We start from the raw sequence: 126700 nt of genomic DNA on the forward strand, positions 1-126700 counted from the left end.
ATCTTCCCAAGCCTCTGAGCCTTCAGGCAGTGGGGAGAAAGCCATCCTGATTGCCACACCACCCCAACCCCAAGACACTTCGCCCTGCCTCCTTCCTGCCTGTCACAGAGCCAGGGAGGCCAAGCAGGAGGGCTGCTGGCTGGCTGCCCACCCTCCACCACCTGCAAGCGGCCAGGTCATGTGAATCCCATGCTGTTGGCCCTCCTGGGGATGTTTGAAGGGAATTCACCTTTCTGAGCTTGTATAGTATGCTCTGGGTACCGTTCCTTCTACAGGTGGGCACATTCCCTGTCCACATACAACTTTGTACTTTGCTTTTCACCTTAAAGGCCTTCATCCATTCACTCAATATTTATAGAGCACCTCCTCCAGGGCACGAGCAGTACAGGCCCAAGATAGGCATTCGGGACACAAACGTGAGCAACACAAAGTTCTCTGTCCTCAGGACAGTAAACAGTGACCATAATGAATTAGTACATGAGAGAGCATCCTAGAAGGTGGTGAGCACTGTGGCATAGAGACCAGAATCAGAAGTACTGATATGGGAGGGGGGGCAGGTTGAGTATTAAGGTGTGTGCATGCTAAGTCGCTTCAGTCATGCCTGACTCTTTGCAACCCTATGGACCATAGCCCGCCAGGCTCCTCTGTCCATGGGATTCTCCAGGCAAGAATACTGGAGTGGGTTGCCATGCCCTCCTCCAGGGGATCTTCCTGACCCAGGTATGGAACCCTCACTTTTTTAACATCTCCTGCATTGGCAGGCAGGAGATGGATGGTTTAATAGTCAGAGTTCCCTAGAGAAATAGAACCAGTAGGATTGGTGGATAGGTAGATGGATGGATAGATAGACAGGCAGATAGACAGATAGCTTTATTATAAGGAATTGGCTAATGCAATTATGGAGGCTGAGGAGTTCCCCTCTCTGCACTTTCCAGGCTAGAGGACCAGGAAGCTGGTGGTGTAGTTCTAATCCAAGTCAAAGGCCTGAGAAGCCGGGAAGCTGGTGGTGTGAGTCCTGGTCTGAGTATTAGGAGACCAGCGTCCCAGCTCAAGCTGTCGGGCAGAGTATAAGTTCTTCTTACCTTTCCTTTTTGTTCTCTTCAGGCCCTCAGTGGATTGGATGGGGCCCACCCACACTAGGAGAGCATTCGCTTAATCCGATCTACCAATTGAGGTGCTTACCTCATCCAGAAACACCCTCATAAACTCAGAATAGTGTTTAGTCAAATATCTGGGCATGCCAGGCCTGGTCAAGCTGACACATAAAATTAACAGATAGCTACAGTCATATCATGGCAGCCAGACAACCTAGTTCAGAAATTCCTTCGGTATACCCCCATGAAGCTCTGCACCCCAGCTTGGCACTGCATCTGGCAGAAGTGGGGGCTAACTGAGGGTCCTTCAAGGGAGTGGATGACTGTATTGATCCCAGGGTTTATCAGCTTTCTGCTCTGACCCAGATCATCTGCTTCTTCAGAATGGTCAAGGGCTTTCCTCTCTTACAAACACACATGCCCACATTCTTGTGTGTCCTTCATCTCCTGGCCTGACCAAAGTGCTGCCTTCTCCCATTTCAGATACATAGTTGGCTTTTCAGGACCCCAAATGCCTTGGCAGTGCCCTGGACATCCCTCCAACAGAACCCATAGATAGGGTACCTCAGGTCTGCCTTTGGCCTCCCCTACAACACCCTCAGACTGTCTGCCCACTCCCATGTACCCTTCCTAACAATCCCAGACACGGTTCATGAGGCTTCAAGTTTTTGTTCAGGGAATAAGCCTTACAATTATTACAGGAGTATTTGATCCATCAGGGGCTTCCCTGGTGGCTCAGACAGTAAAGAATTTGCCTGCAATGCAGGAGACCTGGGTTCAATCCCTGAGTCAGGAAGATCCCTTGGAGAAGGGAATGGCTACCCACTCCAGTATTCTTGCCTGAAGAGTTCCATGGACAGAGGAGCCTGGTGGGCTACAGTCCATGGGGTCACAAAGAGTTAGACACAACTGAGCGATCAACACTTTTCACTTTCACTTGACCCATCAGCTCATTGACAGAGCTTGTACCTTTCTTTCAGAGAAGGCAATGGCATCCCACTCCAGTACTCTTGCCTGGAAAATCCCATGGATGGAGGAGCCTGGTAGGCTGCAGTCCATGGGGTCGCTAAGAGTCAGACACGACTGAGCGACTTCCCTTTCACTTTTCACTTTCATGCATTGGAGAAGGAAATGGCAACCCACTCCAGTGTTCTTGCCTGGAGAGTCCCAGGGACGGGGAAGCCTGGTGGGCTGCTGTCTCTGGGGTCGCACAGAGTCAGACACGACTGAACAGACTTAGCAGTAGCAGCAGTAGCTTTCTTTGTTCTGAGCATCAAGGAACAAATAAGCACCTGCAGACCAGATTGAGCTTTTTTCCCATATCTATTTATTCCAAAATAAAGACATAAAATTTTAAACAAATTATTACAGCTGATTTTGATTTAACATGGCTTATTTGATTTTTTAAATTACAACAACTTAAAGAGGAGGCTTTCTAAATTCAATAAATAGAATAAATAACATTTCAGCTTCATGCTTTGCCTCTCATTCTGTCATTCTGGAAACTTTCCAGCAGAGCCTTCAGAAATGTCAGCGTATTGCCTGTTGTGGTTCGGTTGCATGGCTGTTCACAGGCAAAAGACTGTGGGGATAAAAGTTGACAAAGGCAGAGTGACTAAAACAGTCTGGAGCCCAGCAACCCCAGAAACTGCCCTGCCTAGAACCTGGTGAGCAGGAGAGGGTGGTCATTGGGAATGGAGGGTGTGCAGGCAGTAAGGGGGCTTGAGGTAAGGAGCAAATGAATGAGGCTCCAGGGCTAACATTTTGTGTAGGTAGCACAGGTGCTTGACTTTGTGGTAGGATTTCAGGTGCCTGCTTGCCACACACACACACACACACACACACACACACACACCCTTATCAAGGGGTCCTAAATCTTATTGGAGGATGTCTTCTTGAGATACTTTGAGGCTTAAAATTTTGTTATTTCATGTTCGGTTGTCCTTCCAAGGTTGTTTTATAGCACAATGACTAAGAAGAGGATTTGGCTGTTTCATAGACCAGAGTTCAAATCTCAATGCTGCCATTTGTTAAACATGTAGCCTTGGGCAAATCAGTTAACCTCACTGAGCGTCAGTTTCCTCCTTCACAGCATAGGGTATAAGTCTGACAGTTGTCATTAAGGTAGGTATTCACTGAAACAGTATAAATGAAGCACTTAGAACTGCATGCTGCTGATGGCAGAAGCCTCTGCAATCCAGTAACTGAGTGAGGAGGGGCCCTCGTAGCAATAGTAATGCAATAGTTTACCCGCTGCCCTTTCCTCCAGGGTCTAGGGTATATATATACACAGGCATTCAGGGCACGTGACAAGCTTCCACCTGGATATGGATGTGTCTGCCTTTAAACACCTCCCAGTTCAGTGGAAAGAAAACCTGTAACTCACAGGTCACATCGTCTACTCAGCTAACTGAATCTCAAGGATAATTTAGAATGGTATGGGCTATAGCCCCGATTCTCAAGATTTAGCTTCTAATTACAATGTGGCTAGATTCTTTCATTATTCAAGAGATGGAGAGAAGTAAAAGCCAACAGAGAGGTGAGTGTTTTTTAAAATGAGATGGAACGATGAGCCATGTGGGCAGTTTCGTTCAGTTCAGTTGCTCAGCCGTGTCTGACTCTGGGATTCCGTGGCATCCAGGCAGAGCTCACATTAATTCTCTTGTTCTGAATAAGTTTCTTAGATGTCTCTAATCAACTCTGAACTACCAGTTCCAACCTTATTACCCTTTCCCATTCAGGTGGAGTTGGCATTGACATTCTCACAGGAATAACTAACCAGAGCACATCACAGATAAAAACACACTTACTCCACACTTGTTGCTCTTGAGGGTTACGACTATTTTCTTCAGCTGATTGACAATCAGGTGGAATCTTGTGTTCACTGTGGAGCTGCTCATCTGTGACAAACCCTCTTGGAAGCATGCTGTGGAGCAGTCGCCCTGGTAAATAACAGGGAGTTAGGAAAAGAAACACCCAGAGGCAGCTTTGAGTAGGAATCACAAAGAGAATGCTTTTAGAGGTGATTTTAATTTAACCAATGTAATCTATGTAATTAAACCAATGTAATCTTGGGCTTCCCAGGTGGCTCAGTGGTAAAGAATCCGCCTGCCAATCCAAGAGATGCGAGTTCAATCCCTGGGTTGGGAAGATCCCCTGGACAGGGAAATGGCAACCCACTCCAGTATTCTTGCCTGGAGAATCCCGTGGACAAGGGAGCCTTGCATTCACGGGATCACAAGTGTTGGACACGACATAGCAATGAAACCACCACCACCATTGTTTCCGCAGTAGCTAAAACTGGATTACAAACCCAGGGGATGGGCTAGGCCATGAATGTGTGGTTCCTCCCCAGAAGGTTTCCTCCCCGGAAACCCCTTTTATTTCCCCTCCACCCGCAATCTCAGATGCCCTATCCTTCCGGAGGGCAGCCTTCAAACCTTGCAATAGCCACTATAAATCAGCTAAAGGGAAGGACAGGGAGGGAAGGAGAGAAGCAGGGAGGGACAGACAGAGGGAGAGGACAGAGCATATGGATAGCTGAGGCCAGAGGAAGGACAAAGGGCTGTCGACTTATCTACATTGTTTTGCAACCCTGGAGTTACCAGCAAATGCATTAGAAAATAATGCGCTATGAGCTACATCATTTATTCCATTCTCAGTCCCAGTTTGTGTACATGGCCACTAATCTCAAAACACATTCAAGATTCTTTTTATTGAAAAGTGTTCAGACTTCTCAAGGAGACTAAACGCAAAGAAATGTATACAGTATAGAATTTCAAGATTTTGAAAGGTTTTCAAAATTGTTACTAATCTGTAATGATTGTAATGAAGTCACACTTTCTTACTTAAAATACATCAAATAGAACAATTTTGACTTAAAAGCTTAAGAAAAAACAAGATCAAGATAATTCACTTTTACTATACTTACAGAGGAAATGGGCAGACACAAACAATCAGTCGCCTGCAAAAGAGAAATTTCAGATGTGAAGATCCCAAATGTGAATATTAAAATCAGTCTGAAAAGTTCTTAAGAGCATCTACTTACATTGGTGCTGCAGCTGCATTTTGAAGACGTGTCTTTCTAGAAAGTAGAGAAATAAGAACTCGTGAAGAGTGGCGTGTTTTTCATCCTTGTATATTTCACTTAAATTTTCAATCGCTGCCTTTCCCACTGGTGCCCCGCCTCTGCATCTTACCTGCAGGTTGTCGATGAGGTACACAGCATTCCTGATCCCTGTCAAGGTGAAACACCCCTGGCTGGCTGAAGAGCAGAGGAACAGGGCAGAGGCAAGGACCACAGCCAGGAGCATCTTGACACAGAGCTGGAGCTTAGTCCTCAAATGACTTCAAATGCCTTCAGATCACGTTGTATTTAAAGCTACAAACATGGGAAAACCCTGACATCAAACTGATACCAATGCCCACTTTTTCTCTGTAAGTTTGGGTCACTTGACATTGAAAAAAAAAATTGTGTATGTATACATATATCTCAAACTGAGTCACTTGGCGAAGACTATGCTACCTTGTCCCAGGAAGTATCATTCCTCAGAAATGATGCTTTTCAAAAAGTTTGGTACCACGATGCTGTAGGAAAAGCTAAAGATCTTAAAACGATAATTTTTTTTAAGGTTCTGGTTGTGAGAGTGAAAATACTTTCCATGAAGCCCAGGTCTGTATTTCCCCCTTTTTCCTTTATTGGAAATGCTGATATAAGAGCCAGTCATCAGTATTCTAACGAAGGGAGGGGGGGTGGGGAAGATGAGAAATAGCACAGGAGAGTTGCCATGTCATCAGGGTTTTGCAAGCTCAGTCACATCATTGCATCATTGCTACTTCAGTCTAACTATATTCTGCTCCCCAATCTTAACCTTGTCTTCCATGCTTGGGGCCAGATTCTCTACCTCACACAAATAAAATGCATCTTTGAACAAGTGACTGAAGGAAGAAATCTTCAACTAAGGCATAGGAATGCGGCAGCAACGCCTGTTAAAACTGGCCCGGAGGATTCCTTGGCATCTTTAAGGAACTTCCATAGCACTGTGCAACATCCAGTTAAAAACTCTGTGCTCAAAATAAGATAATAGTTAACATTTATTGAGTACTTAGTACATACTCAGAGAAGGCAATGGCACCCCACTCCAGTACTCATGCCTGGAAAATCCCATGGACGGAGGAGCCTGGAAGGCTTCAGTCCATGGGGTCACTGAGGGTCGGACACGACTGAGTGACTTCACTTTCACTTTTCATTTTCATGCATTGGAGAAGGAAATGGCAACCCACTCCAGTGTTCTTGCCTGGAGAATCCCAGGGACAGGGGAGCCTCGTGGGCTGCCGTCTATGGGGTCACACAGAGTCGGACACGACTGAAGTGACTTAGCAGCAGCAGTAGTACATACTAGCCACAATTCTAAGCACTTTATGGAAATTAAGCCATGTAATGCATACAACCATCAAATGAGGTTCGTGCTAATTTGTCATCTCCTTTTTAAATCTTTTAAAACACTGACTGCAGCTTACCTTCTTGATTTTTTGGCAAAGCTGTTCTTATCGCTATGAGCCAAAAAGCAGTCTTAACTGTATCCTTAAGAAGTACGTAGTATAATTATCCTCATTATTTTATTTTATAGATGGGAAAACTAGGCACAGAGAGGCAATTTGCCCAAAACCAAATTTGCCCAAAAGTACACAGCCAGAAAGCAACAAATTTTGTCTTTAAACCCAGAAGTCTGAGTTCCAGGTCCAGACCTTCATATTTTGACTCTCCTGCTGCCCTGTGTGTGCGTGTGTGTGTGTGTTTGTCCGCCTTTTCCATCAGGATATGTGCCGCTTGGGGATCTAGCTCACCCCTGTATCCTCAGTACTAGGAAAGTGCCTGGGGAACAATGAGCCATTACGAAATGTTTTGGGGTCAAATCACTAATATGAAAAGTTTTCGAAATAGTAAGGAAGGTGAACATAAACTGAGATTTTATAAGGTTTTTAGATCTAGTTTCCAGGGTACATATTTGGAGGTGTGTGCACTTAAGAAAACGCATCTTCTACACAACAGAGACTGAAAAGGCACTTTGCTGGGCATTTGTGCCATAGTGGCCAACGGGCACAAGTCCATACGTTTCTCACCACTCTTCCTCCTGCTGTAAGAGCGTGTGACATTTTTGCTTTTCTCAGTGCACGTTGTGTCTTAGGGGTGACGACGGATCATTGGTGTGTGGCTGCACTAGAGAAAAGGAGTATCTTGGTGGCAAACAATATAAAAAGAAATTGGCTTTCTGCTTAATTCCTCAAATCCCCCCACCTCTCTGACTTCCAAGCCTATGCTCTGCAGGCATGAAGAAGAAGGTTCAAAGGCCCCCTAGCCCCCTAGCCTATGTATGGAGAAGGAAATGGCACCCCACTCCAGTACTCTTGCCTGGCAAATCCCATGGACGGAGGAGCCTGGTAGGCTGCAGCCCATGGGGTAGCGAAGAGTCGGACACGACCGAGTGTCTTCCCTTTCACTTTTCACTTTCATGCATTGGAGAAGGAAATGGCAACCCAATCCAGTGTTCTTGCCTGGAGAATCCCAGGGACGGGGGTGCCTGATGGGCTGCCGTCTATGGGGTCACACAGAGTCAGACACGACTGAAGTGACTTAGCAGCAGCCTATGGTAAACACTTTTATTACCAAGCCTGGTGTCTATTCCCTTTCCCTGAAGGTAGGACCCTGATTAGTTCAGGGTGGCAAGTGCCCAGCCAAACATTCACTTTTTAAGGCTCTCTTGCTGCTGCCGGCCACCATGTGACATGTTCTGTTCAATGTGATGTCTGTATAATTCTTTTGCTTTCTTGGTAGAAGGAGAAAAGAGTAGCTGAAACCTCCCCTTATCTGTTTGGGCATGGATGTGATGGCAGGAGCTTCAGCAGCAATCTTATAACCATGAAGGAAAGAATAAGAGAATTGCAACAATAGCAACACTAATACTTTACATAAACAGAAAATAATCATAAAAACGAAACTGTGAAACAAGAGAAAGTAATGATAAGAATAGAAGAGTGGTCCTAAATTCATGCTAGGTTTCACTGCCTACTGAAGACCCTGAACCTTGAAACTCAGTAAAAATGGGAAGCTCTTAATATAAATGGAAACTAGCACATGCTGGAGAGATGTTAAAGATATGTGAGAGTCAGATTGAACCGTTTTCCCTGACATCATTGGAAGTTTTAAGAGACTTGAAAGGCCAGTCATCTCACTGCTTGAATCAACATTATTTAATGCTGTGTGTATGAACCATGGGAAGCATTTGCCATAGCATCAGGTATACCTCTCACACTAAGGAAGTCTTCACTTATTGCACAGATGGGGGTGAACCCAGAAAGAAAAATGGACTCGTCCAAAGTCAGTTACTGAGGGGATTGTATAGTGTCATGATTAAGACCAGGAACCCTGAAAACAGACTGCCTGGATTCAGATCTTACTTCTACCATTTGTTAAACACATGGCCTTGGGTGGGTGTCTTGACCTCTCCAAGCTTCCATCTCTTGACCATAAAACAGAATGAACTGGGGATGGGGTTGTCATATATAAAGCCTATCTCAGAGGATTCTTATAAAGATTAAGAGAAATATTTATGCAGCAGATAATGTAGACTAAGTAGCTTTAGGTTGAATTTGACAGGACAATGCAGTCTAGTTTAGGACTCAACAACTATTTGGCCAGATTCAGTGTAAGCTCTGCAAGCTAAGAATAGTTTTGAATCCTTTCGAAGGTTTGTTAAAACGGTACAGATGAAACTATTTGCAGGGCGGGAATAGAGATGCAGATGTAGGGATTGGATGTGTGGGCAAAAGGTTGGGCAGGGAATAAATTGGAAGATTGGGAATGATGTATGTCCACTGCCATGTGTAGAACAGATAGCTGTGGGAAGCTGTTGTATAGAGCAGGGAACTCAACTCAGTGCTCTGTAATGACCTAGAGGGGTGGGGTGGTGGTTGCAGGATGGGAAGCTGGGAGGGAGGGCCAAGAGGGAAGGGGTATATTAATATGTAAACATATAGCTGACTCACTTCGTGGTACAGCAGAAAGTAACACAAAATTGTAAAGCAACTATACCCCAGTAAAAATTATAATTAATAGATAAAAGAAAAGAAGAATTCATGACAGAGAATGTATGTAGCCTGTGATGTCTAAAATATTGACCCTCTGATCCTTTACAGAAAAAAAGTTGCCTACCCCTGGCCTAATTGACATACGGCATTCCTTATTTTCAGAAGACACCGCTGGCTGTCTCCCGCTGCTGAGAAGGGTACAGTTAGAAGCTGGTGGCCCTGTGTCTCTTCTCCCATTATCCTGCTTATTCAGGTCAGCCCTCCATACAGACAGAAAGGGACTGGGGGCCTTGGAATCTTTGGCAGCCAGATTCCCTGAAATGAAGAAGGCCCAAGCGTAGGACTTCCTACTGCTGTCTATGGAGTGAACTTGGTGGTCCCATGAGCAAAGCGTCTTCTCTTGGTATAGCCATGACCCACCAAGGAGTCTCAGGTAGGGCCTGGTTTACTGGGAAGAGCTTTACATAATGAAGTCAAAAGAAGTGGGTGAACTTACCTTCTTTTCTTCCCCTGGGCCTAATCCTGGCCTGACCAGCAAGTGAGCCTTGGGTCACCCACCCTCCCCCTGCCCTCTAAGAGCTGGTGCCGGGGAAAGGGGATCCGTGGACACTGGTGCTTCTTGGGCAGGTCATCTTGTCTTTCCAAGCATCAGTACTGCCCATGCTCACCTGCATAGGAGCCTGGGTAGATTACCTAGGCCTACCTCATGGAAGGACAGGAGTGTTCCATCTGGAATACTTCTTCAGGAACAAGCCATGTTTACATTTGGAGATTTGGTCTGATCTGATACAGACTCTGCTCATGCTCTGCTACTCTCACCTACCACCTACCTCACCTACCACCCTCCAGTCACATTGGTTCTTTCTGTATCCAGTCTCCAGGCCATTGCCTTGCTAAGCTCTGCCCAGAATATTCTTCTTCAGCTCTTCCATGTATGGCCCATTCTCATCCTTCAGGTTTCAGCTCAAAAGCCCCCTCCTCCAAGAAGCCCTCCCTGACTACAGTAACCCTTGCAATGTGTACGATTCTGTCTTAGGGTCTATTCCTCCTGGTGGACTGTAAGTTCCACGAGAGCCGATATGATGACTGAGTCTTGCTCATCTTTGTATTTCCAGGGTGCAGCCTATGTTAAGTGCTCAGGAATTACTGGTTAAATGAATGAATGATGAATATATTCCATCTTGTTAAAACTTAGCATTTATATTATTTATGAAATGACCAATGCATATTCTCCATGGATCAGTAACAAGAAAGAGTGAATATAACATTTTCAAAACCTGAGCCAGGAAAGACTTTGAAGAGTGATTTTATCAATGAACAAAACAAACCCTCCTGTTCAGTAGTCTCTTGAGAAATTTGAAGTACTGTTAAATCTTCTCCCTTTCAATTCTCATTGAACTACACGAGGAAGGCATGTCGGGTGTGGAAACTTCAGCTCTGTAGAGGATGAAACAGACAGAGAGAGAGAGGTGACTGTTCTTTACAATTCTTTCCCATATCCCCACCCACTCAGTTATAAAGAAGAAAAGAATTAATAATATTTAAATGGTAGCTTTGTGATTCAAAACACCAGTAAACAGCAGATGTTTATCTACGCAAAGTCTACAACTTTTGTAGTTTAGCTTCTAGGATTTCTTTCAGTATGAAAATGTAAATATGCAAATGATCTCTTACAGAGGAAATGCACCAAGCTCAGAAATTCATTACTCACCTACTTTATCAAGAAGGTTGGAGAGTAAGATGTTCACCAAGATGTAGCCTAGATAATATATTTTACAATAAATGACAAAAGACTATACTCAAACATTTATTTTGTTCTAAAGATAAAGTTTGACATTTTTATTCTGTGATTAAAAACCCATGTGTCATGGATTATTTCTCTGGGAATAAAACAAAATGGTTATTTGTTCTAGGAAGCCACAGTGCAAACTGGTACACTGCCCCCCACACCCCACAAAGGCACTCAGTTTCTAAGTAAAACCCATTCCACCTTTTTCTGTAAACAACCAAGAGATAACTAGTTATGACACTCCTCAAGCACTAATTTCTTAATCAGATAGTTATTTCTAGGTTGGTATTTCCTGGTCAAGTGTGATGGGGCAAATCCCACTGGATGCGCTGTGGTGCCTCTGGAGGCTTCTCCCCCAAGGAGGTGATTTCTAGCTGGGTGCCCAGCACCCCTTTCCTCCCACCCATCCCTCCTAAGGAAATTCTGGGTCCCCTGGACACAGAAGCTACTGCTCCCAGACTGGCTCCCATGTGGTTTCCAGAGCTCCAAGACCAGCATCCTCTCCCCCTTCCCCTCCCTGCTTCTCCTCCTCCTCACTGATGGTGACTAACAATCCAGGCTACCTTCTGTTTTTATTTATTTGGCTGCGCCAGGTCTTGGTTGTGGCATGCAGGATCTTTGGTTGCAGCATGTGGGGTCTCTTAGCTGTGGCGTGCAGGGGTTGAATTCAGGGCCCCTGCATTAGGAGCTTGGAGTCTTAGCCACTGAACCACCAGGGAAGTCTCCCAAGCTATCTTTATCAATGAAGTTTTTACATCCTCCCATCCACCTAGCCCATCAGTACCTGAAACCTGTCCCTATGTTAATTAGAGACTGTGGGACCCCTTTGCTCTGCCAGTTTATTAGTGTCCATCTAATTAAGAAAGGATAAGAGCTCCTGTTCTGGATCCTACTGCGGAAGGCACTAGAATTTGTTGAATTTGCTTAATGTGTACAGGGTAACATGCTAAGCACTTTACGTATGTTATCTGACAGGCCTCTAGACAATCCTTATTAGCCCCGTTTTATAGATGTGGAATTTGAAGTTCAGAGAGGCTGAGCGTCACCTTAGCCACACAGCTGTCAACTTGAGCTGCATTTATCTGCTTAGCTGTATTTCTGGACTCCTTGATTTGTCCTAGTGACTGGTCTACTTATACTGGTGCTATTGTACCATGATCTTGAGTTTCTGTGGCTCTTCTATACCTAAATATACGGCTGAGTGTATCTGCCTGCATCTTATTACTTGTCACTTTCAAAAGTGCCTTTGTTGCTGTTGTTCAGTTGCTTGGTCATGTCGAACTCTTTGCGACCCCATAAACTTCAGCATCCCAGGCTTCCCCGTCCTTCACTATCTCCCAGAGTTTGCTCAGACTCATGTCCATTGAGCTGATGTGCCATCCGGCCATCTCACCCACTGTCTTATCTCCTTCTCCTCCTGCCCTCAATCATTCCCAGCATCAGGGTCTTTTCCAGTGAGTCAGCTCTTCACATCAGGTGGCAAAAGAATTAGAGCTTCAGCATCGGTCCTTCCAATGAATATTCAGGACTGATTTCCTTTAAGATTGACTGGTTTGATCACCTTGTTATCCAAAGGACTCTCAAGAGTCTTCTCCAGCACCACAGTTTGAAAGCATCAATTCTTTGGTGCTCAGCCTTCTTTATGGTCCAACTCCCACATCCATACATGACTGCTGGAAAAACCATAGCTTTACTATATATATGGACCTTTAAGAGAAAAGGGATCTCTGCTTTTTAATACACTGTCTAGGTTCATCACAGCTTTTCTTCCAAGGAGCAAGCATCTTTTAATGTCATGGCTGCAGTCACCATCCTCAGTAATTTTAGAACCCAAGAAAATTAAGTCTGTCACTGTTTGCATTTTTTCCCCATTGATTTGCCATGAAGTGACTGGACCAGATGCCACGATCTCAGCTTTTTGAATGTTGAGTTCTAAGCCAACTTTTTCACTTTCCTCTTTCACCCTCATCAAGAGGCTCTTTAGTTCCTCTTCGCTTTCTGCCATACGGGTGGTGTCATCTGCATATCTGAGGTTATTGATATTTCTCCCGGCAATCTTGATTCCAGCTTGTGATTCATCCAGCCTAGCATTTCACATGATAAACTCTTATTATAAGTTAAATAAACAGGGTGACAATATGCAGCCTTGATGTACTCTTTTCCCAATTTTGAACCAGTCTGTTATTCCATGTCCTTTTCTAACTGTTGCTGCTTGATCTGTGTACAGATTTCTCAGGAGGCAGGTAAGTTAGTCTGGTATTCCCATCTCTTCAAGAATTTTCTACACTTTCTTGTGATCCACGAAGTCAAAGGCTTTATTCAGACATTTATAACTCTAGAAGGTTTTAGAATCCTTTTCATAAGTTTCCTCCAAAAAATCATGTTAGAATTTTATGAGACTGTGTTCAATATAAATTGAATTTGGGAAAAATTGCTGTCTTTAAAATATTGAATTTCTCCACCCAGGATGATGATATGTCTCTCTATATAGTCAAACCTTTTTTATTTCCCTCAATTCAATTTTACAGTTCTTTTTTCATACAGGTCTTTCTTGCAGAGTCTTATGAAGTTTATTCCTAGGTTTACCTATTTATGGGCTTCTCACGTGGCTTAGTGGTGGAGATAATTTATTGAAAACTTTTTATATCCTGGACATTGTTGTAGGCCTTAGGGATAAAGCAGTGAGCAAAACAAAGTGCATGATTTTGGGAAGCCTACACTCTAGAAGGCAGAGAAAGACAACAAACAAATGAACAGCTTGGTAATAGTCAGGTGGTCTTAAGTACCTTGAACATCAAAAGCAGGTGAGGAAACAATGAGTGGTAGAGGGTGAGAGCTAGGTTTTTACATTTTTTAAATTGGAATATAATTGATTTACTGTGTTGTGTTAGTTTCTGCTATACAACAGCACGGATCAGTATGTATGCATACATCGCCTCCCTCTTGGGCCTCGCCCCTGCCTCCACCCATCCCAGCCCTGTCGGTCATCACGGAGCGCCAAGCTGAGCCCCCTGTGCTCTGCAGCTGCTCCCCGCTGGCTACCTGTTTTACACATGGGAGTGTACGTACGTCAGTACTGTGCTCTCAATTCACCCCTTCCTCTCCTTCCCGCCCTGTGCCCACAAGTCCATTCTCTATGTCTGCATAGGGAGCTATGTTCTTTGAGGTGGAGAATGATTTCGTATCAAATCTCTGATACAGTGATTAGAGTAGAGGCCCAGAGAAAGTGGGTGAGTGAGTCAGGGAGATATCTAGGAGAACATTTTAAGGCAGAGAGAATAGGAAGTTTGAAGGTCCTGAGGATAGCGTGTGTCTCCCATGCCGGAGGAACAGCATGTAGGCTGGTGTTTCTCTAGCAGAACGACTGAAGAAAAAAATGGAAATGGGCTCAGAGAGAGGACCAGAAGGCAAGTCACAAAGAGCTTGACTGGCAGCAAGGAGGACTTGAGACTTTACTAGAAATAAAGTTGGCACTATTGGAGAGCTTTGAGCAGAGGAATGACATGATTTGACCTATATTTTAGGCCATGAAGAATAACTGCTGCCTGGAGAATAGCTGGGACCAAGAGTGGAAGGCTCAGTTGCCCTTTAGAGTTGGGTCTGCAAGGCTGCTATTGACCAAAGTGATATTAATAGTGGTAGATATATCAGAACATGGATGTATTTTTAAAATAGAGCCAATGGATTGTGCTGATCGCTGGCTAAATGATGAGAGAGAAGAAGAGTCATTAAGGACTGACATAAGGAAGACTGCAGAAGAAAGAGGTATAGAGTGAGAGGAGTTGAGGTGGGATGAATTTTGTTTTGGATGTGTTTAGTTTGAGATGCCTATTAAGCATCCAGGGGCCATGTTGAATAGGTAGCTGGGTATAAAAGGGTAAAGAAAGAGATGAAGTGTTTACTATTTTAATAGCTGTTGGGTACAGGGTTATGTTTTCTAACTGGTTATTGTTAATATATATGTATAATAATCAGCTTTTTGTATGTAACAAAAGACCATACCACCTTAGTGGCATGCAAAAATAATCATTAATTTCACCTACATTTACAGGGTTCCTGTGAGCTTGCCTGAACAGCTCTGCTGATCTTTGGGCTCACTTATACATCTGCAGGTTTGCAGTAGTAGGTTAATCTAGCTTGGGCCCAGCTTTCACACGCCTGAGACTATTGGGATAACCCCATGGGTTGTCCTCCTCATAGCAGTGGAAGATGTGTAGCAATAAGCCCGACGCTTAGTTTCTTCTAAGCCTCTGTTTGCATCACTTCTACCTACATGCCAGTGCCAAATCAAGTCATATGGCTGATCAGTGAGCAAAGCAGGACACCTTGTCCATAGTGAGAGGACAGGTTGCAGTTACTGACAAAGAGAGTAGATATGGAAAGTAGGGAGGACCTAGGCCAAATGATGCAATCCAACACAAGAGAAAAACGATTAACGTTTGTATCTTTATCTTGCACCCTGCTAAGTCGCTTCAGTCGTATCCGACTCTGTGCGACCCCATAGACGGCAGCCCACCAGGCTCCCCTGTCCCTGGGATTCTCCAGGCAAGAACACTGGAGCGGGTTGCCATTTCCTTCTCCAATGCAGGAAAGTGAAAAGTGAAAGTGAAGTCGCTCAGTCGTGTCCGACTCTTAGCGACCCCATGGATTGCAGCCCACCAGGCTCCTCCGTCCATGGGATTTTCCAGGCAAGAGTACTGGAGTGGGGTGCCATCACCTTCTCCGTATCTTGCACCCACCAACTACCAAATCCTCCTCTTAGTTTGAATGTTTTTCAATGGATTCTCTTGTTTTTATTCCTTAATAGATGTTTTCATTTGAAAATAATAATCCTTTTGTCCAGGGATAGCAAATTTTTCTTAAATATCCAGGAAGTAAATATTTCAAACTTTGTAAGCCATCTGGTCTCTATCCCAGCTCTTCAACTCTGTTGCTATAGCAGGAAAATAGTTAGAGACATTACACATTTATATTAACAGTTGTGGCTTTGTCCTAATAAAAATTTATTTAAAAATAAATGAGTAATGAGCTCATTTGCTGACCTCTGCTGCTGTAATTAATTCCTTTAGAATACTGTGTCTGATTTCTTTTTGTCATTATTTTATAGCTAGGATTAAGGAAATGCCATTGTGATTATAGCAAGCCTTGTGGGCATTCACTTTACTGGTAATGCTTTCAGTGTTTTTTATTTAAATATTATGTTAGCTATTGATTTCTTCATAAAGAATTTTAATTTCTAGCTTATAAGTTTTTATTAGAAATGATCACTTGGGAATGCATTTGAGTCAGTGCTAATGAGATGCATGACCCTAGAGCCTATTTTAAATGGTAAGGTAAGTCAGAAAGAGAAAAGCAAATATCATATTTTAACACATAAATATGGAATCTAGAAAGATGGTACAAATGAACCTATTTGTAGGGTAGCAATGGAGATACAGACATAGAGAAAAAACTTGTGGACATGGGGGTGGAAAGCAGAGGGTGGGACCAATGGACAGAGAAGCATGGAAGCATATACACTACCATATGTAAAATAGACAGCCAGTGGGAATTTGCTGTATGACTCAGGGAACTCAAACCAGGGCTCTGTGACAACCCGGAGGGGTGGGATAAGGTGGAAGGTGGGAGGGAGGTTCAAGAAGGAAGGGATATGTGTATACCTGTGGCTGATTCATGCTGATATCTGGCAGAAACCAACACAATATTGTAAAGCAATTATTTTTTCAATTAAAAATAAGTAAATTTAAAGAAATGAAATCATAGAAAAAGAAAAAAAAGAAATGATCACTCAGTTTTATCCAGTGTGTTTTTTAAGTTCCTGTCCAGATCGCGAGTTTTATTTTTTATCTTTTATTCATGTGATAAATTATTTCAATAGATTACCAAATGTTGAATCATTCTTACAGTCCTTGAGTGAATTCTATTTGGTCGTACTACATTACCATTTTAATACATTGCTGGCCAATTTGCTATTCCTTTTTTTGAATTTTTAATTTGTAATGCACACTGGGAGGTTTTCCTAGGCTCAAACGTCCAGCTAAATGTAGGCTCAACTAAACATTCAGACTCACAAGCCTATACTAGGTCACACTTACTACCTGACTTCTCTGAAGGGTAGAAGATGGACATAATTTGCAGGAGGGCAGCGTTAGTCACTGTTCTCAGTGGGAGCTGTCATCCAGTAGTTGTTCCTTTAGCCCTCCATATGAGATGGCTCAGATGTGAAGAAGCAAGATTCCCAAGGGGAGGGGATAGGATAAGAGTGGCTTAAAGGCTTTGTACCCCATAGAAGCCAATATCTCTTGGAAGAGATCCCTGGGGGAGTTTCCAAGTCCCCTGCATTCAGGGGACCCCAAGGCTGTGATGTCCCCAGGAGGAATTTATAGTTCATTGGTAGTCCTCCCCATCCACACACTTTGCCAGTTGCACCCAGTTGATATTTCACCTTCATCTAGCGTTCAGGGAAACAGAACTACAAAGTTAATGGAAAGGCCGAATTCTCTTTCCATACGGGAAAATGGTTGTGTTAATACATTACCCACATTACCACATCCACCAGCAAATTCTTAATGTTTCGTTTTTTTGTGCTTTCTTTTTCAGGTTTTGGTCAGGGTTATGCTATCCTCAGCTTCCCAGGGGGCGCAGTGGTAAAGAATCCACCTGCCAATGCAGGAGATCCAAGAAATGCATGTTCAATCCCTGGGTTGGAAAGATCCCCTGGAGAAGGAAATGGCAACCCTGTATTCCTGCCTGGGAAATTCCACAGCCAGAGGAGCCTGGTGGGCTATAGTCCACGACTAACACATACATACTATCTTCATAAAGTGCATTGGGAAGCTTTCCATCTTTCTCTGTACTTCAAAGAGTTTAACTAGTATGAGAATTTTCAGTGTTCCATCATGCCTCCATGGAAAGCAGGGGGTTTTTCTTGTTCATTTCCAAAAACCCAGTGACAACAGTGCCTGCCTGCATGCATGCTAAGTCGCTTCAGCCCTGTCCGGCTCTTTGAGACCCTATGGACTGTAGCCTGCCAGGCTCCTCTGTCCATGAAATTCTCCAGGCAAGAATACTGGAGTGGGTTGCTATGTCCTTCTCCAGGGGATCTTCCTGACCCAGGAATCAAACCCGTGTCTCCTGCATTTCCTGCATTGGCAGGCAGGTTCTTTACCACTAACTCCACCTGGGAAGCCCAACAACATTGCCTGCTGCTGCTGCTGCTAAGTCGCTTCAGTCGTGTCCGACTCTGTGCAACCCCATAGATGGCAGCCCATCAGGCTCCAACGTCCCTGGGATTCTCCAGGCAAGAACTCTGGAGTGGGTTCTCATTTCCTTCTCCAAACAACATTGCCTAGGACACAGCAATTAGACTGTTTGCTGTCCTTTCCGTACTACTCAGAAAGGGGTCCACAGCGTTTTTCTAGGTTGCTGTCCTAACTTAATGGGAAACTTTCACAGTGTCCAGAGCCCTTCATGTCCTATAAATGAAGAAGGAGAATGTCTTCAAATTTCTTGCAGGAGGAACCCACTTAGGTGGCACCAACCTTGACTTCCAATTTGAGGAGAACCTGGGAGAAGCTTCTGCTGGCAGCCCATGCCATTGCTGCCTTTGAAAGTCCTGCTGAGGTCATGTCATATCCTCCAGGATGACTGGCCAGCAGGCTGTGCTGAAGTTTGTTGCAGCCACGGGGAACCACTCCTATTGCTGGCTGCTTCTCTCCTGGAATCTTCACTAAGCAGATCCAGACAGCCTTCTGCAAATTGCAGATTCTGGTGGTTACTGATTCCAGGGCTGTCTGATTTAACCTGCCCAACGTTGCTGTGGATAAAGCAGACCCTGTGCCCTGTGGATGTTGCCATGCAGCACATGGGCAAGGGCGTTCACTCAATGGCTCTGCTGTATTGGATGCGGCTTAGGAAGGTCTGCACATGCATGGCCTCATCTCCCATCAGCACCCGCCAAAGGTCACACCTCCTCTACTTGTACCGAGACCTTGAAGAGATGGCACAGGAGGAGTAAGCTGCAGTTGCAAAAGTTGTGACCACGGAGGAACTTCAGGGTGAGCTGACTGTTTCAGCTCCCGAATTTATGGCTCCTGAACCAGAAGCACAAGCTGTGCTGCAGCTTCAGGTGCCCTCTGCTGTATTTCGCGACTCCCTGCTGAGGAGGAGCCAGCCCACCTCCTAGGACCACACTGCAGCCAGTCGGTAGGGACATCTTAAGCTCTTCTTCCATAGATTCTCTAACAGAAAATGCAAATAAGGTTGACGGAAAGCAAACCATTTCTTTAAAAAAAAAATTGCTGAATGAATTGAATTGTCATAAGAACTTGTCCATAAAATCTGGTTCTGATGACTTTGGGAGGTTTACACTTTGGCATTTTCTGTTTTTTAGCTTTTTAGTGCTCTATTAGGTTTTTCACAGCTTGATTTATCTTTTTTAATTGTGCATTTTCCTAGAAGATGATCCGAGGTTTGTGCTAGCAAAGTAGTGATACTGTGCATTTTGCCTACATTTTTTTTCTGAGGAAATGTGTAAGTAATTTGTATAGTTGTTTATTTTCAGAGAATCAAATTATGCTTTTATTTATTAATACTGTGTATGATTTTTCTTATCATTCTAATTTAGCTTTTTTGCTTCTTTATAAATTATTATTGCCTTTACTAATTCCTTCTCCTTACATGATTTAGATTTATTTTATTGTTCTTCTTCAAGCTCCTTGAATCACATGTTTGCTTCGTTTCTTAAACAAATAATAGCTCTGATTGTTGAGTACACCCATATGGAAGACACATGCCGCATGTTTTACTTCATTATCTCGCTGAATCCTCATAACACGTGTAAGGCCTCCTAAGTCTTCACAAGGCCTCCTAAGTCTTAGTGGTTATGAGTGCGGACTTGAGCTACAGTTGCTGCCGTGTATAACTCGTGACATGACTTCTCTATGCTCCTATTTCTTCATCTGTAAAATGGGAAGATTACATAGCCTACATTATAGGCCTGTTACAGGAGAGAAATAAATGTGTACACACAAAGCCCATAAGACAATGCCTGGCACGTAATTTTCATTGTGGAAGTAGCTGATCTTATTATCTTCAAATAATAAGGAATTGAAGCTTTAGGAAGTTAACTTGCCAGGATCCCGTAACTGTTACTAGATAAGAAGCCACTCTTTTGAACACAGTCTGAATAGCCTTTGTAGATTTGGGGGTATAGGTTGCTCATTCTCATTAATTTCTTCAGTTCAGTTCAGTTCAGTTCAGTCACTCAGTCATGTCCGACTCTTTGTGACCCCATGAATCTCAGCACGCCAGGCGTCTCTGTCCATCACCAACTCCCGGAGTTCACTCAAACTCACGTCCATCAAGTCAGTGATGCCATCCAGCCATCTCATCCTCTGTCGTCCCCTTCTCCTCCTGCCCCTAATCCCTCCCAGCATCAGAGTCTTTTTCAATGAATCAACTCTTCGCATGAGGTGGCCAAAGTACTGGAGTTTCAGCTTTAGCATCATTCCTTCCAAAGAAATCCCAGGGCTGATCTCCTTTAGAATGGACTGGTTGGATCTCCTTGCAGTCCAAGGGACTCTCAAGAGTCTTCTCCAACACCACAATTCAAAAGCATCAATTCTTCGGCGCTCAGCCTTCTTCACAGTCCAACTCTCACATCCATACACGACCACTGGAAAAACCATAGCCTTAACTAGACGGACCTCTGCTGGCAAAATAATGTCTCTGCTTTTGAATATGCTATCTAGGTTAGACATAACTTTCCTTCCAAGGAGTAAGCGTCTTTTAATTTCATGGCTGCAGTCACCATCTGCAGTGATTTTGGAGCCCCCCAAAATAAAGTCTGACACTGTTTCCACTGTTTCCCCATCTATTTCCCATGAAGTGATGGGACCAGGTGCCATGATCTTCGTTTTCTGAATGTTGAGCTTTAAGCCAACTTTTTCACTCTCCTCTTTCACTTTCATCAAGAGGCTCTTCAGCTCTCCACTTTCTGCCATAAGGGTGGTGTCATCTACATATCTGAGGTTATTGATATTTCTCCTGGCAATCTTGATTCCAGCTTGTGTTTCTTCCAGTCCAGTGTTTCTCATGATGTACTCTGCATAGAAGTTAAATAAGCAGGGTGACAGTATACAGCCTTGATGTACTCCTTTTCCTATTTGGAACCAGTCTGCTGGTCCATGTCCAGTTCTAACTGTTGCTTCCTGACCTGCATATAGGTTTCTCAAGAGGCAGGTCAGGTGGTCTGGTATTCCCATTTCTTTCAGAATTTTCCACAGTTTATTGTGATCCACACCGTCAAAGACTTTGGCATAGTCAATAAAGCAGAAATAGATGTTTTTCTGGAACTCTCTTGCTTTTTCCATGATCCAGCGGATATTGGCAATTTGATCTCTGGTTCCTCTGCCTTTTCTAAAACCAGCTTGAACATCTGGATCTTAATGGTCTATAATTTCAGTTTTGGTTTCTTCCTTGATGAAGTTTCTATTGGTTTTTCCTCTGTATGAAACCTTTTTATTTCTTCTTATCTATGTGATCTTCATCCTTGGAACTCATAAATTTCACCAGAATTTGTCTAGTTCTGGCTATTTTTTATTCCTGACCAGTACATACTCCATTTGACCTTTAGGTCATAATCTTTCTTCCAGTTAATATCTTTTCTATTCTTTTTTTGATCCCCGATCTTTGCTTTTCTCCTCCTATAATTCCTATTGTACATATTTTGAAATGCCTTAAACTTATTTTTCATGCCTTTGTTTTCCTCTTAACTTTCTCATCATTGCTTTTACTCCTGGTTTCTGGGGGAACTTTTGGATTGGTCCTTTAATTCTCAATTCAATTATCTGCAGAATCCAATCTGTTGTTTAGCTGCCTTTATTGAGGGCTTTTTTCCTTACCAGTGAGTATCTTAATTTAAAATTTTCAATGTGCATTTCAAATAGTATATAATAAGCTCATGAAGCTCATTATGCACCATTTTAATAAAAATGCTTAATTAAAAATTCCAGCCAAATGTTCATTTCCTTTAAAATTCTTCTGCCCTGGATACAACCATCCAACTTCTCTTCCTCCAAAATCTGACACACATTGCCAAACCCTAAAACAGATTTTTGGTTCAGGCTCCCCCTTACTTAAGCATCTTTCCATCTTCTTTTTTGATCTCTGGTAAAGTTTTTAATCTTAGATAGTGTAACATTTACAACACAATTGTGAATATAGTGCAGAAAGTTTTCATATACCCTGTAACGGGTTTCCCTGGCTATTAACACCTTACATATGGACATGGTACATGTGTTATGATTGATGAACCAATACTGATACATTATTATTAACTGAAGTCCTCACCTTATTCAGATTTTCTTAGTTTTTCCTTTATGTCCTTGTTCTGATCCTACCCACGACATCACATTACATTTAGTCATTATGTCTCTTTAGGCTCTCTTTGGCTGTGACAGTTTCTCAGACTTTCCTTGTTTTCAATGACCTTGACAGTTTTTTTGTATCATTCTTTTTTTTTTTTTTCTTAATTGGGGTATAATTGGTTTACAATGTTGTATTAGTTTCAGATGTACATCAAAGTGAACCTGTTAAACATATAAATATATGCACTCTTTTTAAGCTTGTTTTCCCATATAGGCCATTACAGAGTATTGCGTAGAGTTCCCTGTGCTGTACAGTAGGTCCTTACTAGTGATCTGTTTTATATCTGCTTATAGTCGTGTGTGTGTGTCAGAGAATTGATCGGGTATTTTGTAGAATGTCCATTAATTAAGATTAGCCTGATGTTTTTCTCATGATTACACTGAAGCTGCGTTTTTTGGGAGGAAGACCACAGAACTGTTATTTTTGTCACATCACATGAAAGTACATGCATCAGTATGACTTCTCCCTGTTGATGCTGACCTTGATCATCTGCTTGAGGTAGCATTTTTCAGGTTCTTATTATTGATTACTCTTTTCTCCTTTTCCCATACTGTACTCTTTGGAAGGAAGTCACCGTAAATAGTCTACACATAAGGAACGGGGAGCTATGTTCCATTTCCTTGAGGGCTGAGTATTTCCATAAGTTATTTGGAGTTCTCCTGCTTGGGAGATTATCTACTTTTGCTTTATGACTATGCCAAAGCCTTTGACTGTGTGGATCACAACAAACTGTGGAAAATTCTTCAAGAGATGAGAATACCAGACCACCTTACCTGCCTCCTGAGAAACCTGTATGCAAGTCAAGAAGCAACAGAACTGAACCTGGAACAACAGAGTGGTTCCAAATTGGGAAAGGGGTATGTCAAAGCTGTATATTGTCACCCTGCTTATTTAACTTGTATGCAGAGTACATCATGAGAAATGCTGGGCTGGATAAAGCACAAGCTGGAATCATGATTGCCAGGAGAAATATCAATAACCTCAGGAATGCAGATGACACCACCTGTATGGCAGAAAGCAAAGAAGAGCTGAAGAGCCTCTTGATGAAAGTGAAAGAGGAGAGTAGAAAAGCTGGCTTAAAATCCAACATTCAAAAAACAAAGATCACGACATCTGGTCCCATCACTTCATGGCAAATAGATGGGGAAATGATGGAAACAGTGAAAGACTATTTTATTGGGCTCCAAAATCACTGCAGATAGTGACTGCAGCCATGAAATTAAAAGATGCTTGCTTCTTGGAAGAAAATCTATGACCAACCTAGACAGCATATTAAAAAGCAGAGACATTATTTTGCCAACAAAGGTCCCTCTAGTCAAAGCTATGGTTTCTCCAGTAGTCTGTATGGATGTGAGACTTGGACCATAAAGAAGGCTGAGCATCAAAGAATTGATGCTTTTGACCTGCGGTGTTGGAGAAGACTCTTGAGAGTCCTCTGGACTGCAAGGAGATCAAACCAGTCCATCCTAAAGGAAATCAGTCCTGAATATTCATTGGAAGGACTGATGCTGAAGCTGAAGCTCCAATACTTTGGCCACTTGATTTGAAGAACTGATTCATTGGAAAAGACCCTGATGCTGGGAAAGAGTGAAGGCAGGAGGAGAAGGGGACAATAGAGGATGAGATGGTTGGATGGCATTACCTACTCGATGGACATGACTTTGAGCAAGCTCTGGGAGTTGGTGATGGACGGGGAAGCCTGGCGTGCTTCAGTCCATGGTGTCAGAGAGTCAGATACGACTGAGCAACTGAACTGAACTGCATGGGAGATTTGTCTCCTCATTTATTTATATTAGTACAAAGTCATGAAATTAATTTTACACTTTGGGTTACAATCCAATATGGCTTTATTTTGTTGCTCAGATTATTTCAGCTTTAGCCACTTGGGAGCTGTTTGTTTTTTTGGTCATACCACATGGCATGGAGGATCTTCCCTGACCAGGGAATCAAACCCATTGCTCCTGTACTGGAAACGTGAAGTCTTAACCACTGGACCACCAGGCAAGTCCTGGGAGCTGTTTAAATTGTCCTCTGTGTCCCTTTGGACCGCATCATTGTCGTTTTTTTGTTTTTTTGATTACTGTATTACTTTCGGTCACTATAAGATATTCCAAGCTTGTATTATCTATTTGCTTCCTCAATCCTAGAGTCAGCCATTTCTCCAAAGAGAGTTGATACCTTTTTGGGGGGATGGCATTAGAAAGCAAGATTGAAGCAAACTAGCTGTGTTCATTGCTGCTGTTTTTTTTTTCTTTTCCATTATGCAGTTATATTTTTATCTGTAAGAATTGTTATATATTGTTTCCTTCCCCTAAGAGCCTGGTCTTACTTTATCGATACAATGTAAGAATAAGAATTATTAAAAATACATACACAGGAAACAAGGAGGGAAAAGTTCTCTTATGAAGTGCTTTTCGTTCAGGGTTATTTGCTCTGATTGTTTCATTGAAACCACTGAGTATTTTTATATATCTGGTAATTTTTTGCTCTGCTGATGCGTATGTTGTATGCGTCAGTTGTTCAGAAAGACAATCAGGATGGGTAGCTGAGATGGGTCCCAACAGGCACTATGTAAGCCAATGTCATTTCTTTCTGTCCTTAACAAAAATAGAAGACAGCTTTAGATGTATACGTTTCCTTTAGTGGCTTAGCAACTGAACGGTTTGTTCAGGACAAGAATGGTGCTGTAAGCTGAGCTGAGCTGCTTGGGTAAAATTTCATCTTAGATCAAGAGCAAAGTCTCCTTCATATCTTGGAAGTTGGACATTACCTGACACAGAGCCTCCCTCTAGGTGACATCTTGGCCATCAGTGACCTCACAGAGTCTCCTTCCACCCAGAGGACAAGCCCTGTCCTCAGCAGCCTCAAGGATGCAGATTTTAAGCAAGGTTACTAGATTCTACTCCCCTTGGTCTCTATCATCTGCTCTGGGTACTTTACGTAAAAATACTCAAAAAAAAAAAAAAACCCAAAACGAACTTTGTCCCTTCTCACTCCTTTTCAGTAACCTGCTCTACCTCTAGCTCCCTGGGAGGGTATGATGGCAATCCTTTCACTTACCCAGGTGAACATCTTCTCGTGGTGGGATGCCTGACCAGCTTTCCCTTACTCCAGTCCTACCTGGACCATTCCAACTGAAAACTGATAAAACGACAAGGTTGGCATATTAGTTATGACTGCCTGTTGTTCAGTCGCTCAGTCGTGTCTGACTCTTTGTGACACCAGGGACTGCAGCATGTCCATGGGGCATCCCTGTCCTTCACCATCTCCCGCAGCTTGCTCAAACTCACGTCCATTGAGTCCGAGATGCCATCCAACCATCTCATCCTCTATCGTCCCCTTCTCCTCCTGCCTTCACTCTTTCCCAGCATCAGGGTCTTTTCCAATGAATCAGTTCTTCACATCAAGTGGCCAAAGTATTGGAGCTTCAGCTTCAGCATCAGTCCTTCCAATGAATATTCAGGACTGATTTCCTTTAGGATGGACTGGTTTGATCTCCTTGCAGTCCAACGGACTCTCAAGAGTCTTCTCCAATATCACAGGTCAAAAGCATCAATTCTTCGACACTCAGCCTTCTTTATGGTCCAAGTCTCACATCCATACATGACTACTGGAAAACCATACTGACTGCTGCATAACAAATTACTCCAAAACTTACCAGCTTAAAAATACACACGTTTATTATCTCATAGTTTCTGTCAGGAATCAGGAATGGCTTAGCCGGGTCCCCTACTTCAAGATCTCTCACAAGATTGCAGTCAAGCGTCAACAAAGGCTGTGTGGCCTCATCCAGAGACTCAGTTTTTGCGGGGGAAGACCTGCTTGCAAGCCCACATGGTTTGGGCAGGAAATCAATTCCTCAGGGGTGGCTGGACTGAGGACTTTGTTTCCTCTCTTGGTGAAGGCTGTCAGTTCCTTGTCACAAGGGTCTCCCTAATATAAGACCCATTGTCACCAAAGTGGCCTATAGAGAGCATCTGCTAACAGGAGTCCCAATCTGTTATAACCTAATCATAGAAATGATACCCTCACTAGGTCCAGCCCCTACTCAAGGGGAAAGGATTACATAAGAACAGGAATACCAGGAGATGGGGATCCTTCGGGCTATCTTAGAAGCTGGCCTACCACATGTAAGGCCTACTCCAGTCTCCAGCTAGGATACATAATTTTTTCTCTGGTGTAGTTGGGTTGATTCTGTGGGATGTTAGGAAAGAACACACATAAGACAAGTGGGCATAAAACATTGTCTTCGTCCTGGACTCCATGAGCTTGCTTTTTTATGTGCTGAGTTTGAGATTATGGAAATAGCTTCTGGTGAAAATGGTCATCCTGTTGTTCGCTTAATAGTAATTCTTTTAACATTTCCTATAAGCCAGCTGTAAAGTTAGATATTCTGTATATACTGTCTCTTAAAACATCACACCAATTGTTTGAGGAAGGCATTGCCAAGTGGAATGTGGGCTTCAGAAAGTTGAGAAATAGGGAATGGTGGTAAGTTCCCAATGTCTGAGCATCCTGACACCCTAAGCAGCTCCCTCCTAGCCCCAGGGCTGGCTGACTCTTCTCAAAGGGGACAGGGCTCTGTGCAGTAACACTTCTAGACTGCAGTAGAGTCCACTTCCTGTGCACCCCTCCTGTCTGTTAACTCTATCTAATCGGCCTCATATGCAAACTATTGCCTCTGTTTCTGGTTCCACCTCTCTATCTGGCTCCCTTGATGATGGAATGCATCAAGATGACCGTCTCAGTTCCTGACTCAGTCTCCTTCTGGTCATGGCAAGCCCTGCTCCTCCTCCACGACTCGTGACAGGTCTCAGAAGCTCAGCTCACCTTAGAGGGCTGGTTTCTCACTATCTACTCCATAACCCGCCAGATTACTTAGACCTCCAGGGTCACTCAGCTAGTGAGAGGCAGAGCCAGACTTCAACCCACACTCTGTATCATCTCATTTCGTCTCTCAGGTTGACCATTAAAGTAAACAGATAGTTCAGACTCAAGCACTATTTGTATGGTTCTCTCCATAGTCTGTGTGCACGCTGAGTCACTTCAGTCGTGTCCGACTCTTTGCAACCCCATGGCCTGTAGCCTGCCAGGATCCTCTGTCCATGGGATTCTCCAGGCAAGAATACTGGAGTGGGTTACCGTGCCCTCCTCAGGGAGATCTTCTGGACCCAAAGCAAAGAAACAGTCACCTTCCTGTTCATGATGCTGCCTCAGAGGAGACAGGAGATCCCATGAAGGACCTTTAAAAGTTCTCAGTGACAGTGTGGGTCTCCAATAGCCAGTGATCATCAGTTCAGTCATCCCAATGGGCTTCCACTTTGGCTCAAAGATTGCAGAAATTGCTGAATAGAGTATCATCTTAGTTAAAAAGGGCTACACGATATTATGAAGTTTTGTTACTACCTAATGGTCCTTTTAGATAAGGTATGTTTTATTCATTCCAACTCATTCTTATTATCCTTCTAAGGAAGAAGTTGGGGTCTGAGATAGGGCCGGGATCAGAGGGTGGAGAGGGTCCTTTCTTAGGCTTGCTCCCCTGGGAACGTTTGATTCAGTTGAACACTCCCTTTTGCTGAAGGCTTGCTCCTCTTGTGGGCCCAGTGACAGCACATGCTCCTAACTGTCTGCTGTTTCCTGCATGGCTTCTCAGTGTCCTTCACTGGCTCCTGCTGCCTGTCCAGCCTCTCTGTACTGGGTTGTCCCAGCACTCAGTTCTGGGCTCTCAGCTCTTTTCTGCATGACTTAAGTGCTCTCCCTCACTCCTAGCTTTATCCCATCCACATTGCTGGTTACTCTCAATTGTATCTCCAGCACTGACAGCTTCAGCGAGCTATACACTTGTGTTTCAAGTGTAATACATTTAAAGATGTCTAGATTGTGTTTCCCTCTGAATAATTACATCACCATTTCCCACAATCCCTTGGCCATAGCAATGTGACTGGAAAGAATTTTTATATCCTTCAACATATTAGAATTCTGCATATAGGGAGAAGATTTCATGTCCCCTACCCCATCTCTGCTATCTGGGCTGTGATGCTTGCTTCCAAGGGCAAGAGAAGAGTGGACCAGGATGAGTGAAACTTGGAAGCCCATTTCTTCTGGGACGAAGGGCTTGTTGGGGAAAGAAGATGGAGCAGAAGAGGCAAATAATGAAAATTTTTATTCAGCCTACTTTGGAGACTAAGAGAGGAGATTGTCACCCATCTGGTCCTTATGCCAAACCGGCTGATGGGAGGCAGGTGGTGGACAAGCATATCAGAGTAAAGTTAGTGCTGTGGCATAGCCAGGCAGAGACAGGGGTAGGTGGTAGCTCTCTACAGCTACCCTCAGTTCCCATGTGATGAGAATGGGACTCAGAAACGCCCACATGTTACCAAAGTGTCCATGGATTATGGCTGGATGGAGAGCTAGTAACCATGGTCCGTCTAGTCAAAGCTATGGTTTTTCCAGTGGTCATGTATGGATGTGAGAGTCGGACCATAAAGAAAGTGGAATGCCTAAGAATTGATGCTTTCAAATTGTGGTGCTAGAGAAGACTCTTAAGAGTCCCTTGGACTACAAGGAGATCAAACCAGTCAATCCTAAAAGGAAATCAATCCTGAATATTCATTGGAAGAACTAATCCTGAAGCTGAAGCTCCAATACTTTGGCTATCTGATGCGAAGAGCTGACTCATTGGAAAAGTCCCTGATGCTGGGAAAGATTGGGGACAAGAGGAGAAGGAGGCAACAGAGGGTGAAATGGTTAGATAGCATCACTGACTCAATGGACATGAGTTCGAGCAAACTCTGGGAGGCAGTGGAGGACAGAGGAGCTTGGCATGCTGCAGTTCATGGAGTCTCAGAGTTGGACATGACTTAGCGACTGAATACCATCCATCCATAGGGCTACAGTGTGCGTTTGGGTCAGGAGCTAGGCAGAGGTTATGGGAGGTACTCAGAGGGCCTTAAAGAGCCAGGTGACCAGAGGCTGAATCAGCCAGGGAGTCCCAGAGCCTTTACTGACCTCTCACCAGCCCCTGGCCACCAGTGTCAGCAGTGAGCGCCAGCAGGGCAAGCAGTGACCAGGGCCATACAAACAAGGTCCCCTGCTGTAGAGTCCAAAGGTGGCAGAAGACACCACAAGGTGCAAGACTCCTTCCAGGCACAGCTGAGTGTGCACCGTGGGCACCCACCACCCTGGGGGAGAGAGTGGTGTTGGAGCAGAAAGCTGAGAGGTTGAATCTGTTTAAATGCTTCCCTCGGTGGAAGAAGACTAGACCCAGACTGACTCTAGTTCTGTTCCACCTGTCCCCATCCCTCGGTGAGTGAGGAATCCCAAGGAAGATCTAAGAGGCTACGGTTTCTTTGCACTTGTGAGTTATATTTAATGGAATGAAAAATGTCCTCAACTCTTAAGTCTGACTGTTAGACATCTAACCCGTATCTTAGGCTAACGTTGCCTAAATTTAATTCTTGATCCCTGTCTAAAAATAACCTGGCCCACTCCCCAATGTCCCTAGCTCCATCATGACAGTAACATACCCCATGAGTTTAAGGATCACCATTGATTTCTCCCCGGCCCCTCACATCTAATCCATCAGTAAGTCCGGCCATCTCTTCATCCAGGCATATCCTAAACCCATTTTTTTTTCTTTTCCACCATAATTATTATCTCTGCAAAGGCTATTTCAATATCTTCCCCTCTGTTCTCTTTCCTGAAGGTGCTTCCTGCCCATATGATACATTGTGTGTGATAGAAAAAGATACCCCTTTCTCCAAGTGAATGTAGCCCCAAGCTGGACACAAGGCTTAGTGAATGGTGCAAAAGCTGGATTTCAACCCCACCCACCTACTCTGCCTGCCTTCCTTGCATAGGATCCAGCCTAAATGAACAGTACCAGCCACCCTTTTCACTCCTAAACTTCTCCCCATCATCCATACCCACCAGGAGCCAGAGTAATCTTTAAAAAACATGAATCAGATATCACTGCTCTGGAATACCCTCCATGTCTTACCCAAGCCCTTAGCACAGAACTTCAGCTTCCCACCCCTGTCACCTCTTGACCTACAGTGTCCTGTGTGCTGGGACCCCCGCTTCCCTCTCCAGCTTCATCATACTCCCTCGGAGTCACTCTCTCTCTTCCCTCCAGCATGATGCCAGAGCGTTCTCTGTGCTCCTACTGTTCCCTCAACCTGGAATATGCAGCCCGGCTCCTGCTTGTCATCCAGGTTCAAACTGAAATCTCACCTCAGTAAGGACTTCTCTAAATGCCCCTATTTACCCCACCCTCCTCCCACATCCTCTATCACATTACCTGTTTTGTTTCCTTGAGAGGATTAACCAACCTCTAAAAATCATCTTTTTAATGTTTTCATTTGTGTCCCCTCTCTCTGTCTCTCAAGAATAAAGGTTCCAAAAGCAGGAACCATTTTTGTCTGGTCTCCCTTCGTTTTCAGTCGTGAACAATGAAAGGCACATGTTTGTTGAATGAACGCTTGAAGAATGAGTGGTGAAGATGCATGTGGTGCTGTTGTAGATGTTTCATAAAAAAACTGCACTGTTGATCTGCAAAGCCAAGTCTTTAGTGTTTCTCTGAGAGACAGTGATGTGGCCCTACACACATACAGAGGGAAGAATAAGCACAAGGAATCGGTGAGCGGTTTGCTGGACACTGAACCATGCTATAAATTTCTCAGTAATAAATGATGTGGCCAATTGATACCAGTGACATTGCTGAATCTTTTTTGAAAAAAATAAATGTATTAATTTATTGGCTGCGCTGGGTCTTCTGTTGCTGTGTGCAGGCTTTCTCTAGCTGCGGAGGATGGGGGTCACTCTACTCTGTGGCACACAGGCTTCTCACTGTGGTGGTTTCTCTTGTTGCAGAGCACAGGCTCTAGGATGCTGGCTCAGGAGTTGTGCTCCCCAGCTCTAGCGCACAAGAGTTTCAGGAGTTGTGGCTCACGGCCGTAGTTGCCCCTCTGCACGTGGAATTTTCCTGGAGCAGGGATCGAACCCCTGTCCCCTGCATTGGCAGGCGGATTCTTAACACTGGATCACCGGGGAAGTCCCTCCATTGGTGAATCTTAACAAAGTCACACTTAGGTAAAGTTTTATCAGTATTTTAAAAGTTCTAGGAATAATTATAATAATGTACTCTGCTTGGAATACAAAACCTTTGATGAAAACTATTGTTGTCTAGATTACCATATGAGTTAAGGGAAAGCTTTCTTACCTAAAGAAAAACTTATTTGAACAAATGATTCACATACTATATTCTATTTTGCTAATATGATGAGGGTAAGAATGAAATCTCTCCCCTCTTCCTTTTAAATGTCTATATAACATGGTAGAAGATGCCCTTAGTTCTGTGTTTATGATACTAAGAAATCTTGATAGGTATTGTCTTTCATCACTGAATTTAAAACTAGAAAAGAGCAAGTTTTAAAGTGTCTGGGTGCTTTTACAACGTCATGCAAAACATATTCTCCTGGTGATCATCTTATTTTCTGACTCTGAAACTTTGTTTTTCATTATTTGTCTTCATCCTGTCTGTGGTTTAAAAAGTTTGATCACAAAGAATGATATAACATATACTAAATAATAATTCAAGTAGAGTAATCTTAACATCTATTCATCATCAAGTGTTCAAGTTTTCTAAAACATTATTCACTGTGTTACTAAATCCAGGAACTGACCACTTTCACACAGTTTACAGTTTACAGTCCTTGTAAATGAATATTACTCCTTGTGACTACTTACGTTGTAATCAGTTCATGGAACTACTACAGTTAGGGCATTTATCAAGAGTCAGCATCTTCTGTTACCTCATTTGCTCCTAATGTTCAATCCTCCACAGATGAGCTGTGGCCTGAGTCCTGACTTGACTCACAGTTTCTTCTGTTCAATGTAGGAAACACCGTAGTTGCATAACAGTCTAGGTTTCATGGTGTTTATTGAGATTACGGTATGATACTACTCATTAATACATACTCAGTTGAACAATATGAAAAGCAATTAACTTGTACTTGAGACCCACTCTCCTTTTCTTCTTCTTTCCTCTTTCTCCTCCTTACTGCCTGCTTTCCTTCCTTCTTCCATATGCATTAAGCCCGGTGTGAGGCAACTCCATATGAACACATTCATAAAATACCCTATTCTCTGCCTGGAGCACGGAAGATATTCCACTGGCAAAAGAAAAGAATCAAGTACACAGTTTTTGCTTTTGATCCTGACGTTACTGAATCTTTTATTTGGTCTTAACCTAGACAGAGGAGAAGGCAATGGCACCCCACTCCAGTACTCTTGCCTGGAAAATCCCATGGACGGAGGAGGCTGGTAGGCTGCAGTCCATGGGGTTGCTGGAGTCGGACATGACTGAGTGACTTCACTTTCAGTTTTCCCTTTCCTGCATTGGAGAAGGAAATGACAACCCACTCCGATGTTCTTGCCTGGAGAATCCCAGGGACGGGGGAGCCTGGTGGGCTGCCATCTATGGGGTCGCACAGAGTCGGACACGACTGAAGCGACTTAGCAGCAGCAGCAGCAACCTGGACAGAAATCAATTAGTCTAAACTCGCATATCTTATCACAGAATCTTTGGTCAATGGTCCTCCTTATTTTGCTTAAATAAATGAATTTTGCCATGATTTGGTATGGTATGAATAAGTTGGTTTAAAGCTCAACATTCAGAAAATGAAGATCATGGCATCCGGTCCCACCACTTCATGGGAAATAGATGGGGAAACAGTGGAAACAGTGTCAGACTTTATTTTTCTGGGCTCCAAAATCACTACAGATGGTGACTGCAGCCATGAAATTAAAAGACGCTTACTCCTTGGAAGGAAAGTTATGACTAACCTAGATAGCATATTCAAAAGCAGAGACATTCTTTGCCAACAAAGGTTCGTCTAGTCAAGGCTATGGTTTTTCCTGTGGTCATGTATGGATGTGAGAGTTGGACTGTGAAGAAGGCTGAGCGCCGAAGAATTGATGCTTTCGAACTGTGGTGTTGGAGAAGACTCTTGAGAGTCCCTTGGACTGCAAGGACATCCAACCGGTCCATTCTGAAGGAGATCAGCCCTGGGATTTCTTTGGAGGGAACGATGCTAAAGCTGAAACTCCAGTACTTTGGCCACCTCATGCGAAGAGTTGACTCATTGGAAAAGACTCTGATGCTGGGAGGGATTGGGGGCAGGAGGAGAAGGGGACGACAGAGGATGAGATGGCTCGATGGCATCACTGACTCGATGGACGTGAGTCTGAGTGAATCCCGGGAGTTGGTGATGGACAGGGAGGCCTGGCGTGCTGCGATTCATGGGGTCGCAAAGAGTCGGACATGACTGAGTGACTGATCTGATCTGAATAAAGACCTGAACTATCATTTAGAAAGTGTTGAATAATTCACAAGACAGAGCATATAAAGCACAGTGCAGTATAAAATGTGTTGGAATGGGAACCAATAGATCTGATTTCAAGTCCAAATTTTGTCCCCAATGAGCTATGTAACCTTTAGGCAATTACTCCCTCTGTGTGAACCTCACTTTCCCCATTTGAAAAATTAGAAGATGTGTTACTCAAGACTCTTTTAATCAAAAGTGACAGAAATCCAGATAAAGCTAATTCAGGCAAAAAAAGAGAAATTTCCAATCAAACATCTTCAGGCATGGCTGAATCCAGGAACCAAACAGCATCATTGGAACACTGTCTTTCTCTCTGCTCTGCTTGTCTCTGTATTAGCCCCACCTCTCCTCCTGCAGATGGGTTTCCATTGTGGACTCAAGGGAAGGAGCCACTGTAACCTCAGGTTTGTGCCATCCCAGCTTATTCACTCTAGAGGAAAGGACACATTTCCCAAGACCTGTATACCAATATGAGGAAATCGGAGACTGGGTCTGCTTTGGTCCTGTAGCTATCCTTTGGCCCTGTTTCTGTTGCTGAGGGAGTAGCTATTATCATCTTCCGTGTATAGATACCATGTCTACCGCTGAACGGAGAAGGCAATGGCATCCCACTCCAGTGGTCTTGCCTGGAAAATCTCATGGACGAAGGAGCCTGGTAGGCGGCAGCAGAGAGTCGGACATGACTGAGCGACTTCACTTTCACTTTTCACTTTCATGCATTGGAGAAGGAAATGGCAACCCACTCCAGTGTTCTTGCCTGGAGAATCCCAGGGACGGGGAAGCCTGGTGGGCTGCCGTCTATGGGGTCGCACAGAGTTGGACACGACTGAAGTGACTTAGCAGCAGCAGCAGCTACCGCTGAAATTGGCTTGGTGTGGGATCTTCTTGGCTGCCACCCTGATGTCTGTTTTCTGGCCCCAGAAAATAACTGGAAAGACGAGGGATAGCACTAGTGTGTGCTCTGCACTCAGCCTTTCCAGGCAATCTGTTTCTCCAAGTCTTTGCTAGATGAGGAGACCCTGAACCAGAAAGCCTTTAAAGTAAAACCTTTTCACCTTTAAAGTAAAACTATTGCTCATTTACTTTGCACATCTCTCCATCCCGCCCTCGTGGACGATAGTAAGTTTGATTGCTTACTAGGAGGGTTTCTATTGCCCAAAGATGTGAGTGAAGTGAAAGTCACTCAGTCATGTCCAGCTCTTTGTGACCCCATGGACTATAGCCTGCTAGGTTCCTCTATCCATGGAATTCTCCAGACAAGAATACTGGAGTGGGTAGCCATTCCCTTCTCCAGGGGATCTTCCCAGCCCCAGGATCAAACCCAGGTCTCCTGCATTGCAGGCAGATTCTTTACCATCTGAGCCACCAGCCCAAAGTGAAATGACTATACTGCGATGAAATCTGGCCTGAAACTGATACCTGCCTTCTCCCATCCAGTGTCCACTTCATACCACCATGCTTCTTTACTCATACTGATTTACCACTTGGTGCCTGGGGTCCTGGGCTTCTCTAGTTTGGAGGCAGATGACAAATAGTTCCTTCTAGGCCCAACTTGAAAATTGTATTAGCTTTTATGACTTGTATTCCTAGAAAACAGGCATTTTTGGAGTATCCTGGCTATCAAGCTCAATCAAATAGCACTGCTTTTGACTATAAAGATGTCCAGAATGACTGTGTTGAATTATGGGAGGTTTTGTAAGTCATTTACAAGTACACATAAATCAAGGCATGAAATGTGCCCCGAGGGGCCCACAGGACAGCAATTAACATTTAGGAACCTCGATTTTCTCACCTATAAAGTGGGAGTTAGACTAAATGACTTCTAAGGTCCTCCAGAAATCTGTGCATATATGATCTAAAGCTGTTGGAGTTTCTTTCAATCTTTAGACCCATGTCTAAATTTTTTTTTTAAAGTTTAGAGCAGCTATCTGCTGGAGATGCTTGCGGTGTAGGGGTTGTGGGTGTCCAGCCTGCTGCTACTGCTGCTGCTGCAAAGTCGCTTCAGTCATGTCCAACTCTGTGTGACCCCATAGATGGCAGCCTACCAGGCTCCCCTGTCCCTGAGATTCTCCAGGCAAGAACACTGGAGTGGGTTGCCATTTCCTTCTCCAGTGAATGAAACTGAAAAGTGAAAGTGAAGTTGCTCAGTTGTGTCCGACTCTTAGCGACCCCATGGACTGCAGCCCACCAGGCTCCTGCATCCATGGGATTTTGCAGGCAAGAGTACTGGAGTGGGGTGCCACTGCCTTCTCCGGGGTGTCCAGCCTACTAGACTCTATCTCCAGGGCACTAGCAGTCAAAGCCCTGACCCCCCAACACAGAGGTCTGGCTCGTTGATTCCTGAAGCTTCACTACTGGCACTTTATTCATTTGGTTTCTGGCTTTGATCTCTCCAAAAGGACATATAATAACTTTGGAAGAGGCAACTTGTTTAAGCTGTAATCAGAGGCTTTCCTGTGTGCTAGTTTGAAAGCAAGAAGAGTGAGTGTTCTGGGTACCAGAAGAGGGCATTCAAGGTGCTAGAAGCATGCTCTTAGGAAACCAGGGGCCAAAGCCACGTTCTAAACATTCGGCAGCTTTGTAGGGGCTCAGTCACATAAAGAACACTTGTCTTTACACTGTAATTGTGGTCAACACAGAGCATCTGTGTCACTCACACTTTGACCTCAGGAAAGCACTTTTGGTTAAGAAAAAAGTACCAAGAGTGAACCCCACTTCCTTTTCAGAGCCTTCTCTCAGCAATCTGCTCAACTCTGATGTGCTGAGTAGACAGGAAGAACCAAGTAAAATCAACTGAGGTCACTGGCTGGCCCAAGGTTAGCACGACACTCTATTGATAGTCTGCATGTCAGTGCACTTTTTTCTTATGCTAATGAGCAAGGCAACAATAGACTTTCTAAGGCTTAAATGCCATATTGTAAATGTCAGACTGCTGCTGGGGCTTTTCTTGCATTTTTTATTCCATTACAAAGGTGTCAAAAGCAGTGAGATCTTGAATCCATTAAGCCTGATTTTTAAAGTGATGTATAAGTACATGTAATTATGGTACTCTTTTTTAAAAAACACATTTTAAGCTGTTGCAATGAAAGGTATTATTTAACACTTAATTTCTAAGAAATATAAAATGTATAATGATTATATGCTATCCTAAGGCTAGAATGAGAAGTTCTCTCTGTGATTCTGTAGTGGTATTTGTCCTGCTTTTCCTGCAGCAGGAGTGGGGGAGTGGTAGTGACAAGTTGTACCAGCCTATCCCTATATAGGCTTACTCTGTCCATCCATCCATTCACCCATCCATTTTCTATCTGTTGGAACGATTTTGTGAGATGACAAGATGTTCATTTACTCATCCCCTTTACAATTGCTCATTGAGTACTTGCTACGTGCCAGGCGCTATTCTGAATAGTGAGGATACAGCAGCGAATGAAACAGACAAAAATCCTGCCTGCCTGGAGCTTACATTCTAGTGGGAACAATAGATAAGAAAAATGTATCTGTGGTTGTTGTTATTGTTCAGTGGCTAAGTTGTGTCCAACTCTTTGCAACCCCATGGACTGCAGCATGCCAGGCTTCCCTGTCCTTCTATTAGAGGAAACACACTGACTAAAACCGCCCACCCTGGCCAGGCACCCTAGTAACCATTTGTGTGAGTTATTTTATGACAGGTGGTCCTAGGAAGGAACACTGAACTAACAAGCCATCACCAACCAAAAGAGTTCAAGAAAGCTCAAAAGGACACACCGCATGTCTGACCACCTCCCAGAATCCTTCTCACTGGCATCCATCTTGGCTGAGCAATGCGTGCACTGCCAGAAAGGACTCTGAGTCAGCATGATTGGCTAAAGACAACCCAGAAACAAATCCCATCACCACAAAACCTGAGACCCCGAGCCACGTGGTAGAGCAGTTCTCCTGGTTCCTTTACCCTGTGGCTCTCTTCCCGGGCACCCTTTCCTAATAAAGTCTCTTGTTTCATCAGCACATGTGTCTCCTCAGACAATTCATTTCCCAGTGTTAGACAAGAGCCCACTCTTGAGCCCTGGGAGGTGTCCCTCTTCCTGCAATACTTCACTGTCTCCTGGAGTTTGCTCCAATTCATGTCCATTGAGTCAGTGATGATATCTAACTATCTCATTCTCTGCCACACTCTACAGTATATGATATAGTCATTAGTAACAAGGAGAAAATGAAGCAAGTGAGATTTGAGTAAAGCCCTAGGCTTTCCCAGTAGCTCAAATGGTAAAGAATCTGCCTGCAACGCGGGAGTTCAGTTCAGTTCAGTTCAATTGCTCAGTCATGTCTGACTCTTTGCGACCCCATGAACCGCAGCACACCAGGCCTCCCTGTCCATCATCAATTCCCGGAGTTCACCCAAACCTATGTCCATTGAGTCGGTAATGCCATCCAACCATCTCATCCTCTGTGGTCCCCTTCTCTTCCTGCCCTCAATCTTTCCCAGCATCAGGGTCTTTTCCAATGAATCAGCTCTTTGCATCAGGTGCCCAAAGTATTGGAGTTTCAGCTTCAACATCAGTCCTTCCAATGAACACCCAGGATTGATCTCCTTTAGGATGGACTGGTTGGATCTCCTTGCAGTCCAAGGGACTCTCAAGAGTCTTCTCCAACACCACAGTTCAAAAGCATCAATTCTTTGGTGTTCAGTTTTTTTTATAGTCCAACTGTCACATCCATACAAGACCACTGGAAAAACCATAGCCTTGACTAGATGGACCTTTGTTGACAAGGTAATGTCTCTGCTTTTGGGAGACCTGGGTTCAATCCCTGGATCAGGAAGATCCCCCAGAGAAGGGCATGGCAACCCTCTCCAGTATTCTTGCCTGGAGAATCCCATGGACAGATGAGCCTGGCAGGCTACAGACCATGGGGTCACAAAGAGTTTGACATGACTGAGAAACTAACATTTTCATTTTCTGAAGGAGAAGAGGGAGTAAGCCTTGTAGGTATCTATGGAAAGAGCATTCCAGGTAGAGGGGAAAGTGAATGGTGAAGGCCTGAGACAAGAGTATTCTTACAAGATTTGAGGAACAGAGACTAGAGTGAAGGATGGAGGGAGGAGGGAGTAGAAGATGAAGTCAAGGGGATGGCGTAGCAGAGGACAGATTACAGGGAGGGTTCTTAGGTCCTTATAAGGACTATGTTTTACTCTGAGTGGAAGGACACCATTGATGGGTTTCAAGCAGAGGATTGACATGAGTTGACATCCTTACAGGAGTCCTCTGGCCCTCCGCATTTAGAATACATTGTAGACCAAGAGTGGAGGCAGGGAGGCAAATGGGAGGCCCCCAAACACTCCAGGTGAGATGGTAGTGGCTTGGACCAGAGTTGTGATAGTCAGCGTGGGGAGAGGTATTTAGATTCTGGACATGTTTCGAAGATAGAGCTGAAATTTGTTGACATATTTTACATAAAGTGTGAAAGAAAATAGAGAATTCCAAAGTTCTGGGCCTGTGAAACTAAAAACACAGTATTGCTATTTAATGAGATAGGAAAACAGCAAGAGAAACGTGTTTTTAAGAAGAGAATCTAGAAGTCACCTTGGACACAAGTTTGAGATGACTATTGTAAATCCAGCAGAAGTCAAAGGGAGAATTGGATATAAAAGTCTGGAGTTCAAGAGAGAGGGGAGGACTCGAGAGGGAGATCTAGATTTGGGAATCAATAACATATAGACTGAGCTTAAAACCAGGAGGAGTGATGTCACCAAGAGAATCAGCATAAATAGAGACAGAAGTGCTCCTAGAACTGAGCCGAGCCGGGGCACCCCTGCAGTCAAGAGGTTGAGGTAATGGGAGAGGGGGCAGCCAAGGAGAGGAGTTGTCAGAGCAATCGGGTTTGGAAAGCCAGAGACTGCATCCAGACTCTTTGCTGTGGAATAGGACATAATTAAACAGTGTATTCAAACATGTATGTTCATTGTAGCACTATTTACAATAGCTAAGACATGGAAGCAACCTAGATGTCCATTAACAGAGGAATAGAAAAAGAAGTTGTGGTACGTATACACAGTGGAATATTAGAAGGGAACACATCTGAGTCAGTTCTCATGAAGTGGCTGAACATAGAGCTTGTTATACAGAATGAAGTAAGTCAGAAAGAGAAAAACAAATCCCTTGTATTAATGCATATATATATGGAATCTAGAAAAATGGTACTGATGAACTTTTTGCAGGGCAGAAATAGAGATGCAGACATCGAGAACAGACGTTGGACCCAGCAGGGAAAGGAGAGGGTGCCACGAATTGAGAGAGAAGAATTGAAACATACATACTGTGCTCAGATGCTCAGTCATGTCCGACTCTTTGCGACCCCATGAACTGTAGCCCACCAGGCTCCTCTGTCCATGGGATTCTTCAGGCAAGAATACTGGAGTGGGTTGCCATTTCCTTCTCCAACATATACATTACCATATGTAAAATAGATAGCTAATGGGATGTTCCTGTATAACACAGGAGTTCAACGCGATATATGGAGAGCCTGGAGGAGTGAGATGGGGTTGGGGGCAGGGGGATTCAAGGGGGAGGGGCCATATGTATACTTATGACCTGATTCACATTGTATAGAAGAAGCCAACACAACACTATAAAGCATTTACCCTCCAAGTAAAAATAAATGTTATAAAATAGTGTACTCAAAAAAAAAATCATTGTATGTTACTGTCCTATATCTAGAAAAGTGTCTGTGACTTGGGTTGAGAGTAGAAGAAACCAAAGCTAAAAGAACAAGCTAATGTGATGATTTCTGGTCAGAGAAAACTGATGCCTTCCCATCATTATTCCTACTTTGCAAGAGGCTGTGCATCAAAGTTTAAAATTTGAAGCATTTGGTATAAAAACTATTTGGGGATTTTTTTTTCCCTGACATAATTCAGAAGTAAAATCATTATAATTCTCAACATATTGCTATGGAATATTAGCCAAAAAAATCTAAATTAAATTTAGGCTTCTTGAAAATAGATTTTATACAGCTTCCAGAATATAGGGGAATCTGAGTTTGTGAAAAGGAACTTTTACTCAAATCCATTATCTTTTATGAATAATGTCTAGCTCTATATTGAGAACGGCTAGGAAAAGTGCTAGGGACGGCATGAATATTGTAGGAGAACTGCTGTGGTTCATTAATTAATGTTTTTAGCGTAGTTCTCTAGGTAGTTAATTCAAGGAAATGTAACTAAATTTTATGTGAGTTAGTGACATAGTTGCACATCATGACTGTCACTTGTCAAAGGGAACCTATATATGGCATTCTACAAGCTTGATGTTAGTTATTTTTTTCTGGATTCCAGATGAAACCTCTGCTCCAAAGGGAATACATCAATATATTAAGAGTTTGACTTGGTTCCTGTCTGAAGCACCCATAGAAGTTTTCTGTTAAAAAGAAAGAGTCACTTTCAGGATATGACTCAACAGTAATTTGTTCTTAATGAAACACCCTTCATTCAATAGTAGATGGTGTAGAGATTTTCCTTTCAAAGGTTTGAAAAGTTCCCTAAAGGCAGGAAGTTGTAATTGATGTTGATAAAGGAAAGTGAGTAACCAAATTTTCTCTGAAGAGAAAACTTCTTTTATTAAACGTAAGGGCAAAAATGCTCAGTAAGGATTTGGGGATCTAAAATACACTTTTTTACTATAATTCAGCCCAAACTGAATACACGCTCTGTGAATCATCATTAAAGGAAGAAAATAGCTCCAACTCACACATGTGATCTGCTTCCCCCTTCTGGAGGAAAATCATTGCCCCTAAACCCAAAGCTTTGTGCATTCTCAAAAGCTTCATGCATTCTCAAGACTCTTCCTCAAAGCCCAACTGAGAGCCCACACCATGCCATGTGCTGGGTATGCATGGGGTCCGGAAAGAGGTGTCACTTGGATTTTTTTTTTCACTTTGATTCTTATTCAACATGTTTTGCATACCTCATCCTATGTTTATAAAGCTCAAATAAGACTACTCATTTGAAAGAGTCAAAGCTGTAACACTCTCTGTAAATGCTGAGCTTTGCAATTTTACTCAACACAGGGAGTTCACACAGGGAAATATAAAAGCCAGACATGCTGTGCTTGGTTTGAATTTCTACTGAGGTAATACTTTCATTAACACCACCATCTAGAAGACGTGGTGGTAGGTGTGTGATTGATCGGCGGTGACGTGAGCAGTAGCGGACATTATGGTTGTGACATTGGCCTGTGTTTGACTGTGTGGCTCAGTTTTTTTTAAATTTTACCTAATCATTTATTTATGGCTGTGCTGGGTCTCTGTTGCTACGTGCAGGCTTTCTCCTGTTGTGGCGAGTGGGGATACTCTTTGTTGTGGTGTGTGGGTTTCTTATTCTTTGTTGCCAAGCACGGGCTCCAGGTGCAGTTGTGGGGCACACAGGTTTAGTTGCCCCACGTCATGTGGAATCTTCCTAGACCAGGCATGGAACCCGTGTCCCCAGCATTGGCAGGCAGATTCTTAACCACTGGACCACCAGAGAGGTCCCCCTGGGTTTGTTCTTGCTCTGTTCTCTGTGCTAGACTGCTTGCCATTGCTGTTGATAGGCAAACTCTGCTGATGTCTCTGAGCCTGTGTTTAGTGTCTCCTTGATACCTTGTAACAAAGAGCTATCCTATTTCTGTTTGCTTACTTATTGGTGTGTTTGCTGCCAGTCTACTGCTATCCTGTGATATTTAAAATATTATTTCCCTTAAATATTATAGTATCTTTTCCATTTCCTCTGACAGTTGTAATGTAATCAACTGGCAATACAGTGTATCCTTTATGATAATGAATAATAATTATTAAAAACAAAACCTACTTTGGAGCATTTACTTTATAAAGCCAGTACATCAAATTAAACTATTGTGTATTTAATTTCCAATCTTAAGACATGGCATTTTTCAACGATTTTAAATTGCCATAGGAAAACATAATAAAGGGGAAATTTTAACACATTGAAAGCACTTGCTGTTCTTTACAAGGAAAATATTTTAGTATTAAATTTTTCCTCTAATTAAACAGCTAAGAAATTTTCATTCTTGCTAATGACTACTTTTTGAAATGCCTTTAAAGATGGCTGATCACCTGAACAGCTATAAAACATGACCTACTAACCTACTTTTATCACATGATTTGAAATGACTGATCTTGTTTCTCTCTATAATCCCAGATTTGTGTGGACAGTCAAATTAATAATACACACTTTGCCTTTCATAGCTGACTACAGAAAATTATCTATAAATTAACTATTTCTATGAAATGTTTAGTTAAACATAGCAATAAATCAGTGTCCTTTTAAAATCAAGTATATTTGCAGAATCATTTACAAATTTATGTTACAGCTTTTAAAACTAGCTAATCCATGTTACAGCTTTTAAAATCAGTTGGAACACATAATTCAATGTTACAGAAAATTATCTTTAAAAATTACAAATTTATGTTACAGCTTTTCAAATCAGTGGGAACACACAGTTCAATGTCACATTTCATTTTAAAGACTTTGTACTATAAAAACTTGACTTACAAAAGCATTAGTGAAAAGGAAAAGGTCAAAATCATTTTTCTTCTCTGTTTTAAGAAATGATAAGTTCAGATCCACAAGATGGTACAAAACAAGGCTACCTTACATGAGACAGAACACAGTGTTTATGGAATCTTGAGCTCCACACAATCCCCTTGATTTTATTCACTTTTCAAAACAGGATAGTGGCTTTGAATCAGTATTGTCAGGGATGACTAGCCCTGACCCACTTAGAAATGCTCATTTCATAATTCCCTCTCTTTTCAGGGGCTTCATACTGTGTCTGAAAACACTGAAAACAGCAGCAAGTTCTTCCACATTCAGAGACGCACTAGCTGGCATTTCTGATTTTAAAATGAAAACCCTTAATTTTTACTTTACTAATTTTACATTTACTAATTTCCTTTGGGGAAAGCTTAATTTAAAGGAATATGGAGCAAAAGCAAAAAGTCTTAACTTATTTAGAATATAGATTATATATCTTTTAAAATACTAAACACCAACCTCTTTTTTAATTAATTATTTTAATTGGAGGCTAATTAATTTACAATATTGCAGTGGTTTTTGCCATACATTGACATGAATCAGCCATGGGTGTACATGTGTTCCCCATCCTGAACCCCCCTCCCACCTCCCTTCCCATCTCATCCCTCAGGGTCATCCCAGTGCTCCGGCCCTGAGCACCCTGTCTCATGCATCAAACCTGGACTGAAACACCAAATTCTTAAAAGAAAGGCAGAATAGATCTTCAGAGCATAATTATATTGGTAAGGCGATGGCACCCCACTCCAGTACTCTTGCCTGGAAAATCCCATGGACGGAGGAGCCTGGTAGGCTGCAGTCCATGGGGTCGCTAAGAGTCGGACACGACTGAGCGACTTCACTTTCACTTTTCACTTCCATGCACTGGAGAAGGAAATGGCAACCCACTCCAGTGTTCTTGCCTGGAGAATCCCAGGGACGGTGGAGCCTGGTGGGCTGCTGTCTATGGGGTTGCACAGAGTCGGACACGACTGAAGTGACTTAGCAGTAGCAGCAGCATTCAGTTGGGACAAACAATAACTGCTTTTATGACATGATTGTCTATGTAGAAAATCCAGTGGAATGTACTAGATGCCAATGGAGGCTTCTAGAACTAAAAGTGATTTGAGCAAGTTTGCTCCCTGGTGGCTCAGACAGTAAAGAATCGGCCTGCATTACAGGAGACCTGGGTACGATCCCTGGGTTGGGAAGATCCCCTGGAGAAGGGAATGTCTACCCCCTCCAGCATTCTAGCCTGGAGAATTCCATGGACAGAGGAACCTGGTTGGCTACAGTCCATGGGGTCACAATGAGTCTGCCATGACTGAGCAACAAAACACAGCACAGCAAGATACAAGATCAATGTACAAAAGTCAATTATATTTCTATATATTTGCACCAAATGATTAGGAATTAAAACATATAAAGCAATATTGTTTACAACAGCCTTGTAAAAACTATAAATACCTAGGGTGTGTGTCGCTCACTCAGTCATGTCTAATTCTTTGTGACCCCATGGACTGTAGATGCTAGGCTCCTCTGCCTGTGGAATTTTCCATGAAAGAATATTGGAGTAGGTTGCCATTTACTCCTCCAGGGGATCTTCCTGACCCGGGGATCTTCCTGACCCAGGGATCAAACTCACGTCTCTTGCATCTCCTGCACTGGCAGTTGGAGTCTTTACCACTGTATCACCTGGGAAGCCGAAAGATTAGAAGGCTAAGGATTTGTGCATGCTCAGTTGCCAAGTCGTATCCAACTCTTTGCCACGCCATGGACTGTAGACCCCTAGACTCCTCTAAAATACCTAGGGTATCTCTGGGGAGGAAAAAAAAGTGTGCAACACCTGTATAAAAACTCAAACATTGCTGAGAGAAATTAAAGAGGACCTAAATACATGAAAGCTATATTATGTTCATCAGTTTGAAGACTTGATATTTTTAAGCTATCAATTCTCCCTACACTGATTTCTAGATTCAAGGCAATCTCTAGCAAGATCCCATCAAGACTTTTTTTTTTTTGTAGATATTGACAAACTGAGTCTAAAATGCAAATAGAAATACAAAGAATATTGAATAGTCATAATAAAGCCTGGATGGGAGGGGAGTTTGGGGGAGAATGGATACATGTATACGTATGGCTGAGTCCTTTCACTGCTTACCTGAGACTATCACAGCGTTATTAACTGACTATACCCCAATACAAAATAAAATGTTAAACAAACAAACCAATAAAACAAAAGAGCCAATAGGGCCTTGAAAAAGAACAAGTTGGAGGGCTAAAATTACCTGATTTTAATAATTATTACAAAGTTACAGAAACAAGGCAGTGTGATGTTGGCATAAAGATGGGAAAATATATCAATTAAACAAAATAGAGACTCTTAGACCATGTATACATGAACAACTGTTCTGCAAAGACGCAGAGGCAATTCAGTGGAGAAAAGCAACAATCTTTTCAAAAGCTAGACATGAAGTAATTGGATATACATACCAAAAAAAAAAAAGTGAACTTCGATTCATACACAAAAGTTAACTCAAGGGGGCTTCCCTGGAAGCTCAGACAGTAAAGCGTCTGCCTACAGTGCAGGAGACCCGGGTTTGATCCCTGGGTCGGGAAGATCCCCTGGAGAAGGAAATGGCAACCCATTCCAGGATTCTTGCCTGGAAAATCCCATGGACTGAGGTGCCTGGTAGGCCACAGTCCATGGGGTCGCAAAGAGTCGGACACAAAGAGCATGAAGTAATTGGATATACATACAAAAAAAAAAGTGAACTTTGATTCATACACAAAAGTTAACTCAAATGAATCATAAACCTACATGTAAAATCTAAAATTATAAACCATATAGGAGAAAATCTTTGTGAACTTGGCTTAGGCAAAAATTTCTTAGATGGACATCATGATCCACAAAAGGTCAAATTGATAAACCAGACTTCATCAAAATGAAAACTTCTACTCTTCAAAAGGAGAGTAGAAAGACAACTTACATATAGACTGGGAAAAAAAAAAAGGTTGTAAGTCTTATGTCTGATAGGGGATTTGTATGCAGAATGTATAAAGAATTCTCAAAATTCAGTGAGAAAACAGACAACCGAATTAAAACTAGGCAATATTTTAACAGACACATAACCAAAAAGGTTGTACAGATGGCAAATAAACACATGAAGAAATGTTCAACAGCATTATTTACTAGGGAAATGTACATTTAAACTGTATTGTGATACCTCTAGATATCTATTAGATTAAAAAGTGGGGGTGAGGATGTGGAGGAAATGGAGCTGTAACACACTTCTGGTGGGAATATAAAATAGCCTTGTTGGAAAAGACTGGCAATCTTCTTTAGAAGTTAGTTCAGTTCAGTCTCCCAGTTGTGTCTGACTCTTTGTGACCCCATGGACTGTAGCATGCCAGGCTTCCCTGTCCATCACCAACTCCTGGAGCTTGCTCAAACTCATGTCCAACGAGTTGGTGATGCCATCCAATGATCTCATCCTCTGTCTTCCCCTTTTCTTCCTGCCTTCAATCTTTCCCAGCATCAGGGTCTTTTCCAATGAGTTGGCTCTTTGAATTGGGTGGCCACAGTATTGGAGCTTCAGCTTCAGCATCAGTCCTTCCAATGAATATTCAGGACTGATTTCCTTTAGGATTGACTGGTTTGATATCCTTGCAGTCCAAGGGACTCTCAAGAGTCTTCTCCAGCACCACAGTTCAAAAGCATCAATTCAAAAAAATAAAAAAAATTTTAAAAAAAGGCATCAATTCTTCGAGGCTCAGCTTTCTTTATTGCCCAACTCTCACATCCATATACGACTACTGAAAAAACCATAGCTTTGACTAGACAGACCTTTGTTGGCAAAGTAATGTCTCTGCTTTTTAATATGCTGTCTAGGTTGATCATAGCTTTTCTTCCAAGGAGCAAGCATCTTTTAATTTCATGGCTGCAGCCACCATCTGCAGTGATTTTGGAGCCCAGGAAAATAAAGTTTGTCACTGTTTCCATTGTTTCCCCATTTATTTGCCATAAAATGATGGGACCGGATGCCATGATCTTAGTTTTTTGAATGTTGAGTTTTAAGCCAGCTTTTTCACTCTCCTCTTTCACTTTCCTCAAGAGGCTCTTCAGTTCCTCTTGGCTTTCTTCCAGAAGGGTGATTTCATCTATTATACAGTGCAGCTCTTCCATACTAGGTGTTCACCCAAGAGAAATGAACATGTCCAAAGATGTGTACAGTAATGTTCATAGCAGCTTTATTTGTAATAGCCAAATGTCCATCTTCAGGTGAATGTATATATAAACTGTGTTATATCTGTAAAATGGAATACTACTCAGCAGTAAAAACAAATGAGCTATGATACTCATTTCCCTGGTGGTTTCCCTGGTGGTTAAGATGGTAAAGAATCCACCTGCAGTACAGAAGACCTGGGTTCAATCCCTGGTCAGGGAAGATCCCCTAGAGAAAGGAATGGTTACCCACTCAAGTATTCTTGCCTGGAGAACTGCATGGACAGAGGAGCCTGGTGGACTACAGTCCATAGGGTAACAAAGAGTCAGACAAGACTGAGCAACTAACACTATGATACTCAAAATAATTATGCTGAGTGCAAATAACCAGATAAAAAGAGTACATACTCTATGATTCAATTTATGTAAAATTCTAGAAAATGTGAACTAATCTGTAGTGTCAGAAAGCAGATGGGGAAAGTGTTGGAGGAGGGATTATAGACAGGCATAAGGAAACTTTTGGAAGAAATGTGTATGTTCAGACTTATCGAATTGTATGTTTTAAGTATCTGCAGTTTATTTTGTCAATTATACCTTAAGAGAGTTGTTTGCAAAAAAAAAAAAAAAAAAAAGTATGAGGGGGATTTGTGTTGATAGAGAAGTTTATAGAGAAATATGTCCGTGGTGTAGTAAGCAAAAGAAGTTCCAGAACATTATATATAATTTGATCCCAGAGTTTTTTTTCAAACTTAGCAAATGAGAGTAATAAAATCCTTGCTTCTCATTGGATACTTCTGTGTATGTACGGAAGGTCTAGTAATTTACACAAGAACAGTGTTATCCTCAGGGAGTGAGATGTGGCACAGGACGGGGAGTTGATATACACATATTTAACACTGAACTGTTAACACTCTCAGTATTTTAAGTTTCATGTATCTGTGTATTAATAAAGGGTGCACTTTCCAGGGAAGTTACGTTCTAGACCCTGGAACTGTGAATTCACTCCCATTCGGATGGGCTGGTCGTTAAGATTTCACCGCGCAGGTGTCACATCAATTTAGCTGAAGGCTAGCAGGCAGAAAACCCTCCCAGTCACCACTTAAGGAGATGCCCCTGAGCGGGTGGGAGCCCGCACGCACAGGTCCCCTGAGACAGTTGGAGCTATGCGCATGCGTGGCCGCCCGGGGGCGGGGCCGGGGGAGGGCCTGGGGGACGCCCGCGAGCTCTGGGGTCTTCGTCCCGGGCCCAGCGTATCCGGTTCCAGGGCAGCTGCCCAGAGCTCGGACGGGGGGGAATTGGGCCGACGCCGCAGCCCGGCCGGCGAAAGCCCGGGCGCACGGAAAGACACGCGTTTGTGTGTCTCCAGGTATCCTTTCCTTCTGGGGAGAGCGGAGGTCTGCGGGGGGCTGCGCCTCCACTAGCTTTGAGGAAGCCGCGGGCAGGAGCGCGGGTCCTGCCCGGGGCGGGTTGTTTGAGGACCCGGCTAGCGCGCTTTCTCCCGGAACGAGGAGGCGCGACCTGGCGTCCTCAGCCCGGGCACTGGGCTCCCCGAAACGGGGAGCGGGAGGGGGCACCCCCGGCTAGAGACTCCTCCCGACCCCAGGCCAGGCTGCCGTGGCCAACCCCCACCCCCGCATTTGCTTTTCCTCGAGGTGGGGTCTTCTGTCTGAGGTTTTACAGCCTCGGGTTGTTCGTTTCTTCCTATGGTGGTTTTTCTGCAGGGCCCAGCCCGGGACCCAGGTTTCCCGAATTTAGTCATTTTGTTCATCTTTGGAGGGTAAGCTCTGAACGGATTATATTCGTCTTAACCTCTCTCTTAAGCGCGTATTAGTTGATGTTTTCATTACCTGTATGATTACTGATTACGCGGTCTCTTTTGCACGACGACTTGAAGTGTTTTACCTTAACAGGAGGAGCCTGTTAAGAGTTTATGTTTACAAAGGCATGTCCTGGAGAAAAGTAGACACAAGCCTTCCCTGTAATTTGGAAGAATCTCTGCCCCTTTAGGTGTTATTGGTTTTGTCTTTAGTTACCTGTGCCCAGAAATTTCCCCCAAAATATGAAGTGGAAAAACTGATTATTTGCTCAGAAAAATGTTGCAAAGTGCCTTCTTGAAACCTTTGTATTAATTGTTAAGATCCCTTGGTGTAACCAACACTGAGAAGAGACTCTCCCCATTTCAGAAGCCTTCCCTGTAAGAGAGCCTGGCTTGCAGTCCTCATTCCCTTTTTCCTTCGGAGTTGGAGGAGAGGTGGAGAGGGTTAAGAGAGGGGAACAGCTGAGACTCTCCCCCACCCCAGTTTCAAGGATTTAAACACATTGCCCAGTTCAAGTTTTTAAGAGTCACAACAGTAGAAAGTTGGCAGTCACTGCTTTAAGAAAGATTTGTTTGACATAAATACATACCAGTTATTTATGTCCTGTTGGAACTTTGATGATACTGTAGTTTGACTTTCATATTTTAAAAAATTGTAGATTTTAGATTTAGAATGGAACCCAGAGGTCATGTGGGTTGCAAAGAACATAAATATTTTTGAAAACATTCTTAAAAAATTATATTTTGTCCTCTGGGCTATGTTCAGTGGGAAGACTTTGCCCTTTGGCACAATTTACTCTTCTATTAGTATTCTGTCAAGCAGTCAAGTTTCAAAACTATATTTTGAAATAAATCTTCCGCTCCCCTGTCCAGGCTACACCTCTCTGGCCATTGCACTGATGACTACTAGGATTTCAGACTCCTAACAGAGGTCCCCTGCATATGGGGGGAGCAATCTAATTTCTCAGTGTGCCACTTTAGAAGAGTTGCTTAAGGACATTTGCTCATTGTTTTTGTTCATTTTCATCTTGTTGCTTCCAACAAATATGTCTCATTTTTTTAGATAGTTTTAAATCTTTATTCTTTATCTGTAGTATTTACACAATATTTCTACTGTTGTGACTCATAAAAACTTGACGTCTTTAGAAGTGCCTTCTGTGTATTCATTTCATCAATCTGGAAGAACCTGGTGATGGTGCAGAAGATAGCTGCTTTCATTTCTGCTTCCAGGTGGGCTTTTAACGTTCAGTAACCTGTCTTTGATTATCTTTCCCTCAAGAATACTGTGGGAGAGTTCTTAGATACTTTTAGAGGCTCTGATTCACAGGGTCACCCATCTGCCAAATTAATTAACATATTTAAAAAAGGGAAATTGGGTTAGGGTGGTTAGTGAAGCCACCAAGTGGACTTTGAATCATCATTACGTTTTTTCCCCAAGTGCTGATAAACCTGTTTTGTGCTTGTGATCACTGTCAAGTTTGCTCATTTCTACATGTTTCAATTGTGGCTTACCACCTGATGGGGTCCTAAATTCTGGTTTTGTCTTCCACCAGTCCTCACTATTTGGTGACTCTTAAAACAACAGTCAACTCCCTTGAGCCACCAGGAAAGTAATTCATCCGAGTTTAAAAACTCCAGTGAGCCGATCTGAGTTAGGTACCTTCACAACGCCTACTTCTGGGTCTTAGGTAGAGACTCCCTATTTATATATCCTTTCCAGATCTCTTCAGTGTTTTCTAGCATAAAGCATGACCTGCATACATGGAAGTAGCCATATTGATAGCTCAGTAGAAAAGTTTCTGTGGTAAATAAAACTATGTGTCATTTGGTTGGGAAAGTATAAGTCACTTGACTTACCTCTCTCTTCTTTTGTGGTATTCCTCTGAAAGTGTCCCTGGTGGCTCCCATCTGCTTACTTCTGGAGTAGAATATAAAGGAGAGAGAGCTGACCTTGCCATTATCTGGAAGATAGGGTTTGTATGATAGTAGAGCAACACTTGGCAGTCTGGAAATCAAATTGTGGATATTGGGCTCTAATTCATTCTCCCTGTCTGTCTTCCAGAGCTCTATTTTAGGAGTAGGATTCAGAGAGAAGAAAGCTGGCTGATGGTGGGCATTAGAGATTGAAGATAAGGTTTTAGTGGATTATTAATAAGTTGTCTCCTCCACCTGCTGTGTGTAACTGAGTTAGGCTTACAAAAAGGAGCAGAGTGAATTTATTTAATTTTACTTTATGACACTTATTCATGATGCCCAGACAATGAGTTTTATTCTGGTATTGTTGTAGTTGTTCAATCGTGTCTGACTCTTTACATCCCCGTGGACTGCAGCACCCCAGGCTTCTCTGTCCTTCACTGTCTGCCAGAGTTTGCTCAAGCTCATGTCCATTGAGTCAGTGATGCTATCCAGCCATCTCATCCTCTGCCATCCCTTTCTCCTCCTGTCTTTAATCTTTGCCAGCATCAGGGTCTTTTCCAGGGAGTTGGCTCTTCCTATCAGATGACCAAAGGGTTGGAGCTTCAACTTCAGCATCAGTCCTTCCAATGAATATTCAAGGTTGATTTCCTTTAGGATTGTCTGGTTTGATCTCCTTGCAGTCCAAGGGACTCTCAAGAGTCTTCTCCAGCACCACAGTTTGAAGGCATCAATTCTTTAGGGCTCAGCCTTTTTTATTGTCCAGCTCTCACATCCATACATGACTACTGGAAAAACCATAGCTTTGACTATATGGACCTTTGTAGGCAAAGTAATGTCTCTGCTTTTTAATACGCTGTTAAGTTTGTCATTGCTTTTCTTTCAAGGAGCAAGCTTCTTTTAATTTCCTGGCTGCAGTCACCGTCCACAGTGATCTTGGAGCCCAAGAAAATAAAGTTCTGTCACTGTTTCCATTGCTTCCCCATCTATTTGCCATGCCTGGTGTAGACCTGTTTTTATTTTCTTCTGTATCCATAGACTGCTCCTAACTCTGATAAGTCACAGAAATTGATCAAACTTCAAAGAGAATACTAATAAATCATGAACAAATCAATTATGTCTGTCAATACAGGTGAAAAATTTAAAAACCACAGAAGCTTATGGTAACAGCAGACAATGGCACCCCACTCTAGTACTCTTGCCTGGAAAATCCCATGGATGGAGGAGCCTGGTAGGCTGTAGTCCATGGGGTCGCTAAGAGTCGGACATGACTGAGCGACTTCCCTTTCACTTTTCACTTTCATGCATTGGAGAAGGAAATGGCAACCCACTCCAGTGTTCTTGCCTGGAGAATCCCAGGGATGGGGGAGCCTGATGGGCTTCCATTTATGGGGTTCCACAGAGTCGGACACGACTGAAGCGACTTAGCAGCAGCAGCAGCAGCAGTCAGACTACATTCATATGGGAATGATAAATAATAAAAGTTCTGTCTGCTTATTTAATTATTATAACTGTAGAGGTGTTCAATTCAGTTCATTCGCTCAGTCGTGTCCAACTCTTTGTGACCCCATGGACTGCAGCACACCAGGCTTCCCTGTCCATCACCGACTCCTGGAGCTTTCTCAAACTCATGTCCTTCAAGTCAGTGATGCCATCCAACCATCTTATCCTCTGTTGTCCCCTTCTCCTCCTGCCTTCAATCTTTCCCAGTATCAGGGTCTTTTCTAATGAGTCAGTTCTTCACATCAGGTGGCCATAATATTGGAGCTTCAGCATCAGTCCTTCCAATGAATATTCAGGACTGATTTTCTTTAGGATGGACTGGTTGGATCTCCTTGCAGTCTAGGGGTCTCTCAAGAGTCTTCTCCAACACCACAGTTCAAAAACATCAGTTCTTCGGAGCTCAGCTTTCTTTATAGTCCAATTCTCACATCCATACAAGACTACTGGAAAAACCGTAGCCTTGATTAGATGGACCTTTGTTGGCAAAGTAGTGTCTCTGCTTTTTAATATGCTGTCTAGGTTGGTTATAACTTTCCTTCCAAGGAGTAAGCGTCTTCTAATTTCATGGCTGCAGTCACCGTCTTCAGTGATTTTGGAGCCCCAGAAAATAAAGTCTGTCACTGTGTCCTTTGTTTCCCCATCTATCTGCCATGAAGTGATGGAACCAGATGCCATGATCTTAGTTTTCTGATTGTTGAATTTCAAGCCAAGATTTTCTCCAGGATGGTGGAGTAGAGGGATGTGTGCTCATCTTCTCCTGTGAGAACTCCAAAATTACAACTTGCTACTGGACAACTGTCAACAGGAGAATGTTGGATCCCACCAAAAAAAAGATACCCCACATCCAAGGGCAAAGGAGAATCCCCAGGAAGATGGTAGGAGAGGCAAAATCGTGTTTAGAATCAAACCTCATACCTGCCAGAGACTCTTGGAGGGCTCAAACAAACCTTGTGCACACCAGGACCCAAAGACCCTGCAGAGACTGAGCCAGAACTGTGTTTGAGTGTCTCCTGTGGAGGTATGGGTCAGCAGTGGACTGCTGCAGGGGCTCTGGGTGCAGTAGACCTGGGTATGGCATGTGACCTCTTGGAAGAGGTCACCATTAACCCCACCATAGAGCCCCCAGAACTTACACAAGACTGAGGAAACAGACTCTTGGAGGGCACAAACAAAACCTTGTGTGTACCAGGACCCAGGAAAGAGCAGCAGGGACCCCACAAGAGACTGACTCAGCCTTGCCCGTGAGTGTCCAGGAGTCTCGGTGGAGGCGTGGGTCGGCAGTGGCCTGCTGCAGGGTTGGGGGCACTGAGTGCAGCAGTGCCTGCATGGGACCTTTTGAAGGAAGTCGCCGTTATCTTCATTACCTTCTCCATAGTTTGGCCTTAGGTCAAACCACAGGGAGGGAACACAGCCCTCCCCGTCAACAGAAAATTGAATTAAAGATTTACTGAGCATGGCCCTGCCCATCAGATCAAGACCCAGTTTCCCCCTCAGTCAGTCTCTCCCATCAGGACGCTTCCATAAGCCTCTTATCCTTCTTCTTCAGAGGGCAGACAGAATGAAAACCACAATCACAAAAAACTAACCAATCTGATCACATGGACCACAACCTTGTCTAACTCAAACTATGAGCCATGCCGTGTAGGGCCACCCAAGACAGATGGGTCATGGTGGAGAGTTCTGACAAAACGTGGTCCGCTGGAGAAGGGAATGGCAAACCACTTCAGTATTCTTACCTTGAGAACCCCATGAACAGTATGAAAAGTAGTGGTGGCATGTGCTTCTAAAAACTGGAACTGAAAGATTTACATAGCCTATTAACAAATGTAATCAGGGCTACCCTAATTGTTCTGTAGTAACTCCCTATATGTTTTTATTAAAATGTGAATTTTTAGAGCCCTCATTTGACTGTTTGATCCACAGTCTTCTATTTGAGTAGAGCTTCATGTGTAATTCCTGGTGAGTGTTGCTCTATTTCTATTGATGAGGCTAGTGGTATTTTGTTCTTGTTTTTGCTTTAATGGGCAGCTTTTCTTCTGAGTGGAAAATAGTTTGGGAATCAGTAATTTTCTGATAATAACTTTCAGCATATACAATGATATATAAATGCCCTAAGTATAAAAATTGCTGAATTTTTACTTATATATTCTGATGAATGTGTTTTTGTGGTGTTTTGCCAAGCTAGGAAGTGAAATCAAATGGATATTGGTGAGTACCCTATGGCAGCAGTTACTTCATTTCATTCATTCACCGTGAACTGTAACTTTGGAGCCTTCTTTAGGTAAGAAAGTTGGTAGTTTGAAAAAGAAATGATCAGTTTTGAAAAACGATTGTATATGCTTAGGCTGGAATTTCTATATCTAGGTTTTCAAGCTAATAAAGATCCCTTTGTCTTGCACTTGATCATATGTTCCAGATGTTCATTGCTAAAAAATTATTTCATATAAAATGTATGGTTTGTGGATGGGTTTTCTATTCTGAAAGTTGATGTACATGAGGAAAAAGAAAACTAAGATGTTATTTTTTGATAGAATTATTGGTACATACTATCGTTTAGTTATTTTTGGTGACTCTGTCAGTGAATTGGGAACTTAATTTTTTTTAACAGATACACAGGTTTAACATTTAATCCCTGTTACATGCGGTTTTAATATATAGCACAGTTCCTTTATTTAGAATCACAAGGTGGTTTTCTAACTGGGCATTTGGATGAAGTCTTTGTTTTATTTTTGGCTTCACTGCTTTTTTAATGAGGGATTATGTTAGCAATAACTTTTTGGTAATTCCTTAGTAAAATTTTAGCTTTCCATTCTGTAGGCTTCCTAATAAAACAGTTACAAGCAAAATGTCAATAAATGTGCTCAGCTTCAGAGGTGAGTGTCTGACGTCCATTCCTTTGCTTTCCTTGGACCGTTGTATTTCGTTTTAGGGAATTAACCCTTTAAAATAGTACATGCTTTGAATTATTGATGTCAGCAGCTGCGCATATTCTACATGGTATTGCTCAGTTACGTACGTAAACTGGTTTAGTCAGATTAAGATGTGCACTGGCTCTTCTGCCTAGTGCTCGAGATACAGTTTTTTCCTACCCCTCCTTCCCTTTCCCAAACCCTAAAGATGGCCTTTCATTTTGCTCAGTGATTTTATGCGTCATTCCTATTTCTGGGATCCATCTCTATGTTGTGGTTAAGAAATGTTTCCCATCAGACAGTGACTCGTGAGACAGGGATATTTACATATTAAATAAATATTTCATTAGATTTGAAGGTATGTTTCAGTTATGATACCAAATCTTCCACATACACATACCTAGCATCCAGGGATGAGAAGAGGGTTAAAGAGTCAACCAAAGTTAAATAAAATTCAGAACTACCCTTATTACTATTTTAAATTGTATACTTAAAATACTTTGAATTCTTATGTAAAATATATGTACAAGATAACCCTATATACTTGGCTATATCTATACCTGAATTTTGTCTGCACTTAGTTTTGTCTCCAGCTAATAGGAGTCATCCTTTCTTTCTGTTGGGAAAGAATGCTCGTTCCTTTGCTATGTTTACATCAGCTAGTGAGGACCCAGTATGCTGCTGTGGCTTCAGTCCCTGCCATATCCCGCTTCTCTAGATCTCCCATGTCCTGGGTGTCATCTGAAAACTGTCACAGGCCATTTGGCTTTTCGTTGGAACTGTGCTCCAGCTTAAGCAACATAATGAAATTTGTTCAGGAAAATGCATTAGATGATTTAACAACAAGGGCGACATTTATTGAGCACTTACTATGGGCTGGCACTTGAGTTACTTTAATCCTCTCAACAACCTTATGAGACGTAATGCATTTCTCCCTGCTTTTCAGGGGAGGAAGCTGAGGCTTATATTAATTTGCTCAGACAGAATCACATGGTTGGTAAATAACAGAGTTGGGACTTACCCAGATCCATGCTTTTAGTTATGTTTTCTAGCTCCCAACGATCCCCACAACCCCACCCTGCTTGGAGTTCTCAGCACAATTGCACTGTGTTAGTGAGAATACAGTAATTGACTAGGAATAAACCTGGCACATGCTCTGCTTCCTTGGACCTTTCTTCCTGGAAACTTACCCCGACTACCCCCTCCCACATACAGACTCAAGAACATGCCATTCCCTTAAACTTCCACCAGCTGGTCCCAGTTTCAGTGATGGCATTCATCACTGTATTTTGCTGTTTCACCATAGCTCTTTGAGAACAAGTTCCCTCCTATTTGGGGCTTCTCTGGTGGCTCAGATGGTAAAGAATCTGCTGGCAGTGTGGGAAACGTGGGTTAGGAAGATTATCTGAAGAGGGGAATGGCTATCCAATCTAGTATTCTTGCCTGGGGAATCCCATGGAAAAGAAGAGCCTGGTGGGCTACAGTCCATGGTGTCGCCGCGAGTCGAACATGACTGAGCGACTAACGCTTTGACTTTTCCCTCCTGTTTATCTCTGTATGTCTAGTGCTAAGTAGTGCCTATCAATGCATGAAAGTGAAAGATTCCTGTGAAAATTGTCTTAAACTGTTTCTCATTTTCTGATGTTGTTATTCCATACAATTAAAGCAAAGTATAGGATGGGAATGTGGGGAAAATGATCACTTACCATTGTTTACTGTTTACAGAATGAAGAGGAACCGTTTATCTTTCATGAATAAAGTTCTCCAGTCTTCACCTGCAGTGAAACAGCCAAAACTTGGGTGCCATTCTTCTCTCAGCCAGACTCACATGCGTGCTGCTCTTCTGGATTGGGGGAATTTGCCTCACCACGTAGTGTTACGCATTTTTCAGTATCTTCCTTTAATAGATCGAGCCCGGGCATCTTCTGTCTGTAGGAGATGGAATGAAGTTTTCCACATACCTGATCTTTGGAGAAAGTTTGAATTTGAGCTGAACCAGTCAGCTACTTCATATTTTAACTCCACTCATCCTGATCTCATTCAGCAGATCATTAAAAAGCATGCTGCCCATCTCCAGTATGTCAGCTTTAAGGTAAGAAAAATAAGCAGTACATAAAAGCGATGACTTAAGTTTTGTTAGTATTTGTGTTAGATCATTATACTGAAACAGTCAATGAATATTTCAGAATTCTTATCCCAATCTATTTCCTGTTTCTTTGTTGTTACTTGCATAGATTTAGCTGTAGTACTTGAGCTACAATTGAATAAACTTCAGCTTCCTTCATGTAGATGCCATTAATAATTTTAATAAAATTCAGGTAATGTTACAAGATTCGAAAGTATAAAGTGCTTAGAAAGTTCATTTGTCATCATCTCTGCTTTTCCTTTTTTGTCGAATATAGTGTATATTAGAGAAAAAATACTCATTTATAGTTTGAAGGGATAAGTACAGTTTTGTAGTTGAGTATTGAATTCTGTTAAATAATTATATTGCCAGTAACCTTCTAATGTTACATTCATGAAATTAAGATTTTTAATTGTCTCTGTAGGTTGATAGTAGTACTGAGTCAGCAGAAGCTGCCTGTGGTATACTTTCGCAGCTGGTAAATTGTTCTATCCAGACTTTGGGCTTGATTTCAACGGCCAAGCCAAGTTTTCTGAATATGTCCAAGGTAAAGATGATTTTTTTTGTGAGATTGACTACAATTCTTAAATATTATTGAACTAGACACACACAGGGCTTCCCAGGTGGTGCTAGTGGTAAAGAACTTCCCTGCCAGTGCAGGAGATGCAAGAGATGCAAGTTTGATCCCTGGGTTGGGAAGATTCCCTGGAAAAAGAAATGGCAACCCACTCCAGTATTCTTGCCTGAAAAATTCCATGGACAGAAGAGCCTGGAGGGCTACAGTCCCTGGAGCTGCAGAATCAGACACGACGAAGCAACTGAGCATGCATTCAGTCAAACATAATTCTTTTCCTAAAAATAGATCACAACCTTACTTGCATTCAAATAATTACTTAAAGCAGGTTTTTGTTGACTAGCACTTAGATACACATTAGATATTTTTGATGAGATATCTAATGCATGATTTCATTCTTTAGATCTATTTTGTAATTTTAATAATTGTGTCACAGCAGATGGCATTAATATAAAATCTAGGTGTTGTATTTAGAATTTCCAAGTGCCAGTTTACATAGGTACATTGAGTGTAGAGTGTGTAGGGCCAATAGTGGGTATCTTTCCTGAATTCTGTCGTTGCTCCATTGGAGGTGGAACAGTGTAATCTTTAACTAAATGTACTATACTGGTTAGGATAATGTTGGCATCCTTGCAGTAGAAATTCCAAAGTAACAGTGGCTTGAAAACATGCCTGAGGTTTATTTCTCTTACACTAAAGAAATCCATAGGCGCCGCAGTCCCTAGCTGTGGACTGCTGTCCACTAGGACTGTGGAACCCACATTCCGCCTAGGCGCTTCCTTTCTCTCCACGGTGTTGTCTTCATTTTCATTTCCCAAGATGGCTTTCTGTGCTCCAGCCATCATGTCCTTGTTCTAGACCGCTGGAGGGAATAAATGGGGGGGAAGAGTGTGCCCTCTCCCTTTCAAGGTGTACAAGGCTAGCCATAAGTACCACACAGGGCTTCTTACTGGGCAGCTTAGCTCTGTGGCCACAGCACATCTCTGGGAAGCAAGGGAAGTCTTTTAGCTGGGTGGCAATATGCCCAGCTAAAAATTAGAACCAGATTACCAAAGAAGAAAGGATGATGGTTCTTATGAAGCCACCAGCAGTCTCTGCCACAGAAATTAATGACTGCCTTCTCTTCATTCGGCTTTGACTTGAATGCCGTGTCCTCAGAGAGGCCCTCCTTGACCCATTTTGCTGAAACAACACCCCTCCTCTAGTTACTCTCTGCAGTGTTTTATTTTCTTTACATCATTCATCAGAACTTGAAATCACCTTATTTATTTAATGTTTACTCTTCTCCTCCTGAAACAGAAGACATCAGCTCCTTGAGGGTGGGGATTCTCTTTTGCTTATTTACCATAATAAACCCAGAATTAGAATAGTGCCTCATATGTAATAAGCACTAAACTCTGGTCATCAGTAAAACTGACTAATGGAAACCTTCCTGTAGAAGTGGATGGAGGAATAGCAGCATCTCCTTTCTCATTAACTGGGTCATGGCTCTCTTTTAGAATGCATTTCTGCTAGCCTGTTAATCTTTTTAAGAGGTATGCTGAAAGAAAATGGGTCACTTGGGGATTCAAGTAATCAGATGAAAACTTACTACTTCTAAATAGTTATTTTTGTTTATGAGATAGGGAAGCAGATTAGCCTGAAATTCTTAGATTCTGGGCTGTCTCTCTGCTGCACATCAGCTTCCAGGGCCAGCTTCTGGGTTAGCTGAGGCAGTTACCAGACGCTTCATTCTAAGCCACGCCTCCACACAAAATGAGCTCTGTGGCTTCTGGCAAAGTTGTGGATGTCTCTGTGCCTCAGTTCTTTGATTTGCAGATTGACGGAAAGTGATGTATGGATACAGAATGTTGATCTGCCTGAGAAGTACTGACCTAGAGACTTCCATGGCGGTTCAGTGGTTAAGACTTTCCTTCCAGTGCAGGGGATGTGATTCAATCCCTGATTGGGGAGCTAAGATCCCGTATGCCTTGTGGCCAAAAAACCAAAAACATAAAAACAGAAGCAGTATTGTAATAAATTCAATAAAGACTTTGAAAATGGTCCTCTTTTAAAAAAAAGCAATAATACATTGTTACTATAATGAAATATGTACTCTAATGCTTAAGTGTGTCCTTCAGGACTGAAAGAGTCCTATGTAAGTTGATTAAAAGTGAAATAAACCTTACATTTCTTAAGGAAAAAGAGTGAACTGTTTCTTTTCCTCTAATAATTTTTGGCACCATAAAGTTAAGTAGAACTATTCAAAACCCTGAAGGACGATGCCATCAAGGTGTTGCATTTAATATGTCAGCAAATCTGGAAGACCCAGCAGTGGCCACAGGACTGGAAAAAATCAATCCTCATCCCAATTCCCAAGAAGGGTAGTACTAAAGAATGTGCTGAACATCAGATAGTTGCACTCATCTCCCGTGCTAGTAAGGTCATGCTAAAATCCTGCAAGCTAGGCTTCAGCATTTTGAGAACCAAGAACTTCCAGATGTCCAAGCTGGCTTTAGAAAAGGAAGAGGAACCAGAGATCAAATTGCCAACATTCAGTGGATTATAGAGAAAGCCAGGGAATTCCAGGAAAACATCTACCTCTGTTTCATCGACTACTCCAAAGCCTTTGACTGTGTGGATCATAATAAATTGTGGAAAGCTCTTAAAAGAGATAGGAATACCAGACCATCTTACCTATCTCCTGAGAATCCTGTATGCAGGTCAAGAAGCAACAGTTAGAATCCTGTATAGAACAACTGATTGGCTCAGGATTGAGAAAGGAATACAACAGCGTTGTGTGCTGTCACCCTGTTTGTTTAACCTATATGCTGAGCATATCATAAGAAATGATGGTCTGGATGAGTTACAAGCTGGAATCAAGATAGAAGGGAGTAACCTCCACAATGTTAGATATGAGGATGATACCAGTCTAATGGCAGAAAGCAAAGAGGAACTAAAAAACGTCTTGATGAGGATGAAGGAGGAGAGGAAGGAGCTGGCTTAAAACTAAATATTAAAAAACTAAGATCATGGCATCTGGCCCCATTACTTCATGGCAAAGAGAAGGGGAAAAGGTGGGAGTAGTGTCAGATTTCCTCTTCTTGGGCTCTAAAATCACTGTGGATGGAGACTGCAGAAGATGATGATTGCTTCTTGGCAGGAAAGCTATGACAAACCTAGACAGTGTGTTGAAAAGCAGAGACATCACTCTGCTGACAGAGGTCTGTGTAGTGGTCTTCCCAGTGGTCATGTATGGTTGTGAGAGATGGACCATGAAGAAGGCAGAGCACCGAAGAGATGATGCCTTCAAACTGTGGTGCTGGAGAAGATTCCTAAAAGTCCCTTGGACAGAAAGGAGATAAAACCAGTCAATCTTGAGGAAAATCAATCCTGAATTCTCATTGGAAGGACTGATGCTGAAGCTGAAGCTCCAGTATTTTGGAGAAAAGGCAAGAGAATTCCAGAAAAACATCTACTTCTGCTTTATGGATTACACCAAAGCCTTTGACTGTGTAGATCACAACAAACTGGGAAATTCTTCAAGAGATGGGAATACTAGACCACTTTACCTGCCTCCTGAGAAATCTGTTTGCAGCTCAAGAAGCAGCAGTTAGAACTGGACATGAAACAACAGACTGGTTCCAGATTGGGGAAGGAGTATGTCAAGGCTGTGTATTGTCACCTTGCTTTTTAACTTATATGCAGAGTACATCATGAGAAATGCCAGCTTGGATGAAGCGCAAACTGGAATCAAGATTGCCGGGAGAAACATCAATAACCTCAGATATGCAGATGATACCACCATTATGGCAGAAAGTAAAGGAACTAAAGAGCCTTTTGATGAAAGTGAAAGAGGAGAGTGAAAAAGCTGGCTTAAAACTTAACATTCAAAATATTAAGATCATGGCATCCGGTCCCATCACTTCATGGCAAATAGATGGGAAAACGATGGAAACAGTGCCAGACTTTATTTTCTTGGGCTCCAAAATCACTGCAGATGGTGACTGAAGCTATGAAATTAAAAGATGCTTGCTCCTTGGAAGGAAATCTGTGATCAACCTAGACAGTGTATTAAAAAGCAGAGATATTACTTTGCCAGCAAAATGTCCTTCTAGTCAAAGTTATGGTTTTTCCAGTAGTCATATATGGGTGTGAGAGTTGGACTATAAAGAAAGCTGAGTCCCAAAGAAGTGATGCTTTTGAATTGTGGTGTTGGAGAAGACTTGAGAGTCCCTTGAACTGCAAGGAGATGGAACCAGTCAATCCTAAGGGAAATCAGTCATGAGTATTCATTGGAAGGACTGATGCTGAAGCTGAAACTCCAATACTTTGGCCATCTGATGCAAAGAACTGACTCCTTGGAAAAGACCCTGATGCTGAGAAAGATTGAAGGCAGGAGGATAAGGGGATGACAGAGGGTGAGATGGTTGGATGGCATCACTGACTTGACAGACATGAGTTTGAACAAGTTCTGGGAGTCGGTGATGGACAGGGAAGCCTGGCATGCTGGAGTCCATGGGGTTGGAAAGAGGTGGACATGACTGAGCGACTGAACTGAGCTGATGAGAACATCTGACTCATTGAAGTCCCTGATGCTGGGAAAGATTGAGGGTAGAAGGAGAAGAGGAGAGAGAATGAGATGGCTGAATGGCATCACTGATGCAGTGGACACAAACTTGGGCAAACTTTGGGAGATGGTGAAGGACAGGGAGGCCTGGTGTGCTGCAGTCCATGGGGTCACAAAGAGTCGTGCACGACTGGACAACAACAGCAAAGTTTAGTAGAGGTTCAGCTGTCCACCATTTGAGAATGTGTGTAACTCAGTTTACACTTGTATAAACCATTGATTTCTTGTAAAGGAATTATGATGTATAACCCATTTGGTCATTCTGTTAGGGACAGTAGAGCCTTTGATAGAATCCAAGTTGATTATGAAAAGGAAAAAATGTGCATAGATTTTGTTTTCTAGACTTTCTGTGTCAAAAAATGACCTGAAAAGTTCTGAAACTCCACCCATTATGAAGTCAAACTGTAACTAAACTTTTTTTGTCAGTCTTCAAAACAGAAAGTTTTCAAAATGTATCTTTGTTTAGATAATTTGCTAGAAAAAAAAGTCTCTGAAGAATATGACATCATTGATTCATCAACAGTAAATATTGACTTTTACTATGTACCAGATACTATTTTAGGTGCTAGAAATACACGAATGAATAAAACAGATAAGAATTTATTTATCCTAGACTAGGGTGTTGACTCAGTCCAGATAGTAAATTTCAGGCTTTGTGGGGCCTATCGCTCTGCTCACTTCTCGCACTGTAGTGTGAAAGAAGAGCAGTACATAAATGAGTCCCACAGTGCTCTTCTATGGTCAGACTTTAATTAGGGACACTGAAAGAGCTTCACTTAAGTTTTGCATATCACAAAGTACTCCTCTTTAAAAATTTTCTTTGAATTATTTGAAAATATAAAAACCATGCAGTGGCTTAGATGATAAAGAATCTACCTGCAATGCGGGAGACCTGGGTGTGATCCCTGGGTCCAGAAGATCCCCTGGAGAAGGGAATGGCAACCCATTCCAGTATTCTTGCCTGGAGAATTCCATGATCAGAGGAACCTTGTGGGCTATAGTCCATGGGATCTCAAAGAGTCAGACATGAATGAGTGACTAACACTTTTCATACTTAACTCATGAGCCGTACGATAAAGTGGAGTGGACTTGGCCAGTGGACCATAACTTGCCAACCTCTATTCTAGGAAATACATAAGATTATATCCTTTTAATGTTGAAAAATAAATCCTTAAGATTGAAAACAATTGGAAGATGTGTTTATGAAATCTTTGAGACTTCTTCCTCTCTCACTATTCCATTTAGCAATGATAAAAGTAATAAAACTGCACTTTGCTATTTCTCCTGGCTAATGGCACTATGAAAAGCAGTAATATGTTGATCACTTTTATTATGCTATTATAAGCATATGTTGATATATTAATAAATAGTTTTGATGAAATTATTGCAGCTGTAGATTTTAAAATAATGTTTTATAATTTTTTCTTATTGCCATGCTAGTCTCATTTTGTGTCAGCACTTACAGTTCTTTTTGTTAACTCAAAATCATTGTCATCAATCAAAATTGAAGACACGCCAGTGGATGATCCTTCTTTGAGCATTCTTGTGGCCAATAATAGTGGTACTCTAAGATGCCTAAAAATGAGTAGCTGTCCTCATGTTTCATCTAACGGTAGGTTTTATTTTTAAGCTCATATGATGTTTTATTATAGTAATAGTAGTAATACAATTTCCTGTTGAACACTACATGCTTATGAGATATAATTCATCAATCTTTCTTTCAAAAGAACTCAGTGTATTGATGTAAGCTAAATATAGTTTAAATTGCTTCTCCTAAGAGTATCTTACTTATATATATATTTTTTATTGTATGTATAATTATATATATGGGGCTTTTCGGTTGGTGCAGTGGTGAAGAATCTGCCTGCCAATGCAGGAGACGGAAGAGATACAAGTTCAATCCCTGAATGGGGAAGATCCTCTGGAGAAGGAAATGGCAATCCACTCCAGAATTCTTGTCTGGAAATTTCCATGGACCGAGGTGCCTGGAGGTCTACAGACCATGGGGTTGCAAAAGAGTCAGACAGGACTAAGTACACATATTCACATAATTATTTATATTATATATATATATATGCACACATACACACATACAAATACAGATTTGCATGCAAATTTTATATATATATATATATCAGCATCCATCTCAGAAATCATTAGATGTCTATTCTAGGAAATAATGAATAACTGATACAAATTTAAATTCACAAAATGTTGTGTTAGTATCCATACTCTTTGTGTTTAAAGATTTGTCCCCATTTCCTGCAGGAATCCTTTGTGTAGCTGACCATTGTCAAGGTCTTAGAGAACTGGCATTGAATTATTACATGCTAAGTGACAAACTTCTCCTGGCACTTTCAAACGAGACTCATGTTAACCTTGAGCATCTTCGAATAGATGTTGTGAGTGAAAATGCTGGACAAATTGAATTTCATTCTATTAAAAGACAAAGTTGGGATGCACTTATTAAACACTCCCCTGGAGTGAATGTTGTTATGTACTTCTTTCTATATGAAGAGGAAATGGAGACGTTCTTCAAAGAAGAAACCCCTGTTACTCATCTTTATTTTGGTCGGTCAGTAAGCAAAGAGATTCTAGGACGGCTAGGTCTTAACTGTCCCCGACTAACAGAGTTAGTTGTATGTGCTAATGGTATTCAGGTCATTGATACTGAACTTATTTGTATTGCTGAACACTGTAAAAACTTGACAGCCTTGGGCCTCAGTGAATGTGAAGTTAGCTGCAGTGCATTCATTGAGTTTGTAAGACTGTGTGGGAGAAAGCTAACCCACCTCTCTATCATGGAGGAAGTTTTGATACCTGATGATGTTTATAGCCTAGATGAAATTCACACTGAAGTCTCCAAATACCTGGGAAGAATATGGTTTCCTGATGTCATGCCTCTCTGGTAATTGACTACTGAACCAAAGATTCTTAACTTTTTTTTTTTTAATCTATAAGATTAGCTTCTTTCTCTCTATGCAAATGTAAATTTTAAGATGCGTTGCTGAAATGTGTTAGGTGAAATCTTGTATTGTTTACAAACTACCTTAATGGATTATAGCAGAAGCATTTGAGAAACTATGAGAGATTTGAAAAGACAGAAATCATAAATAGAGCACAGACACTGTATGGTGGGTTAGATAGTTGATAGCTGCTGCTGCTGCTAAGTTGCTTTAGTTGCGGCCTACTCTGTGCGACCCCATTGACGGTAGCTCACCAGGCTCCCCCGTCCCTGGGATTCTCCAGGCAAGAACACTGGAGTGGGTTGCCATTTCCTTCTCCAATGCATGAAAGTGAAAAGTGAAAGTGAAGTCGCTCAGTTGTGTCCGACTCTTCGCGACCCCATGGACTGCCCCCTACCAGGCTCCTCCGTCCTTGGGATTTTCCAGGCTAGAGTACTGGGGTGGGGTGCCTTCTCCAGATAATCAGTTTGTAGATAAGTTCCTCAGCCTTCCTTGAAGGCATATTTTGACTTGCTAAATAAATTTGTAATATTGAATTTTGGATCCCTTAAATTATGTCACTTACAATTTTATATTGTTAATTGTTTCTGTTTCATCTTGGTATTAATATACTTTACAAAATATTTAGTATTAGAAACTAAGAGTACACTCAAAGTAGAGATACAGAGGCTGGCTTAATTGAACTCTATTTTTTAGCAGTATATAAGATCATGTTATGATTCAGTAAATAACTTGTAATTTCTAGTGCATTTCGAATTCTACTTTGTTGTATTAACTTGGGAGAAAATGGGCATTAGATTAACATTAAATAATGCTAATTCATTTTATAAAGATACTGTGTAATTGGTTAAACACACTACTGAGATAAAAAGTAAATTTTTTAGAGGGTGTTTGTGAGGGAATCAGCATTTACTGGATATATTTACTATGTATCTGAAACTATGCCAGATCCTTTGCAGAAGTGGTTGTTTAATTAGTAACACAGCCAAAACACTTTAATTATTGTTTATACTTTATACTTTATAATTATACTTTAATGGCTACGATTTATTGCCTTTAAGATGAATATGTATCCTTAAAATGACCCATAAGACCCCACAGGTTCTGGCTTCTGGCTTCTCCCTGCTTCTTTGACCTTGTCTCCTCCCACAGGTGCCCTTTGCCCCTTCTGTTCTCATCCTCTTTCAGTTCCTTAAAATTGCCGTGCACCCTCTAGTCAGAGCGCATTTGTACATATTCTAGGCAGATTTTAAAGTCATATGTTAATGTTAATATGCCCTGAGTGTGATAAATGTTGTCACAAAAATGTAGTGATTCCTCCCTGTCCAGCTATGGCCTCTTAAATTGACCACTTACCTTGTTCTTTCATTAAATTACTTTCTTTCAGAAAACTCAAAACATTTTCTAAATAAAGATGGATTTTATAGTCATTTAAGCTAATATCTGAAACCAAAATTTTAAGTATATGTTATAATCACCTTCAATAAAGAAAATTAAGTTACTCAGTGCTGTTACCTCCCTGTCGTTTGAACCTGTGCAGTACTTTAGACTGAACATTTTAACACTCAAACCTAAAGGAAAAGGAAATTAAGAAAACAAAACAACCTTCTGATACAGTGCACTAGAGGGCGCTATATTCTAGTGATTCTGAGGAAAGAAGTCCTTTAGTCTAAAGTTTGCATTTATGTTCAACAGATATGAGAGTGCCTGTGGGAGGCGAGGCAGAAAGCAGCATTTTTGCTCTTCTTTGGAGAAGCCGTCTGTTCTGGGTAATGAGTGTGGTTTCTAAAACAGTCACTTCAGAAGGTTGATTATTTAGAAGACTAAATGTATATGTCATTGTTCAAACATTTTAGAGCTCCTTCTAAAATTGCCTTTGAAATCTGTATGCTGTTTCCTTTTTTGTGATCTCAATGGGAGCACAGGCTTTGTCTTTTGAAGAAAAATGTAATCTTTGGGAGTGACCTAAAATTACTTGGCACTAGGGAGATGAATAAGGTAGATGATCAAACCAGACACTGCCGCTGTTGCAGTTTTCTTCTTTTTAACCAAAACTTAAAGTCTTAATTTGCTAGCCTTGTATAAGATGTTATGACACAGTAGAGAATAGTATCTAACTGGATATGAGAAAGTACTGATGGTGTTTTATAGACTAAACTATCTGAGAGCCGTCAGTGAGTCTTCTTCCTGGATACCCACCCGAGTCCCGTTGCCTCTATAACATCTTATTCATAATGATAAATACCCGTGAAGTCACCTCCCAACCGTAAAACTACAGCATTGATAGTAACTTAAATTTTTCTATGTGGTCCTTCCCTATCCAGTCCTGAGATAACTAGTGTTTATTATTTGCTCGATTTCCTTTTTATATGTTTTTATCACATATACATGTGTTCCTAAAAATTCTGTTTTGGCTTTAGTTGTTTTGACTTTATAAAACAGTATCATGCTATATGCCCTTTTGAGCTTTTTTAATGATTCATCTATTTTGTTATGTTTAGCTGAGGTTCATTTATTACAACTGCTGTATAATATTCCATTCTGTACTGAAACCACAGTTTGTCCATCTGACTATTGACAGGCATTTGAGTTGTTCCGGGTTTTGCTATGACAAATAGTAATATTATGAGCATTCTTGTACACAGGTGCTAGTATACCAAAGCAGCCCCTTCTCTTTAGTAAAAAAGTTAAGTTGACTACATTTCCAATATCATAGCTACACTAGGAGTGGAGTCATTCTACTGGAGTTTTCTACATTCCAAAGAGTTTAAGCAAAAATTCATGAAAGTTTCCAGAAGGAGGAGTTCACCTCACTCATTTCTTAGTGACCGACTAAGATCTACAGAGCCGTATTATTTCTGGTCCTTTGAATAGTCGTATGGTCTTATTTCCCTTTTATACTCGTCGTCAGCATAACCAGGAAAGAGTCATAAGGATATACAATGATGTGTAAAAATAAGTAGCTGTTACGGGCATATGGCTCGATGAGGCTGACGGACTCAGTTGCATGAGATACTTCAGGTCGGGGTAGATCTCTTTCTCTTTTTAGTATTCTTTGTAATGTAGACTTTCTGAAATCAGTGTCCCACAGTACCTTGGACTGCTATCATTGATTACCTGGAAGATCGACAACTTACATCGAGTGTGGGAATGTATGGCTGTAAAGACTGGCAAATTCTGTCTTATCCGTGTAAACCCTTCACCCTCCAACCACTTTGGGTATTTCAGCAATTGGGTATACCAATACCAAAACCTAAGGGTATTCCTGAAATTCTTTACTGCCTCAACTCAAAAGAAGCCTTGAGTTTATTCACTTGGTATTTATGAACTTTTATGTGTCTAGCATTGTACAACACTAATCTTGTGCCCTAAAAACACTTAAGGTTTTTTTTAATATTTTCAAGCAGAAAGCTAGTTTTAGAAATGTCAACATTGCTGTTGGCACCAGTTTGAATTTGTATGTTTGTTTCTCCTATTTATTTAGAACTGAGAAATCTTTTAGAAAAAACACATCCCTGATCCCATAGGTTACAGATCAGACCTGAGAAATGAACTGACCTTCAAAACATCAAAGTGGCAATGAGTTGAAATCAAAATGCTTTTTTCTCTCTTTCATTCATCATGTTTCTATTTGAGCACAAATTTGTTGAAAAGCAGGATAGGTGCCTAGATTTTAAGAAGATGGCTGTCTTTTTAGAAGATCGGCTTGTCCTCCATCTATAGGTAGACAGTAGGATCACTCAAGTCACAGTTTTCAATATGTATGTGGGATTGTATTCCAGGGTAAACTTTTTGCAAGGGCAGCAGAGTGCCCAGTTTTTCTCCCTTCTTGATAGAACCTTTATATTTAATTGGCTTGATGTAGAACATTTTAATGCAGAAACCTGAAAGAAAAGAAGTAAAATTATTCATTATCTAGGTTTTAGTAGCCTTGAATCAGAAGTTTTCTTTAAAGAGCAGAAATGAAAAAAAAGAAAGGATGATTGATTGAACTCAATGAGCGAACAGAAGAAAATGACACAATCATATCAGAAATGAAGACTAAAATTACAAGATGCTGAAGGAAGAATAGACTCAAATCACTTTAAAAAGGCATTGACGAATAGCTGAGAAACACCAGCTAGCTGAAAACATTGACCCAGAACAATGTCAACTTCAAGACAGATTCTGATAAAACACTTTTAAAAACAAAGCAAAGTAGAAATAATAACAGGCACAAGAATACAAAGCTTTCTAAATACCAGAAGAAAAAAAGACCTGTCAGAGAAATAGAAATAATACCATTGTAATACCATAATTATAAAATAATAACAGTGCCGGGACCAAATATATGAGTTGTATCTATAAATGTTAATTCATGTATTAAAAAGATTTTCATATTGGCTTGAAAAGCAAAATGAAAGTCTGTGCTGTATACAATTAGACAGTCACTGAAAAGGTATAAAAATTCAAGGCTGGGAAAGATTTACCTTGCAAATGGAAGGAAAGGGAAAGCAAGGGTTATGATCTTGTTACCTTCAGGCCAAAAAGCATTGAAGCCAGACAAAGAATGACAATTATAATGCTAAATCCAACGAAGATAAAATAGTTAAAACTATCCAGGCACTAAATAACACAGAAATCATTATATAACACAAAAATCCTATAAAGGAGAGATTACAGGAGATACAAGGAGAAATAGAAACCCAGCAGTAGTAGAAGACTCCAACACATTTGGTGTCAGTGCAAACCGGTCGGGTGGACAGAAAGCATAGGCAGGGCTATAGGAGCATCCTGTCCAGCACAGTAGCTGCCATCCACTGACTAGTCAACACTTGAAATGTAGCTAATTTGAATTAGATGCACTTTATAAGATACACATTGGATTTTGAAGACAGTAGCCCCTCCAAAGTTAAACATTACTAATTTCATATTAATTGCATTTTGAAATGATAATAATTTGGAGATCTTAAAATATTAAAATTAAGTTATAGTTTCTTTTTACTTAATGTGGATGCCGGAAAATTAAGATTACATATGTGGCTTTTATTATACTATTGGTGGACAGTACTGCTGCAGAAAATCTAAGTGAAATCCGTAAGCTACATCTTATATACATAAGTTAAACAGAATATGTCCAAGGGTGCTGCTGCTGCTGCCAAGTCGCTTCAGTCGTGTCCGACTCTGCGCGACCCCAGAGACGGCAGCCACCAGGCTCCCCGTCCCTGGGAGTCTCCAGGCAAGAACTCTGGAGTGGGGTGCCATTTCCTTCTCCAGCGCATGAAAGCAAAAAGTGAAAGTGAAGTCGCTCAGTCATGTCCGACCCTCTGCTACCCCATGGACTGCAGGCTACCAGGCTCCTCCATCCATGGGATTTTCCAGGCAAGAGTACTGGAGTGGGGTGCCATTGCCTTCTCCAGTATAGCAGTGCAAGAAGACCTAAATAAATGGAAGATATAACATGCTCATTGATTGGAAGATCCATTACTTCTAAGACATCAATTCTTCTCAGTTTGATCTGTATAGTCAATGCAAACCCAATCCAAGACCCAGCAAGATTTTTGGTGGAGATTGACAAACTGCTTCTGTAATTTATTTGGAAATTCAGATAACCCAGGACTTGCCAAGGCAATCTGAAAAAAAGAGCAAAGTTGGAAGATTTATACTATTAAGAGATCAAGGTGTATTTTATAGCTAAGATAATTAAGACAGTGCAGTACTGCTGGAAGATTAACCAACTGACCAACGAAACACCGTAGAAAGACCATAAACAGACCCACATATATGCAGACCTTGATTTATGACAAGATACTTTTGTGCAGTGAGGAGAAAACGGTATTGGCAAGTTAATGGTATGGAGTCAGTTATCTATATGGGAGAAGGATTTGATTCTTCTCATTCCTTACAGAAAAGCCAATTCCAGATGGATTATAAATCTAAATATGAAAGGTCAAGCAATAAAGCTTGTGGACAAAAGCCTAGGGTGAATATCTTTAGGGTTTCAGGATGGGCAAATGTGTCTTAAACAGGTAATAAAAATGTGCTAACAGTAAAGGAGGATACTACTAAATTGGACTGCATTAAAAATAATAATTTTGGTTTATTAAAAAACAACATTTGAAAAGTTAAAAAAGGAGCCCAGAAGATGGGAGAAGATAGTTATAATACATATTTGGCAAAGAATTTATGTCCAAAATACACAAAAAGCTCCCACATACCTCTAAAACACTGGGCATTTTGCAAAATATGTGAAGAGGCACTTCACAAAAGACAGTATTGATGTTATCAATAAATATGAAAAATATCAATAAATATGAAATGCAGATTAAAGTTAAAGGAGATACCATTACACACTCATGAGAATGACTGAAATGAGAAAAGCAGATAACACTAAGTATTGTGTATGGAGCAACTGGAATTTTCACACACTCCTCATGGGAGTGTGAATGAATAGCACCACTTTGGGAAGCCAGGTGGCAGTATCTGCTAAGGCTGCAGATACATCTACCAAGTGACCCAGCAACTCCACTCCTCTAGCGTCTGCCAGTTGCTGAGTATATTGATTCCAGCTATGCGTTCTGGACTGGGGAAGTTACTACAAGGGGGTCATGTGGATGCACTTGGTCCACTTGTAAGATGGACCCTAGCGAAAAACTGTCTTGATCACCTGACTGCATAAGCCCTGATCAGGGACCGCAGTGGCCTTTTGTGTCTTTAGGAATTAGTGTCAGCTTTAAGTGTCTTCATCTCCAGTGTGCAGTCATCCTGCTAAAAGGCTAGAGCAAGTCCCTTTGAGAACAGCTATAAAGTAAGGCTTATAGTATAAATTTTTGGCTTTTGTGACAGCCCTTCCTTAGAAAGGCTCAGCCTCCCTTTCATTCAAGAGAGCCCCTGGACTGTAAACTGACTCAAGTCTGGGAATCAGTTGATAGCGCTGGGAGAAGATTTTCAGACCCAGAATTGATCGAGGTCAGAATTTTTTGTTCATCAGACCTAGAGTGTTTCCTTTTATACAAATCAAATAAAGTTTTAGTACACTGCCCATGTATTTGGTTCTAGGTCACCGTGATTAAGCAGACAGTGCCATAGATCCTTGATTCTGATGCATCTGATGACTGTTTGACCTCTGCTCCCCATTGGGTAGCCATGCCAACCTTGACTGCTCAGTGGAGTCCTTTCAATGGCAGTGGTTTCTCTTATTTCAAGCCTAGAGAAGATAGCCTCCAGATCGCTCCTTAAAGACTTGGGCTCCTTAGCAAAGTGTTTCTCATGGCCTTGGTGAGAGGAGTGTCACTAAACCCACCCCCAGCAGGCATGCAAATTTATGTTCATGAAAAGACATGTACTAGAAAGTTCATAGTAGCATTTTCCTAATTGCCTGAAACTGGATACTGCCCAAATGTCCATTTAGAGCATGATTAAATAAATAAACACACATGCATGCAATGGATACTATAGGTAAATAATGATGAATGAACCTCACAAACATGAATGAATCTTACAAACATCATGGTAATAAAAGAAGGCCCCCACTCAAAAGAGTGCATGCTGTTTAATTCTATTTAAATCATTTTCAAAAACTAGGCAAAAAAAAAAAAACCCTAAAAGGTAGTACAAGGGGTCTCTGGGCTGCTGCTGTTGTACTTTTTCTTGAAATAGTGTAATCAGCAGGTTGCCCTGGTGTGCTTACTTTGTGAAAATTCATTGAGCCAGCCATTTTTGCTTTGTGCACTTTGCTGTATGTATGTTCTATTGCAATAGATTTAAAACACCAAATAAGAAGCCTAGGACCTGAAGTACCAGGAGACCTGACTTTACCTAGAACATAGAGCTTTTGAAAATGTTGTTTTTGTTCAGTTGCTAAGTCGTGTCCCACTCTTTGTGACCCTTTGGACTGTAGCACACCAGGCCCTTCTGTCCTCCACTATCTCCCAGAGTTTGCTTAAATTCATGTCCATTAAATTGGTGATGCTATCTAACCATCTCATCCTCTGTCACCCTCTTCTCCTTTTGCCTTCAATCTTTCCCAGCATCAGGATCTTTTCCATTGAGTCGGCTCTTCGCTTCTGGTGGCAAAAGTATTGGAGCTTCAGCTTCAGCATCAGTCCTTCCAATAAATATTCCGAGTTGATTACCTTCAGGATTTGATCTCCTTTCAATCCAGGAGACTCTAAAGAGTTCTCCAGCACCACAGTTCAAAAGCATCAATTCTTCAGCACTCAGCCTTCTTTATGGTCCAACTATCACATCTCTACATGACTACTGGAAAAGCCATAGCTTTGACTATATGGACCTTTGTTGGCAAAGTGGTATCTCTGCTTTTTAATACACTGTCTAGGTTTGTCTCATTTTCCTTCAAGGAACAAGTGTTTTTTTAACTTTATGGCTGCAGTCACCATCCACAGTGATTTTGGAGCCCAAGAAAATTAAAATCTGTCACTGTTTACAGCTTTTCCCCATCTCTTTGCCATGAAGTGATGGCACTGGATGCCATGATCTTAGTTTTTTGAATGTTGAGTTTTAAGCCAGTTTTTTCACTCTCCTCTTTCACTTTCATCAAGAGGCTCTTCAGTTCCTCTTCACTTTCTGCCATAAGGGTGGTGTCATCTGCATACCTGAGGTTGTTGATATTTCTCCCAGCAGTCTTGATTTCAGCTTGTGATTCATCCAGCCTGGCATTTCACATAATATACTCTGCATATAAGTTAAATTAGCAGGGTGACAATACATAGCCTTGTCATACTTCTTTCTCAATTTTGAACCAGTCAGTTGTTCCATATCCAGTTCTAACTGTTTCTTCCTGACCCACATACAGCTTTCTCAGGAGGCAGGTAAGGTGGTCTATTATTCCCATCTCTTTAAAAATTTTCCACAGTTCATTGTGAGCCACACAGTCAAAGACTTTAGCCTAGTCAATAAAGCAGATGTTTTTCTGAAACTCACTTTCTTGCTCCATGATACAACAAATGTTTGCAATTTGATCCCTGGTTCCTCTGCCTCTTCAAAACCCAGCTTGTACACCTGAAAGTTCTTGGTTCATGTATTGCTGAAGCCTAGCTTGAAGGATTTTAAGCATAACCTTGCTAGCATGTGAAATGAGTGCAACTGTACAGCAGTGTAAACGATCTTTGGCATTGTCCTTCTTTGGGACTGGAACGAACGCTGATCTTTTCCAGTCCTGTGGCCACTGTTGAGTTTTCTAAATTTGCTGACATGTTGAGTGCAGCACTTTAACAGCATCATCTTTTAGGATTTTAAATAGCTCAGCTGGAAGTCTGTCACCTCCACTAGCTTTGTTTTTAGTAATGCTTCGTAAAGCCCACTTGACTTCATACTCCAAGATGTCTGCCTCTAGGTGAGTGACCATATCATCGTGATTATCTGGGTCATCAAGACCTTTCTTGTTTAGTTCTTCTGTGTATTCTTGCCACCTCTTCTTAATCTCTTCTGGTTTTGCTTACTGTTTCTGTCTTTTATCACGACCCATTCTTGCATGAAATGTTCCCTTGATATCTCCTTTTTTTTTGAAGAGATCTTTAGTCTTACCCATTTTATTTTTCCTCTATTTCTCTATTTTCCTCTATTTCCTGGCATTATTCATTTAAGAAGGCCTTCTTATCCTTTCTATTCTCTGAACTGTGAACTCAGTTGAGATTATCTTTGCCTTTCTCCTTTGCTTTTCACTTCTCTTCTCAGCTATTTGTAAGGCCTCCTTAGACAACCACTTTGCCTTCTTGCATTTCTGTTTGTTTGGGATTGTTTTTGTCACTGCCTCCTATATAGTGTTATAAACCTCAGTCCATAGTTCTTCAGGCATTCTGTCTCCAGATCTCATCCCTTGAATCTATTTGTCACTTCCACTGTATAATCATCAGGGATTTGCTTTAGATCATGTCTGAATGGCCTACTGGTTTTCCCTACTTGCTTCAATTTAAGCCTGAATTTTGCAATAAGGAGTTCATGATCTGAGCCACAGTCAGCTCCAGGTCTCGTTTTTGCTGATGGTATAGCACTTCTTCATCTTTGGCTGCAAAGAACGTAATCAGATTTTCGTATTGACTACCTAGTAATGTCCATGTGTAGAGCTGTCTCTTGAGTTGTTGGAAAAGGGAATTTGCTATGACCAGTGCATTCTCTTGACAATATTCTGTTAGCCTTTGCTCTGCTTCATTTTGTACTCCAAGGCCAAACTTGCCTGTTATTCCAGGTATCTCTTGACTTCCTACTTTTGCATTCCAGTGCTCTGTGATGAAAAGGACATCTTTTTTTTGGTGTTAGTTCTAGAAGGTCTTGTCAGTCTTCATAGAACTGATGAACTTCACCTTCTTCAGCATCAGTGGTTGGGGCATAGACTTGGATTAGTGTGATGTTGAATGGTTTGTCTTGGAAATCAACTGAGACCATTCTGTTGTTTTTGAGATTACACCCAAGTACTGCATTTCAGACTCTTTCTGACTATGAGGGCTACTCCATTTCTTCTAAGTGGTTCTTGCCCACAGTAATAGGTATAATGGTCATCTGAATTAAATCTGACCATTCCCGTCACTGATTCCTAAAATGTTTATGTTCAATCTTGCCATCTCCTGCTTGACCACATCCAATGTACCTTGATTCACGGACCTAATGTTCCAGGTTCCTATGCAATATTGTTCTTTACAGCTTTGGACTTTACTTTGACCACTAGACACATGTACAGCTGAACATTTGAAAACAGTTCACATAAACTCTTGCAGAAATGCCAACATTTTCCAGTTGTGGAACTGGTAAATGAAAGCATCCATTCATTATAGCTAATATTGCTCAAAGTGATTTTGCTTGGAGAATATTAAGCAAAGCCATGTGGACCTCAGGAGGAAAGTGCCCCAGTCAGGTATAGAGCTAGGTGGGGAGTGTATGTATAAAAAAGATGACTGTAGGGAAAGTGGTGAAACATCTTGGAAAATGTGTGGGCTGTTTTAGTACAGTACCCTTGTCCTTTAGTTCCTAGGTTTTGTTCCTTTGAAAGAAGAATGCAACTTCTCTGTATAGAATACACATGAAATAAGCATCAGAGATCTCCACTATATGCCCCAGGTACATACACCACTTCTTACCTCCTCCAGAGATCCGAACACCATTATTGATGGCATTTTTGTTTTTATAAGGTTTCTCCTGGCCCATGATCTTTCCGGTGAAAGGTGCGTAAACAGCAGAGCCATCTGAGCACAAGACATCTACACCCTGGTGAAGCTTCTGATTTCTAGGATATAAATAAGAATGAACAGACTGAAGAACTGCCCTGGGAATTTTATTGCCCAGGAACAGGGGTTAACCCACTGTTCCCAGTCCAGGGTATCAAAAATGTTGGGATGTCCCAGGTTTCCTCACTCTGTTTAGTCAGTTTTCACCTCCCTCTCCGCAGGTATTCATAATCATGTTGTAAAGGTTAAAGCATGTAAGATAGTATTTGGTACACAAGAAGTGTTTAAAAAAAATGTTAGCCATTATTAATATATGGCATCTGGGGGAGATGAGGCAATCAATGTAAGTAAATGTTATAGATACCTGAATCTTTACATCTGTAAGACCACTTAGAAAAGAGTTGACTTTTTATGGGAACCTATTTTATAAGAAGAATCATAGTCTTTTTTTTCTCTCAGTGATCCATACGCATCATTTATTGTGTATGACATTTTAATATGGTGACTGATAGCTCCTGCATTTATTAAACTCTGTGGGGCACAAATGGAAAACGATCCCAGGTTGTAAGGTTTCCTGAGGTTGTCTCTAACAGTCCTCACTCTTCCTGCTCTTACCAGGCTCTTCTCCTTCTAATAGGCCTCCTGAAAGTCAGATTCACCAGGATTGTTAGCATTATGTGTATAGCAACATAGAGCAGGTTCCACGTGAGGAGCCAGTAAGTTATTGAATGAGTCAAGTGCACAAACTGTAGGGTTTATGGACTGATTGAGCCTGAGTTTTGGCAATTCAGGGGCCATTTCCCCCTGTGTCCCATTTCTCAGCCCTATTCCATGTATGTGAGGTTGCTTTGTGAATAGTATCTGTGTGAGTGAGAGTTCTGTGATTAGAGTGGTGATTGGTAATGCAGTTGGTGCGTGTGCTATACACACTCAGTCGTGTCTGACTCATTGTGACCCCATTGACTGTAGCCCACCAGGCTCCCCTGTCCATGGGATTTTCCAGGCAAGAGTACTGGAGTGGGTTGCCATTTCCCTCTCCAAATGCAGTTGGACATGTTGCTATTTCATCAGAAAGTGGCACTCCCTAAGTAGTACTGGGAATTGTTGAACATTCATAGTATGTCCCTCACTGTCTGGAAGAGATTACCTGCTTAGGGCCAGCCTTTGGTATTTACCTCCCAAAGCCTGGGTCAGTAACACCACAGTCTGCTGGCAACAAGAGCTAAAAGCCTGAATCCTAGTTCCCCAGCCTTCAACCACCTTCACTGTGTTTGGCAGGTCCCTCAGCCGTTTGGTGCCCCAGTTCAAGTTCCTCTTCTATAAAATGGGATGGTAAAGTTTGGTTTTCACTTTGGAAAAGCCAGGTGAGATGAGTCAACATATGAAAACATTGAGAGAGAAAACATAGCTCTCCTCTCTGTGGTCCTTATTCAGTGCTCTGTTCTCAATTCAGAGCCCACATCTGAAGCCCTGTTCTTGGAAGTTGCTCCAGACATGGTAATGCAACTGGTTTTGCCTCTGAATTTTCCTGCCGTCAGAAGGGAAAGGATGGTGAGCACTTGTGGAAACTTACAGCGAGGACACTGAGCAAAGAGGTTGAGCTGAAAGAGTGTGTGTGTGAAACCCCATTACCTCTGAGCCGTGTACTGGCCACAGCCATGGCCATCACATGTCCTGATCTCATTGGAAGACTTGCCAGCACATATAATAGCCCATGGTCCAGCCAGTGCTGAAAAGGAAAAACATGAGAAGCAGGTTTCCTGACCACGTATTCCCAATATCCATTACCCTCATGTCTCCCAGCAGATTCAAAAATTCTTTTCATTATACTTTTTCTCTGATTTTTTCTGTAGTTTATGGGGTGGCCTGCCTTTAACTCCTGATTCAGCTGTAAAATGGCCCTTTTTTCCCTGGCCGTGGAAGTTTGTTTTCTGACGTGTAGAGTATTTGTAAGTTTATTTACAAGCACTCACCTTTATTGTTATTATTTGTTTTATATTATCCGCCGAACAATGTTGTAGATGGTGCTTTAAAATTTTTCTTTGCTTATGACTTGGCGTGGGGCCCTCTATGTTTAGGTTAAACAAAATAATTGAACAACATGGCTCAAAGAAATGATTCTAGAGTAACTTTGAAATGTTCTTTATTTTTAGTCTTGATCCAAGATGTTTGAATTGAAGGAAAAACAAACTATGAGTTAGCAAAGTGTATTTAACACTAAATGGATCTCTTTCATATCCACTGACATAGAAGAGGAGATTCTTAGAAATAAGAACATGTCAAACTAATTTAGCCTAGAGCAGAGTGTGAAGAGAAGGTGAGGAAGTGAGTAATAACAATTACTTGAAAAATTGAGAAGCCGTAAAACATGGAGGGAGGGGGCTGGCTGTCTTCATGTATTTTGTGCAAACTTTCCGTGCAACTTCTCGTTATTAGAGTAAGCACTTGATAAATATTCCTTTAAATTGTTTCCTGGATTTCTAATTATTTATATTAACGGAGAGTTGCATTAAGAAACTCATCGTTTTACTTCAAAGCAAACTAACAAAAATGGAAGCAAAAGCAGGAATCTGCTAATTTGGTTGTTGGTTATATTTAAAGGTATTTTGCTATTCATTAATATATGTGTTATGAAAAGAAGCTACAGAATATGACCATTAAGCATATTCTTGAATATACCTCTAAAAGGTATATTATGCCTTTGGACCAAGCTTCAAGTCACTTTGGCCCTAATATTTATCCTTCAGAATTGAGGCATATATTAGTTTATTAGTGTATTCATTTGCTCTTTTGCTATGACAGGGGAGTGTTCCCCTTGTCCTGCTGCTGCTGCTGCTAAGTCACTTCAGTCGTGTCCAACTCTGTGCGACCCCATAGACGGCAGCCCACCAGGCTCCCCATCCCTGGGATTCTCCAGGCAAGAACACTGGAGTGGGTTGCCATTTCCTTCTCCGATGCATGAAAGTGAAAAGTGAAAGTGAAGTCGCCCAGTCGTGTCCGACTCTTCGCGACCCCGTGGACTGCAGCCCATCAGGCTTCTCCATCCATGGGATTTTCCAGGCAAGAGTACTGGAGTGGGTGCCATCGCCTTCTCCGTCCCCTTATCCTAATCCATACCAATTTTTGTGTCAGGGGTTTTCTAAATCAGATTCTCATACAAACTTTATTTTCTAATTTTGTTCCAATTAATTCCAAACTAAGATTGTTTTTTCTTTTCTGCTTCTCTCATTAAAGAAATAGAACATTCAGGTGGAAGTCATTGATAACCACTCTTGACCTTGTGTATTCTTCCTTTTCTGCTTTAAAAAAAAATTTTTTTTTTATTGTGGTAAAAGTCACATAACATAAAACAGACTGTGTTAACCATATCTAACTGTGCATTTCAGTGGCACGAAGTACATTCATATTGTTGTGCAACTCTTCATCATCCAACTTCCAACTTGTTCACCTTCCTAAATGGAAACTCTGTCCCCAGTAAACAACAATTCCCCACTCCCCTCACTGCCCCCCACCCCCGACAGCATCCGCCAGTATGCCTTCTATGAAGTTGACTGTTCTAGTTACCTCGTATAAGCAGAATCAAATGATGCATGTCAGCACCTAGTGTTTATTGGAATGCGTTTCTAAAGTTAACAGTGTGTGTCCTACACACAGACAAAGCTGCTTTTCCCCTGTGCAGTACGGTAGGTTCTCATTCGATTTCTGTCTTATACATGGTAGTAGATATATGTCATTCTCAATCTCCCAATTCATCCCACCCTGCCATTACCCTCTTGGTGTCCGTATGTTCGTTCTCTGCGTTGGTGTCTCTGTTTAAGCTTTGCTTCCTATTCCACTGTTAATAACCAAATATACAAGTTTCTGTTGTGGTTGTAATGTTAATGACTTTCGAATCTATCCTTGGAATCAATTTTTAAAAGTCAGCCAGGATTCTAAGACAGTAATTTTGACTTACCAGGTGAAATCAGAGCAGCCAGAAGGAGGGTTCCTGTGGAAAACATTTGTCTTTGTCTCTCTAGAATGCTTCTTCCTCTGACCCTTAGGCTTGCCCCCACACACTCTGTGAAGAATATTCCAGTCTGAATTAGTATTATCTAGCTATTTAACCTTAGAATTCTGCATCTCTCATATCTTCAATTTGGTACAAGACCCAAAAATTTACGAGAATGGAAGGAGTCAGATTTTAATACTCTGTGGACAGCTATGTAGGACCTACGTAAAAGCTTTTCATCTGAAAAAGCTAACTTTATTGGAAATGCTGACTAAATATTAACAGAAGTGATAAGGCTGGGTGAAGAGTGGCTTTTCTCTGGGCTGTGACTGGTGGGAGGATATCCACATGAAGAAATGAATATTTAATATTGTCTGCTAGTAGATCTGTCTTTCATTCCCTGGATAGGGTATGTTTCAGAAAAGAAGATTAATAATGTATGACCTTCTATAGTATATTTTTTAGTATTTCCCTTGGGTTTTTTTGGAGGATCAGTTAATTTTATCTGTGTAATGTTTGCAAATACTTTTATAATTTTGAGAAAATTATCTTTCTTTAAATATGTGACTTTAGATGTTTGCTTGTTTGTAATAATGAAAAATTAACATCCACAGTACCCATAAGTAGAGAAAAGGATGAATGATATACGATGGAGTATAATAGCAGTTGGAATATATATTGTCATTCCAATTTTCCAGAAGAGAAAACAAAGGCACAGTTTGATTAGGTGAATTCACTCAAGATCACATAGGGAGGACGTAACAGATTTGGGATTCAAACCTATGGGGAAGAGGGGAAGTTTTGCTGTGTTCGAATCATCTAAAGAGATTCTCTCTTAGGCATTGGTCATTTATCCACAGCAGTGGTTCTCACCAGGAATAATTTTGTCCCCCAGGAAACACTTGGCAGTGTCTAGAAATGTTTTTGGTCGTCACTGCTACACAGACGCTGTTGGAACATAGTGGGCAGAGGCCAGGGCTACTGCTAAACATCATACCGGACATAGAACATACCCCAGGGCAAAGAATTATCTGGCCCTAAACGTTCATCATTCCAAAGTTGTGAATCCCTGATAGGAAGTATGCTGTGCTGTGCTAAGTCACTGCAGTCATGTCCGACTCTGCGCCCTATGGATGTAGCCCACCAAGCTCCTCTGTCTATGGGGTTCTCCAGGCAAGAATATTGGAGTGGGCTGACCCAGGGATGGAACCTGCGTCTCTTGTGTCTCCTACATCGGCAGGTTGTTTACATTTAGTGCCACCAGGGAAGCCCAATCTAAAGTATACCTAACAATTTCTTTGTAACTAGAATGGAGAACATGTTGAATTAAATTTGTCTAGGTGTTAACTGACAATTTTAAAAACATCATGATGGGAATCAGCATGTTAAATTACTTAAACCATATTCCTAAATTTACATCAAAAAATTACCAGCTTCCAATAATTATAATGTTAATTACTGAGTACAATAATTAAACTCATTATGTTTAAGGAAATAATATGGGAATTAAAGCAAATGTTGTTTATAAGCCGGCTAACTGAAGATTTGTTCTGAACAGAGCTGGCAAGTGTCCATTCTGCAATGGGCTCTCAGGACCAGAAGGCACAGTCATTGTTCTTTTGTATAGCCAGTGATTATAAGGTACGGTCAGATGGTTGCTACACGGTAGAAACCTTTTGATTAGTAACACTGATCTGTTAATAGACAGGTTTATCTTCTCTAAGCTATACTTCATAAAGAAATACATGTGGAATTACAAATTCTTGTTGGGCTACAATTATGGGTATTTAACTTTCGCAAGATGTAGTCAGCTACCAGCACTGTAAGTTGCTTTCACATTTCTCTCCTACTCACCCCCAGCCCCCTGACACCACCCCCTCCCCCACCAACTGTGCCCCGACCTGTACCTCATGCCTTGATCTTTTTATTTTTTTTCTTAACATTTCACTAAAGGTAGAGAAACCCGAGATGAGGAGAAATTCAAAACTCACTATAATTCAAATTTGAGGGCAGTGGTGATAAAACTATTCTTTTCCTATATTGATATGAACTAAGTTAGTTTCAGCACATTAGTCTCATCTCTTATTAGAAAAGCTTGAGATAAAGTCATGTAAGTGTGTTGTCGCTCAGTCGTGTCCGACACTTTGTGACCCTGTGGACTGTAGCCTGCCAGCCTCTCACCCAGTTGCAAGGCTCGATTGTCTCCTATCCTGTCTCTGCTTCTCTATAACTCTACCTTCTGCTTCTGATGAGGTAGGTGGTGAACATGTGCTGAAATAGCAAAGTGATAATGCTGGCCAAATGGCAGGAGGTTATGAACAAATTGATTCTGATATGTTAATAGTTTGTGTTCATCTTGGTCTGTTGGGCTGCTATACAGACCACCAGAGATGGGATGGCTCATAAACAACAGAAATTTATCTCTTACGGTTCTAGAGTCTGAAAGTCCAAGATCATGGTGCTAGTATGGTCGGTTAGCATATAAAAACCTACTTATCATCCTTGATTGAGGTAAATTTCCCTTAATCCAGAGTCTGACCGTTAGTCTTTTTGTTGTCTAAGACTTTGACTCAGGGAGAATGATTCGAGTTCATCAGATTATAGGAAGCTAAACACAGAGATCGATAGATGATAGCTAGCTAGCTATCTTGATAGATGATTTTCAACAGAGATGACTCCTCTCTAATGGGAGGATGTGCTCTCTTGGTGTTAAGGTGCTCACCTCGGGAAAGTGGCTTGATGAATGTGGAATGAGAACAGAAAAGATACAATTTTAAGTGGTTTTCCAACCAACCGTACCATCTAGTCAGAAATCTTTCCTTTTCCATGATAAAATGGACTAGAAAATGTATCCTCTTTGAGTGACACCAAATGGGTTTATAAACATCTTGCTCCTTGATTTCCTTCCTGGCTTCCCAGACCCATGTTTTTCAACCAGGATTACTTGCAGGGGGGCCAGATAACACAAAAAGCCAGAGGATAAGCATGGTGACATAGGTTGTCAATATTTCTTTTGGATTTGGAAATGGGGCAAAAGGAAGAGGAATAAAACAACATACTTTTTTCTATTTACATCATTCCTTTTACATTTATTAAGTGTAATTCTGTGTGATACACAGAATAACTCCCTCCCTCAACTTTACATACTAAACCCTAGACCCCATGAATTATGATGTTACATTGAAAGGAAGAAACAAGAGTGCAGATGAAATTGTAGTTGCTAATCACCTGACAACTATAGTTTTGTGTATATCTATATACATAGATATATCATGCATGTTTTATGTCTGCTGACATAGCTTGATCTTTTTTTAAATTGAGACTTCACATATCATAAAATTTACCCTTTTAAAATGCATAATTCAGTGGTTTTTTAGTGTATTCACAAAATCATATACTCACGCCTCTATCTAATTCTAGAGCATTTTCATCACCCCCAAACAAAAAACCTGACACATGAGCAGTGACTCCTCATTTCCTACTTTCCCAGCCCCTAGCAACTATTAGTCTACTTTTTCACTCTCTGAACCTGCTTGTTTTGGGTATTTTATATGAATGAAATCAGAGAATATGTGATTTTTTCATGTCTGGCTTCTTTCACTTAGCAGAATGTTTTCAAGGTTCATTCACATTTTACCATGTGTGAGTACTTTATTTCTTTTTTATGACTAGATGATATTCCATTGAATGAACAGACCATGTTTTGTTTCTCCGTTCATCAGTTGATGAGCAGTTGGATTATCTTCATTTTGGACTATTACAAATAACACTACTATGAACATTCATGTACAAGTTTTATCTGGACATATGTTTTCAGTTCTCTTGGGCATATACCTAAGAGTGGGATTGCTGGGTCATATGATATCTCTGTATTTAGCTTTTTGAGGAACTATTAAATGGTTTTCCAAAGTGGCTACATCAGTTTACATTCCTACCAGCACTAAGAGTTGCAATTTCTCTGCATCCTTACCAACACCTGTTATTATCTGTCTTTTTAATTATAGCTATCCTAGTGGATATAAAGTAGTATATAGTTGTGGTTTTGACTTGAATTTCTCACGTAACTAATGAAGCTGAACATCTTTTCACGTGCTTTTTGCCCTTTTGTCTATTTCCTTTGTCTTTTAAATGTCTATTTAAATCCTTTGCCCAGTTTTTAATTGGATTATTTATCTTTCTATTGTTGAGTTGTAAGAGTTCTTTATATACTCTGGACACAAAATCTTTGTTAGACAGATGATTTGCAAATACTCTTTTCCCATATGTGGGTTGTCTTTTCATTTTCTTGACAGTGTCCTTTGAATCATAGAAGTTTTTAGTTTTAATGAGGTTAAATATATCTTCCTCCTGCTTTGGCTACTCATGCTTTAGATGTCATATATAAGAAATGGTTATCCAAAGCATGAAGATTTATGCCTATGTTTTATTCTAATAATGTTATAATTTTATCTCTTGCATTTAGGTTTTTGATCCATTTCAAGTTAACTTTTTTGTATGGGATGAAGTAGAGGGTTCAAATTTATATTTTTTTGTATGTAGGTGGCCAGTTCTTTCAACATTATTTATTAAAAAGACTGTTGTTTCCCCCATTTAATTTTCTTGGAACCCTTGCCCAAATGAATTTGGCTGTTCTGGACTCTCAGTTCTATTTCACTGATCTATATATATATCCTGACTCATTGGAAAAGACTCTGATGCTGGGAGGGATTGGGGGCAGGAGGAGAAGGGGACGACAGAGGATGAGATGGCTGGATGGCATCACTGACTCGATGGACGTGAGTCTGAGTGAACTCCAGGAGTTGGTGATGGACAGGGAGGCCTGGCGTGCTGCGATTCATGGGGTCGCAAAGAGTCGGACACAACTGAGCAACTGATCTGATCTGATGGAAGTACCACACAGATTTGATTTTTAGCTTTATCATAAATATTGAAATCTGAAAGTATGAGTCTTCCAGCTTTTTCTGCTTTTTCAAAATTGTTTTGGTTATTCTGGATCCTTTGCATTTCAGTGTTAATTGTAGAATCATCTTGTCAGTTTCTGAACAAAATTGAAAGGTAGATGAAATTTATAGAGATTGAGTTGAATCTGTAGATCAATTGGGGGAATATTGCCATTTTAACATTATAAAGTCTTACAACCTTTGAACATGGCGGGGGGGTGGCGGTGTCTTTCCATTTATTTAGGTTCTCTTTAATTTCTTTCAAGAAGTTTTGCAGTTCCAGGGTATATATCTTGCACTTCTTTAGTAAAGTGTATTACTAAGTGTTTTATTCCTTTTGATGCCATTATAAATGAAATTGTTTTTTAATTTATTTTTTAATTGGAGAACAATGCAAATCAGCCATAATTATACATATATCACCTCCTTCTTGAGCCTTCCTCCCCTCACCCCATCCCACCCCTTTAAATCATCAGAGTGTCTGGCTGTGCTCCATGCATTATATTGCAACTTCTAACCACCTATGTATATCAGAGAAGGCAATGGCACCCCACTCCAGTCCTCTTGCCTGGAAAATCCCATGGATGGAGGAGCCTGGTAGGCTGCAGTCTATGGGGTTGCTAAGAGTCGGACACGACTGAGCGACTTCACTTTCACTTTTCACTCTCATGCATTGGAGAAGGAAATGGCAACCCACTCCAGTGTTCTTGCCTGGAGAATCCCAGGGATGGGGAGCCTGGTGGGCTGCCGTCTCTGGGGTCGCACAGAGTGGGACACGACTGAAGCGACTTGGCAGCAGCAGCAGCAGCAGTGTGTATATGTCAGTGCTACTTTCTCCATTCGTCCCACACTGTCCTTCCCCCACTGTGTCCACAGTCTGTTGTCTTTATCTGCATCTCTATTCCTTCCCTGAAAATAAGTTCATCAATACCATTTCCATTCCTAATATATAGAAACACAACTGCTTTTTGTATATATGTCTTGTATCCTGTGAGCTTGCCAAATTAGTTTCTTAGCTGTTACAGATTTTTTTTATGAATTCCTTAGAATTGTCTATATACAAGTTCATTTAATCTGAAAACAGTCTTTTTTTATCTGTCTGTTTACTGCCTTCTTTTGTGGTCAATCAGTATTTTCTATTGTACTTTATAATTTCCTTGTCATTTCTTGGTGCAGTGGGAACTCTTAGTTGTGGCGTGTGGGTTCTAGTTGCCTGACCAGGGGGTTCTGGTTCCCTGCTTGGGGAACATAGAGTCCTAGCTGCTGGAACACCAGGGAAATCCCATCCTTGTCATTTCTTTTGCTGTATACTTTTGATTTATTTCCTTAGTGCTTGCCCTGGTGATTATAAATTACCTCACAATGATCTAGTTCAGATTAATACTGAATTAACTACAGTAGTATACAGAAACTTTGTCCCTGTATGGCTCCACTCTTTCCCTCTTCCTTTGTGCTTTGTCATATAACTTATACCTTTATACATTGTATGCTAATCAGTATACAGATTTATATTTGCTGCTTTATTTACTTTTGTAGTTTTGTCAATACACTCTGTTTTTTCCAGAGATTCAAGTTACTGTCTGGTGTCCTTTGATTTCAGCTTGAAGGAGTTCCATAACATTTCCCTCGAGCAGATCTGCTAGTAACAAATTCTCTCAGTTTTTACCTAGGAAAGTCTAAACTTATCCTTCACTTTTTTTATCCTTCATTTTTTAAAGGATCAATCAGTTCAGTCGCTCAGTCGTGTCTAACTCTTTGTGACCCCATGGACTGCAGCACACCAGTCCTCCCTGTCCATCACCAATTCACAGAGCCTACTCAAACTCATGTCCATTGTGTCAATGATGCCATCCAACCATCTCATCCTCTGTCGTCCCCTTCTCCTCCTGCCTTCAATCTTTCCCAGCATCAGGGTCTTTTCCAATGAGTCAGTTCTTCGCATCAGGTGGCCAAAGTATTGGAGTTTCAGCTTCAGCATCAGTCCTTCCAATGAACATTCAGGACTGATTTCCTTTAGGATGGGTTGATTGGATCTCCTTGCAGTTCAAGTGACTCTCAAGAGTCTTCTCCAATACCACAGTTCAAAAGCATCAATTCTTTGGCACTCAGCTTTCTTTAGAAGACTGGATGTGAGAGTCCAGCTCTCACATCCATACATGCCTACTGGAAAAACCATAGCTTTGACTAGACGGACCTTTGTTGGTAAAGTAATGTCTCTACTTTTTAATATGCTTTCTAGGTTGGTCATAGCTTTTCTTCCAAGGAACAAGCATCTTTTAATTCCATGGCTGCAGTCACCATCTGCAGTGATTTTGGAGCCCCCTGAAATAAAGTCTCTTACTGTTTCCATTATTTTCCCATCTATTTGCCATGAAGTGATGGGACCAAATGCCATGATCTTAGTTTTCTGAATGTTGAATTTTAAGCCAACTTTTTCACTTGCTCTTTCACTTTAATCAAGAGGCTCTTTAAAGGATAATTTTGCCAAATACAGAATTCTTGGTTGACAAGTTTCTTTTAGTACTTTTGATATGTTTCTTCTGTATCATACCACTGCCTCTGGCCACCATGATTTCTGATGATAAATCAACTGTTAGCCTCTCTAAGAATTCCTTGTTTGTGAAGAATTCCTTCTCTCCTCTTGCTTTCAAGAATCTATTTTTGGCTTTGTTTTTTGAAAGTTTGATTATGATGTGTCCAATTTTTGCGTTTTTGAGTTTATCTTATCTGAATTTTGTTTATCTTCTTGGGTGTGTGGGTTAATGTTTTTCATCCAATTTGATAAACTTTCAGTTATTATTTCTTTAAATATTCTTTCTCCCCCTTTCTATCTCTCCCCTGTCCTCCTGGGACTTCCGTTGTGCATACGCTGGTGTTCTTGGGGGTTCCCCACGGTTCTCTAAACTTCTAAGTTCATTTTTCTTCACTCCTTTTTCTTCCTGTTTCTTGGACTGGATCATCTCAATTGACCTATCTTCAAGTCTCTTTAATTCCTTCTTCTCCCTGCTCAAATCTTCTTCGAGCCCCTCTAGAGAATTTTTTAATTCCGTAATTGTGTTTTCCAACCCTAGAATTCTTATTTGGTTCTCTTACATGTAGTTTCTGTTCTTTATTGAAATTCTCTATTTGTTGAGACATTGTTCTCATACTTTACTTCTTTATACATGATTTCCCTTAGTTCTTTGATTATTTAAAGTAGCTGATTTATAGTCTTTGTCTGGTATGTGGAATGTCAGGTTTTCCTAAGTATCTATTGGTTGTTCTCTGTGCACAGTCCCTACATGAAGTTGTATGGCCATGACCCTGGGAAAATGCTTATACCTATGAGGAATGTAAAGGTCCTCCTTTTTTCTGTCTACTGTGTGCTAAGGGCAGAGGGTCAAAAATGAGAAGGCTGCGCCTCACAACTCTTAATTTACCATGTCTGCCTTCTCTACTCACAGCCATTAATATTTTACCCAAGATTGCTCTCAAGAGCACTTGCAAACCAACTGATTCTCTGTCTCTTGCATACCTTTGTAGCTAAAAGACAGTGGTGGTCATCTATGCAAAACAAGATCATTCTAGCCTTTGAGATTTAAATTGGACTTGAACTTTTACCAGTGAAGCTGTTCTGTATCTCACTGGATACAAATATGCAAAAAACCTATTCTTTATTTAAATCTGCTCGTTCAAATGAGAGTCTGTTGATTTTAAAATCCTGCCAGAGAGTTTTGTGTCAGAACTGACCATTTGATTTTAAGTTTCCAGAATGTACTAAGCCCAGTCAATAGATGGTCCTCACTCTATCAAATACTTACAGACCCACAGTGGGCATATTTCCTCACCCAGTTTCACCATCTGCTAGTACTTTGACCAACAGAAAGCAAACATCCCAGGGCCACCTAAGGAAACAAAGACCGAGATTACCCCAAGCAATGGTAAACAGATGCGACTGGCCCACTGAGCTTTGAACCCTGAAATTGCACCACACACAGACACAGAGTGTTGCCAGAGGTTACAACACACACATTCTTGGCGCCATTGTTCAGATTGACTCAGAACAGCTGAACATCTTAAACTGAGTAATAAATGAATTATGACAATGGAAGGAATGATGCTCTCCTGTTTGGGGACTACGTTGTCTCTCTAGCTACTGATACCTTCTAAAAAAGGAACTGCCAACATAAATAGCTCTCAAAGTTACAGCACTGCTTCACTGTTCAACAACTCTAGCTCGTGTTTAGTGAGTGGTTTGTACAAGGCACTCAGCTAAGTGCTGTGAGAATGCAAAGATGATTAGAGAGGCAGGCAAGCCAGGAAAGACTTGAGAGCATGGAGGGGTCAGCCCTGGATGTGAGAATGAGGGGGAGTGCAGGTGTAGGTGGAGGGAAACGTGTAGGGGGAGTGTTGATGGTCCTGTCATTGGCCGAGCCCATGAAGCGTTTCAGATGGCCTTGTAAATCAAGACTAATCCCGCTGTTTGCTTATTTCTAATAAAAAAAGATGGAATTTAAAAATTTTATTTCATCCTAGGGAGATCTGGAATTGCTGCAGGAATACTTGTGTTGGATGCTGTGAGAGAGGACAGGGGAGTTGGGTGTTTAGATATTTGTGCAAAGACTAGATACACTTGTGTTTTCAAATTTTACTTTTAAATTGTTTTATCAGAACATGTATCAGAGACATAAAACAATTTTTTCCTGTTATTGCTAAATAGGAACTATCAAAGAAAGGAACTTGGTTGGACCTGATAGACATAAAGGACAGAGAGTGTGACCTTCAGACTAGATGACTCTACCTAAACCTTTGCCAGACAGCAGGGTAAATAGAACTTTTCAGGGAAAGTAAAACAGTCCTAGCCTGGAAAGTATCCTTTGTAATTCCAAATTCAGAGAATTTATTTCTGCTGGAGATGTTGTTTTCTGTCTGCAATTAACAAAAGGATATCCACTTTTATTAGGATTCTCCAGAGAAACAGCACTAGTAAGGGGGGAGGTGTGTACACAAAATAACAATATATTTTTTTCTATATATATATAAAATAACCCTCTGTATGCTATGGGATTCCCTGCTGGCTCAGTCGGTCAAGAATCTGCCTGCAATGCAGGAGACCAGAGTTTGATCCCTGGGTCAGGAAGGATCCCCAAGAATGTGAAATGGCAACCCACTGCAGTATTCTTGCCTAGGAAATCCCATGGACAGAGGACCCTGGCAGGCTACAGTCCATGGGGGTCACAAGAGTCAGACATGACTCAGCAGCTAAACCACCACTACCATACTATATTCTAAAAGAGAGAGTGTATGTTATTTTAAGGAATTGACTTATGTAGTAATGGAGGCTGGCAACTCCAGAATCTCCAGGACAGGTGGGCAGGATGGAGACTCAGGAATGAATTGATGCTACAGGTTGGAGTCCAGGGAAGTCTGAGGGCAGGTACCTAAGGTACCTTCTTTAGATACCTCTATCTTTTTCTCTCAAAGTCTTCCACCTGATTGACTCAGACCTTCCCACATTATAGAGTAAGTTACTTTACTCAAAGTCTGCTGTTTTAAGTGTCAATCTAAAAGATACCTTCACAGAGACATGTATATAGTCTTTTGACAAAATATCTGAGTACCATGACCTGTCCAAGTTGATATATAAGATTAACTAGCACAACATTGTAGCGCCGTTGCTTCAGGAATTAAAAAATTAACTCTGGTTTGACTTCCAAGAGTTGAACCAGGACAGAAGGAAAGCTTGGCATGCCGTGGGAGCTTTCAAGGGACTTCAGAAAATTTCATTCTGTTGGTTTAATTTATGGACACTTTATGTACTCAATTACAATCTCACTGAAAACTTTTCTTATAGTCTGTTCAATTTAAGACCTTTGATGAGGAGTTAGAGAAGAAATAAGACATAATGAAAATGATGGAGCCAGAGGGGGAAAATCCCTGATTCCCACGTCTCATTAGCATGTTTCGCATTTTGTGAGCACGCGGCACATCCTTCTGTTTTACCAGTGCCAGATCATACAGAAACAGAAGGGCTGTTAGAGCCAAGAGTGGGCGGTATGTGGAGCAAACAGAGACTCTCACAAGGGAGGGAGCGTGCATGGAGGTTAGCCTGCAGTCCCCGCATTTTCATAACAAATAGCAAGTAATACACTGCTCCAATTTATCATTTAAGAGCAAAAAAAAAAAGATTAGTTAAAAAAAGATTTTCTGCCCCATAGTTTTTGAAGCAGAAATCTGCTACATGAAACCAAAGTGAAGAAGTGAAGTGAAGTAGTTCAGTCGTGTCAGACTCTTTGCGACCCCATGGACTGTAGCCTACCAGGCTCCTCCCTCCATGGGATTCTCCAGGCAAGAGTACTGGAGTGGGTTGCCATTTCCTTCTCCAGGGGATCTTCCTGACCCAGGGATCAAACCCACGTCTCCCGCATTTCAGGCAGATGCTTTAACCTCTGAGCCACCAGGAGCAAAGAACCTAATTATAGTATAAACCTGAGGATGTAATGTGTGAAGGTGAGGGGGTGATCTGGAACATGGAAGGAGAATAAGTGGCAATAAAGAAACATTTTCAAGGGGGACAGGTTACATTGGAGCCCATGTAGAAGAGCCTCAATCTTCTGAGACGAGAGGCATAGAAAATGTGAGGGTGGCAAGGAAATGTCCGCAAGAATGAGATTGAACGTGGTTTGGACTGGTCACTGATAAATGGGAAATGAAGAAAAAGATTGCCAAGCAGCTGGGACCCAGGAGCTCAGTCTCTGTGATGCCCCAGGAGTGTCCGACTGCCCAGGACGGGGAGCAGAGGGAGGCCCCAAGATAGCTAAAGCATAGAGTTGACAACCTTGATTGGAAAGGCTGACTGTGAGATCTAGCCTGGATAGAGAGGCAAGAGAGAAGCCAGCTAGGGATTGGGAGAGGTTTGGGAAACTAAAGTCACGATGCGATGAGCCATGCCAGGACTGCTCTGAACACCCTCTTTCTCTCTGTGGAACTTCCTCCTGCCTCAGCCACCACCCTGCATCCTTGTGTGTTTCCCTTTTCTGAACGCTTGTCTTCCTTTCCCTCTACTTCAGTGCCCCTCCCATCCTTTAAGGTTGGGAGTCCTGTCTCAAGTCCTGTCAGCTCCATGAAGTTCTAGCTGTTTCTAGATTTGTCAGTAGCCCTTCTTGAGACTCCCTCCAAACTTTTCTCTGGGGCATTTAATTTATTTCAGAATTACAGTCACATACTGTATGCACTGTGTATATCTCATTTCCTTGTGAAGATGTGCAGCTTCTCAGGATATAAGAATTGAGTCACATGCTGCTTTTATTTTCCTAACATGGTTAAACACTGTTTGAACACAGATACTGTTAATGTTTCAAGTATTGTTAATTATCCAGAAAATAAATGGCATTACTACTGTCATACTTGGGGGCTTCCCTGGTGGCTCAGATGGTGAAGAATCTGCCTGCAATACAAGACACAGAGGTTCAATCCCTGGTTGGGATGATCCTCTAGAGAAGGAAATGGCAACCCACTCTTTCCCATGGACAGAGCCTGGTAGGCTATGGTCCATAGGGTCTCAAAGAGTTGGACATGACTGGGTGACTGACTGAGTAACACACACACACACATACACCATAATGCTTGAGATGACTTGGTGGATTTTGTCAGAATTTTTATATTTGAGAGTTAGTACTATGCTCTCCTGGTTACTCATAAGAAGTTCAAAGTATCTGTCAGTTGTTACTTCCAATATAATTTTTCTCTCTAAACGATTCTGATTCCAATAAAATATTCATGGGAGTTCTGATTCCAATAAAATATTCATTAATAAAATATTTATGGGATCCCAAGCATTTATTTGCACAGCCATTGAATGACAAAAATCAGAAGACCTAAGACTTTGTCCAGACATTTTATATTTCTTGGGTTAAGGATAGAGCAAGTTTGCACTTTCTTTTCATATGGCGATCAGGATCTTACAACAAATATGAAATGGTAGGTATGATAGAGAGCCATTGGTTGTTGTCCAAAAGATAACTTCTCCGTGTTGACCAAAATGGCTGCCAAAATGTCAGCTCTGTCTCTAGCTAGCTGATGGCCCTGGACAAGGCACTTTCTTTTTCTCCTGTTTTCCTAGTCAGGAGATGCACGCGTGGACTTTGGGCTTAAACAGTGTGGAGCTGTTGGAACCCCAGCAGCCAGCAAGTCTGCCTCGCTACAGTGTGGCCTTCCACTAGTGGGCGCCATGGAGCAGACTTCGGAGCCTCCACCTCTGCCCCCGACAGAAAGCCTGCATGCGATTCCCATCTGGACTGACGCACTTGGGTCTCACACAGAGCAGGATTATGAAAGTCGTTGGCGTAATTCGATTCCATCAGCTCTTCAAAAGGTCTTCCCTGGCCCTCTGGTTTTGAGTCATGCCCACTCTGGAAGCTTGCAGTTTTGCTACCACAGCCAGTTACCATCGAAACAAGAGTTGATCCTTTGTGGAAAATGCTGATCTTTTGGTGCCTGGCTCTCTTTCTTAATAGGGCGGTTAATCTTCTTCTACATAGTGAAGGAAGCTTTCAGCTTCCCTGGGCTCCTGCACTGGTTTCCTCAGGCGAAATTTTAAAGGTGACTTAAGTTGTAGAAATTCAGAGCAAAGGAAAAGTTTAGGAATCATTCCAGACAGAAGAATGTCAGTCCAGAGAGGGTAAGTGATTAGTCCAAAGCCACACAGCCTCTCAAGGAGTGATCCAGGGATGCTCCCCAGGGATAACTGTGAAGCAGTGAGTGAGTGACGTCGCTCAGTCGTGTCCGACTGTTTGCGACCCCGTGGACTGTAGCCTACCACGCTCCTCCATCCTTGGGATTTTCAGGCAAGAGTACTGAAGTGGGTTGCCATTTCCTTCGCCAGAGCATCTTCCCAACCCAGGGATTGAACCCAGGTCTTCCGCATTGTAGGCAGACGCTTTACCGTCTGAGCTACCAGGGAGGTGAGAGGTAGAACCAAAAAGGGACCCCTGACCAGGTTATCTTTCATTACCTTAACTGTCTTCTCAGGCATCGTCAGTGATGTGGAAGGTATGTGAGTTGCAATTTGCTTTAGTCTGTTTTTGTGTAAATATCCTTCATTTTACCTTTATTGGTAGCTCATTAGATGCCAGGTGCGTGACTAAGTTACCATAACATAGTGTGTGTGTGACCCTTTGCAGCCCCACGGACTGTAGCCTCCTTTGTCCATGGAGATTCTCCAGGCAAGAATACTGGGGTGGGTTGCCATGCCCTCCTCCAGGGAATCTTCCCAACCCAGGGATTGAACCCAATCCCCCATTTTGCAGGTGGATTCTTTACCATCTGAGCCACCAGGTAAGCCCATGAATACTGGAGCGGGTAGCCTATCCCTTCTCCAGGCAATCTTCCCCACCTAGGAATTGAACTGAGGTCTCTGCACTGCAGGTGGATTCTTTACCAGCTGAGCTACCAGGGATAGCTCAGCTCTAACTACTGTTATACCTATAACACAATATGTTTCATTTAATCCCAGGCTTACAAGGATGGGCTCTGGAGCAGGCAACCTGGGCTTAAGACCCAGCTGCACTTCTCAAGGGCCATGCGGGTTGGGGCAAGTGACATACCCTTCCTGCACCATCCTTTTGTCTGCTGAGCCTGGGGATAACTATAGGACCTTTTTCTGTTTGGTGAGATAAAGCATACTAACCACTTAGCACAGGACCTGGCCCATAGAAAGTATCCCGCCCAGAAATGGAAGCTGTCATGTTATCAGTCTTGGGCATTAGTTGTCTTCATACTGCTGCTCAACATAAGAACCATCTAACTGTTCCATCTCTTTTATAATGTGAATGAACTACTGTGTGTGTATACCTATCAGTGTGTTAACAACTGTATTGTTTTTGCTTCATCATACCAGTCATGTTTTTGTGAGATGAATATGTAAAACCAAAATGATATAATTATCCTTAAAAAATCTATTATTCAAAAACAGCTTATTTTCTCACAATGCCTTTCTTTACCCTCAAATTTTAAAAAGAGAAAAACAAAAAGAAGAAAATATTTCAGATAAAGGTCATCATCACACTGTTTTCTGGTAGCTGTTTTTTGTTTGTTTGTTTATTCTTTTAAGGATTGGCACTCTATGCCTCTTACCAAATATCCTTTTTGGCTTTGAGATTATATACTTTCTAATCTATAGCAGATAACTAATCACAGTTAACTTTTTTTCTTCATAGAAGAGAACAGCAAAGACTGATTTCCCACATCAGTTTATGTGGCGGTGTTGTCCAGAACCATGAGTAATAATAGACCCACGTGTTTACAAGTTACATAAGACTTTGCCTCCTGACAACCATCAAAGTTAACACCTCACTGCCTGAGGATTTTGCTTGAATTTTCAGTAACAGGCTCAGCATTCAAAGCAATAGCTGTTTGCAGCTTGATGCATTTTAAACCTGAAATCTGGGTTTCTAGATATAAACAGTATGAGCAGTTGGACAACAGCGTTACCATCAGGGTGAGATCACTTCCAGGAAAACACTGCAGCGTAGCAATGGGAATAACATCTGGTCTTCCAACAGTTGCGTTTGATTTAGACTTGGACATCCTACATGAAATAGAGGCTATGCTTATTAATGACTTCACTCACTTTTAATGTAGTCACTCACTTTAACTTGCAAAGCAAGACCTCCACAGCCTATTTATTCAACCTACTATGTTTAGGGTATCGATGCAAAGCTCCCTTGACTTAGTAATTGCTTGCTTGCCTGTCCCTCCCTGCTGTCCCCCTTCATACCATGCCAAAGGTACACAGACGGAGGGGATCCCACAGGGCAAATTCTGTCTTTTTTGTTCAATGGTGATAGGCTGGGGCTGGAGAAAATGTCCATTAAATAAGGTAAAATGTGAATATTTTTTATCCCTCTCTATTTCAATATCTGGATATCATTATAATTTTCCCTGTGTAACAATGAAATCTTCAAATTTTTTTCCACTAGGTACATGGCCAACCAAAATAGACTATTCCAGCCTTCTGTGGAGCTAGATGTGAAAGTAACTAAGTTCTGGCCAATGAGATATAAGTAGAAATAGTACTTGCAAATTGCAGAAAGTGTATTTAAAAGGAGGTTATGAAATCCTTCTTCTCCTTCCTGTGTTTCGAATGTGATCCTAATAGCTGGAGTTTTCAGCAGCCACCTTGGACTGAGGCAGCCTTCAAAATGGAAATATATATATATAGTGGAACCGCAAAGTAGAACAAGGCTGGGTTTCTGACACCATGAGGCAGCTTGATCCTAGGTGGAGAACCTCTATTGTGGAAAGTAGTACAAAAGCAGTAATATAAATAAAACTTTCAATGCAGCTCAATGACTGATAAAAAAGAAAGCTCTATATAATACTACTCGAGAGAATAAAAATGTATCCTGCAGTGTGAAGTGTGGGACATACGTCCACTGTGTCAGTTTGCTCATGTTGTTCAGTTCAGTTCAGTCCGTTCTGAAGGAGATCAGCCCTGGGTGTTCTTTGGAAGGAATGATGCTAAAGCTGAAACTCCAGTACTTTGGCCACCTCATGCGAAGAGTTGACTCATTGGAAAAGACTCTGATGCTGGGAGGGATTGGGGGCAGGAGGAGAAGGGGACGACAGAGGATGAGATGGCTGGATGGCATCACTAACTCGATGGACGTGAGTCTGAGTGAACTCTGGGAGTTGGTGATGGACAGGGAGGCCTGGCGTCCTGCGATTCATGGGCTCACAAAGAGTCGGACATGACTGAGCAACTGTTACCCATCCTGTACTTCTACCAGCTTTTTAATCTCCTTGTTCTTCCAGTTACTGAAATTGGTGTGCAATAGTTTCCACTATGACTGCACAGTTCTGTTTCTCTTCATGTTTGAAGCTTGATTTGTGCACTAATATTTTGAGGCTCTTTTATTATAGGCTACAGTTTTAGAATACTTACATTGTCCTCTGAACTAAAAGTGTTTTTAAAAGTATTCTCTTGATGTCTGGTAATGCATTTTATTTTGCAGTCCATCTTTGGAAAAGCCAAATATATGTAGTGACTTCCATATTATCTTTTTTTAATCCTTTCAGTCTTTCTGTATGCCTCTGTTTTAGATACAGCTCTTGTAAATGGTATGTATGTGGGTTTGTAGTTTTAATCAAGTCTTGTAATCTTGGTCTTTTAATTAGAGCTTGTTCAACTGTTTTAACCATCCTGAAGAAGCAGGATAGACCCCTACCCAGACTTTGGTTTGAAAGTGGAGACCAATGACAACATACATTCACATCAAGAGGATGTGAAAGATTTATTGCTTAAATAATTGAGACTGCCTGGGAAAGCAGATGAGACCTCCCACGCAAGCCTGAAATGACTTGAGAACAAGGAAAGGAGACTAGAGTTGGGAGATTGTGTTGGTCCTGGCATGTCCCCAGACGAGAGGGCTTGTGTGGCTTGAAGCTCCCACCGGCACCTTAGGAGGGAGCACCCGTATTTTCCTTCTCTGATGTAGAACAGAGGGCAAGAGGGAAGGCAGAGACTGAAGAGCTGTCAGCAAACATCCCCAAAGGGAGGCAGGCTTTTTCTACCTAAACCAATTCACTTAAGGTAAAAATTGATACATTTTGAATTAAATCTACCATCTTACTCCGTGTTTTCTATTTTCCTTGCCTATTCTATTTATTTCTCCCCATTCTGGCCTTCCTTTTGACTAATTATTTATGTATGGCATTTACCCCTCTATTAACTTGAAAGTCTTATATAATTTATAGTCATTCTTTTAATAGTTATTCATTGTAGAGATTATAATATATATCATCAAAATCCAGTCTTAACTGATATTTCTTTCTGGACATTATTGGTTTTATTTAATACTTCCACTCTGCTATTTGTATTTTAATGCTTATATCTTTTAAACATACAATGCATTATTATTATTTTGTGCCCTAGAAAGTAATTTTGATTTATTCACACATTTTCCATTTTCATTGTCTGTTTCCACATCTCCAGACTCCCATCTGGGATCATTTTCCTTATATCTGAAAGATACTTTTTAATATTTCTTTTAGTGCAAAGTAGCTGGAGAAGAACTTACCTCATTTTTTATTTGTCTGAATTTTATCGTGTCACAGTTTCTAAAGAACATTTTTTGTGGGTATAGAATTCTAGGTTAGTAGTTATGTTTTTCCGGAAAAGGCGATGGCACCCCACTCTAGTACTCTTGCCTGGAGAATCCCATGGACGGAGGAGCCTGCAGTCCATGGGGTCGCTGAGTTGGACATGGCTGAGTGACTTCACTTTTACTTTTCACTTCCATGCATTGGAGAAGGAAATACCAACCCACTCCAGTGTTCTTGCCTGGAAAATCCCATGGACAGAGCAGCCTGGAAGGCTGCAGTCCATGGGGTCGCTGAGAGTTGGACACAACTGAGCGACTTCACTTTCATTTTTCACTTCCATGCATTGGAGAAGGAAATAGCAACCCACTCCAGTGTTCTTGCCTGGAGAATCCCAGGGACGGGGGAGCCTGGTGGGCTGCCGTCTCTAGGGTCGCACAGAGTCAGACACGACTGAAGCGACTTAGCAGCAGCAGTAGCAGTTATGTTTTCCATCCTTTTGGAAGTATCATTCCAGAATCTTCTGGCTCCCAGTCTTTCTCTTTAGAAGTCAGTGTTAAGTTCAGTGGGGACTCCATTGAAGGTAACCTGTTTTTGTTTGTTTTTGTCTTTGGTTTTCAACAGGCTTATTATGATATATCTGGGTGTGGATTTTCTTTCATTCCAGTTTTGGGTTCCTAGAGCTTCTAGAATCTGTGGCTGGATATCTTTTATCAGTTTTAGAAAACTCCTAGCCATGGTTTCTTTGAATATTGTTTCTCCTCCGTCCTCTCTGTAACCCCCTTTGGAGACCACAGTTGTGCTTATGCAAGACTTGCATCTCATCGTCTATGTTCATTGTCTTTACTCTTCCTCCTATATTCTCTTCTGTATTTTTATTTATTTATTTTTGTTTATGCTTCCTTCTGAAAGTTTTTCTTTTTCTAGTCAACACCTCTCAAATTTTAATGTCTTTGAAATTACCCAGGGATTGTTTTAAAATATAGATTCTGATTAACTAGATCTGTAGTGGGGGCTAAGATTCCACATATTCAAAAAGTTCCTAGATGTTAAAAGGACCATACTTAAAAACTAAGGAAGGATGAATAAAAGTATGGGTTTTAGTCATTAGGAATGTATCATCATGCTAGTAATGAGCAGAACCCAGAGTCAAATTCAAGTCTATCTCTTTCTAGAACCTGTGTTCTTTCCATCCAGCTACATAATTTCATTAAATCCACATTAAGAAACTAATTACTAAATGGAAAAAATAGGAACATACTAATATTAACTCATTAATTGTAATTAATGTATCATATATAATAATTGGGTGTGGGTTATATGAGAACTTTGTACTACCATTGCAGCTTTTCTGAAATCTGAAACTATTCCAAGATAAAAAGTCTACAGGCATACCTTGTTTTATTGTACTTCACTTTATTATGCTTCAGAGATATTACATTTTTTTTTTTTTTTTACAAATTGAAGGCTTGTGGCATTGTCAGATGATGGTTAGAATTTTTAACAATAAAGTATTTTAAAACTAAATATGTACATTGTTTTTTTAGACATAATTCTATTGCATTATTAATAGACAACAGAATAGTATAAATAGAAGTTTTATATTCAATGAGGAACCAAAAAATTTGAGTTGCTCTCTTGCTTTATTATGGTGGTCTGAAACTGAGCCTGGAGTATCTCCAAGTTATGCCTGTATTTGAAAAAAAAAACACACACTCTTATGCCTGTATTTGAAAAAAAACACACACTCTTATGTCAGTGCTACTACTCTACAAATCATAGTTTAAGTAAAGCATTTTGTCAATTTTTGTCAATTTTCTCTTCAGTTATATCTAATCTACTGTTAAACCCACTCATTAAGTTATTGATTTAAGTTACTGTATGTTTCATTTCCAAAATGTACATTTGTTTCTTCTTTAAGAGAATTTTTAGTTATCTGACAAAATTCTCAAGCGTGTACATAGCAGAGTTTCCTTAAAGTTTGTGTGGTAACTCTAATGTCGAACACCTTTTCAGGTCTGTTTGTTCTCTCTATTGTTTCTCTCTCATGTTGTCTTGTCTTTGAGTGGCTCTGGTTAATTTTAATCTTGTGTTGGACATGGTGTTTGCAAAACCTTTTGTAGAAATAGAGTACTGAGATGAGGTTATAATTCCAGAGAGGAATTTTCTTTGCCTTTGCTAGATCCCTAAGCATCCCATCAAGTCAGGATGAGCTCTGAAAAGCTCAGTCCAAGACTGTGATGCACTCCAGTCCCTGCACAAACTTACCTCCTTTTCTTTCCCTCTTGGGGTACAACTCTTCAGTGTCTCAACCCAAAGTAAGGGGAATCACTTCCATCTTATTCTAGTTGCCAGGCCCTAGATTTCCACTGCTTGATGCCCTAGTCTGTGAAAAGTCTTTTCAGACTCTTAAGTGTAAGCAGTGGGTTGGATTAGTTCTACCGGAGGCCACTGAGAGGAATGTCCTTCCCTCATTTAAAATGATCTCGCTAATCCGGGGACTTCCCTGGTGGTCCAGTGGTTGAGACTCCATGCTCCCAATGCAGAGTGCTCGAGTTTGATCCCTGGTCAGGGAACTGAGACCCCTCATGCCACATAATGTGGCCAATACATAAATGAATGAAACAATCCCTCTAATTTTAGCAATACACTCCTCTCCCAATTCCTCGTAATGTATAAGTCTCTTTATTTAGCCCAAATACCAATGACTAAACAGGAGATTCAAGAAGACCATGGGTTTCATTCTACATCCATCTCCCTCCTTATCCCACAAAGGTACAAATTCACACTGAAAAATAAGCTTGGAGATGATATGAGCCTTAAAGGCAGAAGTTTAATTTAGCTGTGTGGTTCGCAAATGTTAGTGGACATCAGAATTCTTTAAAAATATATGTATTTATTCATTTGGCTGTGTTAGGCCTTAGCTGCAGCACACAGGATCTTTCATTGTGAAAGGTTGTTGTTGAATCACGCGAATACACCAGGATTCTTGGCCCCCGGAGGAGAAGAATTCAATCCGGGGCCAGAGACGAGGCTTGATCACTCAGAGCTTTTGTGTAATGAAGTTTTATTAAAGTATAAAGGAGATAGAGAAAGCTTCTGACATAGGCATCAGAAGGGGGCAGAAAGAGTACCCCCCTGCTAGTCTTTAGCTGGATGTTATATAGTCACTAGCAGTCTGTTAATGAAAGAAAGGAATGTCTTAAAATTTAGAATGGCACCAGGCCCCTCACCCATAAGATGCATTTTGGGATAATCTTGGCACCAAATGGTTTATCCTGGGCCATAAAATGATTAACTTGAATCTTGAAGAAGGGCAGACCACCATACAAATAGTTTCATTTACATAGATTAGGGGAACAATATCCATACTGGTTTGTCAATTAGGTTCTGGGCCAAGAGGCGGAACCGACTTGGAGACAGAGTTTGGGGTAAAGGCATAGTACATTAGCATAGCTTAAGACAAACATTTCCATAAGAAAAAGGCATTGGTTATCTCTAGACTCGAGAATAGCTAATAGCTAACTTCAGGCGGGTCTCATTATGGCAACACAGTATTTTAAGAGAAACCTCCCTTTAAATTTGTATAGAGAAGGAAAAAATATTGCTAGTTTGTTTCCTCCTGCCGCTTAAGAGAGATAAAAATGTCTGACACTTGCAGGCTATTTCCTCTATTTGGAGACCCCTGGCCTTCCTGCCTGTTACCCTCTCAATTGCAGCACGTGGGGTTAGTTCTCTGACCAGGGATCAAACCTGTGCTGCCTGCATTGCAAGGCGGATTCTTAACCACTGGACTATCAAGGAAGTTCCTAGAATTCTCAATAAGATTATTGCTGTACATATGTCTATGTCCTACCCCCCAAGGGTTCTGAGCCACAGTGCTTCGCTTCCCACACACTCTGTGGAGTTTTTAATGCAGATGGTCCCTGCATGTGGACAGCAGTGGGCAGAATTCGGAAATACTGAGGAGGGAATGCAGGCAGCAGAACGACAGTAACGTTTGTCTTTCCTGGGCTGTGCTCACTTACAGTCTCTGTCACAGGCCAGCAGCGGGTACCTGGATGGTTATGGACAGGCCTGTCGACCTCTCTGATGAGCTCAATGCAGAATCCAGAATGGTCCGTTCCCAGCCAGGGTTTCCAAAGAGACCGAAGGGCAGACATATCCATTTGACACAGCTCGGGTGTGCAGAGAAGCTGGGAGCTGAGCACAGGCCCTCTGCGTGTGGCACCATGAGACGGCAAGTGGTGGCTGGCGCGTGGCTCCCTCCCCCATGAGTAGAGACAAGGCCTCCCCCGTCTTCCCTCTGCGCCACACTCTCCTCCTGTCACCCCTGTCGTCGCTCGCTCAGTCACATGTGCTCATCCATCTGTTCTGTGCCCTCTCACAGGAAGTGGTTTTGATCAGACTAAACATGGCGGCTCCCCAAACTCTTAATGGGTAAAGTCACCCCAGGACATTGTCTCAGTGGAGTGGTGGCTCTCCACCCTTCTCATTGTCCTTATTTTATGTTTCCTCTCTCTTCATCACATTTTTTATGTTGCTTTTTCTCTGGATTTCCCATCCATGCTGAGAACAAATGACATGCTAACGTGTTCACTTGGTGTACGTGGTTGCTTCGAAAGAAAGAGCCAGCATGTGTGAGGGGTGATGTAGGGTAGTGGAAAGTATCCATGGCAGTGTGGCCCTGTTTAGCAAACATGTTAAGGAAACTTATGTTGGGATAATCAAAGCATGATTTAGAGGTACACTTTGGCAGGTCCACATTCGAAACTGGTATTTTCCACTGGTTGACTGCATAGCAAAAGTAATATTCATGCACTTTTGTGTCTTGAACTTTATAGCAACAGGGAGGCAGGCTTTCTCAGACTATGGATAATTACCAAAGTGTCTTGTGACTTAGGGGTGTATCCATGACTCATAACAACATCAAATTTCATTTAGGACAAGAACACACCTTTTTCCCTATGGTAAGATGACCTTTGGTCATCCCTAAATCACCAAATATTTCATTTTTATTTTTTTTTCTTTGCGAATTCTGCAAATATGGTTAGAGATAGAGACCTTTCTAAGATAGAGACCCCTCTATGAAATCCAAAAACACTGAGTTAGTGCAATCAGAATTTCTAAGGAGAAGTGCCTGGCCACCACTCACCAGAGCACATCCCCAGTGCTGCTCATCAGAGTCCTCAGGGTTCCAGAAGTAGGTATCTCTGCACGCCTCAGTGCCTTTGGAATTACCTGGAGTGGATGTCTCTTGTCTAAACTTGGCCCAAGTAAAAAGATTAAAAGCAATAGCGTGATGCAGTTTTCTGGTTGAAGGTCTGTTTTTTGTGGCTTTGAAACTGACGTCAGTTCAGTTTTCTTACACATACAATATGTCAAAACACATTTGGCTCTGACATATGACTTCTCTGGGATTTGAACCCTACTTGTCTGCCTAGGAAGTGTGTACTGCAAAGGAATTATGAAACGAGTCTAAGAGGATCTGAGCATGGGGACTTCCTAAGAGGTAGAAATCTAGATCAGCCAGCTTCCAGTAGCAGATACAGTAAGCGACCACTCAGTAAAAAGATTTGTGTCATTATGGCAACAAATATCATGCTGCTCTTGCTCGTTGTAGATGATTCATTGTCGGGAGGACTTTTTCCTGGTAGCCTGAGTTAGACATATCCTGGGTACTGGTACCTATTTTTTAAAATGCTGTATAAACATAAAAATTGCCCATTATCCAAAGAGCTATAGCTAACTGTGTAATTGTATATGTTCTTACAGTCTGTGTGTCTTTTTGTGATTCAAACTAGTTTGTTGCATCTAGCAATATATTATAAACACTACACTGTGCTGATGAAAAGAACATGAAAGTCTGCTTAGTTGGGATGTCACACAATTGCTGGGCATAAATGCTGAGTGCATAGTAAGCATTCAGTAAATATTTGAGGCAATAAAATGACAAGGGCAGTCAGGTCTAGTTTTGACCTCAATCGTAATAGACATGCCTAAGTCTCTCTGTATACAAGAGGTTGATAATGTATACTCTGTTTTCAGTGATTCTTGTAATTACCTCAATCAAAAGAGATTTTCCGACTCATGGCGTTTTTGTCATTCTTCATTGTCTATCATTCAGTCTGCCAGATTGAGCCCAGGCTACTCAGGGGGTGCAAGCCAGGTGCTGGGTCTGTGACTACCCTTCCAACCCCAGGGTGTTCCTGTGAAAACACAAACCATGGGGCCTCAGCCCCACAAGGAGAGGCCTATTCAGCAGCCACCATTCCTGAAACCCCACTGTGCACCGTGGGGGCACTTTGTACAGTCCTTTATCTTCTGCCCACCCACCTCATCTCTCCCCTGAAATCACAGATAGCCACTCAACTGAGGATGGTGTCTGCGATTATTCAGACACCTAACCTGACTTGGGATCAGCAGAATCAAACCACCTTATCCTGTGTTAGAAAATCTGAGTCACTATTTAAATCATTTTCCGATCCATTTATACACCAGACCTCCCATGCTGAATGCTGTATCTTTACCTCTTCATTTTCCAAGTTACACAAAAGTAGAAAATCTGGACTACAGCTCTGTGATGCTCAGTTGCATGAAAAGGAGGAAGAAAAACAGAGAAGCCGGAGGCCACATGAAGCAGACCACGACCTACTCTGTCTTTGAAGCACAAGCGTTTGCCTTCAGAATGACATATTGCAACCCTAGAAAATCATGTCTTGAAAATTATTCCAAACAACGTTCAAAACATCATCAGATGAAACAGACTCAAAAGAGTAAAACCCAACAAAACAGAGAAGTTAAAAAATCTTTGAAATGTACACAAAGAGTTGTTTTCTATATTTGGTGGGGTTTCAGGTTTAGCTTACATGTATCACTTCCCTCTCAAACAAAAGTTTCTGAGGCTGCAAGGCCATGGAAGGCTACTGTGAAAAGGCCCTGGAACGTCTCCATTGGCCAGCAAGAGGAAGAAGAGCCCAGGACACGTGGACAGAGAAGGCACTGTAAAACCTTCTCCCAGTGGCTCACTCCGCTCCGGCCGGGAAATGCCGGCACACCCCAACGTCTGATTTCCCCAAGACCAGACAGTAAGCAATCACATTTGTTGATTAAATGTCGACCTATCTAGAGTATAAACATTCCTTTCAAGTAGCTGTATCACTCCATCCATGAGACATGTAGGACATCTGCTCTGTGTCATTTTTCCATTAAAATGCAGTCTTCACAGAATTCCAGCCACCCAATACATCTGCTCCAAATTTTCCCATGATTTATATGACCATGTGGCCAACTCCATGTATAAATATAGATTTTGAGAGGGATCTTGTTCTAATACAAGTAAAAGTAGAAAGATAGGTATTTAATGACATCATCAGATTCGTTTTAGATCTTAGGGCATCATACTGTCAACCAGATGTCCATATATCCACATTTATTATTTCATGTCAGTGGAACATAAGAGTGCTTTGGACGTCTACATTCCTTGTGATTAATTCTGAATATTTTACAGAAGTTATTGCTGTGACAGCTGCTGGCAAGAGAAGAAGATGACCCTATGAACTCTGCTCTGTGGCCAGTGAAACTCAGTGGTCATGCTACAACTCAAGAACAGGTCACATCCCATTCTTTGATTCTCAGATTACCTCGGGTTGATGGTTTCATCTCAAAGTTATAAAAAAAAAAAGTAGAAGAAAGAAGGAAATATATGGTCGTATTTGATGGAGGGCAGAGGGGAGTGACAAGGCCATTGAAATATCAGGAAGTTCCTGTGTCAGGGTGGCCTTCTACTCTGGCCGGAAATTTTGTGTTTGCTTACTCTGGCTGCGGGCTTCCCTGGTGGCTCAGAAGTTAAAGTGTCTGCTTGCAATGCAGGAGACCTGGGTTTGATTCCTGGGTTGGGAAGATCCCCTGGAGAAGGAAATGGCAACCCACTCCAGTGTTCTTGCCTGGAGAATCCCAGGGACGGAGGAGCCTGGTGGGCTACAGTCCACGGGGTCGCAAAGAGTTGGACACAACTGAGCGACTTCACTTCACTTCACTTCACTCTGGCTGCAGTGTGGGGAGCGCACTGGACATTTGGGGAGCAACGGTAGAAATGAGGAGGTTGTGCCGCCGTTCCAGGAAGAGACTATACTTGCTTGGACTTGAGCGCTTGGGTGTTCACATGCAGATGGGGAGCAGGAGGCCGCCGGCTCAAGAGAGGTGGAGAAGGCTTGCTGATCCTCCTGGAGCTGAAGGAGTACGTGGGAAGGAGCTGGCTCTCAGGTCCCTGAGTGGTGGTTCCACCAGTCATTACAGGAAGAGACCCAGGCTCAGAACAGGAGTTCAGTTTTGAATGGACACGCTGATGAGACTTGGCTTCCCAGGTGTCTCAATGGTAAAGGATCGATCTGTCAATGCAGGAGACGCTGGCTCGATCCCATGGATCGGGACGATCCTCTGGAGTAAGAAAGGGAAACCCACTCCAGTATTCTTGCCTGGGAAATTCCATGGACAGAGGAGCCTGATGGGCTGCAGTCCATGAGGTTGCCAAGAGTTGGACACAACTGAGTGACTGAGCACACACGTACCCTGGTGAGACTTCAAGAGGAGGTGTCAGCAAGGAGAGCAGAGGGGTGCTGGCCTCACCCCCATGCACATCTGGTAAGCTCTGCCGTTTTCCAGGTGATGGGTGAGTGTCTGTGTAGATATTTTTTTGAGATAATAGCAACAGCAATGACAAAAATTACTGAAAAACACTGCGGTAAGTAATGGGGGGTCGAAAAAGGATTTTAATCAGGGAAATGAGTTGAATGGCTCTACAGTTAAGTCCACCTGGGAGCCGTAGGGAGACACTGGAAAGAGGTTTTAGTCGTCACTGGCCCCTCACCAGCTGTTTGGACTTGGATTAATTAAGCCAACCCTCTGAGCCTCTGGTGCTCTGACAGCCAAGTGGAGGCCAGGCTGCCTCCCCAGGAGGCTGCTGGGAGAGCTGCAGTGGACACGCCTAGCAGAGTACACACTCAACACGCCTGGGTTCCCTTCTCCGTGCCTGAGCACCTCCACACGGTGCAGCGAGTGGGCAGCAGAAGGTTCCTTCTGGCAGCGTCCTGTGGAGAGGCAGGTAAGTCTGGCCTGTGAGAAGGGAGCCGAGTCCAGGCACTGGGCTGTGGCTGGGTCAGGGAGGGGCTGGCAGTGTGGGTGGTGGTGACGGCTGGGGCGACAGGGAGGAAGAGGAGCATCTGAGGCTCGGTGAGGTGGAAGGTGGCCCGCAGCCCTGTGTGTGAACAGGCCCTGGGTCCCTTGCCCTGCATTGCAGAGCTGTCTCCCCTTCTTTCCTCTATCAGCCTCTCTTCCCCTTTCTGTCTCTGCTGCAGCTCCTGGCCTCAGCTGACCCTCTCTTTCTTCCTCTTCCTGTCTCCTTGCTCCCTGGCTCCCAGGCCTCTCTGTTCTTCAGTTCGCTTTTCCCAGAGACAGGACCGCTCTCTTTCTCTCTGGTCTCTCCAGGACTGAAACCTTGCTTTCTGCTCCAGTCCAGCTGCCCCCTCACCAAGACTCAACTTGCAGAGAGTGTCCTGAGTGACAGCAGGAAGGCGGGATCGTGGCTGGCTAGCCAAAGGCCACATAAGACAGCGTGACCCAGGCCGCAGCCCTCCAGCACTTGGTGCAGACAGGGGTGCCTTTCTTGGGTGGGGAGCCCCATGCCCCTTTCCAGAACTTGGCTCCTTTGGTAGTCAGACCATAAACGGGCTGGAGTCCATGGCATGTGGATTCAGAGCAGGGGCATGGGGCTGGACCCATTCTTCCTCTGGATCATGGTTAGGCCTCTACAAGGGCCCTCCAGGGTGGACAAGATACCCTTTGGACATCCACATCCAGGCCTCTCTTCCTGAACACATGCCCTCTTTTGCCCTCCTCTCCCCCTCTTTCTGGGCTTCCATTGATAAGTAAGTCCTCTTTAAGTTGGTTAACTCACCATTGAAGCTACTCTGCTGTTGGCCTGGGAGCTCATCTGTCTGGGAGAGAGGTCTTTACCTGCGTTCTAGGGACCAGTGCCTGAACGGGCCTCCATAGGCATCCTCCTGGGCTTGATCTTTACAGGTCACATGCAGACCTCCATTTCAGAAAGGTTTGTTCTGTGATGTTTCCAACAGAGTCTGCGTTGACTTAGAATATACAAAGAATTTTTGAAGTCAACTTTGAGGCCTAGTTTACATAGGATAAAATGCCTTCGTTTTAAGTATAGAATTTGATGTGTTTTGACAAATAGATACATTCATGTAGCCACGACCACGATCAAGACACAGAACATTTGTTGTTGTTCAGTCCCTCAGTTGTGTCTGACTCTTGGCAACCCCATGGACTGCAGAATGCCAGGCCTCCCTGTCCCTCATTATCTCCCAGAGTTTGCCCAAGTTCACGTCCATTGTACTGGTGATGCCAGCTAGCCGTCTCATCCTCTGACGCTCTCTTCTCCTTCTGCCCTCAATCTTTCCCAGCATCAGGGACTTTTCCAATGAGTGGGCTGTTCACATCAGCTGGCCAAAATATTGGAGCTTCAGCTTCAGCATCAGTCCTTCCAAATAGTTCCCTTGAGTCCCTTTGTTACCATTCCCCTGACCCTGGCCCCAGGCACCTACTTATCTGCTTTCTGTCACTATAGATTCATCTCACTTTTTCTAGATTTTTAGAAAAATAACTAATATAATGTTACTATAAATAATAAAGCATAATGTTTTTCAGATTCACCACATGATAGTCTGCTGTTAACAATTTATTCCCCCTTTTTAAAAAAAAACTGATCAGTGTTCAATTGAATGGAAATAAAAAAGTATTTATCTGTTCACCTGATGATAGATCTTTGGGTTGTTTGCAATTAGTTTTGCCTACAAATACCTTTTCAGATCCTGGATGTAGTACCTGGAGTGACCATGGTTATTACCCTTAGAGAACTTGAAATCTTGGCAGGAAGAAATTTAAATGATGTGATACTTGTGATGACTGATTATTGGATGGACTCAAGCGCAGAAACGCCTAGTATTTGTGCCAGGTGTGATGGAACAGTCGGAGAATGAGTACAGTGGGTGGGACTCACTGTGTGGGGGGCTGGTTATACCATTGAGGGGGAGGGTGTTAAAGACCCATCAGATGAACAGGGACCAGGGGTCGTGCCTCTGAGCAGGCTGCTGGGGATGAGCACAGAGTGGAACAATCTGGCCAGATCCCCTCAGACCTAGATGAGAATGTGTGTTCTGTGAGGGGAGATAAAGAGCTGGAAGGCCTTGAACACTGGGATTAGAAGCCCAGTATTGATGTTCCTGGGCAGGAGGTTGGAGTTGTTACAAGGTTTTGAGTGGGAAGAGCGTGGGTGAAAGCAGTGTTTTTGAAAGATTCCCTCGTCTTTGGTGTGAGATGGTTTGAATGAAACACAGGCTGCAAGAAAAGAGACTGGTGGCTGTTGGTTTGAGCTTCTTTTCCTGATGGCTTCATGGGTGAAGTCTGGTTGCCTCCCCAGGTGCTAAGGTGTGCCTGGTGGTGGAGTTCAGCAGAGAAGTTGCTAAACTTCTAAAAGTTCAGTTCAGCAGCTGGAAGTTGCAGAACCTGCCCCTGCCATGGCATATTAGTGTGCTATTGCTGCATAACAAATTAGTTCGAACTTAGCGGCGAAAATAATTTTGTTTTTTAATCTTGTGGTTTTCATGGGTCATGCCTAGGTTAGGCGGGTTCTCAGCTCAGGATCTGAAATCAAGGTGTTGCCTGGGGTTGTGTTCTCACTTGAAGCTCAGGGTCCACTTCCAGGCTCATTCAGGGTGTTGGCACAATTCAGGTCCTGCAGCTGTAGGGCTGAAATCCCCACTTTCTTGCTGCCCTAGAGGCTGCCCCAGGTCCTAGCCAGGTGGCCCCCTCCATAGGCCATTGACAGTATGGCTGTTTGCTTTCTTCCAGGGCAGCAGCACAGTGCCTGCTGCCACTGTGTCTCTTTTATAGGCGTTGAGGTTAAGTCAGGCCCACCCAGGATAACCTATCTTTTGGTTAACTCATGGGAGCTTAATTACATCCACAAAATCCTTTTTCATGTAGAGTAACATTGATTAGAGTGATGTCTTAGCCTATGTACAGGTCTGCTCATGTTCCCGGGCGGTGGTTCCCAGGGGAGGTAGTGGTTCCTGCAATGTGCTCATGATGGGGTGGCAGTCGTGGGGACCATCTTAGAATTCTGTCTACTGCACAGTGGTGGCTCTTCGGACTCCCTGTTTCTCCTCCTGTAAAGACAAGGAGGGATTCTGGGCTAGGTCCTTCCAGAGGTTCTGCCCTGTGTTTCCCTTATTTTATGATTATGGAGTCAAGTTGGGAGCACTGTTACCTATCACGTCGTCCAAAATGTGATTGAAGATTGTGGGGACCAGTTGGGTAGAGATGACTGAGAATCATGGAGAAGGGTTTGAGCTGCTGGGAGGGACAGCCGTGTGACGGGCAGGAGGGTAATTGTGGGATGGATGGCTGGTGTCGTGAGGGTGCTCACATGTACTCTTTCTTCCCTTTCTCTTTCTTCTTGTCTTCCATCAGCACACGGTAGGAGTGCACCTCCCCAGTTCCTGGTCGTGCTTTGGCCAGTGAAATGGGAGCAGGTGTGGTGGAAGTCATTCTGAGCAGACGTTTCACAAGGACGTGTGTGTGTTCTATCTCAGTCTTTTCCTCTGCTGCAGTGACTGGCAAAATTTGAAATGGCTCCATCTTCCTGGGTCCCTGACTAAGGGGGATGCAGAGCAAAGCCCCAGCCAACCTACCACGAGCATGAGAAAGAAACCTTTGTTGTTAAACTAAGCCCCTGAGATTTGGGGTTCTTTGTTACTGCCACATATCGTAGCCTATCCCTGACTGATACAAAGGAGGGTGTCACTGTTAATCTTGCTGTCTCGTCTCTTTTTTGATCGAGGTATAATTAACATACAACATTATATTAGTTTCAGGTGTACTACATAATGATTGACTATTTGTGAATATTGTGAAATGAGCACCATGATAAATCTAGCTGACATTCATCACCACAGTTACAAATTTTTTTCTTGTGAGCAGAACTTTTAAGACATGCTCTCTCAGCAACTTTCAGATATGCAAAATGGTATTATTAACTGTAATCACCATGTTGTTTATTAGATTCCCCAAGGCTTTTTTTTATTTAATAACTGGAAGCTTGTACCTTTTGGCCCCCTTGATCCATTTCACCCACCCCCAACTCCTTGCCTCTGGCAACCACTGATCTGTTTGGTATATCTATGAACTTTATTTTCTTTTTTATGTTTTTAAGATTCCACATATAAATGAGATCATATTTGTCTGTCTCACCTATTTCACTTAGCACAATGCTATTAAGACCCATCCATGTTGCAACAGTAGCAGGATTTCTTTCTTTTTATGGCTGAATAAGACCTGATTGTGTGTATAGATTACATTTTCCTTATCATTTTTCTGTTGGTAGACATTCAGGTTGTCTTCCCTGAGGACTCTTATCTTAGCCAGGCCCCTGATGTCGTTACTGCTGTGAGCTATAGCTGAGGATCCAATCCAGAAGAAACCTGGAAAAGCGGTCATGTTGCTCTGTGCTCATGTATTTTCTGGTACTCAAATAGAACCACCCACCTTCTCACTGAGGGAAGATGCTCACTCACACCCTCCTGACAAAGATGCTATTTTCATTTGAGAACAAATAAGTGTAATTTGCACATTGAGAGGAAGTTGCCAGTCAACATCGCCACACCTGATCTGGATGTGTTAGATACGGTTTACTTGTCGTCTCTTTCCAGAAATCTCAATTACCATGCAGTCTGCACTGAATCCTCGCTCTCTTCTTTCTTTCCACCTATCATTTGTCTGCCCATCATGTAAGCATCTTTTTTAAAAAATATTATTAACCATTTTTATTTTTATCATTGTGCAGTTACTCAGTGTGACTCGTGTCTGACTCTGTGCAGCCTCATGGACTGCGGCCCGCCAGGCTTCCCTATCCTTCACTATCTCTTGGAGTTTGCTCAAATTCATGTCCATTGGTTCGGTGATGCCATCCGACCATTTCATTCTCTGTCACCCCCTTTTCCTCCTGCCCTCAGTCTTTCCCACCATCGGGATCTTTTCCAATGAGTCAGCTCTTCGAATCAGGTGGCTTTATTTATTAATTTGGCTGCATGACTTGTGGGAATATAGTTCCCCAACCAGGAATTGAATCCAGCCCACTGCATTGGGGGCACCAAGTCCTAACCACTGGACTGCCAAGGGAATTCCCTAACCATTATAGTTTTTATTATTTTTTCAATCTTTTGGCCATGCTCACAGCATGTGGGATCCTAGTTCCCCAACCAGGAATGGAACCCCATGCCCCCTGCATTGGCAGTACAGAGTCTCGACCACAGGATTGCTAGGGAAGTCCCACGTAAGCATCTTGATGATTCTTGTTTTCCATACTTGCATGTTGAGGATGGCTTTCTTTTATGGTCTTTTCTGCCACCACCTCCAGAAGGTCACTCAGCTGCTCCCTTTTCCTGTGCATTGTGAAGCTTGGTCCCTTCTCTGATGTCTTCTCAAATCGCAGCCGCCTTCCCGGAGCTCAGATGCTGTCCATGTGCCCGCCTCCTCTGCGGACCTCTCCTCTTTTCCCGGAGCTCAGATGCTGTCCGAGTGCTCCCCTCCTCTGCAGACCACTCTTCTTTGTAGACTTGCCTTTGCAGCCCTCTGCTCCAGGCCTTCTTCTCATCCTCCTCCCTGTTACCTGAGGGCTTCAGGGTGGCTCCTGTTTACCGGGACTATGTACAGTCATTCTCTGACTCTCAAGGCTTTTGTCCCTGTTACGCAACAGCCGGAGGAGGGAAAACGCTGGACTTGCTGGGCTTTCCGAACTCATCCCAAAGACAGCATAAATCACTGGTGTCTGCAGGTGGGGACCCCCACAAGGAACACAGGCAGAGATCTCCCTGAAGCAAAGACAGAGCAGGTGCTGCTATGAGAAGAAACGAGGCATCAAAGCATGTCACCCTGTAAATTCCACCTCTGTGTAAAGTGAATGGAGAGAAGACAGAGAACCTGGCAGCTAGAACAGTGGTAACAGCCAACAGTTAATGAGCACTTAGTATGTGCCAAGCACTCTGTAGATGCTTCCTGTGGACCATCTCCTACAGTCATCATGTTTCCTGTGACATTGCGTCAGTCTCGTGCCCACCTGTCTGGTGGGAAACAGAGGCTCAGAGAGTTTAGGTAGCTTGCCTAAGGTAAAACAGCAAGTGAGCAGAGAGCTAGGATGAGATCCTGGATAGGACAGTTCCAGGGCCTGTGCTTCTACCCAGGGAAGGAGGGGCCCCACGTGCGGGAGGGTGGCCCCCTGGTTGCCAGTGTTTATAATGATTCCCTTGGGTGGGGGTTGAAGCCTGCAGCTCCCCAGGCCCTCCACCGTCCTCTCTAGCTCCTTTACACAATGCAGACTGAAGAAGCTTTGGACTCTCTTTCCCTGCTGGTCCTAAGAACCTGGATTCCAGCCTCAGGATCCAGGCCACAGGTTCCGGAGCTGGCTTGCCTCCCATCTACCAGAGGTAGTGAGAGGTGAGCTTGGGTTTACAGCCCCGCAGCCACAGGCATCCTGCTGGGTTGGACTGCCTTGTCTTTCAGAGTCAGGGAGAATTGAATTATTCTTGCATCAACTCCCCTGACACCCTGAAAACTCTAGCCTCCCTCCCTCCTTCCTCTGCAGCTTTCCTCTGCTTATAAAATGAAAAGCAGATTGCCCCAGGGGCTCAGGCAGGCCCAGCATCTGAGGTGTGTGAGGAAGGGAAGAGCCATCTGCTTCTCATTGACCACGGAGGAGCCTGGTTAGACAAAGGGCCAGTGTGCAGCCCGCACCCACCGGAGCAGCCGCAGCCATGACCCTGGGCCTGCTGCCGGGCAGGCTGGGGAGGGGCCCTCCTCTGCCCCACAGGCCGGGCTGGGAGCGCGTTTCCTAGAGTGTGGGGGTGGTTCCACCTCATTGGGCTGTTTCTTCTTTCTTTTCTTCCTAGAAAGATGGGTTTCAGCTGTTTCCCCAAGACTTCTGGTAACCTGATAAAGTGATACTTAGTATGTGTGTTTTAATGTAATGGAATGTAACCCACATTCAACGCAGAAATCCTAGAAGAATAAAAAGCAGCAAAAACTAGTGACTGTCCCACTGCCAAGGGTCTTGGTGTTTGTTCTGTCTGTTTTCCATGAGTATTTTCAGCATTGTTTTTAAAAATAAGAACAACCTAAAGCAGTGGTCCCCAACCTTTTTTGGCTCCAAAGACCAGTTTCACGGAAGATGATTTTTCCACACACTAGGGGCGAATGGAGGGGATGGTTCACGCACATTGCATTTCTTGTGCACTGTATTTCCATTCTTATTACATCAGCTCCACCTCAGATCATCAGGCATTAGATCCTGGAGGCCGGGGACTCCTGACTTTAAGGCATATTGCAGAGTTAGGCAACGTGCTAAGCTCTTTGCCCGGAGATCTAAAGGCTATAGGCTGTAAATTTAACCCTGTAGGGTCAGGACTTTTCTGAACACCATTTTTATAAAGGAAGACACTGCAGTGTAGAAGGGGCAGAAAATCCTCCCGGGGAGGTGGGTTGGGGTCGGGGCTCAGTTGCAGGCTGGATGCTCCAGACTGCACAGCCCCAAACTAGACCACAACACACCTGCGCGTGGAATGTGAACTAGTTTGTGCTATTTTCCAGTGAACAGTAGATCAGGACCACTTTCCCATTCAGTCTGTAGCCCTCTGTACGTGTTTATAGCTGTGTGTGTCCCATTCCATAGATTTACCTTGGCATGTTTAGCCAATCCCACGATTTTGGATTGTTCCGCATGTTATCATTATAACCACAAGATGATCAGTGCAGAGGTCTTTAAGCCCATCTCCCACGAGTTGGAAGTAATGGGATTTCTGTAAATGGTCATGCATACTAGGAAGAGTTTTGAAAGATTTGTCCAATTGCTCTTAAGAAAAGTTGTAATTGCAGCAGTGTGTTTTATAATTTTTCATCTATCATATAGGCAAGGGTTTTAAAATATTTTTATTTAGCTAGTTTTGGCTGTGTTGGGTCTTAGTTGCAGCTCACAGTCTTCTCTCTAGTTGTGGCACATGGGCTCCAGAGCAGCCTCTGGGCTCTGTTATTGTAGCGTGGCCCCCATGGGCTGAACTGCCCCGCAGCATGTGGGACCTCAGTTTCCTGACCAGGGATCAAACCCGAGTCCCCTGCATTGGAAGGCGGATTCTTAGCTGCTGGACCACCAGGGAAGTCCCCAGTAAGGATTTTTTTTTTAATTTTTCATTTTTTCTAGTGATCAAACTGCTCTTTCTCATTCATTCATTGCCAATTTTAATTTATTCTTTTGGAAAGTTGCTGCTCATGCTCTTTACTTAGTTTTTGCTTTAAATTGATTTGCAAAAGCTTGTTATGTTAAGGATGTTGGGTTAAGGACCCTCTGAATTATGCTTTTGAACTGTGGTGTTGGAGAAGACTCTTGAGAGTCCCTTGGACTGCAAGGAGATCCAACCAGTCCATTCTACAGGAGATCAGCCCTGGGTGTTCTTTGGAAAGAATGATGCTAAAACTGAAACTCCAGTACTTTGGCCACCTCATGCGAAGAGTTGACTCATTGGAAAAGACTCTGATGCTGGGAGGGATTGGGGGCAGGAGGAAAAGGGGATGACAAAGGATGAGATGGCTGGATGGCATTACCGACTCGATGGACGTGAGTTTGAGTGAACTCCTGGAGTTGGTGATGGACAGGGAGGCCTGGCATGCTGCAATTCATGGGGTCGCAAAGAGTCGGACACGACTGAGCGACTGAACTGAACTGAACTGAACTGATGCCTTTGCAGATACACGTCTCAGTTTGTTGTTTGCCTTTTCTTCTTGTGTTGTGTTTGTCTTTTTGTCAGAGAGGTTTAAAAATGCTGTGAAGCTAGTCTGTCAAACTTCTTTTTTGTACTTTCTTCCTTTGCAATTTTATTTTTATCAAACTTCCTTCTGCCTCCCCAACAATATTATATAAACATTACTATTGAATATAACTTTCAGCCTGTGGTTGAAAATCAGACTTGTCACAAAATGAGTTAAACTACTGAGACATCAAAATGGGCAACTCAGTGATGGAGAAGAGTGAAATGAAGAAAGCATATCAGCTCACGGCCCAGGAAAACAAGACTGAGAAGCCCACGGACAGTGACACCAAGATTTAGTTGGGCATAGTTCCCTGGGTTGGGAAGATCCCCTGGAGAAGGGAAAGGCTACCCACTCCAGTATTCTGGCCTGGAGAATTACATAGTCCATGGGGCTGCAAACAGTTGGACTCACTTTTCCCCAGTGAGTAAAATGGAACATGTGTGATGTGTCTGCCCAGGGAGTCCTATTAAAGACTTGGTTCTCAAGGTTTTTTATTGGTGTCTGATCGGAGAGGCACTCTACCTAGCATGTATCGGAAGTCCAGATTCCCAGCAGGAAAGCAGGTGTTCAGCTTAAAGCACAGTGTTTGTGAAAACACTTCAGGCACAGTGAGTCACTCTTACTTACCATTTAGGCTGCCCAAGTAGTGCAGTGGTAAAGAATCCACCTACCAGTGCAGGACATGCAAGAGACTTGGGTTCGATCCCTGGGTCAAGAAGATCCCCTGTATGAGGAAATGGCAGCACGCTCCTGTATTCTTGCCTGGAAAATTCCATCGAACAGAGGAGCCTAGTGGCCTATGGTCCATGGGGTTGCAAAGAGTCAGACACAACTTAGTAACTGACCATGAACACACCATTTAGGTCAAATTCTTTATCAGTGCAGGGAGCTATTTACCAGCCAAGTTCTCAGATCCCAGTAAGCAGCTGGAGATCTAAGGACAGCAGCTTTAGGCCTGTTTTGTGAAGTCTTTCCTATGCATCCCCATTTAAATTTAATTTTATTTACATTACAGTGAGCCTTTTCAACGTGCATACTGAAGTTGTCTTTCGTTATTGCTTTTGCTCCAAGTGTGTGTGTTTCTTCCTTAGCAAGTTCTGTACCTCTTGGGTATTTGACAGAAAAAGAGGACAGTATGAAAAGAATCTGTCTTTTCCTTCCTATTTTTGTCACCACTTCGCCTTTCTTCTCTGTGTTCTTCTGGTCTCTTGCTCATCCTTTGTGCTTGTGGATGTGTTATTTGCTCAGTTGTGTCCGACTCTTTGTGACCCCATGAACTGTTGCCCACCAGGCTCCTCTGTCCATGGAATTCTCCAGGCAAGAATACTGGAGTGGGTTGCCATTCCTTTCTCCAGGAGATCTTCCCAATCCAGGGATCAGACCCTGGTCTCCTGTATTGCAGGGAGATTCTTTACCATCTGAGCCACCAGGGAAGCCCTCTTGAGTGCTACTGATGCATTTTTCTTTGATATCAGCTCAGCTTCTTATGGACCTAATACAGGGCTTTTTTTTTTTTTTTCCAGTATTGCATGTAAAACTTTTTCATTGCAAACCTGAGTGCTTTTATTTCAGATGTTCCATGATTACTTTCTAGTTGTTGTTGTTTTTCCCCTTCCAATCATCTTCCAGCAGCTGGAACATCTTTCTAGTTCTATTAATTTCCAGTAGAGACGTTGTGGGGGCTCATGCTTGTTTCTGCCTCTGTCTTCAGGGGTTTCTGTTAAAAGCCCTGCTCAGTAATTGAGTCATAGATTGTGGCGCAATTTTCTGGCCTTGTTCCTGGTGGCCAGCAGGTTTTTATTTACTGAACATCTGTTAGCTGAAATCCTCCTTCTCCTATGTCACTGTATAGCTAGCTGTCTGACACATGAAAGAAATGAAGCCTGTAGAGAGGACTGTGTCCTGGCACTCCTGCCTCTAGGCTCTGCCATCCGTAGGCTGGCGCTATAGTGCCATGTTGGTGAAGGCTCCCACTTGGGCTGCTGTGGACCCCAGTTCCTCTACATCTGCTGTTCACAGGGCTTGAGGAGAGGGTGCCCTTGGAGGCAGAGAGCACTCTGGACACCGTCTTGGTGTTTTGGACTGTGTTAGCCCTCATGGTCCTGGTTTTAGGGGCTGGCTCCCCAATTTCTTGCCTCGCATTTGGTTGAGTATTGATCCCAATTCGCAGAATGAGATTTTTTTACTTTTTTCAGTGCTGTCTCATTTTCATGAGAAGTTGGGAGTGGCTCAGTAGGGGGCTATTAACCAAGCATTGTTTTAAAACAAAAAATTCTAAAGAAACTTCCAATTAAGGGACTTAATCAGGGATCCAAAGACTAAAGCACTGTAAGCAGCATGTGGAGCCCAGAGTCCCATTAGGGTGCTAGGACAGATACACGTGGACAGTGACTCACATCACCAGTGTATTGGGTACACCGGGAGCCCAATGGGCTGGGAGTCAGGGACGCTGGCTTCTCACTCCAGACTCCAGCGTGGACTTGCTGCGTGACCTCAGACAAGGCAGGGCTCCCTTCTGGAACTCTCTTGCCTTGTTTACAAATAAAGGGATTGGTCTTGAGAGTTTCTAGCATGTCTCTAGCTCCAACATTCATCATCATTTTAGACTGTTGGGATTCAATGGGAACACTGTAGAAAGGAGGAAGCTGCTGACCTTGGGCTGATTCACCTCCTCTAGGGACCAAAGAAACAGAAAGTACAGATGCCTCCCAGGATCCAGCCTGGCCCCTCAGGGCCAGGAAGTGTCCTGTGTCCCACCAGGGAGCCTAGCTCCAGCCTCTCCAGCTCATCTCTTTGTTGCTAGATTTTTTTTTTAAAAGAAAAGATGGTGCATAAATTGTATGACTTTGCAGTTTGCAACGGTCTTGTCTATTTGACTTATCAAACTTGTTTGTATATGTGTGTTTAATATGGCAGAAAATGGGTCTCAGGCTTTTTTTCCCCCAAGTGAAAAGCCCTTTCATGACTGATTCATAATTTAAGCATAAGGAGTTGGATGATGCTTCATGTTGACAATGAGCCATGATCGTTTTGTTAGACCAAGTTTAGACAAAGGGTCTAAGGCAAGAGTGAGTAACGTCTGGGACGTTAGGGTGTGCAAAGACCTCAGGACTGGGCCCAGAGCCTCCTGTGCTCCGGGGGGATTTTTACTTGTATTGGGAATTCCATATTCTCTGTGAGTGTCTGACGGACAGAGGTGAGTCAGCACCCATGGTGAGGAGTAAGGTGGCACCCTGCTATCTCATGAGGCTGGTCCTGGATGTGAACCCGCTTGGGGCAAGGGGATGGAGACCTGGAACCTTGGGGACTTGTGGGCTCTGTACTCCCTGCAGGGACACTGTGGGCTAGCTGTCCTCCTGAGTACTCCACAGGCACAAGATCCTACTACCTCCTGTAACATCTCCTTACCCTGAGCCAGGAGAGCAGGCACAGTTAATGAATCTAGCAGATTATAAAACACTGCCAAAACCAGATATTCAGGTTAACACAAAATCCACTTGAGAGGCATAAATAATCTAATTGGTGCTTGACATGCAAACAGAATAGATGATCACAAGCCCTTTCAAGTACATGGTGTTCCAGCTCTCCCTTCTTTCAGGACAAACTGCTGATACTCCTGCCATATATACTGGATTGGCCAAAAAGTTCATTTGGGGTTTTCTGTCACATCTTATGGAAAATCCCAAACAAACATTTTGGCCAACCCATTACATGTATGTGTGCTAGTCGCTCACTCATGTCCAACTCTGCAACCCTGTAGATCACCAGGTTCCTCTGTCCATGGGATTCTCTGGGCAAGAATACTGGAATGGGTTGCTATTCCCTTCTCCAGGGGATCTTCTTGACCCAGGGATTGAACCCCAGGCTCCTACATTATGGGCAGATTCTTTACAGCCTGACCCGCCAAGGAAGCCCATATATATCTCCATACTTTAGGGAGAGAAAGGGTGGAGGAATTGCTTTTCAGTTCATATCTGTGAGATGTTGCAAGAGAGGACAATATACACATTCCGTAGGATCTTCCTCCATGGCGTCCCTTGATGTCGCTGCCTAAATGTCTTGTGCAGCAGGAAGATGGTGCTCTCCTCTTTGTTTCCACAGCAGGAGCACAATATCTCCCGTGTCGACTCATGTTTGTCTATGTGTCTGTATTTCCCATCAGTCTGCACTCCTGGAGATTAAGAGCCACATCCAGTTATCACCTTGCAAAGAGCCTATACAGAGGGCATGCTCAGTAGTGACCTTTTAAGCCAGATAAATGTCAGCTCTAGACTTAGCTAAGGAGCTGGGAGGATGACATTCCCCAGAAGACAAGCTGTATCTGTCCGTCAGAGCACCCTGTGTACATTTGATTTATGTGATGGATAATTATTTATTAAGCACCTACTATGTGCCAGATAGGGCTTCCCTGATAGCTCAGTTGGTGAAGAATCTGCCTGCAATGCAGGAGACCCTGGTTCAATTTCTGGGTCAGGAAGATCTGCTAGAGATGGGATAGGCTACCCACTCCACTATTCTTGGGCTTCCCTTGCAGCTCAGCTGGTAAAGAATCTGCCTGCAATGCAGGAGACCTGAGTTTGATCCCTGGATTGGGAAGATCCCCTGGAGAAGGGAAAGGCTACCCACTCCAGTATTCTGGCCTGGAGAATTCCATGGACTCTATAGTCCATGGGGTCGCAAAGAGTCAAATATGACTGAGCGACTTTCACTTTCATGTGCTGGATATTCTTTTAGATACTAAGGATAGCGTAGTGAATAAGACAAATAAGATTCCCACCCACAAAGAGTGTAAACACAATGGGGAAACAGACAATAAACAACCAACAAAACAACAGTTGTTAAAGGAATGAAAATAGGATGATGGAGAATAATTGGGGTCCAGGAAGACCTATCGCCATTCAAGTAAGATGTAAGGACAAAAAAAATGTGAGAGAGAGGAAGGAGCATTACAGGGGAGGAGATAGCTAGTGCAAAGACCCTGAGGCAGAATGAAATGTGGCTTCCTAAAGAAACAGGGAAAAGTCCAGAATGGCTAAGGAGTGCAGAGTGGGAGTGGGGAGTGGATGGCATGAGACTGAAGCAGAAGGCAGGCTAGGACCACATCACACTGCTGCTGCTGCTGCTAAGTCGCTTCAGTCCTGTCTGACTCTGTGCAACCCCAGAGACGGCAGCCTACCACATCACACAGATTATTCTAAATGCACAGAGGTGCTTTGAGCTGGGTGGAGAAAGGTGGAACGCATCAGTTCCTGGAGCCACTTTGAGAAGATATCATCTGATATCTTGATAATGATATCAAACCAGGGTCTCTTCCTTCTATGGGGATGATCCTTCATACTCTTATGCTATTTTTCAGGGAGACAGGTGACTCTTACTGCACTTTTTCAGGGGCTTGCTCAGCCCCCGATGCAGGTTTGAACTTGTGCAGTAGTGGGATGGCCCTGGCTCTGGGACTGGGAGGAAGGAAATGGCTCTCTTGAGGATGGAAGCCTCAACTTTAGTCTTGAAATCACTGAACACTCTGCATTGTCCACGGCTGCTGTTTGAGTTGAAAGTGACAGAGGCACTTTGCAAACTTGCTAAAGTCAGAAAGGCAATGTGTTGCCTGCCAAAACTGACTTTTGGGCTTTGAACTGGCCTCCAGGCCTCAGCATCAGCTGTTGGTTTCCCCACTCTGTTTTTCTCTTTGTATTGGCTTTATTCACTCACATTCCAGGAGAGCTTGCTCCCAAATGCCGTTAGTCCTACAAAGTAGGGTTTGTGTCCTGAACACCATGCTTTGGAGTAACTTCCTTGAAACTTACTAAGTTCCCTCCCATGCCTCGGAGAAGGCAATGGCAACCCACTCCAGTACTCTTGCCTGGAAAATCCCATGGATGGAGGAGCCTGGTAGGCTGTAGTCCATAGGGTTGCTAAGAGTCAGGCACAATTGAGCGACTTCACTTTCACTTTTCACTTTCATGCATTGGAGAAGGAAATGGCAACCCACTCCAGTGTTCTTGCCTGGAGAATCCCAGGGACTGGGGAGCCTGGTGGGCTGCCGTCTATGGGGTTGCACAGAGTCGGATACGACTGAAGTGACTTAGCAGCAGCTCCCATGCCTGGGGCCAGCGGGAGCCCTCAGTTCTGTCTGTTTGAGCTCCGGTCCTCATTTCTTCTGTTTAGGGTGCTCTTTGACTCCTTCATCTTATATGGGGGAGACCACATGCTCTGAGAACATTCAGGACTCCCGTTCATGGCATTATCCTGAGGGCACCTGGATGGGCCCCAGCTCTAGGAAATGGTTTGGGGAATAGACCACTGTCTCAGGGCAACACAATATTTCTTCCATAGAATCTCACAGGACTGGGGCCCCAGAATGGTGCTAACATGCTAATTCAGGATGACTTTTACTCCCATCTTGACGTAGAATGAGTTCTGAGCTCTGGGCTATTCTGACTCTAGGGCTCTAGCTGCATTTGAAGGCCTGAGGGTCAGTCTTTCCTGTTCAGGTTCTGATTGTGGTGCATCTTTATTCTATAGTACCTGTGGGCAGCAGGTTGGTGGCAGGGGTCCTTCATCCTCTTTCCTGCTTTTGCACCCAGGTTGACCACTTCAAACTACATCATGTGTCAGGGCCCTTGCTGTGTGGCCATGCCTATCACTTCCACAGTTTCTTTCTTTTTTTTTTTTTAATATTTATTGATTTGACTGCATTAGGTCCTAGGGCTTCCAAGGTGGCACAGTGGTAAAGAATCTGCCTGCCATTGCTGGAGATGCAGGTTCAATCCCTGGGTCGGGAAGAACCCCTGGAGTAGGAAATAGCACCAAGGAAAGATCCCCACGGGACTGTAGGTTGCAAAGAGTCAGACATGACTGAGCATATCAGGTCTTAGTTGCGCCACAGTTGATCTTCAGCGCATCAGGAGGGATCTTCCACTGAAGCGCACAGACTCTCTAGTTGTGGTGTGCAGCTCAGCAGTTGTGGTATGTGCGGGTTTAATTTGCCCTGAGGCATGTGAGATCTTAGTTTCCTGACCAGGGATCAAACCCAGGTCCCCTGTATTGAAAGGCAAATTCTTAACCACTAGATCATCAGGGAAGTACCTCCTTCAAGGGTTTTGAGCCCATTGCTCCTTAGCACCACTGGGCCACAACAATTTATACCTTCTCTTGCATCTACTTGATGTGCTAGCTTCATGCCCTCCTGGGTCCTGGGTTGGTTGTGCCCCATACCAGACAGGGGACAGGTATTGCTTGTGCAGACGTAGGTAATATACATATAGCTCGCCTCTGCCCACACCTGCCAGCATCTTTCCACCCTACATTTTCATTTACCTCTCCCCCATCCATGACTGGAGATATATCCCTGGTAAATCCAGGACCTAGTGGTCCAATTTGAAGAAACACAGTCCATCTACCCACAGTAATTTCAAAATAACTCAAATACTTTATTTTTACATTTTGAAGAATTTGAAAGTGATCTCAATGTACAATCCACAGCTGTTCCCTACATTTCTCTGGCAGTGAACTCCTAAACCCATGGCTGCTGGGCTTTTCTTCTTCATTTCTCCTCCTCTTTCCCGGTAATTTCTTATCTTGATTTGTACTGTCCAGTATGGTAATCACAAACCATGTGTGGCTAGTAAGCACTTGAAATGAAAGCTACAGTGAATTGAGATGTGCTTTAAGTGTAATATGCATACAGGATTTTGAAGACTTGTTATATAAAATACAAGTAAAATATCTGATTAATAATTTTTTATAGTGCATACATGTTCAAATGATAATTTAAAAATATTTTATAAAATGTATATTTGAAAATGATTTTACCTGTTTCTTTTTGCTTTTTTGATATAGCTACTGTGTGTGTGTGTGTGTGCACACGCATACACGTGTGTATGCATGCTCAGTCACATCCAATTCTTTGTGACCCCATGGACTGTAACCCATCAGGCTCCTCGTCCATGGAATTTTCCAGGCAGGAGTACTGAAGCAGGTTGCCATTTCCTACTCCAGAGGATGTTCCCGACCCAGGGATTGAACCCACATGTCTTGCGTCTCCTGCATTGCAGGCAGATACTTCATGTTGAGCCACCAGGAAAATTTAAATTACATGTTTATATATGTTTATTACATATTTATAAATATTGTTGTTGTTCAGTCGCTCAGTTGTGTCTGACTCTTTGCAACCCCGTGGACTGCAGCACACAAGGCTCCTCTGTCCTCCACTATCTCCCAGAGTTTGCTCAAATGTATGTCCATCGAGTTGGTGATGCTAACCAACCATCTCATCCTCTGCTGCCCACTTCTCCATTTGCTTTCAATCTTTCCCAACATCAGGGCCTTTTCCAATGAGTTGGCTCTTCCCACCAGGTGGCCAAAGTTTTGGAGCTTTGGCTTCAGTATCAGCCCTTAATGAACATAGTTCCTGTTATATTTCTTTCGGACGATGCTGATTCAGATCAATGAAACCTTTCTAGTTTTCTCCTTTTCCTCCTCTTCTCTGGTTCTTTTTTCCTTGCTCTGATGTTTTGTTTCAAAAGCACAAAATTTAATGGTCTGGCAGAAATGAAACTCTCCTCAGATGGAGATGTCAAAGGGCAGAGGCTCTAAGAAATACAAACACATTAATTATCTTTGCCCCACCACACAGAGATTAAATAGTGTTTGGATCAAAATAGACATTTTAGGAAATAACAGACTTCACTGTTTATTGAAATTGCTGTCATAAAATTTTACAACATGGAAAACAACGTTGGATGGAGGAAAGACACTACATCTTTCCCTCCGAGAAGTCTTACCAGTCCACATTTCACTCTAGTGTTTAAATTCTTTCATTTACAAGAGAGCTCCTCTCCAACATCTGTTCTCTCCAGGCTCTCCCACCATCCCATACTTCTTAGCTGACACAACTCACAGAAGACAATTAGCTCTTTTGATTTAAAATCAGCAGGCAACATTTTCCTATGTCTTTTTTTCTTTCCTTGAATAAATGTCTGGTTCCCAATCCATCATCACCAATAACTTAAGACTGCCGTTTATTCTTCGTTCCAAGGAGACTGTCCCAAACCATGAAAGCAATGCTGCCATGACTCACACTTCACATAAAAGATGTCTGGGTGTTTGGGCAAACAGCCAAAAGGATTGTTTAATCTCACCTGGTGATAAGAGATACTAAGTACTTGGGAATACAATAAGAGGATTTGTTTTAAGCTTTGAAATAGTTTTTTGATAATCTTTTAAATCTTTAAAAAAACTGAAATGCAGTGCACAGTGACAGCTAGTAGGAAACTTTTTCCAATGTCTAAGTGTTCACACATGTAAAAACCTGAATGTGGACTGAATAGATGCATTTGAAACAAAGCATGGCTGAGAAATAACAGAGCATCTTTACTTGATAATTATTCTTTCTAGGTTAAGAAACAGTTTACTCTGGGGAGTTAGTTGTAGCCAAAGATATAAAAGCTAACTATTGTTATTAGGCTGTGGTCTTGAAAATCAGAAATAAACTTAGAAAACGGTCTGCTCGGTTCTCCAAGGAACTCAGAGAGGGTGAAGAATCTCTCCATGATCTAGTCTCTTCTTCCTATAGGCTTTTCTTTGCCCATAAAGAGCACATGTATATCATTTTAGGATTTCTTAGTTATTATAGG

General features: G+C 42.4%; 3 protein-coding genes across 12 annotated transcripts; 1 reads left to right on the forward strand and 2 right to left on the reverse strand.

Annotated features, from left to right (window-relative positions):
• Window positions 1-2565: 2565 nt before the first annotated feature.
• On the reverse strand, window positions 2566-5407 carry IL9 (interleukin 9). Its single transcript, XM_086413626.1, has 5 exons — window positions 5294-5407; window positions 5143-5178; window positions 5026-5058; window positions 3905-4036; window positions 2566-2676 (listed from the first exon to the last, which is right to left on the reverse strand). The coding sequence occupies exons 1-5, from the start codon at window positions 5405-5407 to the stop codon at window positions 2566-2568; spliced, it is 426 nt and encodes a 141-aa protein (XP_086269752.1).
• A 43266-nt stretch (window positions 5408-48673) lies between these two features.
• Window positions 48674-103326, forward strand: LOC147369407 (F-box/LRR-repeat protein 21). Of its 10 annotated transcripts, XM_086413629.1 has the most exons (6): window positions 48674-48914; window positions 57416-57782; window positions 58240-58362; window positions 64439-64610; window positions 95216-95369; window positions 97013-98091. In XM_086413629.1, exons 1-5 carry the CDS (start codon window positions 48712-48714, stop codon window positions 95359-95361), a joined length of 1011 nt encoding a protein of 336 aa, XP_086269755.1. In that variant the 5' UTR covers window positions 48674-48711; the 3' UTR covers window positions 95362-95369; window positions 97013-98091. The 10 variants fall into 10 exon arrangements, with proteins under 10 accessions (XP_086269755.1, XP_086269757.1, XP_086269758.1 ...); XM_086413631.1 differs by lacking the exon at window positions 95216-95369 and having other exon boundaries at window positions 97013-100661; XM_086413635.1 differs by lacking the exon at window positions 95216-95369 and having other exon boundaries at window positions 48676-48914; window positions 64509-64610; window positions 97013-100661.
• Window positions 69413-81322, reverse strand: LECT2 (leukocyte cell derived chemotaxin 2). Its single transcript, XM_086413639.1, has 4 exons — window positions 81079-81322; window positions 78756-78852; window positions 77037-77182; window positions 69413-69848 (listed from the first exon to the last, which is right to left on the reverse strand). Exons 1-4 carry the CDS (start codon window positions 81122-81124, stop codon window positions 69682-69684), a joined length of 456 nt encoding a protein of 151 aa, XP_086269765.1. The 5' UTR covers window positions 81125-81322; the 3' UTR covers window positions 69413-69681.
• Window positions 103327-126700: the final 23374 nt, after the last annotated feature.

This window comes from Bos grunniens, chromosome 7, assembly GCF_055505025.1.
Source record: "Bos grunniens cultivar Pamir isolate PY7600 chromosome 7, Bosgru_T2T1.0, whole genome shotgun sequence".
Taxonomy (NCBI): domain Eukaryota; kingdom Metazoa; phylum Chordata; class Mammalia; order Artiodactyla; family Bovidae; genus Bos; species Bos grunniens.

What these genes read in the sequence shown, in the direction of transcription:
- LECT2 (XM_086413639.1), bottom strand. Translation starts at nt 81,124, where the DNA reads ATGTTTTCCACAGGAACCCTCCTTCTGGCTGCTCTGATTTCACCTG. An exon ending in GGCTGCTCTGATTTCACCTG is followed by an intron (nt 78,853 to 81,078) that starts GTAAGTCAAAAT and finishes TTTCCTTTTCAG; the next exon opens with CACTGGCTGGACCATGGGCT. An exon ending in TGTTCGGATCTCTGGAGGAG is followed by an intron (nt 69,849 to 77,036) that starts GTAAGAAGTGGT and finishes CTTTTCTTTCAG; the next exon opens with GTTTCTGCATTAAAATGTTC.
- IL9 (XM_086413626.1), bottom strand. Translation starts at nt 5,407, where the DNA reads ATGCTCCTGGCTGTGGTCCTTGCCTCTGCCCTGTTCCTCTGCTCTTCA. An exon ending in ACCTCATCGACAACCTGCAG is followed by an intron (nt 5,179 to 5,293) that starts GTAAGATGCAGA and finishes TCTACTTTCTAG; the next exon opens with AAAGACACGTCTTCAAAATG. An exon ending in TGTGTCTGCCCATTTCCTCT is followed by an intron (nt 4,037 to 5,025) that starts GTAAGTATAGTA and finishes GTTATTTACCAG; the next exon opens with GGCGACTGCTCCACAGCATG.
- LOC147369407 (XM_086413630.1), top strand. Translation starts at nt 48,712, where the DNA reads ATGCGCATGCGTGGCCGCCCGGGGGCGGGGCCGGGGGAGGGCCTGGGG. An exon ending in TCCAGTATGTCAGCTTTAAG is followed by an intron (nt 57,783 to 58,239) that starts GTAAGAAAAATA and finishes TTGTCTCTGTAG; the next exon opens with GTTGATAGTAGTACTGAGTC. An exon ending in GTTTTCTGAATATGTCCAAG is followed by an intron (nt 58,363 to 64,438) that starts GTAAAGATGATT and finishes TTGCCATGCTAG; the next exon opens with TCTCATTTTGTGTCAGCACT.